The sequence below is a fragment of the Nicrophorus vespilloides genome, unplaced genomic scaffold (genome assembly GCF_001412225.1).
Source record: "Nicrophorus vespilloides isolate i.1.1-1 unplaced genomic scaffold, Nicve_v1.0, whole genome shotgun sequence".
Classification (NCBI taxonomy): domain Eukaryota; kingdom Metazoa; phylum Arthropoda; class Insecta; order Coleoptera; family Silphidae; genus Nicrophorus; species Nicrophorus vespilloides.
In genome coordinates, this window is record NW_017095832.1 from 1 (window position 1) to 114,741 (window position 114,741).

The 114,741-nt window shown below is 28.7% G+C and overlaps 11 protein-coding genes across 16 annotated transcripts; 5 read left to right on the forward strand and 6 right to left on the reverse strand.

The window, feature by feature from the left end:
• Window positions 1–420: 420 nt before the first annotated feature.
• Window positions 421–1,709, forward strand: LOC108566283 (the record flags this gene model as incomplete). Its single annotated transcript, XM_017926094.1, has 1 exon — window positions 421–1,709. A coding segment is annotated over one exon (1,289 nt), but the record flags the coding sequence as incomplete, so codon positions are not given.
• A 1,261-nt stretch (window positions 1,710–2,970) lies between these two features.
• On the reverse strand, window positions 2,971–3,749 carry LOC108566344 (CCAAT/enhancer-binding protein gamma-like). Its single transcript, XM_017926168.1, has 2 exons — window positions 3,508–3,749; window positions 2,971–3,257 (listed from the first exon to the last, which is right to left on the reverse strand). The coding sequence occupies exons 1-2, from the start codon at window positions 3,598–3,600 to the stop codon at window positions 3,006–3,008; spliced, it is 345 nt and encodes a 114-aa protein (XP_017781657.1). The 5' UTR covers window positions 3,601–3,749; the 3' UTR covers window positions 2,971–3,005.
• A 249-nt stretch (window positions 3,750–3,998) lies between these two features.
• On the forward strand, window positions 3,999–9,612 carry LOC108566333 (UDP-glucose 4-epimerase). Of its 2 annotated transcripts, none has more exons than XM_017926147.1 (6): window positions 3,999–4,334; window positions 4,395–4,659; window positions 8,399–8,512; window positions 8,576–8,755; window positions 8,819–8,932; window positions 8,992–9,612. In XM_017926147.1, exons 1-6 carry the CDS (start codon window positions 4,255–4,257, stop codon window positions 9,397–9,399), a joined length of 1,161 nt encoding a protein of 386 aa, XP_017781636.1. In that variant the 5' UTR covers window positions 3,999–4,254; the 3' UTR covers window positions 9,400–9,612. The 2 variants fall into 2 exon arrangements, with proteins under 2 accessions (XP_017781636.1, XP_017781646.1); XM_017926157.1 differs by having other exon boundaries at window positions 4,260–4,339.
• A 1,187-nt stretch (window positions 9,613–10,799) lies between these two features.
• Window positions 10,800–13,077, reverse strand: LOC108566355 (von Hippel-Lindau tumor suppressor homolog). Its single transcript, XM_017926196.1, has 2 exons — window positions 12,648–13,077; window positions 10,800–12,334 (listed from the first exon to the last, which is right to left on the reverse strand). Exons 1-2 carry the CDS (start codon window positions 12,651–12,653, stop codon window positions 11,816–11,818), a joined length of 525 nt encoding a protein of 174 aa, XP_017781685.1. The 5' UTR covers window positions 12,654–13,077; the 3' UTR covers window positions 10,800–11,815.
• Window positions 12,365–14,923, forward strand: LOC108566360 (trafficking protein particle complex subunit 2-like protein). Its single transcript, XM_017926209.1, has 5 exons — window positions 12,365–12,612; window positions 13,779–13,948; window positions 14,012–14,099; window positions 14,172–14,251; window positions 14,817–14,923. Exons 1-5 carry the CDS (start codon window positions 12,580–12,582, stop codon window positions 14,860–14,862), a joined length of 417 nt encoding a protein of 138 aa, XP_017781698.1. The 5' UTR covers window positions 12,365–12,579; the 3' UTR covers window positions 14,863–14,923.
• Window positions 14,924–17,953: 3,030 nt separating this feature from the next.
• On the forward strand, window positions 17,954–45,552 carry LOC108566368 (sodium-dependent noradrenaline transporter-like). 5 transcript variants are annotated; one of them, XM_017926235.1, is made up of 18 exons: window positions 17,954–18,232; window positions 20,013–20,214; window positions 20,399–20,742; window positions 37,224–37,289; window positions 37,351–37,569; window positions 37,635–37,766; window positions 37,821–37,883; window positions 38,412–38,574; window positions 40,558–40,691; window positions 40,753–40,892; window positions 41,566–41,669; window positions 41,733–41,857; window positions 41,922–42,034; window positions 42,930–43,070; window positions 43,139–43,238; window positions 44,750–44,850; window positions 44,925–45,092; window positions 45,147–45,552. In XM_017926235.1, exons 3-18 carry the CDS (start codon window positions 20,475–20,477, stop codon window positions 45,243–45,245), a joined length of 2,136 nt encoding a protein of 711 aa, XP_017781724.1. In that variant the 5' UTR covers window positions 17,954–18,232; window positions 20,013–20,214; window positions 20,399–20,474; the 3' UTR covers window positions 45,246–45,552. The 5 variants fall into 5 exon arrangements, with proteins under 5 accessions (XP_017781724.1, XP_017781709.1, XP_017781734.1 ...); XM_017926220.1 differs by having other exon boundaries at window positions 20,013–20,742; XM_017926228.1 differs by lacking the exon at window positions 17,954–18,232 and adding an exon at window positions 19,893–19,907 and having other exon boundaries at window positions 20,013–20,742.
• A 79-nt stretch (window positions 45,553–45,631) lies between these two features.
• LOC108566290 (general odorant-binding protein 83a-like) lies at window positions 45,632–46,500 on the reverse strand. The gene is made up of 7 exons (XM_017926105.1): window positions 46,447–46,500; window positions 46,296–46,368; window positions 46,184–46,236; window positions 46,098–46,133; window positions 45,934–46,042; window positions 45,811–45,875; window positions 45,632–45,752 (listed from the first exon to the last, which is right to left on the reverse strand). The coding sequence occupies exons 1-7, from the start codon at window positions 46,498–46,500 to the stop codon at window positions 45,735–45,737; spliced, it is 408 nt and encodes a 135-aa protein (XP_017781594.1). The 3' UTR covers window positions 45,632–45,734.
• Window positions 46,501–48,334: 1,834 nt separating this feature from the next.
• Window positions 48,335–61,647, reverse strand: LOC108566350 (flocculation protein FLO11-like). The gene is made up of 2 exons (XM_017926182.1): window positions 61,359–61,647; window positions 48,335–53,521 (listed from the first exon to the last, which is right to left on the reverse strand). The coding sequence occupies exons 1-2, from the start codon at window positions 61,359–61,361 to the stop codon at window positions 48,575–48,577; spliced, it is 4,950 nt and encodes a 1,649-aa protein (XP_017781671.1). The 5' UTR covers window positions 61,362–61,647; the 3' UTR covers window positions 48,335–48,574.
• Window positions 61,648–87,832: 26,185 nt separating this feature from the next.
• LOC108566302 (G patch domain-containing protein 11-like) lies at window positions 87,833–88,579 on the reverse strand. The gene is made up of 2 exons (XM_017926116.1): window positions 88,264–88,579; window positions 87,833–88,119 (listed from the first exon to the last, which is right to left on the reverse strand). Exons 1-2 carry the CDS (start codon window positions 88,577–88,579, stop codon window positions 87,833–87,835), a joined length of 603 nt encoding a protein of 200 aa, XP_017781605.1.
• Window positions 88,580–92,027: 3,448 nt separating this feature from the next.
• LOC108566312 (multiple C2 and transmembrane domain-containing protein 1) lies at window positions 92,028–108,658 on the reverse strand. The gene is made up of 10 exons (XM_017926125.1): window positions 108,423–108,658; window positions 105,473–105,605; window positions 105,221–105,369; window positions 105,002–105,157; window positions 102,619–102,805; window positions 101,999–102,555; window positions 101,712–101,943; window positions 94,535–94,641; window positions 94,264–94,471; window positions 92,028–93,847 (listed from the first exon to the last, which is right to left on the reverse strand). The coding sequence occupies exons 1-10, from the start codon at window positions 108,656–108,658 to the stop codon at window positions 93,764–93,766; spliced, it is 2,049 nt and encodes a 682-aa protein (XP_017781614.1). The 3' UTR covers window positions 92,028–93,763.
• Window positions 99,731–101,551, forward strand: LOC108566322 (UDP-glucuronosyltransferase 2B15-like). Its single transcript, XM_017926136.1, has 3 exons — window positions 99,731–100,106; window positions 100,164–101,187; window positions 101,246–101,551. The coding sequence occupies exons 1-3, from the start codon at window positions 99,875–99,877 to the stop codon at window positions 101,538–101,540; spliced, it is 1,551 nt and encodes a 516-aa protein (XP_017781625.1). The 5' UTR covers window positions 99,731–99,874; the 3' UTR covers window positions 101,541–101,551.
• Window positions 108,659–114,741: the final 6,083 nt, after the last annotated feature.

The following is a 114,741-nucleotide window of genomic DNA, read 5'->3' on the forward strand; positions in this document are numbered from 1 at the left end:
CCACTCATTACCCACCAACTCCACCACCCACCCATTACCCACCAACTCCACCACCCACTCATTATCCACCAACTCCACCACCTACCCATTATCCACCTACAACTCATTACCCACCAACTCCACCACCCACAACCCACTTCCCACCATCTCATGCACCCACAACCCATTACCCATCAACTCCACCACCCACAACCCACTTCCCATCAACTTATCCACCAACAACACATTACCCACCAACTCCTCCACCCACAACTCATTATCCAACAACTTATCCACCCACAACTCACTATCCACCAACTTATCCACCTACAACAATAATACATCATCCAGAGATAAATCCACCACATACAAGTCCAGTGCCAACTCATCACCCAGTAATATATTCTGAACAACCAAATTCCCCAACAACTCATTATCCAGAAATCCCTATTCATACAAGCCCGATCCCAACAATTATACCGGAAATCCATCCCCACGAAGCATCGACTCTCATTCCCCATCATCCACCTGCGGAAATAGTTAAAACTGAATCCCCCGAGGAAACGACTGAGGCGCAGGAAACTGAGGAGATTACATTAAATCCTCAAGGCGACAACGAGTTGGAATCCTCCGATGAAAATCCATCTAAAATAGTGGAATCAGAAGATTTAAAGCATCCGCCGCACATTCACGCAATCGACGTCGAATGCGCCAAAGACATGATGAAGATAAATATCGAATTTAACAGGAAATTTGACGGCATTATATACTCCAAGGGCTTTTACAGTAATTCAGATTGCCGATATGTTGCAGAGAATTCCGGAGATACTAAGTATTCGTTTACGGTCAGTTTGAATTCTTGCGGAACCGAGTTTATCAATGGTTTTGATACGGAAGGTCAATCGTATTTGGAGAACGTTTTGGTATTGCAAAATGAAGCAGGAATCCAGGAAGTTTGGGATACCATAAGAGCGGTTCGTTGTCTGTGGGAAGGAAACTTAAATAAAGCTTTGAGTGTGGCGCTTAGCGTTGGAATGTTATCTCAAGAAATTGTTACCTTCAGCGGTGACACGGCTATGGCTAAATTGGATATACAGCTTGGAAGAGGACCTTTTGCTCCTACGGCAAATGGTTTAGTGAAGATTGGCGAAGTCATGACTTTGGTAGTCTCCGTGACCGGCGATCCCGGCTTCGATTTACAAGTTAAGGATTGTCGCGCCAAAGATTCAGATAACAACAACAACATCGTCGCCCTCACCGATGATAACGGATGCGTTTTGAAGCCAAAACTGTTCGGAGCTTTCCAGAAAACTCGAAATACAGGAAATTCCGGTGCCAGTATAATGGCTTACGCATTCTTCAACGCTTTCAAATTCCCCGATGTTATGGATCTGATGATCGAGTGCAACGTTGAACTATGCAAAACGGATTGCGATGTTTGCCCAGATCCTGGCCAGAAAATCGATCCGGGAAGAAGGAAACGTGATATCGAATCCAACAATACTCTCGGTGAACCGATTACCATGGGTAGGACATTGAGAATCATCCTTCCGGAAGATTTGAGCGACGGAGAGGAAATTATTAATTTGAATCACAGGGATGTTGTATGCATGTCGATGTTTGGCTTCGTAATTGCGGCAGTTATTTTAATATTTCTTTTATTGGTCAGCACATTGTTCAGTGCATACATATGGATGAAACATCAACGTTTAATTCTCCGCAAACAGTAAATTATTTCTCATTATTTTAATAAATTATTTTACTTATATAAAATATTTTGTACCTATATTTATGTAAATAAAATATTGCATAGTTTTAATATTTATCTTATGTTTTATTTTTTACCTTCTATATGAGCTCTAAAAGTGGTAATTATATAAGTAAACTATGTTTTATCGTTACATGGCTACGCAAATAACACATTTCAAAATGAGCAAATATTCTTTAAACATTAACAAATAAAGAACTCTAAACAAAATTTTAAAAAAAAATTTCACGACCCACACATTTACAAGATTTAAGTTTATATAATCATTATTATTATTAAAACATACCATCGAAGTGGACCTTTATATATTCAGAAAATTTATATTTATTTCTCTTTCTTATTCAGAAATTTTGTACATTTTCATTTACTTATTTAATATAAGACGGAAGACTATAGTCTCTTTATCACTAACTTTGATATCGTTTAGTTGATAATTATTTTTAAATTTAAAATGAATATTTAGTACATCAATTCATTTATATTCTGATACGAAATTAATTTTTTTAAAGAATATTGTGTGTTAAATCTGACTGATAAGACTTTTACATTACTATTATAAACCTTAACAACATTAACTCTTTGAGCGGTGATAAACGTAATGTACCACCTTTTAAACATGCTGAGTAGAGCATTATTATAATTTTCTAGAAAATGTATAGGAAAGAGGAATTGCCATTTAATTTGATTGGCATTGCAAGGGAAGATTCTTGATAGGTCATACTATCCTATGTTGATTCATTTAACGAAGTTGTCTGATTCAGTTGTCTAGAAACTAGTTGAGTCTAGAAATTTGGGAGAGTTAAAGAAATTGTTATAAGGTATTAGATAATTTAGTTTCTTAAATCAAAATTGCTGATAAACATAATTTCATGATTATAGTAATATATACTAGTTGTGTATTTCTTGTAAATCTTATTCAATTATTAGATTTTTACAGATATTAAGCATCTATTCATTACATACATATTGTGTATGTAAAGTTGCCTATATATAACCTTTTGAGATAAATTTCATAATTGTTGTTAAGCTTCGTTCTTTGTAACACAATTATATGAATGATAATTCTAAATAATATAACAAATATGGCTTTACAGTCGACCAATAATTATTGTAATAAAACACAAATTTTCAATATACAATATTTTCTTTCATTTATTTTTTATTTAAAATAAAAACATTTAAAACGTAAACACTAATTAATAAAATAATAAAAAATAATACTTTAATAGAGAAAAAAGTATTGCATTAAAAAACTCTGTTAGCATGGTTTATGGTCTGTGTGTGTTGATGGATCATCAGAGAGTATCTTCTCCAGATCAAAGTTCTGAAACTTTGCCTCATTGCTGGTACTGCTTGCATGTGCCAAGAACAGCTCTTTTAAAAATCCCAGTTCCTTTGTTAAAGTTTTCACTTTCTCCTCTAAAATAGTATTCTCCCTTTTCAATTCGTTCACCCTATTCATGGTTTCCTGAGTTTTCATCTTGGATTTCACTCTGCTCTTTCTGACAGCCTACAAAAACAAAACAAAACAAGTTGTGAATCATCTTGAATAAGTGTAATCTGTTGATTGCATACATATTGCGCAATATTAATAAAATGAAGATAATCTAACCCAAGTGCAATTTTGAGTGAATATTAAAAGTGAATCTTCATAAAACATGAAGAATATGTTTCACAATAAGCCAATTGAAAACTAATAAGATTTTTGTTTATCATAAGGTAATATATGTTATTGTTTGTAAAATATAATTGTAAATTACCATGTTGTTCCGAGCCCTCTTCTTTCTATACTCTTCTGAATCATCTCCAGATTCAAGGGAATCAGCCCTAGCTTTGGCCCGCTTTGGTGGCATTTCCTGCAATAAAGCTAAACGTTTTACACACCAAAGAACCTCCTTATAAGCTACAACTAATGATGTTTACGATTAGATTTGCTAATTAGACTCAGATTATTGTAAAAATAATAAACTGTCATTTTAAGTCACAACGATAATATAAATAAAAATACCAAGAAGGCCAAGTTTGTAAAACGATCAGTGTTGCCAATGTAGATAACTGTGACTACTTTTATAATTCGGAATTACATTTGCTGTATCACGCTGTTGATGATAATAGAGATAATGCAGGTGGTCGATAGTAAAATAAATATGATGATTGAATCTGTTATCAAGTGGTTTGAAGAGATGATTGATTAGATAATTTTTTCGCTTTGAAAATAAATAATTAAATTATTACGTGAACTCTAGTAGATGTATATTTGATGTTTTTGATGGATTTGAATAGTCTTTTTGTTAACTATATGGTAATATTGGGTTTAAATGCGCACGAAGAGGGCGCTGGTAGTGCGACAGCACGAAAAAAAGGTTAACATTGATGACGTTGTTGTTGCACCGGTTGTCGATGGTTGTCAAGCATTTGAGCGATTTGGGCAGTGTTGGGGAAGCACTTGACGTTTGTAACGTCATGAGCGAATGTTTAAACTATATCAGGAATAAAATAAGCTGATAATGATGATTTCAATAACAAGTGGTATTTATACCTTAGCCTCCATCTACTATGTAATTATTCCCATTGGTTATCTGACAAAGTAAGGTAGCACTTACATAGAACATCATAAATGTGATTTAAACTTAATGTTGGCTTTTAGGTGGTGGTTTGCTGAAAAGGAAATGGCGGGAAAGGGTGTTATGTTGGTGACTGGTGGTGCAGGATATGTAGGATCTCACACGATCATCCAACTGCTGAATAATAACTATAGTGTGGTGGCAATTGATAACTTGATCAATTGCTATGCAGAGAAGAACAAGAAGCCAGAGTCTCTTAGGAGGGTCGAAGAGATCACTAACAAAAAAGTTATCTTCTATAATGTTGATATCAAAGATAGAGCAGCACTCGAAAAAGTTTTCAAAGCAGTAAGTCCATTTCTTTTTTTTTAATTCATTATTAATTTATTTAAATTATTCATTTGAAAAGTTTGCTTCAATTTAAACTCTGAATTAAAATATTAATAACCCTTGTAATTAACCAATTTGACTACAATTATTATAATTATTAATTCTAATTAATTACACATTAATCATTTAACAAAATATAATTGTACAAAGTACTGCAATTAATTTGAATGAAAATAAATAATCCAAGAAGTCAAGTAAGATTTCAAAGGGTCTCATTGACCATATTGGATTTCACATGACCTTGGCTGTGAACATCACCAGATGTTTTAAAATTAGCAGCCTCAGTTCTTGTTTCATCAAAAATTAAAGCCTAATGATTTCCTGTCCATGCATTTTCGTTTTCAATCCTGAAACTGCACATACGTTCCACACGTGGGATGTGCTTGAAATGTGAATTAGGAATGTGGGGGAGGAATAATTGGAGCGTTCGCTTCCTCTGATAAAATTTACCGCGTTGATAACGAGTTCGTTTCAAAAACAGAATACCAACGATTTTTCGGAGAAAGGAACGATCAAATGCCAATACATGTAAATTTATATGGACATCACAATTTATATCTATTATATATATATATGTTTTTTTTTTCGTCATCGGTCGATATGAATCTTCGCAATTTTTGTTTACAAGGTTAATGTCTGTATCATCGTTTTTGTATGTCACCTTTCATAATACACCATAATGCAGTGAGGCAACGCGAATATATTAATCGTTTACCATTGATCGGTTACGAAATGCTTTATTATTTACTACAAATACGGCCGTACTCCTCTCTGAGCCAATTTATTACAAAATATTACAGTAAACTTCGATTAATTTCACAAGTCTTGCCTCCATAACGTCGCTTAATGGCTTAGTCTAAATTGCATTGAATTCTTCGTTGCTTCAAATTGAAAACTTTAAATGACGTAACAACAATTTAAACAACGTGTCTACCATAAAATATGTTTTTTTGTCGTTAATTTCAGTTTACGATTTTTTCTTTGCTAAAACTATTAATTTTCAAAGATTATTATTGAAATAGTTGCACGGTCGCATTCTTAGGAAACTATTACCATATTTCTGATAACATTATTTTTTTTCATTTTTAATATCAAGTTTTCTTTTACATATTTTACTATTTGTTCAATGTTACTTATCGTTTCTTATCATCTTAAAATTTGCGGTATTTAAAATAATTTAAATACGTACGTTTTATTTTATTTTCTAATATTCACGTACAGTGAATAAATATCGGGCTTGAATTCAGAATTGGCGTTTATAGCGGATATCGAGTTTCTGTCTCGTTTCTCGTATTATTCATGTTTATTAGTAATCGCATCCTCATTCATACACCGTTTTCATATATTTTTGCGCGTAATTCTTGCGCTGGAATTTCCCGGTCATCGATTTTGTGGAAGTATATATGTATATAATTAAATACCGATTACTGAATTTTCCCTGAATGCAGTTAGGGTCTTGGCAGATTGCCTACGATTTTTGCATCGGATTCCATAAGGCGAAGAAACGTACACTTGAAAAGAAGTATAAAAAAGAGTCAAACGGGAATTTCATGGAAGCCTCATTATGTGGCGGGTTATTGAACAATGATGACCTTCATTCGCATACGAAACTCGTGTTATTTTTTTTTGTACGACGAAGGATGTACAGAAATGTAGCATCACAGAATCAATTGTTAAAACCGAATACGATTATTAGAAAAAAAAATATTTTCTTTAGAATATCAACATTAATATTTTAAAGTAAAACACATGTTTTTAATTAAAGGAAATTTTTTTAAAAATAGCTGAAATTTTGGTATTATGGTGATCCGTTTCGGTTCTGCGTCTTCAACATTCACGACAGCATTCCTATACCATCATGAACTGTGAGCTTCTTGTTTTAGAGCCTAATAGTTACAGCGTACATCCTCCAGTCATATTCTAAAACAAGTGCAATCATTCCTGTTGCTATGACAAGAAAGACGTGGGAAGAATAGATGCATTCCTATTTTATGATAAAAACTATTCTATATAGCTTTTACACTATTCGGATTATTTTGTTTCTTAGTTGCATTTAAATAGCAAAAATAACAATTATTAGGGCGGAAAAATGTTTGATTATTTAATTTACTTTTCAAAATTCATAAACATAATTATCTAATATCAAAGTTTAATTAGTAATTATTAGTCAATTGCGAATTATAAGAGCACGTACAATTTTACGTATAAAAAAAATTCAATAAACTTCCTTTTATTTTTTTTATGCACAATAAATGCGTGAAGGATATTTTCAATTAATTTCAGTGTCGTTCAGTATTCGTTGCATATTTATCATTTTGTATAAAAAATACTACAATCTGCTACTGCTCGTGACTTTTATAATCTAATATAATTTGTTTATTTTACAGCAATTCTGCAGTAAAGCGCAGAAATTACGTATATTAATAGTATTAGCAAGGAGATTAATTTCAGAAAATCAGTATAATTTTACGTATTATTTTTCAGTCGTTGCATTTTAAACTAAAAGTTCTTTTTTTTTTCAATAATATAACAAGAAACCATTTTTTTATATAAGAATTATTATTATTTTCAATAAAAATAATATTAACAATTGGATATAGGATAGAAAATGCAGGAATAATATAGAAATTTGTTTCAATTAAAAATTACTAATAATATGAACTATGTATAAATTACAAAGTAAGGAAACATAAACAGTTTATAAATGTGATAACCGAATAAAATAACTGTTTATAAGTCGTGGCATTAATGTAGATAAAATGTGATTTGCTTGCATATCTCTTCTGTAAACATACTTAATATGACTGGATTGCAAAATTAGTTCAGAAATAGATTATTATGTCCTAATTAATTACAGTGGAACCTCGCTTAACGAGAACCTCACATTACGGGCATTTCGCATAACGAGCAAAATGAATTGTAAGAAAAATGACTCGCTTAACGTACGATGTTTCGTACGAGTGACGATGAGAAGAGAAGGATTGCGTGCCTACTACATCATTTTTAAAACTTGTGTACACATATGTGTATTTTTGAATATGTTTCACTATACGAGTATTTCACTACACGAGTAAAAATCCTGAAATTTTGGAACGGATTAAACTCGTTAAGCGAATTTCCACTGAACTTAGTTTTTGTCAAAGTTTGATACTATATATGAACTCCAAAAAGGATCCGCTCTCACTACTGAACGTAGTAACAACATCTATTTTATTGCCGTCTGCTTTTCTGCATGAACTCATTAAGTAATATACAAATATTTGGATAGTAGTCTAAAAATACTATACTTATTTGTATTAGCTAGCCTACTTTCGTTTGATAAATCGACTTATGTAAAGCAATATTTGTATTTTATAATTTCATATTAATAGTAATATTTATATAGATGTTTTTTATCAGTACTTGTCAATATTGTCACAGACATTCAAGGTTTTTTTTACAATAATGGTATTTGCGAATAATTATAGTTCATCTAAATACAATAGAATTTCCATGAAATACATAGACTGAGTTGTTGATAATAATGATAATAGTATATAAAAGAAAGCATTGAATTTTTGTAACAGTACGAATCCTATATTTTTTATTTATTTAAATTAAGGCACTTTTCTATTAATAATTGATTAATAAAATAATTGTTCATAGCAGATACAGTGTGAATTTCTACTAATAACGGATTTGTTATTAATATTTTCAGCATAAATTTGACTGTGTTATTCACTTTGCAGCACTGAAAGCCGTGGGTGAATCAGTGCAAATACCATTGACATATTATCAGAACAATATTGCTGGATCTAGCACTCTGTTCGAGGTGAGTAAGAGATATGATTAAAACTCGACGATTGTTGCTAATTACATGATTTTTATCCATCAGGTTATGCGAGACAACAATGTGAAAAACATCGTTTTCTCGTCATCAGCCACGGTCTACGGCATTCCGCAGTTTCTTCCTCTCACCGAGGAACATCCGACGGGTCAAGGGTGCACAAATCCCTACGGCAAAACAAAATATTTCGTAGAAGAGATCCTTAAGGACGTATGCACATCCGATCCGGTAAATCCTTAATGTCCATAGAATGAATAGAATTGATCTTTACTTTCTAATTGATCTCAACAGGAATGGAAAGTTATTTTGCTGAGGTATTTTAATCCGGTCGGGGCTCATGAATCAGGCATGATCGGAGAAGATCCATCAGGAATTCCGAATAATCTAATGCCGTACATATCTCAGGTACTTTAAAGCAATTTGCTAGAGAAAATTAATTGTTAACGTTTTGCATTTCTCTGCAGGTTGCAGTTGGTCGACGAGAAAAACTGTTGATATACGGCGACGATTATGATACACCTGATGGAACAGGTGTCCGCGATTACATTCACATTACAGATTTGGCCATAGGTCACGTGAACGCTTTGAACAAAATCAATGAGTCCGGCTTCAAGGGTTGCAGGGCGTACAACCTGGGAACTGGAAAGGGATACTCGGTCATGGACATGGTGCAGGCATTTTCTAAAGTTTCAGGGAAGGATATAAAATACGAAGTTGTGGGTAGGAGGGAGGGTGACGTTGCCTCGAGCTATGCGGACGCCCAATTGGCAAGGGATGAACTGAATTGGGTCGCCACCAAGGGCATTCTTGATATGTGCCGCGACACCTGGAAATGGCAGGTGAAAAATCCCAAAGGGTTCCAAGGTACTTAATGGACTCGGAACGCAATAATGATGCACTCTATTTTCGATTATAATACTTTCTCTTCGTGTATTTATTGTTCCTATTTTAAATAGGTCGATTTTGAATTTCGATATAATAAATTTTATTTATTCCAATCATAATTATTTTATCTGAATACGTATAGTGTATGTGTGTAAGTTCGTTAGTTTCAAGAGGCCCAGTGTATAATTTGATATGTACAAAATAATTAATAAAAGTATTAAACATTTTTGTTTTCACATCATTTATATATATTATATATGTCAACACTCAAAAGCTAAAACGTAGATTCCAAAAAAAATACAGTTATTCATTAATATTCAAATTTAATCGAACAGCGGAAATCTTTCTTCGCAGAAAGTAAAAGTAGTTATTATGCTAGAAAATACACCTATTAATGACTTTTTCAATGGTAAAAAATATTTTGTGTCCACTATTTTAATTATTGTGTTATTATTTAAAAAAAATATCATTGAATGATTAATGCTAGTATATCATATCGAGATATTTATAAAATAGAAAAGTTACGTGGTTTTTCATATGAATTAAAAATATATATAAATTATTCTATTTCATATAATTTAAGACTACACTGGTAATCAAAAGAAATGTTAAAATAAAAAGAACATTTGCTTAACTTTCATCCCTGGAGACTATTTAAAGAGTAATAAGTGAGGGAAAGTTGGTATCAAATTCAATTACAGCAACTACACAAAGATTTACATTCATAGCGTTTCAATAGACTTCATTAGGTCTTGTTTTACTAAAGACTTTAGTTTTTGTAATATATTTCTACAATGTGAACTTTGTAATCGGATTACAATCTTTCATTAAAAACGACATCTTCGACGTTATTCTGTAAATTAAGAAATCAGATCATTATTTTGGACTCATTTTAACTTAATTTTGCAAATACAATGGAACCTCGCTTAACGAGCACCTCATATAACAAGCATTTCGCTTAACGAGCAAAATCAATTGCAAGAAAAATGACTCGCAAAATTATATGCTCTATTATAGTATATTACATTAGTTTATATGGGGAAAATTGTATCACTATAAGAGTAAAAATCCTGAAATTTTGAAACAGATTATGCCCGTTAACCGAAGTTCTATTGTATGTGAATACCTAAATTTAATATATTCATAAAAAATATCATTTCAAAACTTTGTATTACATTACTTTCTAAAAGTTATAACTCGATTATAATGTTTTATAGGAACATTACTCGTAAAATTTTAATAAAAACTTTGTAAAATTCTTAATGGCATTATTCAATTATTATATTCACATTAATTCACCAGCGACAAATCCTTTACTATTTTTAAAAAATATGAATTATGTTGTTTTATTTATAGTTCATTTTCTATTAATAATAATAAAAACACGTACATCTAAAGCATTTTATTTTTGCACACGTAGATTGAATACATTAAGATACAAGAATACTTTAGACACATTGCTTATATAGTAACAGCTAGAAGCTTTCTATGACTAGAATACCATGTAACTCTTATACAATATAGACTATAAAATTCTCAAATAAGCATTAAAACTAATATAAATAAATACATTTTGATAAAATTCATAAATATATATACAACGAAATATACAGTTTTAACTTAATTATAATAATTGAGTCTTCTAATTTGGACCACGAGACAACAACGCAGTTTTAGAGATTTTATCCTTACACGAGTCTTGATATGAATCGTTAAGATTGAATATTGTATGCTAGTATTAAAGTAAAAAGGGGTACAGTGAGCTACATTCAGTTAAATATGTTATTTCTTACATCAAGTCTTATCCTTAACTAATTCACATCAATTCCTTAAGTCTAAACATGAAACTACTACAGTCCTCCATTATATGAAATAGCGGGACTGTGTCTACAGCATCCAATTAACGGAACTTTATAATGATTTCAAATTAACAATTCAGAGTAAATAAAGTTTTTTTTTTAAATATTTTATATATGTTTACAATAGTTTGCATAGATTAATTTAAAGTTCCACTTTAGCATGACAAATGTATTATCCCCAGCTGCCAAACTTTACCAACTTATCACAAATTCTTATATGTAAAAATATAACAACATAAAATATATTTTATTTTCATAAATTTATTTGATCTCAAGCACCTTAAAATCACTTTGTCATGCAAAAATGGAAATATTAAAAGATTGAAAAAGGTGCTTTTTCATAAACGAGTTAAAAAATATTTGAAACTAATAGTATACATTTACAATAGATTAATGCTCATAATATAAAATATATATATGTATTATATAAGAAATAAAGAATATATATCTATATATCAGTCAATTAATTAAACAAGTTTTGGAGCTTACCACATTCCTTTAATAATAATCTTTCGAGATTCCTGCCTCGATTCCTCCTTATGAATCATCCAAGAGTATAAATCGGCGTCGTGATCTGCTTATTACGAATGGTGATAGCCTTTCTGAGATCATCAGTCACAGATCGCGGTAAATCAAGTGCACTTACTTCTTCTGGTGTCTTAAAGTAATTCCTCAAAATCAACAAGGATTGGAACCTCAAGCTGTAAAGTGGTGTAGTGATACAGCAAATCTTCCTCTTCTCTCGATCGACAACTGGTTCCCTCAAGTTTGATTTTAATTTCATGATTTCCTGTGTGGGCCTCGGCATGTAAATGTATTGCTTGCAGATGTGCATTCTGTCTTTGGTGTGTATCTCCAGAGCCAGCCAGGGGTGAGTGGTAAATGTATTCACATCTACATATTCACCCCTGCGCAGCAGTTTGTATCTGATGTAGCTGCCAAAGAAGTTAACCCACACCAGCTCAATGGTGCATTTGGTTAAATTTATGAAGCGCAAGTAGACCTTCTGGTCAGATCTTAAGGACCTGATGGCATCTCTTTTGACTTCACCCTGTGGATCCTCCTAGAAAAGTTAAAGTTCATTAATCATTCAAGAAACTATCATAGCTTTATCATGGTTTGTTGTAATTAATATTGAGAATTGAAAACAATACTCAGTTAACGCGTCAGTTTGACATTTTAGACGTCAAAAAATGTTGTGTTTTTAACCAAGAAGAGGAATTACATAGAAGGTGTAAATAGTTCGTGTTCTAGTGAAGATCTTGAATTGAAAAACAAAGAAAGTCGTAGAAGCATCGACCGATCAATATGGCAATTTGTGTTGCAATCATTGGAAAGGACGTAAGTTAAAGAGATAGTAAAAAGAAATAACCTACCGCCATTGTGCAAAATCTGCTCTATTATTCCAATGATTATTCTTAAAACCCTTGAACTCTTCGACTGAATTCGAACGATATCTTCGATTTTGGCTCCTTGGCAAATACGTACTTCGAAAATACTAATAAATGGCAAGTATTGCTATTCCTCCAAGCGGACGGCCATTAATTAAAAGACGCTCTCTGTGTTGACGCGCTGTACTACGTGACTACACCAATGTGCACCAATGTCTGCCATCCCTTGAATGCACTTCAACCTACTTTCTGGACTATGCAATTTATGCTAAGTACAGACGTTACACGTCTCATACTAATGATCGTATTGCCGTTTAAATGAATTTTTATTCATTTGCATTCTTCATTAATGAATAACGAACATTTCAGCGTATTTCTTTTCGTTGTCCTTCACAATTATGGAGTACAATCAATACTTGTTGACATCGTTTACATTGCGCTGAAGCAGGAACAACCTGATATAATATTTTTGTGGGGTAGTCCTAAAATTACATTTCCATTTTTTTTTCAAAGCTTTATGTTATAGTAGGTCACGTTCCTGGTATTACTCTAATGAGAAAAGGGTCAATTATGTATTTGTATACTATATAAATTCTGAATTAAATATGTATAATAGAGGATGTTTGCAATATCAATAACAAATGTTTCATCAATCTCTTATTTAGTTCAAATTTTAAAACTATTATATTATAGCTCTGTTTTGGATTATTGTAATTCATCCTTAAATTTTAATTGTGTATTTTTTATTGATGTATTTAATCATATATTTACAATATTTTAAGTTAGTTGTATAAATCAGTGATTCTCACTCCCCAGGGGGGTCGCGTAAAATATTTGGGGGTTTTAAAAAATTAATGAATGATAAATCCTGGTTGTTTTTCTACACATACCTATTCTTCGGGGGGTTGCTAAAACTGTTTATGTCCAAAAGGGGGTTGCGGACCAAAAAGTTTGAGAATCACTTTGAGCGACTTTTGAACTTAAGTTTAGAAAAGGTTTAGAAACGCTGTTCTAGATTACATAATATAAGCAAATGAAATTGAAAGTAAATATTTTTGAAATTTTGTTGATTGCATTTTAATGTATATATGTATGTACAATAACTTTCATTTTTAGAATTCCCCCAAGTACTTTGCCTGTTCGAATCCGGACGATGAAATTAATCTTCAATATAAAGTGCTTTCATCGTTGGATGTGATCGAGGAGAAACTGAATACGGCTAATAAAGTGACCGATTTCAGGGAATTGTTTTTGGGAACTCTGTATTCATTGGAAAGCCACAAAATGTAAATTTTGATTGTACAATTTCAAGCAAATCAATGCATATTTTTCTTTCAACTTTTTTTTAGATATGGATATGTGACTAATACTAAAATCAAATTCATAATCGTCGTTGATTCCACGAACACAGCTTTGCGCGATAACGAGATCCGCTCGGTATGCATAAATAATCCCCTGTATATGTATATTACGCTCAATGTCGTAATATTTTTTTGTTGTTGCTTTCAGATGTTCAGGAAAATCCATAGCATATACGCCGACAATATCTGTAATCCATTCCATATTCCAGGGGAGCCAATTACTTCCAAGTATGTAAAATAAGCCAATTTCGTTGTGAGTTTAGGTTTTAAATACTGCCGCATCGGTATACTTCAAAGAAGTATATAAAAAAAAGAGTTGCACTTTCTCTTCATGGAGTTGGCATTATGAAGTACGGATTGTAATTGATTGTGCCAAAAATGTACCAAATATTCAAATACTATACACTTGCAACTACAATAATACTCGCACTATGCGAGGTATAGTGGAACCTCGCTTAACGAGCAAGAAAAATGACTCGCTTAACAACCAACGTTTCGCATAACGAGTGAGGATGAGAAGAGAAGTCCCGGATTGCGGCAATCGACATAATTTTTAAAACTTGTGTACACATATTATGTATTTTTTTAAATATATTTCACTATACGATTAAAAATCCGGACATTTTGGAACAGATTAAACTCGTTAAGCGAGGTTCCACTGTATTGTTGTAGTTACAAGTATATAGTAATATTAGAAACCGGTCTAATCGAGGACAACATAATTTTGTGTACTAATTTTATAAGATTTATTTGAGATTTGCCGACTATATTAATGTATTGTTTTATATTCCAGGTCTTTCCATGATAAGGCCACCAGTATTATGTTTGGAACTGTTTGATTTCTGATGGAGTAATAAGGGTTAACAGTTTATTACACGATGTAATTTTAAATGTAATCTGAAATAAAATAAGATATAAGAACAAACAAGATATGTGTGTATTTATTTTTCAATAGGAAAAAAGTGGAAAAATAAGTATTTTATACATTTTAGCATAAAACTTCATAGTTTTAAACTAGAAATTATTATTTTTTGACAAGACTACAATTTTATAAGAACAGTTTTTCATGGATATATAAGTTAGTTAAGACAAGTTAGATTAGAACAATATGACTTAAAAATATAACAAAATATAAAGAATAATAAAATAAATCTTAACTGCACAGAAATTAACTGACTCGAAGCAATTTAATTTATTTAAATTTATAATGAATCCGGTTAATTATCAAATTAATAGTTATTTATAGAAAAAATTCAGCCCTTATACCGTATTTTTCGGACTATAAAAAGCACACGTCGCTAAGACGCACCTCAAATTACGAGACGATTTATTGAAAAAAATATTTTAATGTTACCTTCAGCGCACCCAAAATTTGAATCCATTTTCCTAAGTGCAAACGGAATGTTTTCTTGTCTTTACTTAGCAGTTTTAATTGTTCCTCTTGTTTTCTCCACTCTCGAAACATTTTCTTTGTTGGTGTTGAAACAAAATGTCTTTCTGCTGCTCTGTTTCCATATTGTTCTGCATAATTGATCATATTTAGTTTGTACCTCACGTTTTGAAAGTAATTTTATTTTCAAATTTAGAGAAGAACCCAAAATTTCATTCCATTTTTCTATGTAAAAAGGTGTGTCTTATAGTCCGAAAAATACGGTAGTTAATTTGTAGAAAATGTGAATTTCCGTCACATGAAACAAGGTTTTGGTTAGTTATGTATTATATAGATAGTTTATAAAGAAGTCATGTTTATCATTTTACAGTAAACTTTGTATTAAGTTTTTTTTTTATTATTTGAAATTAAACATTAAGTTATTCGTTTGCAGAATTTATTAATGTTAATTTGGTTGCATACATCAATAAAATGTTCTTGAAATATATCAATTTTCAAATAAATACAGTGGAACCTCGCTTAACGAGCACCTCGCATAACGAACATTTCGCAAAATAAATTGTAATAAAAATGACTCGCTTAACGAGCGACGTTTCGCATAACGTGTGACGATTGGAATAGAAGTCCCGGATTGCGAGCCTGCTACATCATTTTTAAAACTTATTTACAACATATTATGTCTGTTTTTGAAAATGTTTCAGTTTTAATAATAATTTGAATGTTTATTGTTTATATAAATGATATTATATTTATATTTATTGGTATTATTGTGAATTTCAGTAATGTAAAATGTATATAAATATGTATTATTTCATTTCTGAATGAAACTGTAACATAAGTTGTATTTATAATAAGATGTTAGCTAGTTATTATTTTATTTTAAAAAAATAATAATAATACTAATATGTTTATGTTAAATATACCATATGAATAATAGATGAAAAAGTTTAGAATCTAGAAATATATTTTTTATTAGGTTTTAATAAACCTTGGATATACATAATATTAAGTCGATACTTATAACGCAAAACAGATATAAAAACTGGATTAAAAAACACTAAATTTTAGTAAAATATTCTTTTAATTGCGGAGGCAGTAACTTCTGGGCTAGGCCTCCTCACACTAGTTGTTATTTATTGCCTCTATACAGGGTGTGCCAAATTACTTCGGGCTGTTCGAAATTGATCAAAAGAGAAACCTGGTAAATTGCACAGCAATAGCATTCTGGGAATAAACATTTCCATACACGAACAATAATATTATAAACACAATTTCCTTGTTTGAAATGCTACAAAACAGTAATATTCTGTTAAAAATACATCATCAATTAACTGTAATTAGTGTACAACCAAAAAAAACATATTTTTTACTCAGCGTCAGCAAATTAATTTTCGTACATGAGTTGAATATCTTTGTTATATTGGATCAACAATATTGCACATATTGCGTTCCTAGGCACCCAGGCGTATAGGATTACTTGCAAAGAGGGGAAAGCGTTTCGTCATTCGAAACTAACACAAGTAAAAGATATTATAGCTTATAAAATGCCTGAAAACTGTAAGACGTTTGCTACACAGTTGTTTAGCAGATATCACCTGTTTTTTGTGCCAAAAACAGCGTTGTATTATGTAAATGTCAGCAATTAAATAGCACACGTAATTTTTGCTAGTGGGAGGTTATTAAAATAGAAAATGAAGCGGCGTGAATGAGATATCCTTTAAATTCAAGAATCTTTTTTCTTTTATTAATATTTTTTATTGCTCAACGTTTATTTTATATTTAGATGAATCTCGTCATATCACCTGTAAAATAATACTTCATAATAACAAAATAGAAACGCCAAAATATTTTATTATAGGAGTATTACAAATAAATGTATTAATTTTTTCTAAATTAAACTGGAACAACTGGAAAAAGTAAAACTTTTATATATTTTATCATGATCTTATGATGTATCTGTTTTTATATAACATTAATTAATGATCGAGATATGTTGATTTCACGTTAAATTAAATTATAATCATGCATGTTAAATATTCAAATGAAAGATAAAACTATAGCCTTTACTCTATGACTGAGAGGTAATCCATATAATGCCTAGGTTTGCAAATTATGCACTAACATATTTAAGCAATATACAATTAAGTCAACATACTTCAGTTTTATTCTTGAATTTGTGATGCCCAAAATAAAAGAAAATTTACATGTGTTTACGATTTTGAGTCTATTTCAGAAATGTCTTGTTATTGCGTCGAGTCACTTGTAAAATCGGGAATCGCGTCTTTAACTGATTTTTCGTTATTTACACAAATAAAAAGAAAATAATATTGTAAAACTAATCGATTAAATTGAAATATAAATAATTTGAAATACACCTTTCACAAAAACTGCGTTGCATTTATTTTTTTATAAATATATTTAAATAAAAAAAATAATAAATATATAAAGTATTTACATTTTCTTATAATAAAGATTATTCTTATTTCCTTTTTCTTTTTAGTTTGTGCATGACTTTTTCGCGGCATTGAGAGGAAAATAAATTGCAGCAAGTTCGGAATCGATTGATATTTACGCCAGCTTCATATATATTAACTATGTGAATTATATAAGGAATTCGTACAATGAATTTTGCCGCATTTTATGACGGTTTTTATCATATTTTATATAGAAACAATTCGTAATTAAAATTGAGTTCGGTACGGCTTTTGCACTGTGCTGGGTTATGTGTTCTCCTGCATGCAACAACAGCGGCGCACAACAAAAATAAGAAAACTTTTGTATCTAGAGATTACGGAAAAAAACATCTAGTTGTTTATTTGGTAAGTTTATTAATATTTCAATTGTTTGTGTCATATTCAGATACATTTTTATTGATCAAAGTAGTTATATGATCATTTCATGAATTAAAGTTGAAACCTCATTATATTAATTTATATAATAAGATTACATTCTTTGCAGATGTTTTAAGTTAATTTGTCATTTTTTTCTATTGTTGGTATACTAAATCAAGTTTTCTTGCCAGTATAAATTGTTTTTTATTTACATGATTTCCTTTACAATCGTAAAATCCTATTTTATTATACTAGTGTTAAATGTTGTTGTACATGCTAAATATATAGGATATATACAAATATTTTAATTAAAACTTTAATTTATGTACTTCAAACTCAGGTATATACAAATTATTTGATTTTAATTTTATGATTGCAATAAGGCAAATTTCATATATGTAAGTTTTTCAATAAAATATACATGAAAATTATCATTTTCTGAACTTCAAATGATATTTAGTAATAATAGTAATAAATATATCTATTTTTGCTGACATAATTGAGATAGAAAAGACTAAAGAGATATTATTTACTGATAGGTTATTGGTAGTTAATTCGACCAATAAGTTTGTAAAAATTATACTTGAATCAGTTTTTAATATACATTAATAAATGACTCTAAAGTAATTACTACTTGAAGATAAAATGTTTTGTAGTAGAAATTGGGGAGATATTCGATCACAAAATTTAAACTTTAGTTTTAGTAAAGTGATAATACATAATATTAATATGGTTTCTTTCATCTGTATAGTATTGAAACTTTAAGTTCAGTTACTCATCTATAGTCCATCAGGTAGGATGAGCGATATTTATCTTTTCTTATACGTTCATTGTCTAATATTTTGTTAAAAAGTTTAATAATTAAATTATATCATAGTTTAGTAAATACATTGTCATTATTAATAAAGCTTCCAATGAGAGAGAAATCATGACAAAACAAATATAAAAATAATTATTTAAAAAAATGGTTTCAGTTTATTATAAATTAAAACTTAATAATAATTTAAAATTATGGAAGTTGAGAAAGCAATAATATAATAGTATAATAAAGTAATATTTTTTGAAAAAGTAATTGATTATAAACTTTAATTATTTATTGAATGAAATAATGAGTAATTTATTTAGTTAATTTTAAAGTAAAAATTGTTTCCTGCTCAAAATTGCTATTAATTTAAATGTAATTATGTAAGTAAATGATAAAAATATGTAATTAAAGTGTTTTTCTTAAATAATTTCAGATTATAAACTAAAAAGCAGTTAATTAAAGATAAATTAAATCAATCAAGATTTGCACAAAACTTTATTAATTATAATGAGAATAATTTTTAATGAAGTCAATATATAAATAAGTCTGAGATAACAAAAACTATAAATATTCTTGGTATTTTAATAAATAATTTACAAATAATGTAAGCAATGATAATAAAAAAAAAACAATAATGGTTTGTTAAATTAGTAGTTTCAGTTGATTGTAAACGATAGAAATACCGTTTTATTGGTGACGAGTGAAGCGATGAGTTCTTTAAGCAATTATTTTATCTTTGGTTACAGTTGTTGCTATTATTTCAATGGCGATGGTTCATGAGAATACCGAGTAACTGTTTTTATATTTTTTAATTAAACGTTGATTGCTTTAGCGCATCTTGTGAGCGTCGGAATGCAAGTAAATAAATTTCGCGAGCTCTAATCAAATTACGATGTACCATTATTATATAATCGTCTCTTCTTCCTTCAGTTTCATCTCATCTCTTCTATTTTTATTTTTCAGTTTCCTTTTTGCCGCACGATCTACGAAGGGGTGATAAAATGCAGTGAATTAAAGTGCGAGTGTGTGTGTGTGCATGTGTACGTACGTGTGTTCTTCGTAGTCTGCATGGAAATCGTGGTCGGTCGTGGGACCGCAGTGAGCATGATCGAGAGGTTCACTCATCCAGAAATATTTGTCAATCTGTCTTATCCCAAACTTGACAGTAAGCTCTTCTTACATCTGCGTTTAGTCTAGTTAGAACCGGTGAACAAACCACCCGCGCCTCTCGCTCTCGCAATTTGCCATCCCGATCCGAACCAGAGCATGTCAACTGGTGGTAGCGGAGGTGGCGGAGGAGGCGGCATCGGTGGCGGTGGGCTTTACGAAAACTTGCAATTAACTTTCAGCGGAAGACCGGTGGAAGTGCGCCAGTTTCTCCAGAGCGACGCGCGTAAACGCAAAAGCACATCAGAAGTTTCCGGAATGTCTCACATCAAGTCGAAGACAGCGTCCAGGAGCGTCTCGGACCTGAAACTGGAGGATGAAGCCGGTGGAGATCAGAAGGAGGTGGTAGCAGAGGACAGCATGCTCAAAGATGACTCCTCCGGAAGCGTAGAGACGCTTCTTGCGGAAGACGGAAAAGCAGCGAAGATGCTGTTCGCAGATGAAAACGAAAAGGTTCCTAAACAGTATTCGGCAACGGGACTTGACGATGGCTACGAATCCTGCAACAGCACTCCTCACGGATCAGGTATTAACACATAAAATTATAACATATAAAACTAAGTAAAACAATCATGATTCGCAAATCACAAAATTTTTACATTTAAAACTAAGCAAAGAAATGATTCTTGTTTCTACTTACCCACATAGACAACGCAAATAATAGCTTGCTCAACGAAAATAACGCGACGTATCTTCTCAGAAAATGTAATTGGAAATCATAAAATTGCAAATATTTGTTATCCGTGATAATTTAATCTCATAATATTTACATCAAACAGCGCAACAAATACAGATATATAAAGCAACCTATTCAATTTATTTTAAGAATGCAGTGAAAATAAACACACAATTTCCGTATATTTTATTATATATGCAATATTAAGTAATGCAATTTCATTTGTTGTAAATAAAAGTAAAATCGATCATATAACAATATTTTTTTCATTGACTTAATTAATTATAAATTGAAATTAATTAAGATAAAAATATTTATCGTATTTTCAAAATTGTAAGCAAGATTCTTCCTAATAAATAAGTAATTGACAATATTGGATCTCCTTCATAAAAATCATAAACTTATGAACATTAACAGCAATATTTTAATTTTTGGAGAAATTCCATAGAGAAAAGTCTTTAGATTTCATTGTAAAAAATCATGATTATCCACATTTTATTCAACAACAATAATAAAAAAAAAACATCAAAAAAAATGATTGAGTATAAGCCTTTCTGTTCTATTTAATCAATAATTAATGAATTCGATTATTTATACTTCAAAAGGTTTTTTTCTGTATTTCTAAATATGCACTAATTATGTTTATTTTTTCTTATAAATCTATACTTTATACATTTTTTGGTATTGAATACAAATAAAAATATTTGACAAAAAATAAATATAAGAATATTTAGTTAATTTTTGGTAAACGTTAGAAAATACATTTATGATTAAATTACTAGTTATCAGTATGAAAGTGTCTATTAAAATTTTATTTTTAATAATTTAGTAATTCTAAAGCCTATCAGCCTATCACTTAAAAAATATAAGATTATTAAAGAACATACTAATACATATTGTATCTCTAAAAACTCAATAAAGAAATATTAATAATCTAATTATTTTTATAATAATATCATTTATATATCAATTAATATGATATACGTGCATATTTTCAACTTTAATTTAAAAAAGGTTTACAAATAGTTTCAGTAAGAATTACTTACGAATATTCATACTTTAACTGTTTATAATCTTTTTTGATTTCAAGTTGGTGGCAATTAATTGTTCTGACACATCTACAGTAATAATGATAAACTGATAATACTTAATGCTAGTTTTAAACATAACAGGAATTATTTTGAAGTAAATAAGTTCTAAGTTTTATAAATTATAATGTTTAATGATTTTGAAGATGATTTTTCTTGACAAAGTGTTTGAAATATTGTGATTCAAATTATGTGTAAAATATTTGCTTTTAGTACTGCAACCCTGGTAAAACAATTAGTTTAAGGTCGATCTATTGATTCGTTATTGCGCTCTTCACTCTTCATTCAATTTGCTCTTCAGAAGGTGAACACTTTAGCATCCGGAAACACATATACGCGCGAATTAAATGTATGATGTACGCGCCCGTCAGTTCGATTTATTTTATTCCACGTTCGATCAAGGTTAATTATCCCCAAAATATCTAATCTTAGAATCACAGTTCTTCAAATATACAGGTTTTAATGTATGTTTTCTCTAATAACCGGTTTTGCTTCTCAAGTGATCAATCATATAATTCTTTTCGAACAGTTAATAATTTTTAGTACGGTCAAAATTAATTAATTTTATTTCATGCATTGATTTTTTTTTAAATCGAGGGGAATTCTCATAGAGCCGAAAGTTATCCTAGAAAGTAGTTTGCTCATCTATCTATTGTAAATATAAGTATACGAAGAAAAAGAAAAATTTTCAGTTATCGATTTCAGAACCATTAGATTGATTGTATTTCTTTTGCAAGCATCTCCGTTATTTTCTTCAGATTTTCATTGCAGCTTAAATAGTATTAAAGCAAGAAAATAAATATATCAATGGAATTAGAAAACCGTACAGTTAAAATCGGAAATACAAGTATTATTTTCTATCTTAATCCGAATTATAAGGAATCTTCTGTAAGTTAAATTATTTTCTTAAATATAAAAGCAATACTTTGCATAGTGCAGGTAATCGGTTTCGCTAATATACTGGACTAATCGAGAAATTATATACGATACAAAAAAAGGAGCACAAATCGAGACATGACTGTATAAAATTTAGTTTATTTTGATTTTTTTTTAAACTGAACTATAGTGAATTATTTATTTTTAAATTATTATTCATAATGACAAGATAAACAGATAATTGTATAATTAAGAGTTAAATCCCAGAAAAGTATATAGAAATAAATAAAATATACTTTTTAATTATAAAATTTTCTTAGTTGAATATTTTTTTCTATTAAAACGTACCCAAATGTTAATTAATGAAGTATATTTAATGATACAAATAATAGGTGACATTATTACAAGGAAACTATAGAATTATTATCAATTTAAACTAAGAACTTAACATCTGGATTACAAAATAAAATAGCAATACAGCTGTAAATAAGTTGTAAATTGGTCATTAAAATGAATAAATGTTTATGTTAATATATCTAATTTAAAGTTATATATAATAAAGATAAGGAAGTAGAGGAATAAATTAATTAGTGGAATATGTTATTATTATTGAAAGAGATTTAGATTATTTTACATAAAATACTAATGAATAGAACGTTGGATGTTGTGCATCGTACACTTAATGTTTGACATCTTGACATCATGTCTCGTGGATAGTACTTGAAGAGAGACGATTTCCTTGAGAGTAACAAGTCTTAACACCACAAATATTCACACACTGCATTAAATTGAAAGATCTCGTAGTTGATGGTTAATTACGGAGAATTTCCCATGTAAATAGATACACATAACTACTATTAATAATATCTCTTGTTTATAATCTACAAGACTATCAACCTAATTTTACAGAATAATAATTGGAAATTCTATATTATTTCTTTGCTTTATAAACATGGGATTAATTAAGATAATAATAATGTATATTAAAGCACATCATTGCTTTAGGATAAGCTTTAAGATACTGATCGTAATGAGCTGCAGTTGTTACATAAATTCGATAAATATTGACTGGCACATAATCGAGTTTATCGTGGATCAGTCATAAATCTCTCGAACTATTCAAGATAGGCGGAAACGGCTTGTAATTGGAATTCTCATTTATATTTTCTTTTTGTTGAGACGTCAATTTAAAATGAAATGCTTCACAAAAAGAAAGCATACACTCTGATTGGATTTTTAATTACTTTTTCCTTAAAAATCGCACTCTTGAGTTTCCCTTATTCTCAATACGTAAATCGCAAATCGAGTATTTGTGTCAAAAACGTTGGATTAAAAAATTAGTAAAATTATATGTATTTATTTATTATTCTAAATTATTTTTTTGTAAGTATTCTCCTCTGATTATTATCATATATTGGATAGTTCTCTTATATAAGTTTATGATTAAATGAAGAAAATTATGTAAACTCTGATCTAATGCAATGTAGTAGGGTTAATATTCAATTCTACATACATTTAAATAAAAAAATGTCGAGGTTTTTCGTAATTACTCTTAACTCTTTCCAAACTTAACTTTAATCCAAATTTTCTCACAATTATTTTTTTTTTCAAGTTTAAGCCAGTTAAATATGCAGATATCCCCCGACTCACGAACTAGTTTTCGTTCCAAAGAGTTGTTCGTAAGTCGGGGGAATTTTAAAAATTTCAAAATATATTTATCTTACCACACTTTATCATGGTTTTTACTTTTATAGAAATAGATTAAAATAAACAAAATACTTACTTACAAATGCTTTTCAATGTAGAAATCACAATTATTTAATGAAAAACGACAAAAGAAACTAATACAACAAAGCAGATACACCTTTCATCTTTCAAAAATATTATATTTTATTAAAGAAATTATCAATTTCTGTTTAGACAGTTATTAGACAGCAATTTAATGACTTCTATTTTTTAATTTATTTTATTTTTTACAATATATTTACAATATATTTACAATTATTTTACAATGTTTTATTATTTAGTGCTCCTATACCTCAGTTTCTGTGTATTACAACTAAGATTTTTTTAAGTGTTTTTTATTAGTTTATTTTGAAGTGTTCGTAATTTTTTAATTTCTTTACGTCTCTTTTTTTCTGATTTGATCCGGAAATTTATTGTACTCATGGACACATTTTACTAAAATGATACTGTTAAGGGTATTTGTCTTGTTTTCATATGGTAAATTATAATAATTTACACATTATCAAATATTTATACCACCAAAGAGTGGTTAAAAAATATTTCATCAGTCATTTATGTATCCATACTTCATTGATATACCGGATTTGAGTCGATTGCGCCAAATTTATATTTGCTAATGTAGACATTTGTCTACCATATGGTTTGACTTTTATAATTGGAATTTGTTTTAAATAAATATTTAAAATCTATATTACAATATGTGAATTATAACAGTTGATTAATTTTGTTATTTAAAGTTTGATGGGACCGGCAAAAAAATTCAACCGGGCCTCGAACTTATTGGATTCGGCCCTGTTCATTAATAGTCAATAAAATGTGTAAAAACATCTTTTATATTACTATTAAACAAACATTGTAGTAAAATTTATTGAATACTTGATTATAATTGACTTCAAATGAACTCTATATCATTTTGACAATAAGCTGTTTAATGTGTGCGCAAATTCTGTTTTTATATCCACATTCATATAAAATACAGTTTGCACAGTTCATTTCGATTCATTGAACTTTTTTTAATGATTTCTTTATTGGTTGATGTTTTTGAACTGAGCAAGCAGACAGCCTTTAAAATAAACAATTTGTAACATACATATCATTATATTCATTCAACAAGGATTTAATTTCTTCTTGATAAACGTTAATTAAACAATACCTGAACAATGCTATTTTTATTGCTTTGACAAACGTTTTTTTCCTACCAGTTTTAAAAATTATAAAAAAAATATTTATAAATTAAAATTTATTTTATTCAAGGGTTGTAAATTTTTATTTTTATGATTTTTTTTTATGATTTATTTATTTTTACTTTTTGTTTTATGTGAGTATTACATTAAATATTATTATAATTGAAAAAAGAGCAACAAACAAAAACTATAGTCATTATTCTTATTATTATAAGTAACTTTATTCATCCCGATAATTTCCTTAAAAAAAAAGACATTTTTATAATGATTTTTTTTGTTATAATTACTTCATTAAATTTTATTTCTGTGTATTACAAGCAGCATTAAAAGCTGAATAATTCTACTTATATTATATATAAGAGTAAGTTGAAGAGCAGTGATTGAGACAATTTGAACAGTTGATGGTCGTCATGTTTTATGATCATAAAACGAGCAAAAGAAACAAAATATATTTCCATTTTTTAGTAATTAACATGAACTTATGAAATTTCGGTACTTGTCGAAGTTTTAACGTCTAATTTGATAAAGCGGTTTGTAAGCTTGTTGAAGGAGCTGAACTAGTTTCGGCCTCGGCAAACTTTAAATACCATAAAAATTAATTGGAAAAAGTGATCCAACGCCGTGGGGATATACGATATGACTTTAAGTGGAAGCGAGATGCATTTAATGTTGTGCGTATGGGAAAGAGCGAAAAAGATGTTGAATAAAATAAGAGAGTAAAGTATAATGACCTTAATTAGTGCATGTGCATTAATTGTAGGCGGGAGTGTAACACGTACTTCTGGGGATGTTATAAACATTTAACTAATTTCCTAAGATTAAAATTAGATAGCAAATTAATTAAGTAATTTCGCAGTGCGGTTATGGAATCGTATCTCGGGGCTAAGTCATTACAGTCTTCATTTAATTATGAAATAGTAAACTGAATTCCACACGGAACACTCTCTCACACATACACACACTCATCGTCGGTGCATCATCCACCACAGCAGTTTTATGTATGCGTGTGACTTAAGTATATATGTGTATGCATTTAATAATCAATTAATTCGTGGCCGTTCATTAAGACTAATCTGGAATTTAAAATTCGTTCGGTGGCAGCAACGGATTTTCATCCCTTTTGCGGCGTTCTTGATTTTCATTAAAAAACCAAACCGCATTGTGCCCTTTCGCCACGCTCTTTCATATATGTAAGACTGCACAATGAAAAGATAATATCAAAAACCGGATATACAATCTAGTAAATCCGGCGAGCGCGTTTTGCAGTGCGGCAGGATTAACGTGATTTTGAATAATTTTCGCGCGCGGCGGGGTTAACTCGTTTCCGGTTCACCATCGTCCCTCTCATCGTCCTCTTTCACCGCAATAGGAGGCGGTGACGGTGTGCGAATGAAGCGGTAAAGAGGAGTACGATGGAAAGGGGACGACTTCGAAGGTGGCGGATAATAAAATCGAATGAAATTCATTTGGAGATCAGAGAGTTTGGGAAAGTTGTTGAATATTAAATGCGCGCCGGTCGCGGTTCCAAACCTCAATCAATACATTTTTGGCATACGTTATTTCCATTATTAAACACTTAGGATGGCATTCCGATGAAATTTTTACGTGAGATATATTCCAATGCAAGACCACAAAGAATTTTCTTATATAACACCCCGGAATTCAGCATCTTTTTATATTATATCCATATTCTTCTTTTCCCCCCTTTCTTTTTTATCTTATTCTTGTTCACCTTTTCCTTTTCCTTTATCCACCTTGACTTCTACCGCTTACTCTATGATTGTAGCAAAATAATTTAACAAACTTTCTTATGCAACTATTTTTCATTAGAGTCATTCACTCATCAAGTAACAATGACAATCATTAATATTTGAATAATCTATTGAATTATATATGCCTATTATATCCATTCAGGTTATACAATATTTTAACAGATTTAGTGTCTATTTTTACAAAACAAAGTTTCAGGTCTAAATGGGTTAGAGCCTATATCTTCCATCAGATAAATTTCACGTATATTTCACTTTTTCTATTTAAACAATCCAAAATATATATCGTAAGTTATTGCAAATTTAGATGTAAAAATATACTTTTATTTACGTATTAAAATTAGGGAACAATTTTCAAGTACATTTACTTAACAATTGTATTGCTTTTCAATTGGAACCTCGCTTAACGAGTTTAATCCGTTCCAATCCGTTCCGAATTTTACTCGTATAGTGAAACAATTTCAAAAATACCCATAATATTGTACACAAGTTAAACTGAATAACATGTATGAAACGTATTATGTAAAGTGAAATATATTAAAAGATCTCAGCCTATAAATATTCATTACATATATGAATAATTAAAGTGAAATAAAAATAATTAAAATTAATTTTGAAGGAAGTTAATAGTGCTCTATTTCCTGCGCTTTATTTTGTTTACAGTAATTAATGTACATTTCAGATGTTATTTTACTACTAAATGTATTTCCTGTGGTTTACATAAAATTGTTTCTTTGTGAAAATACCAATTATTTTTTGGTTTATTTATAATTTTCTACATTTGTGAGTTTGTAAAACTTAATTAAAAGTTGTTATGATTTTGCTCATTTAGTGTAATCGTCGATAGTCTCTCATATATTTTACTTTAACTATTGAATATCCACATATTTCATAGATCATTAATTCTTCATTAAATTATTATTTCTGTACTCGTGAGAAAAATGAGACTGAATTAAAATTTTAATTGAATAATTCAGATTTATATAAAAAGGAAGTAAAACATTTGTTGTAATAAATAAAGTATTAAAGATTTAATAAATATACGTGGATAAAAAGAAAGTACGTGCATTTTTATTTGGGTAAAATAATTCTGGCTAAAATTACGCCACGATCATTTTGATGCTCTATTTTCCACGGTTTATTTTGTTTATAGTAGAGATGTAATTAGGTTACAACTATTTTGGTGAAGCGCCAAAAATTCTGAATTCTAGCGCCGAATTATATCGTCCAATATAGTGTGTATCTCCGAGCGTTTTGTTACTTCAAACATTTCCACGGAATATCGCAAACGTATACAGACTCAAGTTCAAAATACTTTTATTATATTTGCAAAGCAATCAACTTCCAATAAACCGACGATGGATTCAATTTTAGTGGAAATAAACATGTAAATATAAGTGTTTTTGTTATTTTTAATAATAATTTAGTTATTTTTTATGTTTTAATTAATACTATATGATTTAGAAATATTTGAAGAAAATGAAAACTTTTGCACACACTTAGTTAAACAAAACAAAAACTGTACGAGTGTTGTAACTTTGATAATGCAGTGTGTTAACATAATTTCTACTACCAGAATTGTTTGTTAAACGAACATCGATTTACTATAGATTTTTATGGGAATAGCAGTAAAATTTAATTCCACAACTATACTGTAAAGTGTTCGTTACCCGAACGACGTATGTTCTTTGTATGAAAATAAAAATATTTCATGAAAATGTTCGTTATCCGATTTGTTCGCAGTTAAAACTGTTAAATGATTACCCATTGTATATGTAACTTATGTTTGTAATGTGTTCACGAAATTGTCATTTTCTGGCGTACATTTAAAAGGAAACACGGGTTTAAGTGTTATTGGTCAATCTAATTCCCAGATCTATTACATACCACGAGTGTTGAGGTTAAAGTTGAAATTAGAGAGGAAATAACTGTTTAAAATATTTGTATACATTTATATACATTTTCTCATATCAATAAGAAATTAAAATGCAAATACTATTTGAAATCTAATTAAAATCGAAATTATTAAACTAATATAAGAAAAAGTTGTAATGTTTTGAATTAATTTGATAAATTCCGTATTACTCACTGCATAAATTTGAAAAAATAGATTAAAATAAACAAAATACTAACTTACAAATACTTTTCAATGTAGACATCACACTTATTTAAGAAAAAAGGACAAAAAGGGATCTTAAAAATAATTTAATTTGATTAAAGAAATTATCAATTTTTGTTTGGACAGTTAATTTTTTTATCACTAAGTCTGGGAATTCGTACAGAGAGATACCTGTACTTTTAAACCTCGTAAAAAGAAACAGCACAAAAAGAGACTTGATTGAAATCAAGTATGTATGTATACAATCAATTTTGCTTTACTATATTAAATAAATTTCAACATAGAATATGTTTGTTTTATGATCTAATATACTCACTTGATCCTTGTTATATAAGCATGAGTTATATCGAAATTGAATGAACCCTTTATTTGGTTGAGTGGTTTCCTTGGGGACAAAACGAAATGTGTTAGAATTAACAATATTGACCGGAGGACAAAAGATGTTTAACACATTTGATTGAAGAGAACAAAAGCACATTAATTACATTCAATGCCCTTAATTGTAATCTCAAAGATTAACATTTCTGGTAATGGTAATGGAAGGATTATATGAATTTAATCTACCAATATAAGGAAATTCATTTACTTTTATTTCTATAAAATCGATGCAATACTATATAGTACATCAAGTACGAAAAGAAAAATTGGAAATGTTAGACAGTTTGTGACAGTTGTAGTTTTAGAAATGATTCTTTTAAACAAACTGTTTTACCTAAAGCGTTCACAAGAATGTACAAATAATAATTTAAACAAATAACAATAGTTAAGTTTATATGATTAAAGTTAATGCAAATATACATGTTTGATATTTTGTGACAGTTTAAACCTTTTTTCAATTGATTCATTTTAACAAACTGTTGAACCTAGAACATTAAGAGAATTGTATAAAATAATGATTTACATAAATATAGTTAAGTTTATATATTTAATGTCAATACATAAAATGATAAAAATGTAAATGTTTGTGACAGTTAAAAGATTATCTCTTTTGTAATTGCAACGTGGAGGTTGATAAGGTCGTAATCATTAAAAAAGACCCATAAATACTATTTTTACATATACGAATTAAAGGACAGTTTTTAGAGAATCCTCCTAACAAATAGTGAAAATACTTTTAAATGTATAGAATAGACAAATTTATTCTTTATAATTCATTGCAACTTAAGTTTTCTTAAAAAATGCCTATTTTATAAGAAAATCATTTCATTTATTACACTTAAATATTCTTGTATATAATTTTAGTATTTATAAATAAACAAGACAAAAAAAAAATGTAATTTAAAAAACGTCTGCCCTATTTATCTCATTATGCTGACTTTATAAATAATTCTGGAGTTTGAAATCTATTAATATTTTATTCGTACAATTTAATCCAAGATTAATTTGGGTGCAAAAAGAATGAGGCTGGTGGGTTTTCCAAGTGGGAATGGCTTAAAGTTAGAAATGATAACATTTAAAATTTAGACGGGGTAAAGTTTTCAGTGGATTATAATTAAAAGAAAGATCGAAAAGTAAACTTTCACTCGGAGCACGATACATATTTTATTTTGCCACCGTGGGGTATGAAGGTATTTCAAAAGTTTTTTTTTGTTCCTTTTTTTATTTGTTCTTCAATATTTACTTACCATTTGAAGATTTAGTAAATTAATATGCAAATCACGTGTCTTCTTTATATACGTACACTTAATACGAATTATGTTAATTCGGTAATTACAAGCTTCTTATAAATAAAGTTTTATAAATTATCTCTTAATTAATCATTAGTGAATAGAATAATTTGTACATTAACTTTTAATCATTATTTTAAGGTATAAACTTATTAGTATACAATATTTCTGTTTATACTTTCTCTGCTTATTTTAAATATTAAAAAAAAAACAATATTTCGATTAGACTGATTCACTTAGTTCTATTTGAAAAATTAAAAAAGAAACTAAATTCTAATTTTGTGTAGTTTTGTGAACTATATTCATTTTTATATGCTCAATTAGTTTGGTTTCCAATAGTATAGTGAAACATATTCAAAAATACACATAATATGTGTACACAATTTTTAAAAATGATGTAGCAGGCGCACTATCCGGGACTCATCTTTTCATTGTTACTGGATATGCGAAACGTCGCTCGTTAAGCGAGTCATATTTCTTACAATTCATTTTGTTCGTTAAGCGAAATTCTCGTTATGCAAGATGCTCGTTAAGCGAGGTTCTACTGTATATTGAAAATATTAATTTAAATGTACATAATTCTTCAATATTGATCTTGTAAGAAATTATTGACTAAGACATAACAGACTTTTTAGTTACACGCACTTATTTCTAAAGTAAAATCAAACTTAATGATTATTACAACAGAAAATCATTATTAAATAAAGCTTTAGACTATTCCAATAGTGAAATTTTATTTTTTTTATATGTATTGTTACAAAATTAATAAATGTGAGATAAACACATAAAATGAAGAAGTTTAAAAGTTAAAATTTGGTAAATTTTTTATATTTTTAATGATAATAGCGTTCTATTTTTTTTATTAATATTTTGTCAAGTTATTGAAGTTTTGTATATTTTTATAATAGATTTTTGATAGATTATTGAAACTGGTTTTATTCATCTTAATTATCTTGTGTAAACTCTTCGTTATGTAACTTCGAGCATAAACAACAATTTACAAATAAAGTTATTAAGGAAAGAAAAACTTATTTTTTTTTTCATTTTATTAGAATTTTATTTTTTAGAGCTTTGAATTAATTTTAGACTAAATAAGAACGTATTTTAAACACACTAAATACAGTTTTTCCCATTAATGAATTAATTAATCATTGACAGAACATAAGACATCTACCTCAAATCTGAAAGTGTATATTTGATGAACATGTATAAAAATTTTTTTTTTTTGTAATGTATGTGTATTTTTTTTGAAGAGTAGGTGACAGGATTTAAATTTGAAGAACAGGCATTTGCTTTTTGTCGTCGGCAATGGGATTTGAGAATCTCTTTTCAGCTTTAATACATCATTGACCTTTCTCCCGCTTTTTTTTTCCAAAAGCAAAACGTAATCTAATTTGATCTGATTCGCGTAGGAAACAGTCGCATCTCTTCTCTTGTACCTCGAATATCCATCCATCCATTCATCCACCAAGGACAGATCTTAACCGTATTAAAATATTGATTTATAAGTATGCATATCTCAGAAGATGAAGAAAAGAGAGATGAAGAAAATGAAAACTACAAATATTAATATCCCGTACGTTTCACAATGTTATTCGATGCATTCGGTTCCAGGGTATTACTCAATATGTTTGAAATCTAATAGATTTTCTTAACGGATATTAAATTTGAATCGTAGATATTTTTCTCTTTCGCTCGCTGAAAATTCAATTTATTAATATTTTGTTGTGAATAAATGAATTATTATATTTGCAAATAGTTTTCCTCTACTTCAAAACTTTAATACGGTTTTTCGATACAATATCCTCACATAATTAAGTCTTAAGTTACAGAAAATCTCAAAAAATGCAACAACCCTTGAATAACACGGTAAATCAATTATACAATTTTTTTGAAGTACATTTTTTTTTACAAATTTTAACAACATTTTTGATAATTTAAATCTGGCATCGAATATTTTTTATATATAGATCTAAAGATTCAAATAACACGGTTTTAGTAACTATAAACCGTGCAGTGCAGCTTCGATAAGTCCGCATTCCGGTTTGAAAATAAACACAATTTTAAGAGAGCAAAATTAAAAATAAATTGTAAAAAATAGTACTTCAAATATTTGTTTATACATAAATTATCGTTTTTTTTGTACAGTCAAATTTTATGTGGTTTTAAAGTCTTCGATTAGTCAGGTTTACAATTGTTCTTTTTTCCTGTCGCAGTATAGATTTTTTTTTACAAATTTTAACAACATTTTTGAAAGTTAAAATCTGGTACCGAATATTCAATTATATATGGATCTGAAGTTTAAAATTACACGGTTTTAGTAACTATTAACCGTGTTATGCAACAGTTTATTGTAATTGTTAATAAATTGATAATGTTTAATACATTAGAAAAGATAATGTAGTAATACCTCGCATAGTGCAGCTTCAATGCGGACTATTCCGGTTTGAAAATTTCAAAATGAACTAAATTTTAAGAGAGCAAAAATTGTACTTAATATATTTGTTTCTACATAAATTATGGTTTTTTGTACAGGTTTATAACTTCGTTTTTTCCGGTCGCACTTTGAAATTATCTATTTTTATCTTCATTTCAATATTGTGTAATAGTAAATAATTGGATAATATATAGTGTGTGTGTGAGAGAGAAATATTAATTAATATATGAAAAACGATGATAATATCAAGATGGGATTGGATGGCCTTGTATTTGATTATCAAGAACAAGTACCAGACATATTTTAGTGATATTGGTGTCCTGGAATCCAGGAATTCAGCAATGCGATAGGGGATAAAGCGATTAAATTGAGCGGTGAACGTGGCGCGTCTCTGGAATGCACCTATAAATGGTCGATACGGCGCACTTTTAATTACAAATCCGATAAATTATAAATAGTAAACAATTTTCCATCTCACTTAATTACTCTCATTTAACAATTATTTATTATATTCATACACATTTTATCATTTATTTTTTTAAGTACATTTTCTACAGTTATTTCAACAAACTTTGTCGCCTTTATTATTTATTTAAATAATTTAAATTAATATTTACAATTATAATTATTTACATAATAAAATCAATATTTTATAATCTAATATTAAATATATGGATTTTATTTAATCAATAAAAAATATTACAGTTTTTGAGAATAATATTTCAAAACATACTAAATTTAAATTGAGTTCAATAAATAAAATACAGAAAATTGTTTTTTTTAAACAGAAAATGATCGATTTTTCCAAAATAATTTTTAGCCTAACTTAGTTTATAATTTGAATAATTCATATAAATAAATAATGTATTTTAAAACATATTTAAATGATTCTACAATCAAAACATTTTAGAATTGGAACCTTTGAAGTTACGATCATTGCTGCTTATTTTTGGAACTATAAATAATGTTTACTTTGGACATGCTGTGTGCAAAAACACATTTACCAAATTTAGATTTGTAATAATCAAATTTACATATATTTTATGTTAAATTTAATATTTTGTTATGTAAATTTTCAACATATTTTAATATTAAATTACATGATTTTAGAAATAAATTGTAAATAGAAGAATATTACACTTTAAACTAATATTTCTACATCGTTTCCTTTTAATAATTATTTAAATCTTTTTTTTTTAAATAAAATATTTTATTAAAAGTAAAGTATAAATGTATTTTAGTTTGACGTTTTGTATAGTATTTGTATATATTTTTTTAGAAAAATAAAATAAAATAATTGCAGAAAATTTACTTTGAGGCTGTATAATACTATTACATTATGTGTTTTTGTATGATCAAAATAGATTGAGGAAGTATTGATGCATTACTTAAAATAAATATCACTTAACCGTCTTATGTTACGATCTATTTTAAGATCATAATATTGTTACAATTATATGTGTTTAATGTATCTTTAATTGAATTTATTTAAAGACTTTGGTCGATAGCCTTTTTTGTTGTTTCATAATAATATTAAGATTTTAAAAAACTTTTAAATAAAACTGAAATTTTACAAGAAATATTTTCTGTTTACCTTTTTATTAATTTAAAATAAATTTTATAAATCTAATCATAAAAAAATGATTTAACAACGAAATAGAATCACATCACGCAACAAGTGATTTAATAGAAAAAAATTTGGAAACAATTAACAATTAAAAATTTCATTTGAAAGCATAAAAAAATATCGATAGAATTTTAATACTTGATCTTAAAAATTATTGAATTATGTCAATGAATATTTAAAAAAATCGCAATTATTTGATATTTTAACTTTTAATATTTTCATATAAATAATTTCAGAGAATTTCTTAAAAATTAAATTGAATTAAAGTTCTAAAAAACAAAAAAATTAAATAATTGTTTGTATAATAATTAACATGAATAAATATAAAGTTATGGTCAGCAATATCTCGCTAATCTATGAACAAAATAAAAACCGCACATAAATAGATTTCATACATAAAAAAACAATCATTTATGTATAACAAAATATTTTTATGTACATTTTTTTTTCGAATTTATTTTGCTTAATTATAATTTAGTTTGTTTCAAAATTTTCAAACTGAACTATAGTGAAACCGGACTAATTGAAAGTATTATCCGGAGAATGCAAGGTTTTGCTGTATTGTAGATTTGTCACCTATTGTTAGGTATAGTCATCATTTCTAGAAAGAATGTAGCATATTTATTATTGTACATGTCGACACCTGTACTACTTCGATAAACAAGTTTTATATATATAAATGTGTTTAGTGAACAGATTTTGAACTCAGTGCCTATTCCATGTTTAATAATCATAACAAACAATTTTGTTTATTTAATAAACACACGTATTCTGCAGATTCCATAGTAATACGATACGTATTACAAATTGCTTATTCGATCACATTGCGAACTTACAGCAGTGTTCAGAATAACATTGATATATTTCGTTGCAGACGACAGTTATATAATGATCAGAGAAACTAATGAATTTTTTAAGGTCTTGTAAGAAATACACGTAAAAAATAGTAAATTATTTTCATAGTCTATCTGAATGTAATACTTATTTATATTTATATAATTACAAATCTATTTTACGAATTTAAATTGAAAAACAACTAAAACTAATTGATAAAATGAGAGTTTTAATAAATTAAAACTATTTGGTTGAGATTAATTAACAAACTTATTTGAAATATTAATATCATACATATTATAAATATGTTCAATGACTATGTAGCATTACATAAATTATAATATTTCTAGACTTGTTCTAAACAATAATGAGATTTTTCTACTAAATTTACTAAAATAAATTGAACTTTTAAAATTATAATAAACTAAAGAACTTATGTTAATAAAACTCAATTATAAGGTGGACTCGCCGGGTGTTATGTCTAATTTTAGAACATATTTGTTGTTGAGTTATTTAGAAAACTAATTAACGTGATTATTATAAATATAACTTAAATTATTTTAAATTGATAACAGAAATATTTATTATATAATAATTGATTAAAATGCAAATATAATACAGAAATTGTATGCCTGTAAAAATTCTATACGTCTTTTGTCATATTTTGATACAACTAAGAGATGATTTACTTCGTATAGTTTCCTATAGGTTTCACTAAGGTCATAATGCAAAATATCAAAAAAAAAAAAAATTTTCTATAAGAAATATGTTTTCTTTTTGTGTGGTATTTTTGTATTTTATCTAGTTCCTTGATTCGTTCGGTTTCAAACAGTCCGGAATATTGACGGAATCGATTACTCGTATTATGCAAGTATTGCAGCATTTATATTAACATTGCAAATGTGTTTAAAGTTTAATAAATTGTATTTTAACAAAATTGATTTTTTTTATAGTATTAACAAAATTTGTTTTGTTGTGTTTCAGGAAGTAAAACGAACAAACATTTAAATGTAATCACTACGCTACTACCAGCTTACATGTTTCGAAAAAGTAAGAAACTCTCGTTCTTGTTTAAATATAAAAATAATTCAAACTAATTAATTTTTTTCAGAGGAATTACATGTACAATTAGAAAATCGCAAATTCGAGTCTTTCGCATTATCCGCCAGCTCAAGCCAAGTAGAGGTCGATCCACAGTCACCCAAAGATCCTGGCGATAATCGTGAAACATGGAGCTCCAATTTGGATTTTCTACTCTCAATCATAGGATTCGCAGTCGATTTAGCGAATGTCTGGAGGTTTCCTTATTTGTGTTACAGGAATGGCGGAGGTTTGTTAATTATCTTTTCAACGCATTCGATTTTCTAATTCGTCACATCTGTTTCCCTCTAAAAGGCGCTTTTTTGATCCCCTATACGTTGATGATGATATTCGGGGCTGTGCCCTTGTTTTACATGGAATTGATCCTCGGCCAGTACAATAGGCAAGGACCCATAAGCGTGTGGAGGATATGCCCATTGTTCAAAGGTTAATACCATACTGATCGCTGCTATTTATCACTTACTAATTACTAATTTTCAGGCGTCGGCTTTTGCGCTGTTTTGGTGGCGTTCTACGTCTCCTTTTATTACAACGTCATTATAGGTAAGTCATAAATATCATCAACTGTTGCTTAAAATCTTTGGTAATTTCTTGAAGACAAGATTTTAATATATATTTAGAAAATTAGCGAAAACAAATTGAAAGATGATATTACAATCTTGTACAGTTTACACATTACGAAATGTCATTTCTCAAATTGATAGTGTCAAATTTTTTAACAAATATTGACATATAACTGTGATAGTTTACCAAAGAATATATGTCAGAAATGGGAATGTTAGTAAATAAAAATAAAGGAGCTATTCAAATAACAATATTTTTTTACAAAGATAATACAACTGTCACAATTTGCTAAAGAAATATGATTTGGTGTGTTAAGGCCAACCATCGAATTGTTGAATATTGAAAAATAATTATTACTCTATGTCAAAAATATATGTTTTATTATTTGAGTCTAGAAATTTTCCAATGTATTTTCTTATAAATATTTTAAACCAGAAATAAAATACTATTATGTTTGCAGGTTTGTGGTATTTATGAGGAGTTTAATGGAATGTGGTTTTGTTGCAGCGTGGGCGTTGTATTTTTTAGGATCGAGCTTCAGCTCGGAACTGCCTTGGTTGCATTGCAACAACACATGGAATTCAGATATGTGCTGGGACAATGTTACTAAGCTAACTGTAAACGAGTCGGAGATGACCAACAGGCATTCACCTGCATCCGAGTTTTTCCAGTAAGTATACTTACCATTCTTCGCTTAAAAATATCCTACTTCTATAACTATTTATAGAAAAATTCTAATAAATATATGTTTTCAATACAAAATAATTAGTAAATATGGCATTAATCATAGATTTTCATAAATAATTATGTAACTACAAAAGTTTTTTAATGTACCTTATTTAAATAGAATGTTAATATTTTATCATTATTTCTAATGTAATATTATTACATAAGTATTACACAAATTATACAGAAGAAACTTTTTTAATAAGACTTTAAAATATATGATTAAATTTCTGATTATTATTTGATTATTTTTATTAAATATACATTGTAAATTAAATTTCACATGATGCTGTAATGAATACAGTAAATTATCGATCAAATCAAAAGAGTGCAAATAATATGCATTAGTTTTATTGTTAAAGCGTTTCCACGTAATTATATATGATTGTGTGTAATTGTTGGAGAGTCTATGCGAATATCTTAACTATTTTGATTGCATTGATTGGAACTATCAACGAGCCATCTGTTCATACGTAATTAGTGGGCTCTGTCCAAAGTAGCGACAAGCAGCATGATACCAACCTGAATACAGTGGAATTTCAGTAATCGAACATAATTCGTTTCTAAAGACAATCGAATTGTTCGAAAACCGAAACCTTAAAGAAGTAAAATTGCAAAATCTATTTTTGAAACCGAAACTTATTTAAACGTTTATAACAATAATTCGTTTGTAAAATAGTGTATACAAATAAACAATATAAAAATAAATACAATAATTTGTTAAAATATAGAAGAAAATAACTTAAAGTTGATAATGTAAAAAGATGGGGAAGAAGTGGAATAATTTACATTTTACAACTATATATTGTACGTGCCAGATTAGAAATTCTGTTCGAAGACCGAAATTATGTTATGAATTATTTGATAATCGAGGCGTGTAAGAACTGACTTTCCATTTTATTTTGTAGTTTTGATAATTACAAAAGAATTTTGCATTTGCTTTATAATTCTTCTCAATCCAAGGTTTTTCAATTAAAGAAAATAATAGTTAATTAACTATGCATCGTGTACAAATCCTTTTTATTTGCGTATAATTCTTATATAAATGATTCTAATCGAGAAAATTATAGCTTAATATATATATGGAAGTGTAAATAATTTGCGTATTTTGAATACTACATTGATTATATTTATCACCTATTGCGATAATAAATGCGGAAATCACGTTTTTGTGTTGTTGAAAATGAAAAATATGAGATAAACGATAGTGATTTGTTGGAATAAATAGTCATGTGAGGATATTGGTAAGTCAAATACGCAACAAAATCAATTTTGCAAGAGACGAGACCTAGACCTTCAAAAGGAAACAGGAAGTCATGAAAAGACAATCTCCTAAACAACAGCGTCATTCGCTTCAAAATCGATCGATTTTCAATATTTGATTAAAGCTTTTAGTACATCCCACTGTTCTATCGACAATTGAATTATTGATAGAATTATTTGATAAATAAATAAACTTTCTATTTTTATTATACATGATTATAACGTTTATTATAGTTAATTTGATATTAAAATATAAATATAAGTAGTTGAAACTACAAATAAACTATAAGTGAATGAGATAATTAAATGGTGCTAATGTAAAATTTACTTCACAAGTATCACGAGACATTTGTATCTCTCAGTTGTAACAACTGTTATATACAATTGGCAGTTATCTTCACTAATATAACCGATATAAGTTGATACGCCTGACAGTTTTACGTATTATCTGCATTATGATTAGTTGTTTTTTTTTGTAATTCTTTTACTGATTATATTTAATCATTTAACAAATATTTAATTAACATATGTATTATAACCAATTTTATTTAGTTATAATCTATTTAGTCATAATTGTTACTAGAAAATAAAATAAATATATTAGTTAATCTCTAATTTTGACGTTTTTGTAATGAGATTTCTAACTTTTTATATTTATTTTTAGCCGAAAAGTATTAGAAATGCAATTCAGCGACGGCTTGCACGATATTGGTTATCCGAAATGGCAATTGGTGGTTTGCCTAGTCGTGGTTTACACAATGCTCTACATTTCCTTATTTAAAGGTGTTAAATCATCAGGTAATTGACTCGAGTTCAGTCACGAACTTCTCAAGACTTACACGTTATTTTTTTTATATAGGTAAAGTGGTTTGGATAACAGCTACGATGCCCTACGTCGTCCTCACCATTCTCTTGATACGTGGATTGATGTTACCTGGAGCTCTCAAAGGAATCTCGTATTACTTAAAACCGGAAATGTCAAAACTGAAGGAAACTCAGGTATGACATATGAATGAAATTGTGCATATTTGTACACCTATCCCTTTACAAGGTACTCGATTTATACGATTTCGTTTTACACGGTTTAAAAAAAAAACATAAATTAAAAATAAATGTTAAAAATAACCTATCACTTGTTTTAAACGGTACTAGATTTATACGGTTTCGTTTTACACAGTAAAGTACATGTTTTCTCTTTTACGTTTAACACGTTGACGAAGGCATAATCCACCGGTGGTTCATAGGTTATGTATAATAGTTTTGTCGCTATGCACGCCACTATTTTTGACTAAGTATAACCACAAATATCTTACGTTAATTACAAAGCTTAAACACCAATACATTTCATATACATATATTAATAATGCTTGAAGCAATTTACAATAATACGTGATATTGTGACAAACATTTCTCACAATTATTATAAACTGTTTAAAAAAGATTAAAAAATGATATTTGACTTTTTGATCAGTCCATATGAGTTCACGTAGCACGCAAACTGATTTGCGCCATCTTTAACGTGTTAAAAAAAATTAAGTTAATAAATGTTAAATATAATCGATTTAACCGTTTTTTTACTCAGGAAAACGAGGGATAGGTGTATTATTGTTTGAACTAACTCTTACGTAATTATTTTTGAAATCTAAATTATGAAACTCTTTACTCTCATTAGGTTTGGGTGGATGCTGCAGTGCAGATATTCTTCTCGGTCGGTGCCGGATTCGGTGTGCATTTGTCGTACGCTTCTTACAACACATTCCATAATAATTGTTACAGGTGAATATAATGACTTTTGTATCTCTAAAAGATGTTATCATCGCTTTTGTTTTGTTGTTAAAGGGATTGCATTGTGACGACTGCCGTGAACTGTTTCACTAGTTTCTTCTCCGGTTTCGTGATCTTCACGTATTTGGGTTACATGTCGCATAAGCACAATGTTCATATTAGTACTGTTGCAACGGAAGGTACAGAATTGTGGAAAGTCGAGGAAGTGAGAAGTTGATGTGATTTATACTTTGTTATGTTTAGGTCCCGGACTCGTGTTTCAAGTGTACCCAGAGGCAGTTGCCACGTTGCCCGGATCACACATTTGGTCCATGCTCTTCTTCTTTATGCTCATCATGTTAGGATTAGACTCTGCGGTAATGCATTTATAACTTTAGATGATTTAAATGATCAAAACAATTAGTATATCATTTGGTACTCATAGTAACTAATTAATGTATGTATTTACGTATCATTTTTTCAAATTTTCGAACAGAACGATAGTGAATATTGAATATCCGAAGTAATCCTGTATTAATATTAAATAAATTATCTCACTTTTAAATGTGAGCAAATTATATTTAATTATAAAGTCAGAGTCAAAAGTTTTTCATTGGATATGGATGATTATGAGATTATTACTTTTTTTTTATAATTGGCGTTTTTCGGAGTATATTTTTACTAGAAACTTTTAGTTTCAATCAATTCAAGGACTTCAGTTAAGTTTTTGCGTAGAATTGCGATAATTGGTTATTATTTGAGATTTATTTATAAAATAATACAAGATTAAGTGTTACGAAAGGCTATTTACCTTTTTTATATAGAAAGTAGTGGTATGAGACAACATTAAATTAAAAATTAAACTTTGAAAATTCAAAAACATATTTTGATGTAGGAACATGATCACTTTTTGAAAATCAGTTCAAATTGAAACAAAAAATAACTAAATAGAATTGGAAGTAAAAAAAGTCAGAATAACATGTATTTGAAATTACATATTTACAATTAATATAAATGAATGAAAAACAAAGTTTATATGACTGAGAACATCAATCACTATTTTGAGAATTAATCTTCTATTTATTTGTTTTACGAAGTGCATTGATGTAATTTTGTATTAAATAGAAAATAATTGTTTTTGTATTGTTTGAGTGAGTGTTGATGACCGTTTTATTTTTACGTATCACGTAACATATGGACGGAGGCATTGCAATATCGTCTGAATGAAATGTGTAATTATTTCTGATTGGTTTTAATTGTTTGCATTGGTAGATGGGCGGTTTGGAATGCGTTATAACTGGAATTATGGACGAATTCGAGCCGCTGTTCAAGAAGTGTAAATTATCGAGAGAAGTGTTCACGCTGATCGTGATAATCCTCTCGTTTTCGGTCGCCACCATCAATGTGACACCGGTAAGCCGCTCATCCATTAAATTACAACGATCCATTAATTAATCTCGTTTTTTTGTTTGGTACTTCAGGGCGGAATCTACTTGTTCCATTTATTGGACACTTATGCAGCTGGTATTTCTCTGCTGTGTTCAGCTTTGTTCGAGGCGATCGCAGTTTCTTGGTGTTATGGTCAGTATTATCATTATAATAAATAATTATTAAGTATAGTAACACCTCATTTAGCGCTTCCTCAATTAACGCTAATTCATTATAACGAGATCAAATCCTAAAAAAGCATTGATTCTCAAAGTGTGGATTGCGAAAAATACTTGGGGGTTGCAGAAAAATTGATGACAGACGGGACGGTGTACCTATTCCTCGAGGGGTCCTTTAAATTTTGTATGTGCAAAGGGGGTCGTGGACCAAAAACTTTGAGAAATACTGATCTAAACGACGTTTCCTTTAGGTTTTAATTAGTATATACAGAAATTTATTCTTTTATTGAGATAATAACAATATCTATTGATATAAAGTAAATATCTCCAGATAAAACAGTTTTAAATAATAAAACTCATTGAATAATTGTAATACATTTTTTGTTCATTATCGCTTTGACAATTTGCAATTATTTTAATAAATATTATTTAATTAAAATAAATGCAATAGTAATTAAGTATAAAAATATATTTTTTTATATACATTTTTTTCTTTGAAATATATGTCATGTCATTTATATATTTCAAATTATAGTAGATAGAAAGATTTAGGTCGCAATTATTTCTGAATTTAGTAATAATTGTTATTATATTTATTAATTAATTAACTTTTTTCATATTTAAATTATTTGAACATGAGATAATTAAATAAATATTAAATTAACAAATATTAGTTTGTATTCTATCAAAAAGAAAAGTAATTGTATTTATTCCTCGCTTATGTCATAGAGTTATAATGAACTGATTTTTAGTATTTGTACTACGATCGGACAATGTACTTTCACGAATGATTTTTATGTTTGGACAAGAAATATATGTTAGGATAATGAAGACTTTATCGTGGTGATTAACCAGAAAAATAATAAGATTTTGGGGAATCTTTTGGTCATATTTAATATGCAATGAAATATGAAATTTTCACCTGTTTTACTCTTATTGCAGAAATGTATAATATCAGTTTTGTATTTGCATTCACAGTATTTTTGTATTGCAAAAATCAAAATTTCTGTTATTCTACTTTGAAATATGTAGGTTATTTTGACCCGAAATACACTCTACTGTATTGGAATATGCTGAAATAGCTAGAAAGTCAACTCCCAAAATTAAATTATAATAGAAAGCAATCCGAATGAAAACAAATATTAGGTGGGTCACTCTGACCCATTTGTAGTACTTATGGGTTAATGGACAATTCTGATAGAGAACATAGCATGTTTATAGTCATAGTCATTTATTTCCAAAAAAACAATCGTTTCATTTCCATAAAAAGTTTAAATATTAATATTTTAAAGATAAACGTTGCATCTGTTTTTTTTTTAATTCATAGTTTTTGTAAAAATATAAGAAATCTTTGAAAATTTATTTAATTTACAATAAATTTTATTAATTTTTATTTTCAATTTCAATTTCAGGTATAGTCATCTGTTGTTGTTTGTGTGTATGTTTATTCTTAAGAAGATATTGAGTTGCGTATTACTATTTTAGGATTGGACAGATTCACGCAGGACGTGGAAAGCATGATCGGCATTAAGCCCGGTTTGTACTGGAGGGTTTGCTGGAAATTCATCAGTCCCCTATTTATCATCGTGAGTGAAGACGAACCGAATCATCTAAATCCTCAAATTATTATAATCATCTTCTTCTCTCTTCTCACCACTAGGGCGTAGTAATATTCGGGTTGTTGTATCCACAGCCATTGCAATACAATGACTACTTTTACCCATCGTGGGCGAATTACATAGGATGGTTCCTAGCGTTATCCTCGATCCTGATGATTCCCATCGTCGCGGTGATCCAAATCCTCAAAACCAAAGGATCCTTCATGGAGGTAAATCCAATTTAATATAATTAAAAATAGAACAACTACATTCTTCAATTTCAGAGGTTGGCCATAAACATCTCACCGATGGAAGAACATACGGCGATCAGAGAAGAGAAGAAAATCAGCAGATTCAGAGCCAAACATTGGCTGTACGTTTAAGACTTCTTGTAGATAATAATAACGTTGTTCGTCGCTTGAAAAAATGCGCGTGTAAAATCTCAATAATGAATATGTGAATTTCTTTGTGTTGTATAACGATATTATGTGGATACTTGCATGCTGGTTCATGTGCTATTTATTTATTGCGTAACAGAAACAATATTGCCTTCGTATTGTTTCTGGTTCACTTTATATATATATAAAATATATATGAAAATATATGTATATGCTGTAAGAATTGAATTAGTCGTTGTAAGTTAGGGATTTTTATTTCATATGTACATATGAAGAACAAAATGATGTAATAAATAAGGTTAATATATAAATAAATTATTAGAATAGTAATCAAGCTTTTTTTATTTCAATTCGTTTCAATTATTTCTTATTAATTATGTTATATAAGCCTAAATCTATTGATCCAATTAAAAATATCCGTTAAAAACAATCATTTTGGTATAGAAGTATTGTTTTCTCTTGCATCTGGTAATCTTAGAATAAAAAGTATTTCTGAAAAGTACATAAAAAACGATGTAATGAAAAAGTTTAAATTTGCAAAATTTCTTACCGTTGGGTCGATATCGTATACGCATTTATGCAACTCGTAAGCTCTTTCGCAAACATCCTCAGATTCTAAAAATTAACAAATTTTTATGAAAATTTCAACCGATTTTTTATAAATTAAACTTACTCAATTTATTCTTGCAAGTGTTAACCATTTTACTTATAGGTTCAGCAATATCATCCGGCAACTGCTTCTTTATATCATCGGTAAATGTCACTTTCCCATCTTCAGCCATCTACAATTTTCCAATTAATTTCCACAAAATTAATTAATTTCTATATATTACTCACAGCTCCGAAATTCACAGTGATGCATTTAATATAACACTAAAAAAAAGAACAAATCAATAAATTGGATTCAACGTTAATAAAATTACCTTAAATTTGGGATCATCCGGAAATTCTCCTTTAAGCGCATTTGGTATCCTTTCTAATAACGAATTACATTAATATTTAAAAAAATATATATTTTACTCTAATTTTTTATACCTTCATCAGCCCCAGTTTCTTCTATGCATTTAGCATGCAATGCCTTAGCCAGATTTTCATCCAAACCTGCGTACTAAAATAAATAATTTGTATTGTGTAACTTAAAATCGTTGCTTATTTAAGTGTTCTTATGCAACAAGTATGTACTCACAGCAGCATTTATCGCTCCAAGAATGAAGACGAGAAGCAATGTGGCTGTATTCATTTTTTTGAATTAACCTAGAACGCATCTGGTAGCTCTTTATATATACATTTTAATTGATATAATTCGAATAATTATTTCGAAAACATTGCATGTTTCCTTACATAATTTCCAAGCGGTTGTCATATGGGTAATGGATACCAATATGTGTCGTATTTAATTAGTATTCCTTACGTGCATAGTTTTTTCTCTTAATGCGTGCAAATCATGTGATTAAAGTCTAGATTAAAATAATAATAATTAGTTGTTGTTATGATTTTTGTCTTAAATATCTGTTTTTAATTGTTTAAATAATTTCCTTTTTTTTCTACTAAATTATTTTTTTACTTGAAATATTAAAGAAATTTACTTTACTTACTTTTATCTACATTCGAATTACGTCTTTAAGCAAAATTTAGATTTTGTTTCTAATAAGGTTTTCTAAATATTCCACTGAAAAACAGCCAAAATACAATATATTTGTTTCGTCTTTATTGACATTTTAGAAGTTATTTATCTGAATAACTTCTTTTCTAATTTCTTGGATGTTTTTTCTAGTACATATACTGATCATATTTTACGCCAAACTCCATTTAAGCATTTCTTAGTGATTTCTTTCAAAGAACGATAATTGTTTTAATTTTTTTCAAAAAAAAAAATGTTCGACGTAGATAATAAGCTTTCAATGTTGCTATTATTCCCTGATTCAACGATTGGATTGTTGTATTTTTTAGAAGAAATTGTATACGTCGTAAAATCAAAGCTTTGTAAATGTTAACCAAGGTAAATATGACGTAGCTTAAACGATTAAATTATTATCCAAAATATGCAAAACTTGTCATTTTACTATTTTTTTGATATTTTAAATTACTAGTATTTCTTCTATAAAGAAATTTCAAATGGAAAAATGTTTTTTTTATCAAATATACCACAAGAATAAATCTGTTCAAGGTTATTATTGTTTTAGATCGATTTGTCATAGATTTCGTTCTATGAACTAATTTTGTTGTTAGAATTACAGAAAATTCAGTAATTGACTTAGAATCAAGAATGTAATATTAATATTAGGTAAGACGTTGATCACATCATGACTATTTAGATTATATAGTTTATATAGGAAAAACATTATGAAAACATAAGGTATCACAAAAACCAATTACATCTATAGATACATCTTATCATACAAGAATATACAAGAAGTGAAAATTAGATTTGTAAAAATTTGTAAAAATATAAATTATTTTCTTTATTATTGTAGAAGTTATCCCATTTTTTTAACTTAATTCGTCTTCATTTTACTTCAATACATTTTCATTTATATTCTTGAGCAGAATAGTTGTGGCCAATAACCTTTTGAAGTTGTACCTAATTAATATTTTGATTGCAATATTAATTTTATGTATAAATTAGTTTATTTGAAGATAGAGAAATAATATTAGTAATTATTGTTATACTTTTTCCTAATACGTCCTTCATTTAAGTTAATTAGCCTGATGTGATATTAGCATGTTGTAATATTAAATTAGAAACAAAAACAAAACATAATTTATTCAACTTTCATTTTATAGAATCTTATTGAATAAATTTTTACACTACACTTAAAACTTGTAATTTGTGACACGTTTAAGGAGAATTAAATTGTAAAAAAATGCGACATGGATGTTTTTAAATTATTTCTTTATTTAAAATAAAGATTGCATAGACATGCATATTATCACCAAGTTAATGTAGACAAACAATTGGAGTAAAATTACATATATATATATATTTTTTGTATATAAAGAAATTACAACAATCGTGGAAAGGAGTAGCAGAGTAAAATAAATAATTTTTAAATCGATGGCCTTAAAAAAAATTAGATTGTATAGAATATAAACAAAATACTAATAATCGATATGCATTGAATCGATTTAATATGATGCAACTTTTGATAAATTAACTCTTTGCATTAATAATTTTCGTATTGTTTTTTTTATACAATTACAAGTAATAATACATTTTCTAATAAATAGTCTCATTCACACGGAAATACACGCAAACACACAGAGTTCTGGGTACGTCAATTCACTCACTAATTATGTAATAGTCTACAATTGGATTACACACGATTCTTGGATTTGATGCACTTCCCTTTATAGCAGATTTCAGTTTCGTGCGAGATTTCCGTGGATGTTGTTGTCCATGTCTCCAAACTCATCGGGGTGATGAAACTCATTGGATTTTTTGTAGTTGATTCTTCCGGAACTTTGTCTGTTGTTAATGAAGATATATATTCAGTTGTTGCCTCATCTTCAATATATTCTTGATCTTCTTCGGCGTTTATAGGTTCAAACGTTGACGATTCCTCGGTTACTTCTGGTACGTTAGTTGTTTCCTCTACATTGGTATTCGTAGTTGTCTCTTGGGTATCCTCATCTTGAGACATATTAAACATTTCGTACAGGGAGTTGAAAATACTGCCCTGAGTAGATGTTGTTGTTGGGGGAATAGTAGTTATCTCTTCCACGGGAGCTTGAGTTGTTACTGCTTCTTTAGATTCATCTTTGACCTCGAGTACATGCAATTTACCAACGAATCTGACCTTGTCATTATCAGATACGGAATTTATTTTGATGCTTGGTACGTTCTGTGACTCAGCTCCTTCCAAAACGTCGACTGGCCTTTTGACAAGTTTCCAGACTCCTCGTCTCCTAGCTTTTGTTGTTGTCAGCTCGTCAAACATCTTTGTTGTTGTTGCAATTTCCGCTTCTTCAGTAGCTTCTTCGCTCGTAACAACATCTTCATTAGGATAAAAATTTTCGACGTTATTTAATTTAAGACTGATTGGATTGTTCACTGGTTTTATGTTTAAATCGCTTTCCGAATTTTTGTTATTATTTTCTTTGGCAACATAAGTTTCTCTGATGATGGATGAGTAAGGAACTTGGTCATCGATGTTTGGGTCAACTGTTATTTGGAAAGTTGGTCTTTCAGTTGCGCTTGGTGATTTGTAAGGTACCGGGTAATTTCCTCCCTCAACGTCTTCATCTTCACTGCTCTCTTTGGTTTTGGCTTTAACTGGTAATTTAAAGTGGGTGCTACCACGGCTTCTACCCCTAATTGGTGTACGTACAGACGAATCTTCTTTAATAGATAATTCGTTGTAGTTCTTGTGATGTGGCTCTTCAGTGGTTACCCTAACCCTTGCTGGTCCACGCAATCTTCCTCGTATTTTCACTTTAGATTCTTCTTGATAGTGCTTTTCAGTTTGAGCATCGGTGACTTCAAAGTATTGAGGTGCGCTCGTTGTTTGATACTTCGGTCTGATTTCGCCAATGAAATGAACCGGCGTTGAAGCATCGATATTTTCAGAAACGTCGACGTATTGAACTAACGGCTTTAATGTACTGCTGATGTAAGTGGAGGAATAAACTTGTCTTTGGGGAGTTTCAACAGGTGTTGGCGCTTCCTCCACAATTGGTTTATTGAAATTAGGTTGTCTGAAGAAACCGTAAAACTCTTCCTTATCGGCTTCCTTTTCTGTCGTTATCTCTACTAACTTCCTGGTGGTTTCACGATGTGGTTGTGGGGTTGTTGTAGGTCTGGGTCGGCTTCTGATCCGAGACTTTGACCTGCTTGAAACACGATCAGTGGTGGTGTCATGGTACTCTTCGAGATTTTTTATTGGCAATTGGTTAATTTCGTGTACGATCATTGGTTCAGTGGCAGGTCTGCTGATTTCCACGTTAATAACCGGTTCATTTAAAGAATCTTCGTGTTCAACTGGAATGTTATAAATTGGTTGGTAATTCTTAATAACAAATTGATCCTGATCGATGGCAATTTGCTGCTTTGGTGTGGAAATTTCCTCAATATACCTAGCAGTTGATGGTTGCTCCGGAGTTATGTTTTCGGTATAATAATCTGCAACTGTGGTTTCAGCTTGTGTCGGTCTTCCTCTATTTCTGAATCTTCGAGATGTTAATATTTTCTTTGTGGGATCGGTTGTGCTGCGATGTAAATTGTAATGGGAAGTGGATGAGTCTTCTACGTATCTAGTTCTTGGAGTTGTGGGTCTTCTCCTCGGAATATTCCTCCTTGTATTATATACGCTACTATCTGTAGTTGTAGTATATCTGTTACCACGAACTCTTCCTCGTGTCCTCCTTGTAGTTGTTGTATCTGGTATATGAGTAGTTGGAGCTGGAGTTGTTGTGGTGGTGGTTGTAGTTGTGGTTGTTGGAGGATACGTCTCTACTTCAATTAAAGCAGGTTTAACTGTTGATGTGGGCACAAGACCGGGATGAAGCAGTTGACGAATCGATTGATCTTCTAAATTATTAATCAAACTTGGCAAGACCTGGTTCATCGGGTTAACGTGATGTGGCAAATTATAATGTTCTATGTTTGCATTTTGCGTTTTTACATCAGAGACTTCTTCGCTTTCGTAGCTGCTCTCAATAGGTTTGTATTGGGGTTGGGATTTATGAACAATCTCCACCTGTTGTGGTCCCGTGACGTAATTCGCATTTTCATGTGGTTGTCGCAAAATGTAGCTATCCATAACATCTTGATTTAACAAATGTTGATTATGTCTCAACGGTTTCTCGGTGGTGCTATAAATTGGCCTTACAATGTACTGCTCTTCTTCGTGTTGGGGATACACATTTCTGTTCTTATTGTCGACCTCTGCGTATTTGTAATCATTTTCATCTGAATCCGTGTAGTGATGTCCTTCGGTTGTCACGTGCTTGGGAGTTGTGGCAACGGGAATGTCGGAGTATTCAGGCGTGCTCGGGTATGCTTTAATGTATTGCTCATTGTATGGATCTTCCTTATACTTAGTCGGTTGTTTCCTTGAACTTCCACGCGTTCTGTGGCCTTCCGTTACAATCTCTTTGATGTAAACCTCTTGCGGAGGCGTAGTCGTGGACGGGCGCGTCCTCTTTGGTGCCGGCCTCGCTACCTCTTCGTAACTGTAATTGTTTTGATCGATAATTTCGTGATGGTACTGTTGTTGCGGTGTGGTTCTAACATCCTGAATGACTTCCTCGAGATATTGAGCATGAGGAGTAACAGTTGTACTTGGTCTTGCTTTTGGTACATAAGTCTCGGTTTCTTGATAGTATTCTGGTGGTGGAGGTGGCGGAGGAGTCGTTGTTGTAGTTGTTGTTGTGGTGGTCGTAGTTGTAGTAGTCGTGGGTCTTGTCCTAACTCTGGAAGGTCTAGTTGGAGGGGCCTCTTCGTAGTTGTAATTTTCTTGTTCGTAATGTAGATACGGTTTAGCTGTGGTGCTTCCACGAATATTGGTATGAGTATTCCTCACTTGTTGATTGGTATTATAAATAAATTTGTTTTCTGGAATCACCTCCTGTGTATATTGTTCTTGAGTATTCAAAGTCTGCGGTTTCCTGACAACTTCTTCCACAACCTCTTTAGGTTTTTGTTTGATAATCGGTTGCTGCTTTCTGTACTGTTCATCGTAAGTCTCAAAGTTATATTTTTCAGGAACTTGCTGTTGCAATTGCGGGATGAAGGCGTTGATTTGGTCTAAATCAAATTGATTGAAGATTTGCTGATTGGCAGCGATTGGTTTGGAGTACGTGGGAGGAGATATCGTCGGTTTAGTAAATTGTTCTTGATACGGTTTGTATTCAATATTGGGAATAGTTTGCACGTTTTGCACCGGTGTTACTATAGTATCTTTGTCGTGAAGCTTTTCTTTGGTGGAAATTACAACTGATCCGACATGTGGCGATGGAAGAGGAATTTTTGAGAAACCAGGTGGAGCTTTGTAACTTAATGGAGCAACGAAGAATGGCAACTGATCAACTTTACGCTCAACTCTGTTATTGTCCAAACTAGAAAGATAGGGAAGTTCGAATTTGGCGTAATCAATTGGAGCTTCGAGGTTTGATGGTCCGACAAAGATCTTTGGAGAATCAGGACCGACGCTGTCTTGAACATCGATACTTTTAGCATCTTTCAACAATTGAAGTACGTCGTTGACATCGGCTTCCCTGTCACCTGTCATGTAGACAGCTAAAGGCGGTTGGTGAGGTTTGCGTTTCTTGGCTGTAGGTCTTCTGGTAGTTGTCGTAGTTGTGGTTGTTGGTGGAAGAGTCGTTGTTTCAATCATCGGTAGAGCGAATGGTTGCTGGTTTTCCAGTTGGAGTTGAAGCTTGTGAGCATCCAATGCTTGCCTTATAAAATCATTCTGAATATCGTGGATTTGCTGCTGCTTGTTCAAATACGGTTGGTAGTTGTTGAACTGTTGCTGAGGCTCGATGTTAGGTATTTGTGGATAGGCTTGTAACCTGGGGAAGTTTTTCTGATTCAATGATTCGTATGGGACGTAGAGGAGCTGTACGCTTTCTTTTTCAACGGATGGAGGATTGGTAGCGATTTCAATTGGTTTGGGAAGCTCGGGTTTAGGGGCCAATGGAACTGAAGCATTTACTTTGATTGGAGGAAGATCCGGGATGATTGGTTGATAATTTTGGAAAAGCTGTTGCTGCTGGATCAATCCATGTTGGCTAAGATATTCCTCCGGAATAGTATGGTACTTTTGTTTTTGCGGGAATTGCTGATAAAGTGGTTCATTGACGAATTGTGGTTGCTTAGGTTGTTGCACGTAATATTGCTGTTGAGTGGTTTCCGGTTTTTGTCCTCGTTGTCTCGTCGGTGCTTGTGGGCTTTCGAATCTGTAAGGGTAGCTTTGAGGTGCTGGATTCTGAGGCTTCCTCCTCGACTGCTGTTGTGGTTGCTGTTGCTGCCTGAATGGATTCACGTTAGTTGTCTCCCTCAAGAATTGCTGGAAATTGCCTCTAGGTTGTTTTTCATCTGGGAAGAAATTGCTTTGCGGAGGATCAGCAAGATTCAGGACTCTGGCTGTAGCCTTTTTCTCTGCAGGTGGAGCGGCTGCTTCTTCTGTTGTTTTGCAGGTGGGACATGGTTTGGCTATTGGGATCCAATCGTTGGAATCTTCGGTTTTGGCATCCTCGCAATTCGCAAATGCAAAGAATAACGCGACTGCGATCAACGACATCCGAGTTTTCCTCAAAATCTGAAACCAAAGAAACTGTATAGTAAAAAAGGAAAAGTTAAAGAACGTTGCCGGAGGTCAATTAATTGGACCTGGACTTTCTCTTTCCAGTAATTATCCTCCTATCATTATTATTTACGTGCAGTAAATGATATCCTTCTTTATTATCTAGAATTTTAAAGCACGACATGTGATTTGTTTTCTTTTCAAACATGCTACTTCGTACAAATGTAATTACACAAAAAATCAAGTAACTAAATTTCTTAGAATTGTTTGATTTTCTTATAACACATTGTTATACTATATTTTGATTTCTACAAAATGTTTATTTATTTATAATTAACTCAAGGTCATTGATCTTAGTGGAACTTTTTACATATAAATCTTGCATCAATTACATCAATAAACTAATTTTGATAAGACTTCTTGGTAAATTACACAATCCTCAACTATTAAACTAACGTTGAAAACAAATACACGTAAAGTGAGGATGAAAGATGAAGAGAAGAGAAAAAAAAATAGAAAGTGTTACACTAAACTTAACCTTGATGCAACGTGAAGGCCAGCTTCGTGTACAAAATGCACACAGATCTTTTGTTTCGTAACAGTGGGTCAACAACACCTACTTCAACTCTTTACAATAGATTTTCATCTCGTGAGGAAATTTCAAAAGCGCGAAACGTTGACAATCGTTGTAAATATAATTACATGGAAATTAAGTGCGCACAACTCCATTAAGATGAACCAAAAACAAAACAAACGTTGAAATAAAATAACGAAGAGACATTTACTTTAATAAATGAAACATGCCGCGAAGAAAGCTCAATCCATTAACCAGTTTAATTTCAAAATAAATAAATAAATTATATATGGAATGAAGGAATGAAAAAAAAAAAGAAAATAAAGAAAAAATGACGAGAAAGTTGGACGTGATTCTTCTTTTACAGTCTAATAAATCGGGAGTAGAAGAAAAAAATGGATTTGCATATCATCGAGAAAGTTAAAAAAATGTATTTCGTTGATTGATTGAACTTTATAGTTTAATAATTCGGATTAATTGAATATTAATGACTAATAGTTTTGGTATTTAGAAATCTTTGAATTATGTTTCTATAAGATACTATCAATTTCGTTATTTATAAGATTTCTTAGTTTATTTAAAATAAAGTTGATTAATTAGTGTTTTATATTAAATTATACAAATATATGCTCATTTCAATTTAAATACTTTCTATTACTCAATGGAATTACTTAAGCAATGCAAGTCGTTGAAAATAGACGAACGGATGATCTTTAAACTTATCGGAAGAAATAGAATAAAATTCTAGTAAAAGTAGATGAATTATGATATATTAAAAAGAATCTATAAAAATAATTGTAATATATTTATATATGTATTTCTTGGTATATTGACCCACCTGAAAAGAGTAATGAAATACCGATGAAACTTCTATAAAAAATAATTATAACTAGTTGGAGTATACTTTCAGACGGGAAAATATACTTAGAAATGCAAGTAAAACATTAAATTAAATTAATTAGTTGTCATTATTATTAATTTTATCTTTTTTCTTGTCAATGAGAAAAGTTCAAGAGATCTGTGTACTATTTAAATTACATAAATCCGGAAACTATAAATAATTACGTATTCTCGTTCAGTCACGACATTGCAACATACGGAAAGTGCTTTGAATATTAAAAAGAAAACAAACGTGTCAATGCGAAAGAAGGCCAGAAAACAACTTTTGAAATTCACGTGAAAAATCCATTGTCCTCAAAAAAAAAAAATAACACAATTATGAAGAAAGACACTGTGCAAATAATATTACCTAATTAAGAATGTTTTTATTTGGGTCATTTATAAAATGCCTCGATTAGTCCGGATTCACTATAATACAAATTGAAAATTTCAAAACAAATAACTCTCTTTTTGTGCGGTTTATATTTGTATACGGAACCGAGTATTCATAAAATCATACATATTTTCTTTTTACAGGGATTCAATTGTAATTGGTTTGTGCATTAAGAATATTTAGATATTTAACAACGTATTATATAATAAATTAATTTCAATTGAGTTGAACAGAGACGATCTGTAACTAAACTTTGATCATAGCTTAATAAACTATGAAATGATCAGTTACTACATTTACTTAGAACCGTTTACAATTATTCGATAGTCACGATTGAAGAATCTTGTGATCAATGAAGAGGAAAATCAACAACAAATACAGTAATTGCATTACATAATAATATTTCAGTATTGTCTAAAAAACTATATTTTTACAGTTAATTTATAGAACATTGAAACAATAAAATAAACTATCAATATTGTAATGCTGTAACCACACTGTTCATGAAAAATACATATTTGTGTGTCAGATATACCAACTATTATATATTGTGTAATTTAATGATTTAATAGTATTACTATATATAAGATATGTATAGTAAATTCATAAATATTGTGTATAATGACAGTTTTGTCTCATGGACAAAAATGACCATAGGTCTTCAAAATATTACATATTTAAAAAATCACAGGTAAAGACTGTGTTGAGCAGATCTTTGTATATAAGAATGAACGTATATAGAATAAATTATGTTTTGAAGAGAATTATTTTCAATTAATAATAAATAAAAATAAGTAAATTAATATGTATAAAATTTCAATTTAAATGATTGTTTCTATGCGTGATGTTTTGAACTTTCAAATTTATTAGAAACAGACAACATCCGCGCCAAATGCATTTTAATGAAATAACTCGCATATTTGCGGCTCACCTGCAAAACAAAAATCAAATATGAGCCGTACCATGGGAAATCAATCAGAGTGCAACAGAGTCTAATTATACGTATTAACTTTGCATATGTAATTGCTGGCGTGAGAATATGTTTAACTCTAAACAGATTAATTTAAATAAAACATACACAGCGTATTTTCCAGACGAACTTTCTCTATAACTCATTTACAAATATGTTTTCTGACTCAGTTATAAATTGCACGATCATCGATTTGTTGTTTCGATTAATGAAAGACGGATAACTTCCATATGCTATTTGATTGCTTGTAATAGTTAAGCAATGGATGGGAAATCTGTATGTTTTTCTTTATTATTAGAGACAATTAAAATGATAATTGAAGAATCAGTTATTAATGAGTTAATCATTGATGAGAAATCTGTACGTTTTTAATTAGTTGAGACAATGGTAATGATACAATATATTTTTAGATATACTTTAGATTTACAATAATACAATTTCATTAATTTTATTGTTTTTAAACTAATACACAAATAATTCAGTATATAATGACTTTAAGTATAAATATAGAAAACATGGTCAATGAATCAAATTAAATTCGTATTTTCTTTACTAACAAGTAAAATAATTGTAATAAATAAATTAAGAGTTTTTCCTAATTAAACTTTGATAAAAAAACACATTTTTCGATTTTATAAGAATCAATTAAAAGATTGGCAATACTAGATTTGAAAATAATTTTAAACGCTTTGTATTTCGTAGATATTGATCAACAAAAATAAAACAAATTGCTTTTATCATGCGATGTAATTAAAGATTTTCACAATTTTATTTTTTAGTAATATTCAAATTCATGCTAAATACACTACATATTTCAGCTAATTACTTTATTTGTTGACATTATTTCAAAATTATATTTTAGACAAATGTTGAAGCTATACTCAATGTATAATAAAGATTTTTTTTATCCCAAGTATATTTTAATACAATCTTATTTTATAAATTATTAAAAAGCAAATTTATATAATTATTAATCATTATCATTAAACATTATTATTTCAATTTGAAATTACAGACAAATTTACTATCTTCTTTTTTATAAATTTTGAATTTGAAAGCCCTTTTAATTATAATGTACTTAATGATAATTAATAGACTTGTCAAGTAAATGAACTATTTATATTTCAATACGTGACAGTTTTCATAAAGATTTCTTTATAATGATAAGATGTATCTAACTTTAGAGACATTTTTTTAGAAAATAATATATTCTTATCCAATTAGGTGAATCCCAAGCGCATTCCTAGATATTTGTCTTTGTCGAATGGTGGGATTATTTAGATTTCATCTCTATTAGTAAATTTGGTAAAATATTACAATTTGAGGGAAAATATCACACTCTTTACATTGTTAAATATTATTTCACAGTTTTTTGTGTATAATTTATAATTTGTTGCAATAGTTACAACTTAATTTCCTAATTATAATAATAATTATGATTCTTTATAACTTGAATAATAAAGCAATGATTATAAATATTTATTTATTTCGAAATACACTAATTAATAATTAGTAAGAAAAGAAATATAATAGAAAACATTGCATTATTTCATTAATTATTTATACTTAAGAGAAGAATAAGAGAATCAAATGAATGCGTTTTATAATTTAATGTAAAAATAAGTTGAGAATGAGACACACAAATGTATGCGTTTTTTTAAATAATTGTTTATAAATTGGGTTGATAATTAACTTAAGAATTAAAGACGTGCCTAACGGGAAAGTAAGACTTTCAACGTGAGATGCAATCCGATATTCGTCTTCTCCATTCAAACAGCTTTTAACAAACTAAACCAAGCAATAAATTATATTGCGTAAGTGGACAATATATTAGCAGTGGAATCCCGTTGCAACCAGAACCAACTTTTACTTCGTTATTTCATTTTATTTATTTTTTGTGGGATGGAACCGTTTGAATGTACCATTGCTGTTCACCTACTTTACAATTGCAACTGTAGCAAAACAAGAAGCAACATGAAAGAAAAAGGCGTCGAAGAAGAAAACGCTATGTCTGAACATTAGATGAACATGGGCGGCCGTAATGGCAGCACTTTCTATAAAAAATACTCGAATGCCAGCCATTCCACTCAGAAAGTACGCTTTTCATGTTCTCGTTAGAAAACGGATTCTAATTGCGGCCTGCAGAACGTATCCAATCGGAAATCGTTATTAATAACAAACAATAATTGCACGCACGAAACCCACCGGCCGACAATGGTTACGCAATTCCGGATCATTTCGTGAATGCTTGAACTGCGGATGCATTGGGTAACAATTTCATTAATTTTAATTACTGTTTGTATTTCGCCGATCGTCGATCGATCGGATATTCCAAATCCGGTCACAATTCAAGTGATCTGTTAGAATTTATTAACTATTCATTTAATTTATACCTATTCGCAATTTTCAATGTGCTTTGAAATTAAGTATTGTGTAACAATGAATGTTAGTGATTATTATAAAGTAAATTATTGTGGTCATGAAAATATCAACCAAAATTGTTTACTTTCACATTAATCATACAAATAATCTATTAAGAGAAAATTTAATTTTCAATATTTAAAAAAAAATAACAAGAAATATTGTATAACAACAGATATTAACAGTTATTTTTTGTACGTATATTGTTATTGACATATTGACAAATTTCGATGAAAATAAAATATTTCTCAATGAAGATGAAAATTTATTTACAAATATTGTTTATTGTGAGGACAGAAAAATAATGATCTTATATTATTATTGTTTCAAAATGTTTATTTCTTTATGTAATTGTTACAATAAAGACAATTATTACTAGTTTTATGATTAACTAATTACATTTACATAAATGAAGTTTTTTCACAATCTTCAGTGTATTCTAACAATTGATATAAGCATAAAAAGAAAAATTAATATTTTTTTTTGGTTAAAAAAATAATTATAATTAAACATTATGAATAATTTGCAAGAATGTTACAAATAATTTATGATTTATTGTGTTTTGAAAATTAACCTGTAGTATCAAAAAGTCAAACAATGTCAAGACTGCACAAGATGAGGTCAATCAACGTCATAATGACGTCGATTAACGTTACGTTGAAGAAATGATTTTAGATAGCTTTTCTGGTTCTATTTTCATGAAATGTCAAAAGTCAAACAACGTCATAATGACGTTACGTTGAAGAAATGATTTCAGATAGCTTTTCTGGTTCTATTTTCATGAAATGCCAAAAGTCAAACAACGTGAAGATTGTTCAATATGAGGTTGATCAACGTCAGAATGACGTAGATCTACGTTTTGTTGAAGAAATGATTTCAGATAACTTTTCTGGTTCTATTTCTATGAAATGTCAAAAGTCAATCAACGTCATAATGACGTTACGTTAAAGAAATGATTTCAGATAGCTTTTTTGGTCCTATTTTCATGAAATGTCAAAAGTCAAACAACGTCAAGATTAATCAACGTCATAATGACATAAGATTGGTGAAAATGAGGTTAATCAACGTCATAATGACTTTTTAAACTTGATTTATAATGTGATTTCCATATAAACTCATGACTTAAAATTGTTCTATTCCCTAAATTTTTAAATAATTGTTGTTATAGTTAAAATATTTTCAACGAAATTTTAATAGTTATTTTCGAAACATACATTTGTTTACATAACGGGAAACAATTCATAAAATGTATTAGGTTTTCAAAATAGATTACAACATACCAATTTATTTTAGAGAGGAATCACTAGATGATCTCTAGAGACACCTACATAGTTAACAGTTCATATGTTTCGTCAAATAAAGACCATTCATACTTCTTATAAGGGGTGAAAGTGAAACCTATCAAAGTACTGATAAATAGTTATTGGATTTAATTATAGACATATTTACGTTATATTTTAGAAAATCATATAATTCCAGCTGTAACTAAAGTATTCAATTACAATTTTTTTTATATAATTATTTGCTTTTTTATAAATACAAAGGACGTTATTGTTTTTTATTATTCATATTGAATGAAGGTAATTTTGTAGCTGTGCTGTTTTATAATTGATCCGCTCTAAAATTACGAATTCGCGCTCGAGTTTTGTTACGTAAATGCGAGATTCAATTAAGCGAGAAGAGAATGAAACAAAAACGGCTTGCACAACATTCGATAGGAGGAAATGGTATTAAATATCAACGGTGTTGCCCTTTGTTTTCTACTATTTTTTTTGCGTTGTTGTTACTATAACTTGTAGAAAAATCCATCCGCATATTGCTGTTTTCTATTCACAAAGCGTGACCGGAAAGGAACATAACTCCAATTAATGGAAATTGTTTGCAATTAGAATCGCATCGCAAAACTTTAGAATTATTTAATTAATTAGCGAAATAATTATGAGGCAGAAATCATTGAACTAATTTATATAGAATTTTTTATTTTTTTTATCTTTAAATTTAGTAAATCCATGTATTTTTCAGTTTAATAAAACTATTGTTTTATTTACATCAATAATTTCAATATTTAAAAATTAGTTTTAAACTAAATATTTTATCGACAATTTCCACTCAAATTTTCAAAATTGATAAATACATTTTTTTACGATTTTTGGTCAATACGAATTTAATTTTAACAATAATCAATACATCTATACAAAATTTCACTAAAACATTAATAACTTATTTTTTTTTTGTAAATTAACAAATTAGAAACATAAAATAAACATCCCGTAGAAATTGTTAATAATTTATTGTTACAACTTTCTACGATTTCCATAATGACTCTAATTATTTCAATAAACATACTGATTTTGTGTTTTCTTAACTAACATTTTTATTCTCAATGAAATATTTGAAACATTATTTCATTTATTTATAATTTTTTATTTCATTAACAATATTTTACTCAATGAAATACTGAAAATCATTAAAATCTAATTTCATTAAATGTAATATCATTTCTTATTTATTTAAAAAATGTTTATGAAACTATTGAGTTTCATTTAAAATATTTAGGAAATTTGATTTGTATTTTTTTTTAAATTATTGATTTATTATTTAAATATAAACTTACCATTTTTTTTTCAATTATTTTATGCTGTATCCAAGAGAATCAATAACAGTTTACTCGAATCCAAAAACTGATATTGAATTTGAAAAGTAATAATTGAATAGAAAAAGTTTCAAAATATCGAACGCTGTGTACTAAATACTATAGTATTTGTTGAAAGTACGTAAGCCTGGGTGCGTATTCACTGATAGGAGCACTGCATCTCTCACTCAAATACCAAATATCACTGGTTCATGTTGGAAGGAACACTTCAACCCGGCAAAGGAAAGTCTTAGAGCGGTCGGAGATTGCCTTCTTATATGTGCTACAAAAGTGTAAGAACGTTGAGTGAAGCAGTTGGTGGAAGAGGTGGGGAAAGAAACATCGAGCGTGTGTTCTACATCGCATCCCTTAACAAAGATCAAAACAGCTGTACATAATAATTTTATTGCAAATTCTTCAATTCAAATTTATTTGAATAGTTCAATAAAATTTATTAATTTATAAATCAAATGTGTTAACAATTTTTTCTAATGGACAGGAAATATGGAAAAAAGGAAATAATTTTATTCTTTCCGGTATTTAGATGTGTCTACGATTGGATATAATGATGATAAGTATAGTTTTTTGTCGTTGTCATTTGCTTATTGAAAAATAAGTTGGGGAAAGTCGATTTTCCCTTTTTATGACTATATTTTTCCTTTCGGAATTTATCATTATTTAAATTGTAGTTCTTCAGTACTTTCTTTCATATTTTACGCAGGATGTTGGGTGACAGTTTTTGGTTTCTAATAGAATTATGAAAAGCTTAGTTAGGAGGTCAAAGCAACTAAGATTCAGATTTTAGATTGTTACTTTTAGGTATAAACAATTTCTTGTAGCAAATATTACGTGTATAGAATTATTAAAATTATTTTAGTAACTTGCAATATGTTGATTAATATATACAGGAATTCCTTACATAGTGCGGGAAACAGCTAAAATTGCGAATATTACTTTATTATTAAAGAGTTTAATAATACAAAATATACTTTTATAAGTAAATAAATTAATTTCAAATTATCCAATCAATTAAGCATTATTGAAATATTGTTTTTAGTATTAATGAATAAAATTGCAATTATAAAAGCACTGTTTTTCTATTGATTAAATGTAATCAATTTAATTTTTCTTAGATTTATTAAAGAATTTTAAATGAATTTTGTCCTCAAATATAATGAACAAACATTTAATAATTTTATACGTTTTTTCGTTAACATTTTAACTATATCACAAATATGCTTATTTTTACTATAAGACTTGAAGGTTAGATATACGTTGTTAATGCAACATTATAAATAAAATATGTATGATTACAGATACATATTAGTATTATCAAAACAGAGTATCAAAACAAACAAAATTTCGGTTTCCGAACAGAATTCGCATTTACTTTAATACATATTTTATGTAATTTTATTGTAGTTTGGGCGAAAAGACCTCGGTCGTTAGCCCTTTGGTCAGCCCTTTGGTTTATATCACATATATATTTTGTGTTAGAATGTACTTCGTGAATGGATTATCCATTTTATCAGACACATTATAAGTAAAATGGATTATGTTAAAAAAAACGGTTTTCAAACAGTCTTCACCAACAAATTATTTATGATAATTAACAATTTTTCTATTCACTTTTAACATATTTTAACTTTTATAATATATAATAACTTTTTTTAATAAATATAAGAACCAGACAAAAAAGCAAAAACTGCATTTGTACATTCTCTACAAACAAGTAAAATGGCAGAGAAACGAACAGTCAATTACACATTTTGACTGTCGCAAAATTTTGGTCAAGAAATTGAGAGGAGATTTTCGTCAACCACGAGATAGATCTTCAAGTTCGACGTCCAACTCAGAAAAAAATTCGTTTACACGAAAAGCTTCATGTTATTCTTACAGACACAAAGAAGGATTGCGAAATTTTCAACTAGAACAAACCAGGGGGATGACCTAATTTTGTGATACATGTCCAGATAAGCCAAGGATGTTTTATAACTTATCATACCAAGCGAAACTACAGATCTTAATTTTTCTAAAATTATATTATATATGTAAGATTTTTTTCAAAAATCGCCTCGTCCTGCTGATCCTACTGAAAAAGTTGTCGTCCACAAAGGGTTAATATATTAATATATACAAAAAATATTTTCTAATAATTATAATTATTATTGAAAAAATATATTTATATATAATATTGATAATCATGTTTTATTGTTTAAATTCTTTTGTAATAAAAATATACAAAACTGCTTTAAATTGTTAAAAATGTTAGAAAAGTTACTTATTTTTTTAAGTATCTTTTTTTGAAAAATAGTTTTAAAATTATCAGACAAAAAATATTAATATAAAAATGTTTGTTAATGAAGTATGAATTATCTTAAAGTAAGTTAAGCAGAGTAGAGTAAATGAAGCAATAAGAATTACGTTTACATAAAAAAATGTAATCATGCTGTCATTGTTTATGTAAACAATAGAAATTTGCCACAAGAAAAGGTGAGTAGCATTAAGAATCAAGAAACCAAACAGTGAATTAATTCTCTATTAGTTCTCAATCCATAAACTACGAGGAAAGAAACGACCAGTTTCCTTATTATCAGCCCACAGCAGCGGAAAGAATGATATTATGTAATGCAATGAGTATTAGAGTGAAAATGAGACAGATATAGATACAAACAAAAAGTAACGAAATTACAAAAGTTTACTCGGATCAATTTTTTCGCATTACGTAACTTTTTATTCGGTGAGAATTGAGTGCGGTCACCATTCAACTATTTACTTGCAATTATTCCGTTCCTCGATAATTATTGTATTGGGACGAGACGCATGAATGGATCGTATTTCTTCACGAAACGAAATCACTTTCTACCAACACGATGCTTCATAAGCTGACGACAGTTCAATGTCATTCGGTATGTAAATACGAGTGATGGAAAACCTCTTCTATAAGAGATGCAAACCGTTTCATTTCGTTAGCGTCGAAAGAAAGTTCTCCAAATGAAAATGAATTTTATAAATACTCGTTTTCTCACAATGTACTTGCAATTTGCTTATTTTTTTTTAACTTTTATTATTATTTCTCTTTAAAGTAGTTAAACACGAGAAAGCATCCACAATTTTCATTTTGTTGATGCCTTTATTTTTACTGCGTTCACCTCGAAACGATTTTGCTGGAAAAGTGTAGTTTTCTATAATTTATTGTATGCTTTGATACAGTTAATTGGTTATTATGTTTGACGAAAATGGAATTTGTTTGTTGAATGGATCAACAAAGCAGGTGTTGGAAATTGAAATTGTATTGGATTAGAAATGTGAAGTGAAGTCTTGATGAGAGGAGAGAACTATCAACGCAGATGGCTAATGCATTGGTTTTTTCCTCTTTAAACCCCGGACCCATTCAACCATTTATAATAACAGGTTTAATGGAAGATGAATGAAAGGAATCACACGGAATTCGTATACATAAATCATATTATCAATTAGTGAAAAGAAGGGTTTCATGGAAATTACAGGGTTACGTGTCGTGTGAAGCTTTACCTGAAATAAACAATAGGTGGCACACCCATTCTATAGAATTCCTTTACTTATTTATTTAAGTAGTAATTAGTCTATTTTCATGTAATATTTCAAATTTAAAACAAAAATGTTAATTATTGAAGGTTCTTCTAAATTTTATATAAATTCTTCTTGAAAGTAAATAAAACCAAAACAAAATATGCATATTTATCCAAATAGAAATTCGGTTCTCGAACAAAATTCAGTTTTTATACATTTACTGTATTTATTTTAAGTATTTCTTTGTTTATTTGAATACAATTTTATTGATAAGATTCTGTTCAAATGAACAATCTTTTTGGCTTAGAATTATTATGGGCAAAATTCGGTTTTCGAACAATTTTATATTGTGTTTACTCAGCAAAATTTTATGAATTAATATGTATTTATTTAAGAAGTAATTAAAGTAATTAAAGGTTTAAATATACAATCTTCTGGGATTTGTGAACGGATTATACATTTTGCATGAATTAGTTTTCAAACAATTCTGTTTTCGAACAATCGTAAGTTGCGTTTATTGCACTTGATTTTATAAAAATTGTTAAATAAGTAATAAAATAAATCTAAAACAAAACAAAAAACACATATACAATCAGCATTTCGGTTTTCGAATATTTGCTATGTTAATTTTATATAATTTTATGATATTTTGTATAATTTTATGTTTAAATTACGGTTAAAAAGTTTATATAAGCAGTTTTAAAGAATGGTAATGGGTAAAATTCGGTTTTCGAACAATTTTATGTTTATGATTTATTATGTATTTATTTAATAAGTAATAAAATTAATCCAAAATAATAAATATAAAGCAAACTAAATTTCATTTGCGGGCTTCGTGATTAGATCATTCATTAGTATTAATACAATTCAGTTTACAAGCAATTTTATGTTGCGTTTACTGTACTTAATTTTATGATTTATTATATATTTGTTTAATAAGTAAACTGTATTTGATCTCTAAATGAATTCCAAGTATAAAAAAGCATGCATAAGTAAGTATAGAGAGTACAAATGATACTTTCATATCATTATACCAATTAGACGTAGAGCGTTCAAATTAATAGCAACGATGCCCAGATGGTATTTGGTGCATGCGATTCTACTGAGTTGATTACCGAAAAAAAAATAGTATCTTAATTGCCGAAAAAGAAACGAATCAAAAGTTGTAAATTTACCAATTAATGAAATTAGCTTTAAACAAAAAATAACTTTATGGAGTTTTAATGATAATTCGCGTAATGATACATCTATTGGAATGAACTAGTTTCTTCATGGATTTGTTACACTTCGTCATTTTTTTCTCCTTCTTTGCAAAGACCAAACGGGAAAAGGCGGCAGTTTTATATAATGAGTCCCATTTCGATACGCATTTACGTATTTGTCTGTAACTACACTTTTTTGTTCCTTGTTCCGCATTAAAACGGTATTATTCAATCCCTTAACAAATCGGTTTCTTCCTCCTTCAATTACTAACTATTCATAATACTATAATACATATATACATAATATTATAAAATACATATACAAATTTCCAATATAATACAAAAACGTCAATTTCATTAAAAATGAATACACGCATAATTCATAAGATAACTTTATGAGATTTTAATTTCTTCATACATTTGTTGTTATTGTGTTTTTTTTTAGTTTTTTCAATCAATATTATAAGAATGTAAAATAAAATGTAAAAATAATCTAGAATGCGCATTAATTTTGATTGCATATTATATTCAACAGTTGCGGTAATCATTTTTCAAATTAACTGGAAATGAAGTTGAGAATAGAGGTCATGTACTGAATGTGTATTTTTATATGAATGTTACAAGAGAAATGCAGTTTGATTTATGTGATTCATTCATATTTATGTTTGTTAATAAATTTAAATGTTTCTCTTCGTCTGTTGCTCCGCTGTTTGTTGTGCGATGACAACTGTTTTTGAGTCATTTGAAGAGATGAAATTTCACTTTTTAAATTCCTTTCCACTACAGTATTTTACATATTTAAGTTACGTGGAAAGGCCTATTTAAAAGATTGCATCTACTGTTTTTTTACAAAATGAAATAATCGTCAATGTGTGCTTTGTTATATACCAAAGACATATCACATGTAATTTATTTAAATAAACTAAATATAAATAATACAAACATTTAATAAAATATATAGATCAAATTGTATTGGAACAATAACAATTCCAATACAATTTGATTATTTATAAAATAGTTGTTTTCAATCTGATATTAATGAAGATTTTATCTTTATATACTAAATATAATCTAAACATGTTACATACTAAAACAGTACCAAGAAGAAAATCCAGTATTTATCTTTATAATATACTCACGGCAGTTTCTTATATAACTTAGATGATCAAAATTTATTTCTATTGTACATCAGATATTTTTGTTTCTCAAATAATAATGTATACTTTATTCCAGTGTTTTCCATATGGGGACAATTTGATCGTTATGATAGGAAATTAAAAATGGACTCATCCAGAGTTTAACATTATGTCGAATTATCTATATGTTATATAGCGGACATAAGAATTTTAGAATTCTCTCTAGATATTTGTAGTTCAAATTTTCAAAAGAAAAGAAAAAAATTAGTACACAATAAATTTGTTATAAATGATTTAATGTCCTCAATTAATACGTTTGTTAACACTCTGGTATATTAGTAAAACCGATTACCCGGACTATGCGAGTTATTACAGATCTATAAATCGATTTTGTAAGGAAATAGCCTAAGAATGATGTATTATTTTATTCAATGTTGATAGATCTGATTTAGAAATAATATAAGTACAATACCCAAACCTAATTGAAAATAAAACTATTTTTTGAACTTATCAAATGTCTGTGAAATATTCAATAATAAATTAGAGCATCATTTGAATACATTTAATAACTCTAACTACTAAATTTACCTTTTTACTGAATCCATTCTGACTCTAGTTTTCACTAGTATTTTTCTTAATTTCTTTTAGTACATTTTTTTTAATAGGAAAAGTTTGGTGTTCTGTTTAATAATAAAAAAAAGATATATTAAATTCTGTTACTAAAGTATCTAAATAGATCTGATTTTCAAACTAAAATTAAGAATGACTTTAATATTATTTAATAACAGGTCAAAATATGTTTCAACATATAAGTATAGTTGATTTATAGTAGAATTTATATCTCTTATAACAAATACTATTACAGTTTCCATAATTTAGTTTCATATGTAAGTGATTACACTAAGACCTCGTTTAGCGCTGATTTGCTGTAACGCAGTTTGCTGGAAACATTAAAAAAAATCAAAATTTACCTGGTTTTAAATTATCATGGCATTTCATTGATTCGTATATAATACGATTATTTCCGAACAAGTAGCGCTGTGCTTCCCCAGAATATATGCTTGTTTGAGATGTAGATGAGCATGATATAAAAGTGTTACTGCAGGTTTCTGGTGACGGACTTACCAAAGACGACCTTCAATAACTGGCGAAAATAGTGATTCTGAAGACGATGGACCAAAAGAACTTGCTACAGATTTTTTTAGAAACGTTTAGAAACGATAACCAAATTGCAGCAAATGATCCAAATTTTGATGTATTAAAACCATATTAAGACCATAACGCTGTTTCGTTTAGCGCTCTGTCACCAGGAACGCATTTAAAGCGCTAAACGAGGTCTTACTGTAATTTCAATCCTTATAAATATGATTTTTAATGTTAGCGACAAATATTGTGCATAATATAAGTATTAAATATTTTAAATAATAATTACTACATTTTTTAAATAAGGTAAAAATTATTATTAAATGAAGTGTGATAAATAAAATGACTTTAAATGTATGCGTTTTGTATGTATTATTGCTATAAATTAAGGAAAACAATATAAACTTAATAATATATAATAGAAAATTATAAATGGAAAACGTATCGATTATATGTAAATCTCGTATGCAAACACGAATATTTCTATTCCTCGTCTATTCTAAACAATTTTTTTTTTCGCGATTCTATATTGCATAAGTGAACGCCATTCCTCATGCAGATTTCAACTGTACAGTTATTATTAATGTAACGAAAAGGAATAATGAATAATGATAAAAAAGGTACACACTTATGCATGGAGCCGTGTTGCTTTGAACTTTGTTTGAGATCTGATTTCATAATGCCGCCGATAATTTGAAAAGTGGATTTCCTTGAGCGACCGTATTGTAATAATATAATAGTTCTATGCGCACATAGGTACACAGAAATCGCGTTGGATATGATATTTGTGTCAAAAATTATATGGACAAAGAAAAACATTTCGAGCATCACGTAGAGAGCGAGCGATTTGATCGGTATTTTGTAAGTTCAACTTTTATCCTGTGCGTTGTTGCATCAGAGCTTTCATGCATTTGGCTCGACGTTTGTGTAAGATTTTTGAAGGTTGTTGCTGGCCGTCGGTTTATGGTAAAAGGAAATTTCAATGCACTCGCGTTCGCATTTCAGTCCGTAATTTATTTTATCCCAAATTAATTCCTTTCCAATATAATTGCAGAAGCATGGCGTTTATGGCTACATTTGGTTTTAATTAATTCCTTGATGCAATCTTTATCTTATAACAATGAAGTGATTTATAGTTGCGTTTAATCTTATATTGAAATATTTGTATCGTCTATTTATTTGCAATAAAACATTAAGTAAAATTATTATTTTGTAATCTATTAAGTAACTTTCCGTGATTTTGATGTTATGCTGCATCCACGCAATACGTGACATGAGACATAATTGTCTGTCAGTATTACCAATTATTATGGGTTTTTATGGAAACTGATGAGAGTTAATCTTAACTAACAGCTGTTTTGTGTTATGTATACAATAAATTATTCTATAAAGCAGGCGTTGGCAACCTTTCATACTTCTGAGTCTAAATTATCATTCTCTCTCAGAGTCAAGGTGCAGACTTTTTGAAAAAAATAAATCCAACTAATTTCGCTGAGATGGATCAAAAGAAGAAGAGAGACGGATGCTGGTGGTTGCCCATATGGTTGGTTGGTTTGTCAAAGGATGTTGACTCAGTTGACGCAGTTGTCTGATTGTCTAAAACTCAACTCAAAGAGAATAGATTTTGATTTTCTGTCAATATTATTAAAAAAAAAACAAAAAAAAAAACGAGTAAATATACTTTGATATTTTTCGAACATTAGTGCAGATTTTTTTTAATGACATCGAGACATATCATCAGTAAGTAGGTATTACATTCAGAAAACTATATTAAATAATACTGAAAACCAAATCAGTTACAAAAAATTGTAAATTTTTATTATCATGGAATAACTTTATATCAAATTATGCAAGTACTCGCATAGTACGGGTTATTGTTTCCACTAATATCTCGGACTGCTTGAAACTTGCCTAATACCTCTAAATGAAAGTTGCCTTTGTATTTACTTTTATTATTTTTGTAGTGTTCATTATTTTTTTAAAATAAATTAAGTTTATAATAACGGTTAAGATTTGTAGGAATTACTTACAATCTATTAAAGATTTGTGAAGTTGCTTGAACCGGTTTACTCTGCAGTGTGTTGCAACTTCCTTGACTGGATTTAATTTAGAAATTTTGAATTCTATAGCGTGTTAGCCTGTAAGCTATATATAAATTGCAATTGTTTCTAAAAACATATTTATTTTATTGTCACAGACAGAAACATATGCATTCGTAATAATAAGGCCAGTGACTTTTATTATTATATTGTTAGAAAATAATTATTCAAAAATTCATATTTTATAAATAAATACATTTTTTAATTAATTTACAGCAATAAGTTCCTTTTTTTATTAATTATAATCATAACTTACTTTATACATTATTTTATTTATAAGTTATGGAATGATAATTAAAAATACAGTCATACCTCAATTAACAAATAGGATGCGTTCCACAAAATTACTTCGACAAGCGAAAATTTGTTTTTAGTTGTCAAAATACTACTATACGTTCTTTGGTAAAGAAATAAAAAAAAATTTGTCGAATAAGTAATAGATTTATTATTTTGTTGTCTTTTTTCTATTTCATTTACCAATTGATTAATGATTTTACATTTAATATCTCAGTTTAAGAGTTTTTTATAAGAACTGCTTTCATTTCAAGGTTTTTTTGCATTGCAAGGTTTTTTTTAATCATCATCTTATGCATTCGATAAATTTCTCATATCTTCTTCATAGTCATATTCGAAAACTTGATAATTTTAGTTATAATTTTATATAATCTTTATTGAGACTTCGTTATGTAATGTTAAAGAAGGTATTACTTTAAACAAATTACAAAATTTGAAGTTCAGTGGAACCTCGCTTAATGAGTATAATCCATTCCAAAATTTCCGGATTTTTACTCGTATTGTGAAAAAAAAAATGTCCATATAAACTAATGTAATATACGATAATGCTTTCCATTTTGGAGTCATTTTTCTTACAATTTAGTTTAATCGTTAAGCAAAATGCTAATTAAGCGAGTTTACACTGTATTATTTTATTATTCAATAATTAGTAATCAACGTGAAACTTACAAAATAAAAGTGATCATTACTTGTTATAGTAAGTATTTGAAATCTTAGAATTAAGTCAACAAAACATTAATTACAATGTAGATTATTATAAAGCAATTAGCAATGATTGAGTAATTTATATTTCATAAAGTAAAAGTGATAAATAATTTGAAATTGGCACAGTTCATATTTTGGACCTTATAAAAAATAAATAAAAAATGTTAATTATAATGTAGAATATTATTCAACGATTAACAATTGTTACGCAATTTAGAATTAGCAAAGTAAAAGTGATAATTGAGTTACTTACATTTAGCAGAGTTTATATCTAGAATCCACCAAATCATAATAATTCAAATATGGAATAATGTCTTCGGAAAAAGTTGTTTGAACTTTTTCTTGTTTTTGCTTAAGAAATTGCAGCCCAACCTGTACATTTCTTGCACAGTACCATGAATAGAATGTATTTGGTAATATGTGTAATACTAACAGTTTATAAATGGTAGAGAATTTGAAAAATCAATTTTTGATGGTTAAAGCAATACCTTGCAAAGTACGGTTTCGGTCAGTGCGGTTTCACTATATGTCAAAACAAAGTTAATTTGAATTGAGCAAAATACAAATAAATTCTAAAAAAATTGGTACACAAAATTATTATTTTTTAAATAAATCTTTTTACCTGTTTCTGTTTGTGTTGTTAATTTTTATGCGTTTAGTCCGGTTTCAAACAGTGCGGGATGATAATGATTTTAATGTGAATACCCGTACTAAGCGAGGTATTACTGTATTTAAATTACAGTTGTTATTTGTAATAATATTAACCTGTAAACATAAAGGAAAACATAAAAATCCAAATTTTGATTGTAGGAAATAAAAACTATTTTTGTAGTTGAAAAGTTATTTGTTTGTTTGCAAATGAATGATGAGTTTAATTGCTGTTACTATGTAGCACGCATTGAAAGAATGTAAATCATGGATGAGTAAATCCTAAACCGGCGCAACTCCAAATTGGTAAAACCTTTACCTCTATTAGCTTTATATACTTGACATTATTACATGGAAACCTGATTTTGATACGATTTCGTCGGAATTCTTCGGAACAATATAAACACAAAACGACAATTTTTAACTTACAGAAATTAACCTAAATTCAGTTTTATTGCAGATTTATACATTTTATGTAAAATGTAATCACTATAGTTTCTAAACACTATTTATTTTTCTAAGTAATTGAATAGTCCGGGTAATCGGCCTATTTGAACCGGGACTAATCGGGAAAGTAAATAAAATAGAATTGAACCGCATGTAAAGAGATTTGGCTGTACAATAATTATAATTTACTTAGTTTTGACATATTCAAACCGGACTATTATAAATCTAGATTGATCGAAGTTGCCCTATGTGATTTATTGCAGTAATCTACAGAATCCCATGTTTTCTAAATATCTTTTCATTTTTTTCTTCTTAGTAATTGCTTCAAACGTTAACATTTCATTTAAATATCGGAATGCAGTTTCGAATTGTCGCTGTTGTTTGTCTCAATTAGGAAATTAACACGTTCTTTATTTATTTATGTTTTCCTTCATTAAGCCACATTTAATGAAACGACTTTCAGATGCGAATTTTCTATTTGCGCAGTTTTCACTGACTTTTAAAGAGCATAAAGTTGTGTATTCTCTCGCATTGTTTGCAGAAATCTGCTAAACAATTTCCATTTTGTTTCTGTACATATTTTTTTTGTAAATTAAATAAAAAACTTGTTTCGAGTACAGAGGTGTAACCGCACTGTTTAAAACCGGACTAATCGAAAATAGCATAATAAAATGTCTACTATTTATTTGCATTTTATTTTGTTAAAATCAAATTTAGTTTGTTTTGAAATTTTAAAACCGTACTATAGTGAATCCGCGCTGATAGAAGCCGCATTATTCGATGTATTGCTGTGTAGATTTTTATATATATATATATATAGATTTTATCGGTTAGGTGAGTGCTGTTATAAATGACTCACTAGAATGTCTTTAATAAATGGTCCAGAATACATGGGCAAAGTGAAAGTGACCGTCGATACTTATGTGTAACTGGTATACACGATCCAAGAGAGATATTTGAAATCCTTCACAAAAGCATTTTGTTTGAGAATGAAAAGTGTAAGGAAGTAGCCCAGTTTTATTTTTTGGCGAAAGTTGTATGATACGACTGCATTCTGTTCTCAATACAAAAAAATGTAAAGTAAATGATCAAAGCAGAAAAAAACAATTAATTAATAATGTATTTGGATTACGCAATCGATTCATGTGCATTATAGTCTGCGACGTAATCCTTTACAGTTAAACCACTTTCAATAAAAGAAATAAACGTCTTGCATAAAACACACGATAAACACGAGATGAAAGAAAAATGATTCATCCAAAGAAAATCATTGAATAAACATATCGAACGGCATTCGTGTTATTATTAGTTTCTTGCATTTTACTAGAAATGAACAGAACTCATTTAATGAATATTTCGTCCTTCACGTAAAAGCAAACTAAATTTGTCTTGAGAGTGTGTTTTGAAGTAAAGTGAAGGGAACTTGCTGAGTGTTAAATTTACAGTTTCAATTAATCCGCTCTTATTCTAACTGCGCTTCAACTGATATAAAAGTCAAAATAAAACTAGAGAAACAACAAAATTATTCTGCGTATTTAGAGTAGAACATTACAATTAATCTTGTTTTTGTGGTATCTGATTTATGCAATAAAGATGTAGGTTATAAGTTATATAATAAATTCAACTCTATATGGTATTTGCGAACAAAATTTTGTACAAGAAAAATAAAACGATTGTAATATTTGCTAGTAATGCATGAATTCGCTTTGCAATTTCGATATACTTAAGCGTTGGTTTTGCGCAAATTCTCATATAAGTCTTTGTTCTTTTATTATTTTAGAAAATAACAAAATAGAAATTATCCATTAAGTGTTATTTCTGCAATGATAATATAAGCACATTTTCGCTTGTGCTAATTTAAAACTGTATTAAACTTTCTTAATATCGTTTCTATCTTTAGTGTTGTATAATGTTTAGTTTAATTGTAAGTAATCTAGATTGACATAATTATACGTTATTTTTTACTATACATTTTGGAGTAAATATTAATTAATATTAGCACAAATAAAACTGCTACAATATAAAATATGAATATATTCATTTTCTATAAAATTTTTGTGTCCCGGGATTAAGAAATCTCTGGACACTGTGTATTATCTCGTAGTTATGTCGTTTTGAAGTTTTAGTTTATGAATATTAAACGCAATATTCTTAAATAATTTTATTATACACATCAGAGTTTTTATTGAGAGGTGAACGATAGAATTGTTGATCTCATGGATTATTAACTAAGAGTTACATTCTCCTCTTAAGTTAATAATTACGAAGTAACTGCTCTTCCTTGTACTAGTTCTCACTTCAATCTCCCAACTAAGACTATCTTCTCCCTTCGGTACTCTAACTAAGAATAAATTATATAATACAAAAATGTATCCATTTCAAAAAGGGGTTGCGTGTGAGGAAAGGAAATCAGTTTTGACCTTGTGGAAAATACACTTGTTTATTTATCTAAGTTCTTGATCCTCTCAAAATATTCCACAAGTTATTCTAAATAATCGCGAACAAGTATCCGTTTGTATATTTGATGGATACGTGAAATATGATTTGTAATAGTTAAGAGGAAAGTGGTAGACCTAACAAATATACATATTAATTATACAATAGATAATAATAAATTGGACGGCTACGACAAACAACTTGTATTCACTGACCCTAGATTCTGCTGGGAAAATCCTAATTCGTTTTTCTTTTAAATTTATGTTCGAGAAACGCATTATTATCTAACTTCGAGAATCGAGTTTCAAACAGTACGAGATATTGGCGGAACGGTTTACTAGGACTAAGCGAGATATTATTGTTTTAAACTATTGCATATTATTGAAGTATTTCAATTTTTACCATAGTAATTGTACTATTGTTATGAAATTATTCCTATTTGACAATATGATGATTTTAAATTCAAACTACTTTCGCTTTGTCTAGACGTGCTTTATCGAAGTGAGCTGTCTATACAGGTCCATTCTCATAAGTATTATGTAATATCCACCTTTGGTAAATCTATTGTTATAGTTATTTTGGAACTGTTTGTATACATTATGAGATCTAAGATTTGTTTTTTTTTATGAATAAGATTTTAAGCAATTTCAGAGAAGTAAACCTTGTGTAACCTTGCTCTAAAAAAATAATTATAAGATATTTTAATTAGTTGATTTAATAATAGTTATACATATATAAAAATTAATGAATATAATCAATTGTTAATTATTATTATATAGGATTTAATGTCTCAATAAAAATAAATTCACTATATTATTTTACATACATTATTAACTAAGGTATAACTATGGCTGGATTGCATCGGTACATCGCTGTTTCTTTTGTCGTTTATTAAATTATTGTGATGTCTAGAGTGAAAAGTATTTCTAAGTATTTTGTTGATTTTAATCTATTTTTTTTTAAATTTATGCAGTTGGATTTAATATATTTAAAAGTAAAAACCATGATAAAGTGTGGTAAGACTACCAGAATTGTGGACAATTTAGTATTATCACGATTTTTTCAACTTTGCGTAAGTTTTAGAGGACTGTCTTCTTAAATAAAGAAAGTATGGTCACTTAAGTTATTATGTCCAACAAAATGACAAACAGTGCCATCATTTTGTTAGAAAATTCACCGTTCACTTGTTGTTGTTATATTACAAAGCTGAGGAAGGCATTTATTAGATGTGTTGTTTCAGACATGTCTACTTTATGGTTTAATAAAAATTTCGGTGTTTTCCCAAAAAAAAAAGTGTGTTTTATTTAAAATTTAGATATTTCGGTCTTGTTGGGACACCTTATATAAGGTACGAGTTTTAAATAATATCCTATTTTATATTACTTTTTTATCGATTATGCAAACTTGCAATGTGTACTCTTTTCTTGTCCACATAAGGTTTAACGTTTGCAGCTGCAGCTGATTCATCGTGACGTAACTAAAGCACATCTTATACATATAAAAAGGTTTTTCAATAATTATTATTTTCGAAATAAATTTCACAAATCTTTCATAATAAAATAAACTGTATATTATACTAAATAATTATATTTAAAATAAATATCATTTACAAATAGGTCCTTTTTTATGTGATTTTTTTTATTTCTCTAGTGTATTGTACATATTTGTCATATGTAAGAATTTATGAAATTTATAATTGAATATTACTACAATAATATTAATCAAAATAATTAATTGCAAATATATACGTACAAAAGAATATTAACCTGGAGTCTTTCCGCCAATTCCTGCAATTAATTATGTAAGTATAAATTACTTTAGTCTATGGTAATTTTATATTAAACCGTTTTCTTCCGCTTCATTTTTATACAACTTTCATTCCGCATTCGACAAAATACAATTTTACTATACATTAAAATTATCGGAATTGGAATGTTTTACTGAAAAATTTGAAATACTCTAATTGTTTTCATTTTTTTTTGAAATATGTTAATTTTCTATAGTTAATTGAAAAACTCAATTATTGCAAAGTCTACACTCATTTTCCTAATTATTTTTTTAAATGAATTAAATAATTTGAAATTACATTTAATAAATAAGAAATTGTTTTTTTTTTTAACAAAATATATAGTCCAAAGTTTATTAAATCATAATGTTAAGTAATTGCATTAATTTTATGTACATAATTCGATAATAGCACGTTTATAACTGATAAATTAAAAAAAAAGTTTAATTCAGATAATTATCTCTAATAACAAAATAAGTAAATAATGACAATGTGCTTAGTTAATACAGACTTAACCGGAAAAATAACAGCTGTATAGGTAATTACAAGTGAATTAACTAATAAGAAAGTTATTATTCATGTGTACAGAAGATATACTTCCTCGTCGTTCGCCAAGATTTGATTAAGTACGTTACAGATGGAAGCATGCGTGGATATCATTTATAAGCCGTAAATGATCATGGAAGTAATAACAATGAAATTTATATCCTGAAACTTAAAACTAATTGGAATTGCGGCCATCGAAAAGTTGATGGCGCGTGACTTTGGCGCGATAAAAGCCTTCTGGTTCTCTTCCTTCTTGTACACGTATTAAAGTGCTTAGCAAGAAGGAATTTTCATGTGTTGTTGACCTTCACATCTCCGCATCTCTAGTGCTTTCATTAACAGTGAAAGTAGCAACACGCGCAAACACACCCAAAAATCATTATATTATTACGGATCATTTCTTTCGGACGGTCAGGTGAAACACGGAAACTGGATGAATTAGTAGAGTTTCTACTGTAACGAGCTGTTAATGTCTGCCACGAAAGGTGTTTGATCCTGCGGTTAATTTAAATAGTAAATTAAAACGTTTGGTCAACGAACCTCACACATGAATTATTTTAGTATATATTTTTGGAAAATAGTCCGTTTTTTTAATTACTTATGGATTAATTTAGTTAAAACTAAATCTTATTGATAAATTTTAATTTGTTACATATAATCATGAATTTATTACAAATTTAGATTGCATGTGTGTTTGGAATTCAGGTTTATGCAAATTTAAATCCCAAACGTGTAATTTAGTACAAGATTAACTGCATAATTAAAATACGTTCTATAATAAAAGTTGCTTTACTTAATTTTATTTTGCACTACAAAAACAAATAATTTATTCGGCTAATTATTACATAACTTACAAAAAATTAGAGCCACAAAATAAACAAACAAACGGTTTCGTAACGTTTGCATTCACCGCAAAAATGCACTAATTTTAATAAATATTAAAAAGGTTAACAAGTTTAAATCAGATAATTTTTGTTTTGTATATCAATTGAATCAATTAAAATGCAAACAAAACAGGAAGTCCCAATTGGGTTTCTTGTAAATGCAAGTGAAATAGTTGCAGCGCTTTAACGAAAAAAGTTTTCTGTTCTCGTCAGGTTCCGGTTTGTATTGGAACCGGACACAGATTTTCTACTCTACTTGGCATTCATATTATTGCTCCACTCATGACGATCCGCAACATTTATTATTAATAATTGTGAAAAATTCAAATTGAATTATAGACAGTGACCGGTGCTCAAACGCACACAAGAAATAAACAGTTTGTTTTATTGCGAGGAAAGCTGAGTTAAAAGAGGATCGAGCAAAAGTTTCTACATTGTTGTTTTCCAGACATGAATGTATGAAATTATATACTGTTTATTGTAATTTATTTTAAAACACACAATGTTAATTGTTTCTTTGCAAAAATAATTGCTCTATTAGTAAATTAATTTAAATATGTATTGGTACTACTTTCTTATATTCTTATACGTATCTAAAATCATATAAAAAGTAACCAATGTGTATATTGAATATCAATCGAAATTGTTTTTTAGAAATACAGTGGAACCTCGCTTAATGAGGACCTCTCATAAAATTTGTCTGGTCACAATCAAAATCCTATTAAGAAACTTGTGTAAGAATTGTTTCGATTATTTAACAAACCAATAAATTGATATTGACAATTATAAGTTATTGATATAACTTACTATTGGTACAACATACTATTAAAAATTAACATAACTTCAATAGAACAAAAAATGGCGCTAAATAAAATAGTAGCGTTTCTTTTATGACAATGTGGTCAAAAATAATACCATAGTAAACATAATACAGAGGAACCTCGCTTAACGAGCACCTCGCATAACAAACAAAATGAATTGTAAGCAAAATGACTTGCTTAACGAGCGACGTTTTGCATAACGAGTGACGTTCTTCATCAAAATTTCCAAAACTTATTGATTGTGTCATCTGGATTACTTTTAATTTCTTCGATGTTATGTTCTTCTTCTGATGCAACTTTTGCTTTTACTTTGCGCCAAACTTTAACATATCTTAGTGACTTCTTTCCAAAAACTATAAATGTATTCTGACAATTGCGTACTTTGTTATATCGTAGCTTCGTTATCAAATGTAATCTGGTTATAGTTAAGCAATATGTATCTTGTGTATCAGATGACCCTTCACCAACTATGGACAATACAAAATCGAATATAGTTTGTACATTTATGATTATCAGACTAAATTATATACATACTCGACCATACAATGATAATTACTTGTTTCTAAAACCAATTACACTATTTGTAAAATATCTTTTTAAAATTTATAGGAATATAATAATGTCCTTTAAAGAAATATGTACATTTACTATCTAAAGATAATAAACAAGGTTTCAGAAAAGTGGAAAAAATATGAATAAATAAAATTTTATATATCTTATTATAATTTACTATAACTAAATAATCAATACTTGAATATTATTTTCAAGGTCGATAGACCTTTGAGTAGATGTATTTAAATATTTATATAAAATAGTTTTGTGTCCTAGGGTTTAACTTTAATATACGTTATTATTTACATTTTAGTATAATTTACTCTAAAATACACTTTTTTAAAACTACTATTCTATTTACAAATTTATATGTAGAGCATTATAGTAATGTTCTTTTGAAAATTTTAAAAGTTAAGCAATAAAATGATTGTTTACTAAATTAGTTTAATATAATGTAATAAGTTTGACTATAAATTATATTTTTCATCATAATAAAAAGTTGACAAACAACAAATTTTTGTATGATAAGCAAAAATACGTTAATAGAATATAATGATTTTCCATATAAATCTACTATCTTTTTTTGACAAAAGTATATTTTCGTTTTTAAGAATGTACTCACCATTCATTCCAACGTACACTTTACCATCTGATCTCCTCGACATATTAATTATTAGTCGTATGTAAAAAAAAGTACAATTCTTTTCAAATGTACCATACATAATCTGGACTTTGCAAAAACCATTCTTGTAATTGTAAAGAGACAATGTTAATGATGAATATTAAATAGAAAATGATACGCAATTTTGTAACTGAATTGTACTATTTCAAGTAGGTATGTGTGTAATGCAAAGCGAAATTTTCTATCTCAAACGAAAACTTTCTTTGCTTGTTTTGCAGTGTAATATCGTATTGTCTATTATAAACGTTATTGTGATTGTTTCGTTTTGGTGAAGGTTAAAGACCAGAAAGATGTTTTTTTTTTAGTGAAAATGAAATGGAAACGGCTCTCGTTTCAGTGTCCATAGGCAGTTTTGTAGCAGCAGGAAGTGGGTCAGGTGGATTGTGTGTGTGTGTATGTGGAATTACCTGTGTGTTTGTATAACTTTCCCCCGGTCATCTCACCTGCTCAAATTCTTTTGAAACCGCGCCCAGAGACCACGAAGATTTTTGTTTACTCTGCCGATGTGTCTTGTTCCACCTTGATCTTGTCCAGATTTTCATTTCGTTTCACTTGCATTTTGATCTAAATTCCTAATGAAATGAAATACAAATAATTTATGTTTATTTTCTATTTAATTATAGTTTTATAATATTTTACACTACTTTATGGAGCTTCATTATAAATTTAAATAAACTATTTGATTATTTATTATAATCATTGATTCGTAATATAACCTCGTTTTAATCCTGATGCGTCAATTACTAACGAACACTTTTCAAGTATTACAAAAGCAACTGTTGTCCCTAAACTGAAGTCTTTTAAATATTTAATGTTAAATATTTGCAAATGCTATTGTCCTTGAACCCTAAATTCTTTAGATAGATAATATAAAAAATCTCCAAATCCAACATGTTTAGAAAGACCAAAATTTGATGAAATAGTTATCAATGTTGGTTTTTTTTTAAACATGATATCTTAATCTACCTAACTATGCGTTGATGTAATATTATTGTTGTAAAGATAAGATATTTTTTTATTTTTCACGTCAATATTTATAGAATGCTATTGTTAAAGTTTACTAAATATCGTAATTTTAATTTTAAATTAAAGAAAGTAACGAAACGATTTAAGTAATAAGTTGATTGAATTGAAGATCATGATCAAGGTCAAGATATGTAAATTGAATATTTCTAAATATTTTGCCTTTGGGTAAAAAAAGGAATTTCTCTTAATATGCAGATTAGTTTTTTTTGTAGTCTGGAAATATTTGTAGTGTAATGACATAAAAAAAGGTGTCTGATAACTGTTATAAGAATTACAATTTTACCGAAGAGAGCCCGGATCTAAATAAAAATAAGTTTAAGGCCCTCAAGTAGTAACATTATTTAGTGTATAGGGCCTAGAGTTTCTTAATCGTCCAATTTTTGTAAGTATTATTTAAAAATTTGCCTGATACTATCAAATTTGTAAGAAATTCTTTAGTTAAAAAAATCCTGAGTTATTCATGGACCTGAATAATATATTGCAGGAGAGACAAAGAATAAAGTTAAAGAGAAAAAATATAATTGCATTTAACTAAGAAAAACTAAACACAATTTAAACCGGTGGCAATCAAAATCCTGACGATTAAATTCCCGACAATCATAGTCCCGACAGTAACAATATCTCGACAGTATTTGATATAGACTTATTCACAATAAATTGTATTTTAGATTATTTCATATTGTTAAGGTTTATTATGAATAAGTCAATATCAAATAATAAAAGATACCAATTTAAACATGTATAGTCATACCTCTGTTAACGTTACCTCTGATAACGAAAATTTGATGTCAATCAATGAGAATGTTAGAAATTTATTGAATGCAGAAGATGATGGTTTTTCAGAAGCAGTTTGAGAAAATCTTATTAGCAATGAAAACAAAGAAATTATCAATCAAAGATTTAAAAAGATGCTGAACGATATATTATAATCAACACTGCATTCAAAAGACAAGTAACTGTTTTTATTTTTATCTACATAGCTAAATGTATATCAACTTAATTTGTCATTGATTTTAGAATCAATCTATCTATCTAACGATAATTTTTATGTATATAATTATAACTAAAATCATACATAAAAAATAGAGAGAATGTTTTTTTTTTTAAATTATAATTTATTGATGTCAATAAATTAATAATTACATTCTAAACCTAATTTTAAACATACCATAAATATTAAACACAAAATCCAATTACCACGCAGCATAATTTTATTTGTAAAATATGCAAATTGGAAACAGTTTTAGGTTCCATTCCACTTTCTTCCTTTTCCCTGCAATTTGTGGCCACTCATTTTTTTTTATTATTCTTTTCTCCACAGCTCATATCGTGCCAACTAAAATTTAATCACATTACCGTATTTATTTCAAGCAGAACCAGGAGAAAATTCTCTGACCACTTTGAAAAAAAAAAAAACAATAAGCCCATTACCAATTTCTATTGTGAATAGAATATGTGGTTAATTCAAAAGTGTGCGCATATTATAAGAAATATAGTTTTTTTCTTGTAGTTGTAGAACTTAATATTATTATTAATACGAATATTGAATATATGATTTGAAATTTAAAGTGTGTCACTTATGTTAATAACTTAAATGATGAATTATTTTCAAATTGACGTAGTTGTGACTTATGGATACTTTGTTGCCACGTGTACGATGTAGTTGGTGCGTCCGATATATAGTTATTACTGACTTTGGAATCATTTATGATTATATAAATTAATTAAATTCTAAATAATATTGTTGGTCTTAAACTTGTAAAATGCAAAATTTGTTCTATATTTCCAAAAAAAAAAACAAATGGTTTCACCATTGTTACCAACGACTAAAACCCAAAAGTTTAAAATCAATTAATAAATAAAAAATATAGGATTATATAACATATTTACAGTTGTAACGATAAATTTTATTTTTAAAATACTTTTATGCAACGAGACTTTCCTTTTATTTTATTACGATTTTTTTACGTCCATATAATTTTGTATACATAAATGGAATAATCAGGTTTATTACTATTACAAATCAACAATCGTTTTGTGGAACATTTATAATTGACTTGTGCGTCTCGGGAATTCCAATAAATTAGAGAAAAACATGTTAATGATTTATTTATTTAATTTTTCTTCACCGAAGACCTCTCCAATTATGAACAGTATTTTTATTGTTCATGAAAGTCGTATATAATTTTTCGGATGAAACCTTGATTTCTAAATGACCAGTTTCCGTCTGTCATTAGTTGAGAACCGGATGGGAATGCCTAAATCGCATATCCTTCATGAATATTTACCGCGAAATGCAGCAGTACGCATGTGTTTTCTTGCCTTGTAAAAGTTCTTTAACTGGAACAACTACTTTCAAACGAGAAATATCCTTCTTGATGGAAGAAATCAAGCGTGTCGATGCGAATTAAACGGAGCGTCCAACTTTTAATTTATTGCGAGTCCACGGTTTACATCATTATTATTTGATACTGTGACTGGTTTTACTTGCAATTTGTCAATCGTTTCTTCAACAGACAGTCACCTTTATAAAGTTGTAAATATTGCTTTGAACTTTATTTCGATTCTCGAGAAAATGATAAAAGTATGGAACTATTGTAATAAATAATAACAATTAATAATTGAATAATTATAAAACCGGATTGAAAAACTTCGGATCTTTGGGCCAATAGAAATAGAATGTAGAATTAAGTTTTTTTTTAAATTTTCCTTGCAGTTTTCATTTTGTTAACAGTTAATCAATCTAAGAACTTTATAACGAGATATTAAATAAATGATAAAAAAAATATTATAAAAAAGATACATCGTCCCTTTGGGCTAACAAAAATGTATAAATAAATAAATAAATAGAAACAAATAAAATTTGTTAATTATTTTATCACAGTCAATCAACCTAAGGTCTTAATAATACAAATCTTTATAAAATTGCAACTTGAAAAGTTTGTACCGATTTTCGCTAAGTACCGTCGATGATGATGCCTAAATTTATTAGAATTGTTAAAAACAATTAACTTGTTAAAAAAAGTTTGGTTTCGATCAAATGAAACTGACACATTTAGTACCCTCGTGAAGATGAAAGAAAACAAAGTACATTTCAGACTTTAATACTTTTCTATTACATTAAAGATAAAAATGCAACTAAAGCAAAAACTAAGGTATATTCTGCTTACAGAGATGTTGCTTTAGCTAAATTAACTTTAGGAATATAATTATCTAAATTTAGAGCTGATAATTTCAGCCTTAAAGTTCTACTAGTAAAAATGATGAAATCAAGACATTGATCGAGAATAAATGAGGAGAAATATTAAAAATATCAAAAACAACTATCGACAAACGTTTTTGAAAGCTTGTTTATATAAACCGTTAAGATATATGAGTTTTGCACAATTTAACGGACAAAAATCACGAGAATAATATCAGCCCTTATATTTCTATTACTACTCAACAAAAATTGTTGGAGTCTGACAGAATAATATTTGTCCACCAGTAGTATTTACCAGACAATGCACTTTCCTATTTCCACAAATTTGGGTCAATTAACTGCAAGAAAGATTCATTTTAGTCGACATAAGAAACCACCGAAAGAAGCTTATTTGAAGAAAAACCTGTTTAACATGAAGAAAGATTTATAGATCAAAAATTGTGCATACATAATTACAAATTTATATATCTATATATAAAAGTTTAGATTTTTCACGAAAATTGAAAAATTGGCACAAACTTTCCAGATAATCCAATATTTTACCTGTCGAGCAAAGATAATAAAATTGTTACGTAAGAGATATGAAAATAATATATGAATATCTACAAATTAGATTAATTTTTCTGGAAAGTTTATATAAGACTAATTTAGTATTCTCGCGAAAGAAAAGACAGGAAAATACCATTAATTTTCCATAATCCAGCAAACATCGAAGTATCCTAATTAAAAGTGAGAGTAGATTGGAGGAAGTCGACGATTAAATCCTCAACAAATAGATATAATTAACCGATTTTCGTTTTCACTCTCTTTATCATAAATATCTAAATGCCTACAAAACTTTAGAATTAATTAAAGCATATGATAGCAAAATTAATTAGTCTTCTAAGATTAATTATAATAATCTTCTAATTATTAAAGACTTCCAGAATTTTCACCGCCCCAAAATGTATAACTGTTTGTAACTAATTATACAAATAAATCGAATAAATCTGCAATTGCCGAAGAAATATTTACAATTAACGTGTAATATCTGTGCAGGATGCTGAGTGGAGTCACGGATTTCTCTTGGAATCTTCGGCCAAGGTTACCTACAGCCTGAGGCTTTCTGCAAAAAAATGGTAATAATACAGACAATAACAAAAAAAACGTATAATATCAGATGCTAATTTTCGCTAATTCCATAACACTTCAACCGGAAATTCGAATCTACTATATTTAGATCAAAACAATCCTACATCCTTTCGCACAGAGTTTCGTTGATTGGGAAAAAGGAAATCTCGAGTCTTGTGCGGTTTACTTTCATCTGCGGAAAATTGAATTAATCATATTTATACAAGTTTTTTTTGTTAATTACAAACTGTGTGATATATTTTATTTGTTGAGAAAAATTGTGTTTTTAATAGCCGTATTTAGTGATGGATATGTTTAATGCATTAGCTTCGGAATATGTTATTGGCGATTTCACAAACTTATAATAACCATTATATCGCATGCTGCTGCAGCTTGTGTGTTATATTATACACATAAATGCCAGATAATTTTCCCATTTGCTCTAATTATCATTTGGAATGTTTTAACTATACAAATACGCTCTGATTGTCGCATTTTGTTTTACTTTTCAAACTAACCATACATGCGCTTTTTTTTGTTAATTGAATACTTAATCATCACGATATGTTCATTAAAATACGAACGGTGTATGGACTAAAAAAATGTATAATTTTGGTTCGACTTTACGTTGGATTCGTTGTATATTACATTGTCTTTCCAATTATGTATATTATTTATATTTTTTTCCATTGACCTCGAACTTTTTTGGATACTTGCATCAAGAGAATATATTTAGTGAAATTTTTAAGAAAAAATAGCCAAATCTCACCATGATATGAAAATTATTTGAGAACCACAAATATATAGTTTTTAGTAGAAAGAGCCAATATATAGTTTTATTTTCATTTCATATGTAATTCCTAGAGCCACAGTTTACCGACCCCTGAGTAGAAGGTATCTTTTCCAAGTAATCATAATCTAATAAACTACAATTTATTGTTATTCACAAGATACTATTTAAATTATTATATAATTTGGGTAATACACCCATCAGACGTTTAATTAAATAAGGTTTTCAGATTATTTTAAACTTTCTTAACTTAATTTGGTAGAGTATAATAATGTTTTGTTTATTTACTAAAATAAGTTTACTTTCTTTCTTGTGAGTTACGTATTTATGTAAACAATAACATTACTATGTTAATCTATAGTCAAATAGTTTCAATTTTATTAACTACGAGAGCAGTTTGGAAAGTTTTGAAAACGAAAGGGGAAAAAACGAAAATAAAGAAGTACCTTCTGAAAAAATATCGTCAATCAATGATTTCAAAAGGTATTTAAATTACATGGAAAAAATATTTATTTTATTAAAAATATTTCTAATTCTATTCTTTAATCAACGCAATACTATATTTACATGATAAATGTTTCATATAATTTTTGTTTTCTTTGAAGATTAAAATATATCTTAATGAATTAATATTGTTATCATTGTATTTAGTTATTGAGATAATCCTTCACTATTGTCATATCATACATAAATCTCGATAGACACATTAAATTATTTATTAAATTCAGTATGTGTCTTGGGCTGTGTGTAAAATAGCAAATATGGGTTGAATTGGTCCATGCATGATCTTTCCAGGTATCTGATTCTGGTGTTATCTGATCTCTGCAGATCCGTGTTGAACCGCCTTAATTTATTGTCCTCAATTCCTTAATTGAACTTTTTATACGTAAATTTAATAAAAAATACCGAATATATTATTTCTATAAAGAGAACTTCCGCACCTTTTTTAATTAATATTGTATATCATATCTACAAAAAATCTTGAGTTTACAATTATTGGGTTTTACAAATTTTCGTATAGATTTTTCACTAAAATTCAAAATCAAAACCTTCTATTTGATCTTAATACTGAAATCACCAACTCTCATTTAAGCAAATCACCTTCTCACAGTTCTGTCAACTAAATTAACTTTTCTGAATATTTCTTAGTTATTCTTTTAATGTCTTTCCAGTAAGAGAAAAGTTTAAAATACACTTTGTTTTTTTCATCTTCAAGAAGTTAGTAGTATCTGACATAAATTATTTGATCCAAACCAAACATTTCTATAGAGATCTTTCTAGTCAGAGAATGGTCTTTTAAATTTAAAAAAATAAAATTAATGATGATGGCATTTGTAATAATTAATTTTTAAATAACTGTTACCTTAATTCAAATTATAAAGATGTTAACTTTTCTTAATAATCAAGAATATGATCCTCGACACTATTTCCAGGACAAAAAGATTTTAAATCCTCAAGATCATCTCCTTTTTCTGCACAGTAAATACAGTAAAAGTATTCTAAACGCAAATATTCATTCAGTTGAATTAGATTTTCTTCACTAATAACATTTTCAATCAATTCCAAATTGTCATCTTCATCACTACCACAATTTTTGTCCATTTCCTTCTTCGACCAATAGAAATCAACAATTGGTTTACTGAGATTTCCATTTCTGTCGAAATGTTCACAAGCAGTTTGTGCTTTCCGAAAAAAAATTGCTAACGATTTTTCACGATATTTTACTTGCATTGATCTCTTAAATTCCATTTCAAGTTTTCTTGTTTCTTCTTCTGTTTTCAAGTTGCAACTTTTCTCTTTCTTTGTCTCTGAATTATTAATACCAATACCAAAATAATTGGATTTTATGACAATATTAATAGGTTCGGTAATTCCTGAATTGCGAGCACCGAGACTTTTTCCTGGCTTGTATCCCATTTTAGCAAGCATAATGAAACCCTTGTTCTTCTGCGAAATCGCACTATTCAAACCTGCTTCCCTATCGGCAGCTTCTTTGACCTCTTTTTTGGTAAGTTTAAATTTGAGTTTCTTCTTGAACATCTCGTGCTGTCTTTGAACGTGCTTACACTTCGGTAAACCTTTGTGTGAAGTTCCAACTTTTAAATATTTATTTGACATATAATCATCTTCGTCTGAAGACATTATTTTGTAAGTTTGCGCATTTACTTGTATTTAATTAATACAAAATTGGCTATAAATAAGATTAGGTTTAATGACTTTGATTAATATGTCAGTTTTTGACGTATAGAAATTTCGATTTTTATCATTCGAAACAAATTAATTAAATTTCACGTTGAATTGTGTAATTAGCTTGCTTGGTTATCCAGTAATTAAATAAAACGTGAAGATAGCGTTGACATTTTTGGCAGCTCATAGATGACGAATTGATAACAATGGGCTCGTTCAAAAGGTGAGACATATATCTTTTATTTGCATATTTTATGATTAAATTAGTTTGCTTTATTCCTCGAGTATTCTCGATCTATTAACAAACATAATCCGTTCAAATGTTTACTACCAGTAAACTATCATCGATTTTAGAAGCGGCTTAAGCTTAATATTACCATTAGCGTTACCTCACAAACGTATCGACTATAATGTATTCGTTATCCGAATATGTATTGTCCAAAGATAAAAAAAATGCAAAATTTGTTCGTTATCCGATTTGTTCGCAGTCCGAAATATTCGTGAAGCGATCACCAACTGTTTCAGGGGCGGCGGGACACATTGTTCCACCTTTTGAACATACCTTTTTGGGACATTATTATAATGTTCTAGAAAATGTCCAGGAATCACTGGGCTATACCATACGATGTTGATTCAGTTGAAGAAGTTGTCTAGAAATTTGTTGGTCCTAGAAATTTATAAATTTCTGATCCCTCAAAAAGTTAAACTCATTATAAACATACATTTAATACGTTTAGTACTAGATAAATAACCAATTGTATTTCATTCTAATTATTATTTTTTTGATAGATTTAACTGAAACTTTCAGAGCATCTTTCATATACTCTTCATTTTACTTATAAATCGATAATATTTTCAACAACAGTTAAACGTCTTACAGTTGTAAAGGAAATTATCATAAAAACACTGGATACATAAGTAGCAAATAACAGAATCATAAATATTAATCAAGAATATTTTAACATAATTAATCCTTTTATAACTGCAATTACAACACAATATTATGTATGTAATATAGTCTTAATTTTTAACAATATATATGCATATTTGTTTACATTTATTGTTTCAAGTTGCGATTCTAAATGCAACGTGAAACGTGTTACAATTTTAAAATACGTTTATGCAACGAGTTCATTTCAGACTTTCACATATATGATTATTGATTTTGTGGTCAATTGTTATTACCGTTTACTTACTTTCTGACGTAAAAGAATATTTTTAACGTTTAAAGAAAGCACATACTTAGTACTTGCATAATCGTTATATAATGGATAATAAATATTACATATTTAATTATTATTATATAATATTTTTTATGTATCATATTTATTTTCAATTAATTCAATTCATAATTATTATAAATATAAATTATATATGCTTTATAGTTAATTGATTTTACTATTTGTATAATATATTGTAAGTATATAATATATTTAAATTAATGAAATTATGGATCTTGTTATTAAGTGGGTAAAGTCTTTTTTTACTATTTTATGATCAATACACACTAACTCAGAATTGTTCAACTTTTTTTGTCCCTAGGCACACTTGAACCTGCTTTCACCGCACACTTAATTACTTATTATTACTTGGGCTTCACTGAAAAATATTGATTTATTAAACATTATAAAATTTTCGAATCTAGATTCTGTCACGATTCTTTAACATTTTCTGTTAAAAATCACTGAACTAAGACCTCTAAATATACCTATCTACTATATGTGCTTGTCTAGGAACGCATTTTAAATCTTAGAGGGGTCAGAAATTCCTAAATTTCTAGACCCAACACATTTCTGGACAACTGAATCAGACATGTTCGTCAACTGAATCAACATCAAATGGTATGGACTATCAAAATTCATCCTTAAATATACCAACCAAATTAAAGAGTAATTTTTCTTTCCTGTACATTTTCTAGAAAATTGTAATAATGCCCCATGCTCAAAAGGTGGTACATACAAGTGTTTATGTTTATATTTTCCATATACATTTATTTCTACATTTTAGAAATAAACTTTTTTTCTAGTGAAATCTAGTATTATTGTAAATATGATATAATATGAATTTATATATTTATGAACAATTCGTTGCAAGAGTTTGTATTAACTATTATATTTTTTATGAACAATTGTTCTGTATGTAATTCTTCAAAGTTAATCTGCTGTGTAAGTGTAACCTAAATAAGTCACTTCTCTGTCAATCTTTTCTTGTTTGTTAAGCCTAATTAGAGTACGTGAATCCCCGCTTCACGGTAATAGTATCATGTACTGATTTTGTTCGATTCACTCCAATTCTCCTTTTCAAGAGTCTTGCTTGAAATAGATTGATCTCTTTAGGATACATACTGGTTGTTAATAATTGACTACACTTAACGAAAAAGATGCGTTTCATGAAATTATTTCAATAAGCGAAACTCCGTTTTCAAAGATAAAAATACTATGTCCAAAATAGTGATAGGTTTCTTACATAAATAAAATTACAGATTTACTAAATTGATGAAAACATTGTATCTACTGGTCACCTACTATTACGTCTTCTTCAAAATTAAAACTTCTGTAATTTGGTTATCATTGCAAATTTTTAAATCTTGTATCTTCATTCAATACATTTCTAACATTATTGAAATTTTCAAAACTATTAATATTATTTTCTTCTTCTAGTACAAATGCTGTTCATATTTTACGCCAAATTATATTTAAGCATTTCTTAGCGAGAATTGCAGACTATATTGTATCGAAGCTTTGTTATCAGAGATAACTGTAACCAAGGTATGTCTGTATATCTTTTTACTATTGAATGCTTGGTAAATTGCATATCTGCAGTTTAGAGTGGATATAGAAACAAATATACTAACATAGGGTCTGCTAACACAATTAGACCAAGATTAATTAGTATTAATTCTTCAAGTTTGAGTATACATTTTTAACTTTATATTACTTTCGTTTTCAGACTAAAAAATTAAAAATTTACTCTATGCTTAAAAGATAATATAACAAATCAAAAAAATGTAATAGTAATAGTAACTTTCCATAGTTCCTATCTTATCAAAATTAACATAAATAAACTTATTTAAAAAAAATAAGAAATAATTCAAAAATGAGTACATAAACTCTCTTTTTGTCGGATTAATTTTTGTACGTTTTAGTAACTCGATTAGTCCGGTTTCAAACAGTACGGGATATTTCAATGACAAAATAATATTTTTGTTCTTGAAATCAATAATGTTGGTTTTAAACATTTTATATAATCAATTGTTTATAAAAAAAAACTACTTTAATGTATTTACTTAAATAAATGGGGAACAATAAATAAAGGAAAAGAATGTAGTGATAAAAAAACATTTATTGAAATATTTTTAATAAATTACAATTCAATGATGGCTTCGATAAAAACGTTCACGTAACAATTGCGAAGATAGAACAAAAATATATATATATTTTATATATCAATAATATGTAACAGGCATTGTGCAATTCTTATAGTTAAAAGTGGCAAATAACACGTTGGAATATTTTAAATTCTCAATTTTAAGTAACACAGTAAGCACATGGAAATAGTGCGCAAAATATTTAGTATATTTATTTATTTATTCATTTATATATTTATATCATTCACATTTAAAATCTCAATAAAAGTAATGGCAAGATCAAAACGTAACAAGAGGCATATCTGGTGTTATGTCCAGGGCACGAGCTAATCTACATTTAATAACACATACACAAAACACAAGAGGAATGGATGGATGGATCATCAAACTTAACTGGATAAAAACCCTTAAAGGAACTCATACTTTTACATAAGTATTTATCATAACGGGCGTTAGGCCATGATTAGTACCGAGCTTCGTATGGGTTTTCGTAATTTTTACAAAATCTACTATTTTTATATATAAAAAAACGTGTAAATGAATGAACTAATCTAAACGTTTCCAAATCGAATGGAAGAACAACTCAGGTGCGTTTATCTGATCGTAAGTCTACATTAGCTTCCTTCTTCCAGAATGATCAACTTTCAAAATTATTCCTACTCTTACATAGTTAATAATTTAACTTTTTTTTGGCATCAAGAAATAAAACTAAATTCTATTTTCGCTTATCGGAAAATAGAAATATTTTATGATAGTCACACGAAATTATACACCTAAAATACATACACACATAAATTATTAAAATTAGGAATCACAATTACATCACTTAATTAAATTTCGGACAGGTTTCGTGGAAAATCAACTAACATAATATTTTTTTACAATTTTTTTGATCATCCTGCGTTTCGAACTATTGAATCATAAAGTAACTAACTGGAAATTTAGTAAAAGTCGTCTAGTGGCAACTGCGTCTCCGAAACAAATCATCTTTGGGACTGTTCTTTCTATTTAATATTTTTATATCGATATGTCGTTTGGTGGATTTGTTCAGGAGAGGCATTAGATATACACTAAATTCATCGATTTGTTACATTTCTTTAACGTTTATAAAAATCTAACTAATATGTAAACTTGGGTACAAAAATATAAAATATTTTGTGTATGGAAATTGCACAATGGTTGCTTGTTTCTTTGCACGAATTGTCAATGAAATTGTCATAATTGTTATGTGTCGAACGTGAGAGATTTGTTGTTTTTATTTATAGTTGTACGTGCTAAAGAATATACTAAATATGAGAAACAAAGTTATTATATATATATAACCCCGAACGCCATTTATTTATTCCTTTATTTATATATTTGTTGTTTTATTACTTATAACAATAGACACACATGGAGCATAAACATTTGGATTTCTTTTTTCATTAAATTGGGTAATGTATATTTTTTTTATCTCACTATTATTGGCGTTTCAATGAATTTTCTCACACTAAAGTACGAATTTTGTCTATACAACTAGATGGAAGAGATGAAGAAGAGAATTCGATTTTTTGTTTTGATAGATGATTGAATGGGTGGAGATAGATAGAGATGGTTGTTTGTTCAGTAAATTGGTTTAAACTAGAAGTCGCCTACAAAAGTATTGCACCAATAATACCCATCGCTCTAGAGTTATATAATAATTAATCAGACTTATTTATTGTTTAAATGCCTTCTCTTTCCCAGCGTACTTTCAACTTGGTCCGCACGCCGGTCAAAAGTCTCAACCTCCACTAGGAGGCTTTCTGCTTCTTCCTTGGCTCCCTCCTTCTCTCCGTCTCCTGACCTATCAAGATCTTCAAGTCCCTATAGTCCAGCTGCAAGTACCATTCAAAAAATGTCAGTCGACCGATATGCGTTGATAGAGAAGCTGCCGATAATTTTATCCACATCTGTATTTTATAAATTTCGAAATTAACACTTGTCCTCCTCTCTCGTTTACAACAGAAATCCCAAAAACCTGTATACGGATTAGTTAGTACCACATCCATCGAGAGGATGTTCGTTGTTAGTGATGTTAAGCAACAAGTGTTAAAGTTAAATAATATATAAATATTAAAGATAGATGAATAACAAATATCAGATGTACATTAAAATTATGGACAACGTATCAGAATGTATTCGAAACTTAACTACAGTACACTACTATTAATAATATAGCTTTCGATATTTGCCTTGTGTATATTAATGTATGTAGGAAGCGCGGGACACTCTTGCAGTGGACGATACTTACAAGCATTTCGTCGTCAGGTACCCTGGAAATCAGATCCAATAGCTCGTTGTTCGGAACAGCGTGCGGCCTCAGGATTCTTCTGAAGAACTTATTCATGCCCCATAGCATCAGCAAATACCTTATAGGAATGAAATACAAAACCATCGAGGCAAGAATTAAAAGTGTAATAGCTATCCACGACAGATAGGGAACGGTGAAATTGAAAGTGCTGCAAACAAACAAGTAAAAGAAGGTACAGTTACAACAGACTTTTCTTGTGAAGACGACTTACTTTTTAACGCTCTCTCCGAACGTAGCCAATTTGCCTATGGCATTCTGAACTCCTTGCGTGACTTCTTGGATCGCCTGAAGCCGTTCCTTCAAGCTCTTCTTCTCTTCCTACAAAAATTAAGCACAGCGAAAATATTTTTTAATTTCGTTAGTGCAAATATTACGTTAGCGTCAGTGTGTGGCTCGCATTGTTCAGCATGCAATTTGAAAACAAGAATTTTATTTATCTGAACTGCATTAATTCACATAATCTATAAATACGCAAATCCAACGTTTGTTATTAAAACAGTCGCGATTTAATGCTTCATCGTTCCTGATGATTATTTTTTTTTATAAATCAGCAAGGTCACTGATAATATACATAAAATTAAGTATTAATACACAGTAAAAATAATATTTAAGACCAAAACTCATTGATAACAAGTAGAAATCCAAATACCATATTTTTTTATTGTGATTTCTTTACCCGAATTATTATTAGAACTTAAATTCACTTTTTTTCCAAATAAACAGATTTAAAACAAGTCCATTTAAATGTATATAATGTGTATAAAATAATTGTATTTTTTTATTAATATTATTTAAGTATTAATTTGTATATTATGAAATTAAAATCAATCTTATCTATTATCGGCTGATAATACCCTGGACATAAATACATATATTATTGATTGAAACTTTATAAAACTGCTCAATCTCAGTGAAGCAAGATGCTTTTGAAAGTAACAAGTGTTTTACTGCTTTTGAATTTCTGCAATGCCGCAAACATTTTGGGTATTTTTCATCACCCGGGGAAAAGCCACCATACGCTTGGAGAAGTACTACTGAAAGCGATGGTTGCCAGAGGTCATCAAGTTACCATGGTTAGTCCGTACCCGTTGAAAGAACCATTCCCAAACTATCGAGATATAGAAACTCATGAAATAATGCAAGATATGAACAGTAAGTATTGAAATATTATTCATGAATACATATGTTAATAGTAAATTTTAGATAGAATAAAGAACAACTGGTTTCAAGAATTTTCACAAAATTCTCCCTCGCTGAAAATCTTTAAAATGTTTCTGAATATGACCACAACGCAAGCCGATCTTCTCTTCGAGAATGCTGAATTCAAAAACATGTGGACATCAAATGAAAAAGTCGATTTGATTGTCATGGATTGGATGTTGAACGAAGCACATTTGATTTTCAGCAAAATTTTTAAATGTCCAATAATACTAATGGCTTCAGCTGGAACAACATCCAATGTTAATTATATAGTGGGAAACACATCTCCTTATTCCTATGTACCATTGAAGTTTCTTCCATTAACTGATAAAATGAATTTTTGGGAAAGGACTTTAAATACTGTATTGCATATTATCAGCAAAATTGCATCCTACTATCAACAAATGCAACACCAAGAATTATTGAATAAGCATTTCTCTAATGCTCCTGCACTTGAAGAGCTTTCAAAAAATGTAGCTCTAGTCTTTTCCAATGGTCATTACAGTTATGAAACACCAAGACCTATTGTACCTAACATTATAGAAATTGGAGGATTTCACGTAGGAGAAGTCAAACAATTACCGAAAGATTTAAAAGCATATTTGGATAGCGCCAAAGACGGTTTCATATACTTCAGTTTGGGTTCAAATATGAAGAGCGTGTTTTTGGACGAAACGAGGTTGAACGGAATCATCAACGCCTTTTCAAAAAATAATTTGAAGGTTTTGTGGAAATTGGAGAAAGATATTCCAAATAAACCGGAGAACTTGAAGATTGCAAAATGGTTTCCTCAAAACGAACTATTGGCTCATCCTAATATCAAAATATTTATAACGCACGGTGGTTTGCTCAGTACCATAGAATCTCTTCATCATGGAGTTCCAATGATCGGAATTCCAATGTTCGGAGATCAACTTTCAAATGTTCCCATAGGAGTAAAAGCCGGTTACGCTTTGAGAATCAACCCGGAAGAAATTTGTGAAGAATCTTTATTAGCTAATATACAAGAGATGCTACACAACGAAACGTATGATTAACTCTTCTAAGTTTATATATATATGATTGATTTCTTGTTATTTTAGGTATCGTGTGAAAGCTAAACTCCATTCAGATTTCTTGAAGAATCAACCAATCAAACCTAAGGATAAAGCTGTTTTCTGGATGGAACATGTCATTAAGCACAAAGGTGCGGACCATTTAGCAAATGCTTCAATGAATTTATATTGGTATCAAAATCTCCTCATAGACTTAATCTTATTTTTGTTCACTGTTATACTATCGACAGTTTGTTTATGTTACTTTATGGTTAGATTAATACTAAAATTGTTTACTAAAAATATGAAAACACCTCAAGTGATGAAGAAAAAAAATAATTAAAAATTTAAAAATCATATTTTATGTATTTTGATATTTTTCTATTGAAAAAGTTATATAATTATAACAAATTTCATTAATAATGATTTTTTATTGTAATTGCGTTCTAATTTATAAAACGAAGTTGTTTCAATTGCGTCATTAATAAATTAATACTAAAGAAAATGTTTGTTATATGTATGCAACCAAATATGCAACTACGAAAGAAATATGTGTTACAAAATATTATTTTCTCTTTTCCTATATTAAAGTAGTGATAAAATAAAAACATTTATTGAAATACTTTTAATAAATGTTTCTTTTTGTTCAATTTTTATACGGAGTTTTTATTATTATGATTACAGCCGTTTGATCTTGCAACTTGGTTCAAATTATTTAATAATATAAAGATATTGACAACTAAATTAACAAATTTCACACAAGTTCATTTAAAAGTATATAATATGTATATAATTATATCAATATTATTCTCAGTTTTTTAATAAATAAAATCAAATGAAGAAATTAATATATTACAAATCGTAATTCTATTTTTAATGGATTTAGATAAAAACGTATATGAAATATTAATTTATAAGTTCTGAAGTTTTAAAATCATTCTTATCAATTATCGGTTGATAATAGCCTGAACACAAATACTTATTAATATATATACATATAAAAAAATGGATTGAATCTTTATAAAACTGCTCTGTACTGGTTAAAGCTGAGTAAAGCAAAATGATTTTGAAAGTGACAAGTGTTTTACTGCTTTTGAATTGCTGCAATGCCGCAAATATTTTGGGAATTTTTCATCACCCGGGTAAAAGCCACCATACGCTTGGAGAAGTACTACTAAAAGCAATGGCTGCTAGAGGACATCAAGTTACCATGGTTAGTCCATACCCGTTGAAAGAACCATTTCCAAACTATCGAGATATTGAAACCCGCGAAATAATGCAAGATATGAACAGCAAGTATTGAAATGTTATTGATGAATACATAAGTTAATATATAATTTTAGATAGAATAAAGAACAACTGGTTTCAACAAATTTCACAGAATACTGCATCGATGAAAACGTTTAACATGTTTTTGAATATGACCTTAACGCATGCTGATCTAATCTTCAAGAATGCTGAATTCAAAAAGATGTGGACGTCAAATGAAAAAGTCGATTTGATTGTAATGGATTGGATGATGAACGAATCACATTTAATTTTTAGCAACATTTTTAAATGTCCAATAATAGTAATGGCTTCAGCTGGCATAACATTCAATGTTAATTATATAGTTGGAAATACATCACCTTATTCATTTGTACCATTGAAGTTTCTTCCATTAACTGACAAAATGAATTTTTGGGAAAGGACTTTGAATACTTTATATTACATAATTAGTGAAACTGCAAACTATTATCAACGAATGCAGCAACAAGAATTATTGAATAAACATTTCTCTAATTCGCCTGCACTTGAAGAGCTTTCAAAAAATGTAGCTCTAGTTTTTTCCAATGGTCATTACAGTTATGAAACACCAAGACCCACCGTACCTAACATAATAGAAATTGGAGGATTTCACGTAGGAGATGTCAAACAATTACCAAATGATATAAAAACGTATTTGGATAACGCCAAGGACGGTTTCATATACTTTAGTTTGGGTTCAAATATGAAGAGCGCGTTTTTGGATGAAACAAGTTTGAACGGAATCATTAACGCGTTTTCAAAAATTAATTTGAAGGTTTTGTGGAAATTGGAAAAAGATATTGCAAATAAACCAAAAAACTTGAAGATTGCAAAATGGTTGCCGCAAAACGAAATATTGGCGCATCCTAATATCAAAATATTCATAACACATGGTGGATTGCTCAGTACCATAGAATCTCTTCATCATGGAGTTCCGATGATCGGAATCCCAATGTTCGGAGATCAAATTTCAAATGTTCCCATAGGAGTAAAAGCTGGTTACGCTTTGAGAATCAACCCGGAAGAAATTTGTGAAGAATCTTTATTAGCTAATATACAAGAGATGCTACACAACGAAACGTATGATTAACTCTTCTAATTTTGTACAATATGATTGATTACTTGTTATTTTAGGTATCGCATGAAAGCTAAACTCCATTCAGATTTCTTAAAGAACCAACCAATCCAACCTAAAGATAAAGCTGTTTTCTGGATGGAACACGTCATTAAGCACAAAGGTGCGAAGCATTTAGCAAATGCATCAATGAATTTATATTGTTATCAAAATCTCCTTATCGATGTAGTCTTATTTTTGTTCACTATTTTACTATCGGCAGTTTATATTTGTTACTTTACGATGAGGTTAATACTAAAATTGTTTACTAAAAATAAGAAAACAGCTCTAGAGACGAAGAAAAAGAATAATTGAAAATTTTAAAACCATATTTTCGATGATTTTTTATTGTAAAAGTTACATAATTATATCATGTTTTATTAAAAATATTTTTTTATTGTGATTACAGCCTAAATTATACACCAAAGTTGTTTGAATTGGTCGATAATTAAATAAAATATTGGTTATATGTATGCAACCAAATATACTTATTTGATAGAAATATAAATTAAGAAACATTATAAAGAATATTTTACATTAGAATTATCCTTGCTACAAGTATACGCACATGTGATTGCAATTAAGATAATCTTAAGATTATTTTTAATAAATGAAATAAACTTTCATAGCTGACAGAAAATTAATCAAATATTTGAATTATCAATAAATACTTCTTATTTATATAAACCTACATATAATAGTTTTAAATCTCATCATTCATTACTTTATATTATCAAAAATCCTATTAATTTATTATTGAAAAGCTGTCTAGTGTTATTAAGTACTTCAAATCAGTAAAATTTTAAATTAAATCCAATCTTATCTACTATCGACTGATAATCGCCTGCACAGAATTATGTAAGGTGAAGCGATATATTACAAAAACTATTCCGTACGGAATTATCAGTAAATCAAGATGTTATTAAAAGTAACAAGTCTTCTATTGTTATTGAATTACTGCAATGCCGCAAACATTTTGGGCATTTTTCATCATCCAGGCAAAAGCCATCACATGTTAGGTGAAGTGCTATTAAAAGCCATGGCTTCCAGAGGACATAAAGTCACTATGGTTAGTCCGTTTCCATTAAAAGAACCATTCCCAAATTATCGCGATATAGTAACTCCAGAAACGATGCAAGATATGAACAGTGAGTATTCATGAAATATGAATATTTAGATATAAATACAAACATTGTAATTTACAGATAGGATCAAAAACGAATGGTTTCAAAAGTTTTCTCATAATTCTGCATCAATTGACACCTTTTTTATGTTATTGAATATGACCGTAACGCAAGCTGATCTGCTCTTCCAGAATGCTGAATTCAAAAAGATGTGGACATCAAATGAAAAGGTCGATTTGATTCTAATCGATTGGATGTTTAACGAATCTCACTTGATCTTCAGCAAAATTTTCAAGTGTCCTATAATACTGATGGCCACGGCTGGTACAGCCTTCAATGTTAACTACATAGTGGGAAATACCGCTCCCTATTCCTACGTGCCTTTCAAGTATTTCCCAATTACAGATAAAATGAATTTCTGGGAAAGGACTATGAATACTATAGTACATGTTAGCGCAGAAGTAGTATCCTACTATCAACGGATTAAACAGCAGAAAATCTTGCATAGGTATATCCCTGACGCGCCATCAATCGACGAGCTCTCAAAAAATGTAGCTTTAGTCTTATCCAATGGCCATTACAGTTATGAAACCAGAAGACCTAGTGTACCTAATTCTATAGACATTGGTGGATTTCACGTTGGCGAGGTTAAACAACTGCCGAAAGATATAAAAGCTTATTTGGATAGCGCCAAGGACGGTTTTATATACTTTAGTTTGGGTTCAAATATGAAAAGCATATTTTTGGACGAAAAGAAGTTGAACGGAATTCTGAGCGCTTTCTCTAAAGTTAATTTAAAGGTTTTGTGGAAATTGGAAAAGGATATTCCAAATAAACCAAAGAACATCAAGATTGCTAAATGGTTGCCTCAAAACGATGTTTTGGCTCATCCTAATATCAAACTATTCATAACACACGGTGGATTGCTCAGTACCATAGAATCTATTCATCATGGAGTTCCGATGATCGGAATCCCAATGTTCGGTGACCAAAATTCAAATGTTCCCACCGGAGTTGAAGCTGGTTACACTTTAAGAATTAAACCAGAAGAAATTTGCGAAGAAGCTTTATTGGCCAATATCCAGGAAATGCTTCGCAACGAAACGTATGTTTAAATCATTACCAAATTTGTTATAAATTATATGATTACTTTTTTATTACAGGTATAGCAAGAAAGCTAAACTCCATTCCGATTTATTAAGAAACCAACCAATCAAACCTCTGGATAAAGGTGTTTTCTGGATGGAACACGTTATTAAGCACAAAGGAGCTAAACATCTTGCAAACGCTTCAATGAATTTACATTGGTATCAGAATCTTCTCATCGATGTATTCATATTTTTGTTCGCTATTTTACTATCTGTTATTGGTTTATGTTACTTGATGATTCGTTTAGTACTGAAAATGTTTATTAAAAATAAGAGAATCTCTCAATTGAAAAAGAAGAAAAACAATTAAAGATTTTAAAAGCGAGTTTGTTATTTTTGTCATTTTTGTGTGTGTTCGTGTTTCGGTGTTATAGGAAAAGCAATTCAACAAACCTATAGACGGTGCATCAAATCGAATTTTAAATTATAAGTGCCAGTTGTGCTACTCTTAGGTCTATAGAAATGTTGAAATGATTCCTACCTCGTTTCCTACCTTCTCCTTGTCATCATCATCGTCGTCCTCCATGTCTGAATCTGCCAGTTCGTCCCATGGTACTGTTTGTGGTCCGGCCACCTTCTTCACTATGTATTGTTTGAAGAACATCAAGAGTCCGACGACGGGCAACATCCACGGTTGGAAATAGTAGCAGATCACGAGCCAGAACAGCAACGCCACAAAACTTTGAAACGTGGATTCCCACTCAAAACAACTCCTAAAAATGTATAAAATCAATATTTTTTCCAAATTTGAGTAAGCATAAAACTGACTGAAGTAGTTTCCCGAATTCGTAGAAATGCATGATGATCGATTTCATACGGAGCACGTTTTTGACAAAAACCTGCCTCTTGAATTTAACTTCGGTTTGCATGTACTTTTCTTCTCTTGGATTTAGAGTGCGTATGCACGCTCTCATGGGATTCCACGCGACGTTCATTTCAAGTAGGATTTGAGGAGAATTCCCTTTGGCCCTGCTACGCAATTTTTTATCCTTCAGCGCGTACCATCTCTTCTCCCCGTTTCTTATCCGTAGCAGCGGAACAGCAATTTTCCCCAAAAACTCCACCTTGTGATCCCTATCCTCATCGTAGACTGTTATCTCCAAGACACTATTGATATCCTTCACGTTAAATGTAAATATTTTTTGCCAAGAAGGCGACAACGTCTTGTATTCGGTTTGCGTCTGAAGTCGAGCATTGCCCAATTCAAGTACGCAAAAAGGATCGCTTTTTCCACCCAAATCAGCTGCAGCCAATCCCTGTGCCCTAAACACCTTTACTGTGAGATGACCTACATCTTTCAAATTGTGGAAAGTCTTGGTCCAATGCTGTAAACAAATAATCAATATAGTAGTGCAAATGCATAGACAAATTTTTTGAAATGGACTCACGTATCTTTGAAGGAGGTTTTCTTTCTCGCGCGGAGTGTCTTCATGTGTTGACAGATCTGATATCGTTTCCGATGCAGTCGTCCCACTTATAGTTAACAGTAAATGCAGAGTTCCAGCTCCATCCTCCAACTCGTGCCAGATATTATGTGTGGTCTCACGATCCAATCTGGACAGATCTATTACACACCTGAAACGAAACCATGGAACGAACTTTAATTAGAATAATACTCATTGTAAAGTTACAAGTATATTGCAACTGCACCACAACTTTAATATTCATTTAATAAAATAAAAATTACGTGCGATAAGAATGCAAAAAGCGTGTGGTAGGTATAACAATAGAGTTCATAAAAATAACCAACATAGAAGAATTATTTTTAGTAGATCAATAGATCCAAGCATAATAATAGTCACGCGTTAAAATTATGAAATAACAAATCCTTTTTAAAATCTTTGTTATCATTTGTCCTTTATTTATTATGTCAGTAGGTCAAATGTGATAGTTATAATATTGATTATATATTCTTAATACTACTTTTTATATTAATTAATATTAATGAAAATAAAACTTCATTTCTTAATGATTATAATTTAAAACGATTAAAAATACAACAAAATCATAATATATACATATAATTATTATTTTTTTGTATTTTTTTTACAAGCAAGAAAACAGTATCGAATTAATTTAAAATTTAAATTTATTCCAATAAAAAATTGCACATGACAACTCAAAACCTTATAACAAACCGATCATGTTTTATGTTATACCAATTTCTGAAACCAATTTACGTAATGCATTCTAAAGGAAATATATTCATTAGATAAATATACATCCGTCGTAAACTGTTTAGTGTCTAGAGCAATTGGATAGACTAAGCTTGTATAAAATAATGTTAATGCGTCAACTCAAATAATTTACATCTAATAAATTACTAAAGAATACATACAAAAATAAATCATTAATTATTCAAAATGTTACGTATTTAAATTAAAGTTCATGTACATTTATTTATATAAAACGGTAAAAGTTTATAATCGACAAATGTATACATTTCCCGGTAAATATATGTTCAATTTATCATCATATAGACAAATAAAATATATAAGTTATGTCACGCCAAAGAAAAACTAATCACACAAACACAGAATTATTTTATTTTGAACCAGCTAACATATTGTTTGCTGGTGACCTAACCTAACGTATCCTCCTAACGTACACATTTGGCGGGATATGTATACATTTACCGATTGTGTACTTTTAGTGTAACATATAACTAGGTATACATACGGATAAATAAGCTTGTCTCTAGATATTAGCGTTCTTGAGTTTTCCTACATCAAAAATAGGTAATTAATTATGTTTACATTCTAAGTACTTTTTTTGTAATGTTGACAAACACTTTATGTAAACATGTGATCATGCAAGATTCAACAACATAAAATTAATAATCCACCAAATTCATCAATATTCCAACATATTAGAAGGTAATTATCATATAAATTTACGTTGAAAATTTAATAATATTTGGTAAATAAATTTATTGATTCACCAGAATTTCAATTAGTAAATGTACAGACAAAATGCATATTCATCACATCGTTATTACAAAAACTACTATCATAAATTTATACAGCCAAAAAGAATACAATAATTTTACTATATATTTAATAATGTATTTTTTAACGCTTGAATTGATTGCAAATTTGAAGAATTTTGTCGTATTTTCATGTTGAATCGTCCAAATCAAAATAATATATTTCTGTATTTACTTTATAAAATAATGTATATCATTTTTTTTATCTAGCATATTTATGTTAGGAAAATTCTCATGTGTTCCCGAATATAAATACAAAGCAAAAACTAATAGGTATGCGAAATGTGCAGTGAGTTTAATTTTATTTAGAACCTAATTGCTTAACGTATTTTAACGTATTCATTCTCATAATAAAAATTGTCTATATTAAATTTGTCTATTTTTCTTCTTTTAAAAGTTTGCATATATCAACTCAGTTAAATGATTATTTGTGTGCTTAGTAAACTTGTCGTTTTTTTTAGAACCATAATTTAGCATTAAATTACATAATCATATTTGAATTGCAAATATCATCTATAATTGATTAATATATATAATTAAATATAACAAAAAAAAGTGTTACGTTGACTAATTTATTGATTTTCTGAGAATGAATTTGTTTTTTTTACCACAAAAATTTCTATAAATGAAGATAGAAATTCGAAATGCATATTCATTCATATTTATACATTCTTCTATCCAATTCTACCGTATTTATATTTATAGTTACGTTTACCTCGTGTAGCCAAGATAATAATTTATATTGGTAGTTGAAGAGTACTTTTCTTAAAAAAAAGCAATCTTACCTCCCAATAAAATCGTCTCTGGACCTATCCTTGTCCCAAACGGTGATCTCCAATTGTTGATCACCATCATCGTACAGATGCAAATCGAACTGCTCCAACCATTTCGGATTCAACGATCTCCAGACGATGCGACTCTTGTACTTTTCATTGCCCAATCTGCGTAGAATTAAAGTTTCGACCATAGAACGAAGCGGAATAAATTATAAATAATACACTTACCTAAATTTAGCGTAAGGATCAGAGGATCCAGTTTCCGGGTCACAAGCCAATAAATTTTTACCCTCCACAAGAACTATCGTCACAACGGAACTCCATATTTGCGATTTCAGTCGTTTATTCACATCCGTGACGCGATTTCGTTGGAAGTACTGAAATACAAAAAAAAAAACGAAAATGGTTTAATCGTATCCAAAAAAAATAATCCACAAAGGCAGAATATGGTAAAAGAAAACAAAAGCTACTTGTCCTTACGTCTCTGATTTTTGTGCATTTCGCTAAGTTTAGTTCGGATCTGCTTTTATCCTTGTTATCCGCTCTGTTTAGTAACGTGAGGTTATCGCACGATATTGAGTTCCTGTTATAAAACGAAGATTCCTGAACGCATCTTCAACAACAATAACCAGAAGTTACACAACCGTAGAATAATAATTAGTATAATCACGCACAGATATGAACCATTGAATCACCTTACATAATAAATAATTACATTTAATTGGACTACTACACAAAAAATCGCTAAATTGTTGTATACTTAATAACATAATTGTTGATTCGCTTAAATGTACATCAATATTTGACATATTCGCTAATATCCCGGACTGATAGAAACAGGACTAATCAAAACCGTATAAAAATAAACAGCACATAATGAGCATTGGCTTTGTATAAAGAAAAAAAATGTGTACTTTTTTTTAAATTTATTGTTATTTGCTCAATTCAAGTAGTTTGTTTGAAAGTTTTTTAATAACTATGTGATGAACATGTCTTTTATCTGTACATTTACTGATTAAAATTCTGGTGAATCAACAAATTTTTTAACAAAATTTTATATGTTGGAATATTGATGAATATTTGTTTAAATATAAATTTTATGTTGTTGAAACTTGCATGATTACATGTTTACATAAAGTGTTTGTCAAAATTACAAAAAGAAGTACCTAGCAGAATGTAAACATAATTAATTACCTATTTTTAATGTAAGAAAACTCAAGAACGCTAATATCTAGGGACAAACTTATTAATCCGTATGTATACCTATTGTATACATAAATATACTTGAAATTTAATCTGAATACGTAATATTATTTTATACAGGTAATTTAGTTTATTTTGAAATATTCAAACCGGACTATAGTGAATCCGAACTGATCAAAGTCGCACTGTTCGAGGTATTGCTGTATTATATTTAAATCGTCCTGACATTCAAGGACAATGAAATGCATTCGTTTAATAGCAAACAATTTAGGAAGTTTTCTATCATCATTAATGTCAGTACAAACAATGCGCTTTAAAACAAAGTAATATTTTATTGCAACTGGTAATTTGTTAATAACAAACATAATTTACCCATTATACGGTTAATATTGTGATTGCATAATATGTAAGAGTTTTGAAATATGTTCAATAAATACTTTTGCATGTTGCAAAATGTCAACAGCAGTCGTCTGATAAACAGGTGTAATTACAATTAATTTATTAAATCATAACTATCTCATATGCATTTATTTAAAACGTATTTTTACAACTTCAATAATACTTAACTATGAATTCAATAACTGAATTATTTAAATAATTTTTCATATACAATCATTAATACTAGCCAGAATTTGCAAGTGTAACAAATATTGTAAATGTACACATAATTTTATATAAATGAGTTATTTACAAGTAATTAATGAAAACTTAATTTCCAATGAGAAACTTGTACTTTATCACTGATTAACATTTTTTTTTATTAAATGTTATCTTCTCATGCGTTCATTTTTAATTGGACTTTCAGAAGTTTTATGCTGATTTTATAGGAGTTTGCTATGTAACTACTAAACTCGATTAAAAAATAACTGAACAAAAGGTTGTTTGAAAAGCGGGTGTAAAAGAAAGCATTCGTTAGTGCAAATACATTAAACGTCCAACTGTAAATATAATTCTATTGGCTTACAAGGATTTTAAAATATTACAATAAACTGGATTAAAAAAGTCTCTAGAAAATGTTGTTTTGAAGAAGATAATATTTTTTTATCGAAACGTTAAAAATATGTTTAATTTCTAACTTTAAGTATTATTATGTGAGTAAATATAAACACTTTTTATTAATAATATTTGTTATTAAGAATTATTAATAATGAAAAAAATATTTAAACATGGAGTATACATATACATAATTAAAATTTAATTACCTATAACTTGAGGTAAAACCTTACATAGTGCGGATTCAATCAGTCCAGATTGACTATAATTCGTACATTTTTTTATACATATGCATTTTATGGATGACTCTCTTTGTGCGGTTTTATTTCTGTATATATTTTGTTCCTCGATTAGTCCGGATTCAAGCAGTTAATAATTAAATGATATATTAGTAAACAAATTCAATTAGATATTGATGTGTTTTCATCTATTTATTTTTAATTTCATTCAAAGAAATAAAATGTTCATGTCATCAAAGTTTTAAGAATTATATAAATAAGATTTTTTTTAAAACAAAAGTAAAATTCATGAGAGTTCTTTAGTGAAAATTCGTGAAATATTGTTATATTTGTCGTAGCCTAAATATGAAAATATTAGTAAATAGAAAAAACTTGTACATTAGTCTTGTAAATAGTAATTAACATATTTAACATACAATACCTCGCACAGTCCGGATTGGTTTTTCCAATTAAAAATTAATTTGCCTTAAAATTTTCAAACCGGACTATAGTGAATCCGGATTGATCAAAGCCGTACTATGCAAGGTATTGCACTTTTTTAATAAATTTATAATTTTTATTATACCAAATATGGTTATTAATATTATTCATAAACTCATTATAATTTTAGTCCATTTCAATACTTCATCTTGATCCTAATTGTAAAACATATATGTTTTTTGATTTATTATTTATTTTGAATCAATTATTTAACTTTAATTAAATTTTGTATTAAATTATAATTAACATCTTTTTGAAACAATTATTTTGTAATGATTAAAATAAACATTTGGCATTGATAATAAAACTGTGTTTCGATGATGATGCTAATAAATACTTATATAATCTTATCGAATTCTTAAATGTTACCCAATATTAATATTGAAATATTCTCAAGTATAAGGTAATTTAAATATTGCATAACTTTTAATGCGAATAAACAATCAATCGAATTGAATAAATAAAAGTGATTCAACGTGTCCACATCTGATGCTCTGAACTCAAGTGTTATTAACCTATCGTGATGATTATTGTTGAGATTATCCTCATCCTTCTCGCTGACAACGCTGAGATTTCTAAAGGACTTCTCGTAGGTATTGTTGAGCGGAGGCGCGGAAATTTGAGATTCGAACGTGGGCCTCCGGTTTTCAATTTTCGTAAGTATATCCGAGGTGGAAAACGAATGCTTCATCTTCCTCTTCACCAATTTATCTTTGATCTTTCGCACTATGCTTTCCGCACACCCGACCATCTTCAATACGTGACAATACAAACAAGACTATCACTTCTAATTCTTTTCGTCGTATTCTATTAGTACTCAATTAAAAAGAGAGCGAAACTCACAATGAAACATTGTAATTGCTCTGTTTGTGCTGTTTCTGTCTTCTTTATTATCCAATGGTCAACGCTGTACTTAAAGAAATCAAGTTGGATATTAATAAATATTATTAATTATCATTGTAAAATTTGTATGTGGATTGGCATTAACCATTAAGGATTATGTAATCATAACTAGAAAAAAAATCAATTAATTTGTTTACTAATTTATTTAAAATATTGAACTAAAAGGTTAAAGAAAAAATGAATTTGCATATCCGCATTATTATTTATTTTCTCCTCAATAGTAAATAAATATTTTTTATTTAAAAAAGTGGTTCATTTAATCAAAACGTTTACGACATTGAAGATTCCAGCTTCAAGTACGACTGGTATTTAAATTAATTTTGCACAATTTCGTGACCGTTGACTTGTAAAAATAGATGCAAATGCATTTCGTGTCTGATGATTTGCCAAATGAGTTTCGGTATAATCCGGTAGTAATATTTTGATAAATTGCGCGCAATTTGCTGCTTCCATTAGGACACTTCATCCGGCTATATCAGATCTCGTAATCCCCTGACTTTCAGCAATTTCAGCACTAACAATGACAATAACGCATACGCTGCATTATCCATCGATTGTTGAAGATTCTCCACTTATATAATGTATTTGCCTTTGTTCGTCCAATGATACATATTCTAAAATTAGAACATTAGTGTAGTGGAAATTGATGTGATTGTAATTATAAAGTTAAGGTTAATTACGATCTTTTAAGAGCTCGAACTTCGATACGATATTGAGATTAATAACCAGTTGCTATTGGTGGGATCAGGGTCAGACAGTAGTGAAACGTTATATATATAATCTGAAACTACTTCCGGACAAATTGAAATATACATAATTTAGTACGTTTATGTCTCCGAAAATAGAACACCCAGACTGACCCCATTTTCATATTGTGTAGGGGGAAAAATACAATTACTCGGAAAATGCATAACTCAAATTGACCTAAATTTGTGATTAATTTAGATAAAAATAGTCTTTTAGAAAATATACTATTTTCTAATTAAATAATAATAAGAATAATGTATTTCAATGCATATATAAAAAGGGATGTTGATCGCAGCCTTTCCGCCCAATATTAATGTTTTTTTTTGGCTAATAATAAAATTCCAAATAAATAGCAAATGTATGTAAATTCTTATGTATATTCCTGTTTAAGACTGGATATGTTAAGCGCCAATAAACGTCAATCCAAAGAACAACATTTGCATGCGAATAAAATGGAAACCTGTGTTTCCCAAAGTACAAAATACATACGATTCACACATAATAGAACATTTTCAAAATACAGAAAATGTCGATCTCGTCTTTATAGTCAATGTGTCTTCATTCCTATTGTTTCATATAGTTTCAGATTCTTTTGAATTGATATTTATACATTTTCCATAAGTTTTTTCAATGCAATTATTGCATTTTCTAACGAGAGCCTTAAGAAATATTCACTAGTAGACGGAGAAGTTTCATCACTCATTTCTATTAAATCGTAAGTTCCAATTCCCAATTCTGCATCTTTAAACAAAAACTGGTTAAGCAAATCTTTTGAATATTTAGCGATGGAGGAAATTCTTGATTTTGAAAAAAAAATCTGGCCATATTTAAAATATTCGGTCCTTCAGAATCCCAAGAAAGATTCAACTATTGTTAATTTAATCTTCAAAGTAAATTAAAACAAGTAGCAAAATCTATATTAATATATTCTAATAATAATAATTATAAAATGTGTTGGTCTTTTCGACCAAATAATTATCGACCTCAGCGTTTCTCAACCATTTTGACCCAATTTATTTGTAGTTATAAAGTGGCCCAAGTTCATGGCTTTGACACAAGATGATAGATGTCATTTCGCGACCCATAGATTGAGAACCGCAGATTGACTCTATTTTATAATTCATTAACACTTTGCTGTCAGTTAACGCGCTACTACATTTTTTTTTGGTTTAAAATCCAGTAGCCGTTGACGTAATAGAATATCATATCAATGGACAGCAAAGTATTAGAAATCTAATAACTGCCATATTAGTGAATTCCGTAAATTTAGAATTAAAAAATGTGCATATATGAAGTCAAATTAGGTCAACGACATTTGAATATTTGAATGTTTACATTCCACGGATCGATTTCAATATCGTGGAATAAAATGCATTGATTTTGCTGAATAATTTGAGGAATATATATTATTATTTATATATTCTTTATGTAGTTAGAAAATTTCCCTTTTAGTATTATTTGCGTAAATTGTAATTAAGAATTAATGAAGTATTAACCCTTTTTGGCACAACATAATTTTGTCAAAACTGTCATCAATGAATCACTTTTTTCTATTTTTGGTTTAGTATTTGAAAAAAAAAACATATGGTTCCACTGCGGAATCACTGAGAAATAAAAAGATTGCCAATAATTTATGTGGTCCCATGGTGGAACCACTGGTTAAGCAACCTTGGTCCAAGAACATTTGCAGCAGATTGGTAAATTTATTTTCCAATTTGTGAATTTAATATAAATATAAGACGCCTAATATTTTCAATAACATCCGGATGTATTCTGATAGATCAAGCTTTAGAATCCTTGAAGTTATTTATAATGTGTTTCCTACTAAATAAAATATTTTTTGAAGAGAAGAAAGTTAAGAAATATATTAAAACAGTACAAAGATAATTTTATTTATAATTTGTTCAATTTAAATTTAGTTTTTTTTTCGAACCGGAATTCTGACTGATTGCAACCGCACTACGCGAAGTATTGTTGTATATATAGGTAATAATATTTTTATAGTAAATTAATATAAATTTAAAAGAATTGCAGAATGTTACTTTGATAACTTTAATTGACAAGCAATGGTCATTAATAATTATTGACTTTACATTTTCAGAATCAATTAAAGACTAATTACTTTGGTTACATAACACTACTTCTTAGTAATTATTGATTGACGTATTTGAAAAAGTGTCAACACATATATTCCTTAGCAACTGAAAATGTCATTATCTGAGTAAAGTAAAAACATTAAAATTAGATTCATTTTAAAAATTGTTAATTCAAAAATAATATGAAGGTATTTCTTGACCCTGTTAAATTTTAATTTATTCCATAGTTTCGTCATATTTAAAGTCAGATTGTTTTTAGTAAAATATTATTTAAACCATTAATTGTCAAAGTTTATAAAATTATAGTCAAATAAAAAAATAATTCATTGTTACAATAGTTCTTTTAGCTATGTTTAATATACATATTAATAATAAATTTCATTAGAACTATTCATAAAAATATTTTTTTTATAAATAAAATATATAGTTTTTAAATAAATAATATTCAAATTCGTTTCTTAATTACTTTTTTTTAATATTCTTGTTTTTCACACGCATAACACAAATTTGGAATTTGTGTTAAAATTTTGTGTTGTTTTTTTTTTACAAAAAAAAATCTAATTTCGAAATACGAGTCCATTCGAATATATTAAATTCGAATAATATTAAAAATATTGCAAATTAAAAATAGTTCTACTTTAAGTAAAAAATATCGTATAAAACAATCTGTAAGATCAATATGTTTTTATGCAAATTAAATACGTGCTTTTGAATGTCATCAAAATTGTTATTATATTTCTTACAAATTAATAACATAAATTAGTTTTTGCATAGTATTTTTTTGATTGGACTGTAACATCTATGATAAAAACACTTCGTAATAATTGAAAATTAATTGTTTGACTATAATCTTATTTATATTTATAGTTGTCTTCTTTCAATTTACATTATTTTGTTTCTTGTTATTGGATGCAATTTATCTTTTTTTGATAATAAATACATTTTGATTTTAGTAAATTCAACATTAGTTTTCATTTAATGTTATAATAATTACTTATTAATACATTAATTGTAAGATGTAAAAAGCATGAAAAATAAAATTTCTTATTATTGATTTATTATAGAAAGAGGAATCATACACGCGCATTAATTAAAATGTACAATCGTTAAAAATGCAGTAAAATTGCTCATTACAACTGAAGCCTATTAAAATTAACGGTTCTTATTGCCAATTCCACATAAAAATTCAACAAACACGACAAGTGTTCAAACTAAGTATTCAAAATACTCACGTAAGGCGTTACTTAAAAAATCATTGATAACAAAACAGTATCGGCATGTCTTCCTCAAACGATACTTTCATCTCATCTATTTACTAGATGACTTCAACCAATTAATCAGAGAGAAAACTCCCAGAGAAAAACTAAACTATAATCTGTATCATATCTAGATTGATATGGTGATACTGATAACGTTATCAGTCAATAACACAGATTCCAGACTGAGAAAATAGCAGCACTGTCGTTTGTTACTTAAAATCACTTCATTTAATTTTCTTTTTTTTTTGTAAATTTCCTTTTGAATTTTGTAAAAAAAAATAGGAGAAAATCTCGAAAAACTTCAAAAGATATACACGCAAACTCTTCATACACAAAGTATTATCACCATGGGAACTAGTATAGCGCGCACACTTTCGAGATTCTCGGATCACCTTGCGAAACTGGACTCGGTAAGCCGATGGTTCCTTATTTTGTAGTCTCTTGAAATCTGACTTTGTTTGCCTTGCGAAGTGAACTTTTTTCTTTATTATTATTTCCACTCCATAAAATTAACGCGCAACTTTTTAACTTCTTTTTTTCTCTCGCATAAATTTTATTAAATACAAATTTTGTAGTTCGACGTTACATGTATTGACGTAAACAAAAATATTATCGAATTTTGTGAGAAGTTTATTTTATGATATTTCACCGAATTCATTATTATCAATTCATTCATTGTTCATCTAGTAGTAGTTCGACATTGTATGAATTATTTTGTGGTTTATAAAAATATTATCGAACTATGAAAACTGTATTTAATTTAATCTTTCATTGATGTGAATTTATTACAATTTTATGAGACTCTACCAAATTCATTGAATACTTTTCTTTTTATCGTTTTAGAGCTGGATTGCTTTTAAGGCGATTCTGCACTAGATGAATGATTTATTTTCTCGATTTGAATACGAAAAGTTTTCATCGTAAATCGCTCGATTTTATTTGAAATGCATTAAGAGATTTCTCTCAATAATGGAAATTTCAAATGCATTTATTATCTTATAGAGTTTTGAAGTTGAAGATGGAAGAAGTGTTTTTGGAATGCAAGTATTATTTGCAGTCAGGTAGTTCGGGCTAAAGGTCATCGAAGCTGTTTCGACGAAAAAGGTTTATATGAGTATGATTTATTATTTAGATCAGTGGTCTTCAAACTTTTTAGAGGTTCCACAAATCAAAAGTATTCAATACTTAATGTTCATTTGTTCATTTTTCTAATTAACAAATTACAGAAATAGACTTAATTCTACAATCAATATTAACCTCGCATTGTGCGATTTCACGAACTAATCCAGAAACTAAATACATTTAGAAACAAATACTACTATTTTTATAGATTATATTTTTATTTTGCTCAATATAAATTTAGTTTGTTTTGTAATTTACTAGGCTGATCAAAACTGCATAATTACGTAAAATATTTCTACATATTTCCAAATATTTATTTCGAAAAAGTTACGAAAATATACATATTTTTAATATACAGTGGTGCCTCGCATAACGAACGCCTCGCACAGCGAACGCTGCACACAACGAACTTCCTTTTCGTTCATTTCACGATTCATACAACGAACTTCGCTTCACACAACGAAGTCGCCCACTTCACACGATCACTGCCGATTTATTGCAGACCTCAAGATCAAACCTCTATTGGTTTATCACTCTGAAATTTATTGCATCCTTCCGCGCAGGCAGTCGTTAGTCACTGAGCAGTAACTTAACTTACGCACGTGTCGCAGCAATCGTTCATCATTACAATCATTATTTCTTAAAATTAAAAAATGTGTGTTTTTTTCATTATGTTTTTAGATGTATCTAAATAAAAATAATAACAA

Bases quoted from the DNA above. Each gene is read 5' to 3' on its own strand.
- LOC108566344 (XM_017926168.1), bottom strand. From the start codon at position 3,600: ATGCCACCAAAGCGGGCCAAAGCTAGGGCTGATTCCCTTGAATCTGGA. The intron at 3,258-3,507 runs GTAATTTACAAT...TTGTTTTTGTAG, and splicing joins AGAGGGCTCGGAACAACATG to GCTGTCAGAAAGAGCAGAGT.
- LOC108566333 (XM_017926147.1), top strand. From the start codon at position 4,255: ATGATGATTTCAATAACAAGTGGTATTTATACCTTAGCCTCCATCTAC. The intron at 4,335-4,394 runs GTAAGGTAGCAC...GTTGGCTTTTAG, and splicing joins CCCATTGGTTATCTGACAAA to GTGGTGGTTTGCTGAAAAGG. The intron at 8,513-8,575 runs GTGAGTAAGAGA...TTTATCCATCAG, and splicing joins GATCTAGCACTCTGTTCGAG to GTTATGCGAGACAACAATGT.
- LOC108566360 (XM_017926209.1), top strand. From the start codon at position 12,580: ATGGCAATTTGTGTTGCAATCATTGGAAAGGAC. The intron at 12,613-13,778 runs GTAAGTTAAAGA...TTTCATTTTTAG, and splicing joins TTGCAATCATTGGAAAGGAC to AATTCCCCCAAGTACTTTGC. The intron at 14,252-14,816 runs GTATGTAAAATA...TTTATATTCCAG, and splicing joins GGGGAGCCAATTACTTCCAA to GTCTTTCCATGATAAGGCCA.
- LOC108566368 (XM_017926220.1), top strand. From the start codon at position 20,316: ATGTCAACTGGTGGTAGCGGAGGTGGCGGAGGAGGCGGCATCGGTGGC. The intron at 40,692-40,752 runs GTAATTGACTCG...TTTTTTATATAG, and splicing joins TAAAGGTGTTAAATCATCAG to GTAAAGTGGTTTGGATAACA. The intron at 41,670-41,732 runs GTGAATATAATG...TTGTTGTTAAAG, and splicing joins TTCCATAATAATTGTTACAG to GGATTGCATTGTGACGACTG.
- LOC108566290 (XM_017926105.1), bottom strand. From the start codon at position 46,500: ATGAATACAGCCACATTGCTTCTCGTCTTCATTCTTGGAGCGATAAAT. The intron at 46,237-46,295 runs GTATAAAAAATT...ATTCGTTATTAG, and splicing joins AGAAACTGGGGCTGATGAAG to AAAGGATACCAAATGCGCTT. The intron at 45,876-45,933 runs GTAAGTTTAATT...GTTAATTTTTAG, and splicing joins CACTTGCAAGAATAAATTGA to AATCTGAGGATGTTTGCGAA.
- LOC108566302 (XM_017926116.1), bottom strand. From the start codon at position 88,579: ATGTCTTCAGACGAAGATGATTATATGTCAAATAAATATTTAAAAGTT. The intron at 88,120-88,263 runs TTGGTATTAATA...TTTTTCGGAAAG, and splicing joins AAAATCCAATTATTTTGGTA to CACAAACTGCTTGTGAACAT.
- LOC108566322 (XM_017926136.1), top strand. From the start codon at position 99,875: ATGTTATTAAAAGTAACAAGTCTTCTATTGTTATTGAATTACTGCAAT. The intron at 100,107-100,163 runs GTGAGTATTCAT...TGTAATTTACAG, and splicing joins AACGATGCAAGATATGAACA to ATAGGATCAAAAACGAATGG. The intron at 101,188-101,245 runs GTATGTTTAAAT...TTTTTATTACAG, and splicing joins GAAATGCTTCGCAACGAAAC to GTATAGCAAGAAAGCTAAAC.
- LOC108566312 (XM_017926125.1), bottom strand. From the start codon at position 108,658: ATGGTCGGGTGTGCGGAAAGCATAGTGCGAAAGATCAAAGATAAATTG. The intron at 102,806-105,001 runs GTAAGATTGCTT...GTTTCGTTTCAG, and splicing joins AGAGACGATTTTATTGGGAG to GTGTGTAATAGATCTGTCCA. The intron at 94,472-94,534 runs GTAAGTCGTCTT...GTTTGTTTGCAG, and splicing joins TTCGGAGAGAGCGTTAAAAA to CACTTTCAATTTCACCGTTC.